Source organism: Chaetodon auriga, chromosome 16 (assembly GCF_051107435.1).
Source record: "Chaetodon auriga isolate fChaAug3 chromosome 16, fChaAug3.hap1, whole genome shotgun sequence".
NCBI classification, from domain to species: Eukaryota; Metazoa; Chordata; class Actinopteri; order Chaetodontiformes; family Chaetodontidae; genus Chaetodon; species Chaetodon auriga.
In genome coordinates, this window is record NC_135089.1 from 23,773,077 (window position 1) to 23,874,396 (window position 101,320).

At 41.2% G+C, this 101,320-nt stretch overlaps 1 protein-coding gene across 1 annotated transcript; it reads right to left on the reverse strand.

The window, feature by feature from the left end:
* Positions 1-11,802: 11,802 nt before the first annotated feature.
* On the reverse strand, positions 11,803-96,918 carry abat (4-aminobutyrate aminotransferase). Its single transcript, XM_076751844.1, has 17 exons — positions 96,814-96,918; positions 96,167-96,235; positions 80,748-80,892; positions 62,933-63,030; positions 62,805-62,834; positions 59,664-59,781; positions 41,770-41,819; positions 41,286-41,366; positions 41,039-41,131; positions 29,692-29,754; positions 29,501-29,564; positions 26,798-26,946; positions 25,517-25,654; positions 19,442-19,609; positions 18,911-19,057; positions 16,535-16,646; positions 11,803-15,064 (listed from the first exon to the last, which is right to left on the reverse strand). The coding sequence occupies exons 3-17, from the start codon at positions 80,815-80,817 to the stop codon at positions 14,943-14,945; spliced, it is 1,503 nt and encodes a 500-aa protein (XP_076607959.1). The 5' UTR covers positions 80,818-80,892; positions 96,167-96,235; positions 96,814-96,918; the 3' UTR covers positions 11,803-14,942.
* Positions 96,919-101,320: the final 4,402 nt, after the last annotated feature.

The window sequence follows — 101,320 nt, forward strand, 5'->3', positions numbered from 1 at the left end:
GCAGCGGCTCAGGTAGAACGGCTCGTCCACTAATCAGAAGTGGATTTCATCCCCGGTTCCTCCAGTCGGTATGTTGAAGTCTCTTTGGGCAAGACACTGAAGCAAAAATTGTTGTGAGTGTGTTTGCCAACATGTTTAAAGTGCTTTGAGTGGTTGGTTGGCTAGAAAAGCCCTATATAGATGCAGTCAGTTTATGTAGAAGGTAGATGTCAGCCCAATGCCAGGTTGATAGGCAAACTATAGTGGGTCCATTGATGGCCTCATTAGGGGGTGGAGGTAGACAGAACTCTCCAGGGTCTTCATTAAGTATGATGTCAGTGCCACCAGTCTGTTCTGTATGTGGGGACACTGTGCAGAGGCTGTCTCACGTGCATTATTTTCAGTGACCATGACAGTATATTTCTCCATATTTTACAACACATTTTTTTTTAAGTTTTTTGAAAGCTTGTATTGTATATATACTCTGCCACTGTGCTGTCCCGCCTTTACTTTCACTCATGTTAATACCTGTCTATGTCTCACTCTTATTTTTACACACAGTTTAGGCTTTACTTTTTTTCTGATGTACAGTCCACAATATTTCATCTTATTATTCATTTTATTTTGTTTCACTGACAGAGCACATTATATTTTGCTCATATACATACAGAATGTTATATTTTTGATGCTGGGTCTGAGGAGGTAGAGTGGTCAGTCAGAAGGTTGGTGATTCAATCCCTGGCCCCTGCAGTCTACATGTCAAAGTATCCTTGGCCAGGCTAGAGGGAGGCAGAGGGGATGAGGCAGATGGTGCAGTATGGCCTGTATGCCACAGGTGGGTGCTCACAGAGTGGCTCACTTCTTATAGGGCTGGGCCAAGAGACCTGTGGTGAAATCCTCAGCTCGGGTCTTGGGCGGCAGCTGGACTGGTAGTGGGGTCGTTATCCTCTCATGGATCACAAAAGAACAGGAAGGTCATTGAGTGGTTAGCCATAGTCATAGCCTCCTCATCATGGTCAGCCAACCGTTTGGGCTGAGTCAAAGCTTGTGCCAAGCCAGCACTAAAGAGACTTGCCATGGTACCATATTATACACAGCAAAATCTGTGGTGTGAATTAGTGTTTGCAGTGTAAATTATTTAGAGTTGATGGGTGTTGATTTGGGAGTTCTTTGAACACCTGTAGTGCTGAAAAAGGTCTGGGGGTGTTGCTGTTTGAGTGAGTTGAGTGCATACACTAAGTTGGAGTTAAGTTGGTGCCGTCTTTCTTCTGCGGACGGTGGAGGAGAGTGTCTGCAATTTTATAAAGGTGAGTGTTTTTAGGTATAAGGACATTTAATCATTATACAAACATTTTTACTAAGGTCAGGTCGCGTATGACGTGATAGATAACGTTATGTTCAAGGTGGAGCATAATGGCTTGTGCTAATTTAGCTCTGCAATATGCTAGCTAGCTAGCTATGTCTGTAAAATGCACAGTTACATTTCTCTCTGGTAGAATGTAAAGTTCAAATTTGTACACTGATACTCAGTCTAAACAGCCTCCAAAATGCTTGAGAAGTGGGATACAGCGTTCAAGCCCAAGGTAATCGAAGAGGCCAAACACCTGGCTCGGTCAACTGAGCTCCAGAGACTTCTGAAAGCAACTGAGAAACTCGCAGAGAATGATAATGACGCCAGTAAGCGACATGAATTGTTTTGATTATATTCCACACATCTAGGGCTACTTCCTTTTTGCAGGGGTGGCTGTGGCTCAGGCAGAAGAGCAGTTGCCTACCGATCAGGAGGTCTGTGTTTATTTCGCCTTGTATCAAATCAAACTCCTAACATTACTTTCAGTGGCTCCACAATCCCCCATTTCTCATTGAAATATCTCATTCTTTTAGTTTTAGTATTAAAATTAACAAGTGGGTTTTCAAAATTCTCAAGTCTTTCTTCTAATGTAGATGTTACAGGATCATCTGTACACTCAAAAAAGTGAATGAGGTGGGTTGTGCACTGTATATTATTTTTATGTGTTCAGTTTACTTAAAATACATGTCTTTGTTAAGTTGAAGTATTGTTTTCTAATAAAGTCCATGTAATTGTCTCTCTCGTTATGTGTACAAAATAATCATGTGTTAGTTAATCACAAACCATTTAATTTAAGTGAATGATGATTGAAATACTTATTACACCCAGAAGGTGGCAGTAAGAAGAAGATTCAAATGCTTCAGACTACGCATGCGCAAACTGAAACTGTCAGCTTCCTTCGTTTTTGGCGGTGAAGTTGCCAACGGTTTGTCTGCGTTTTCTGACTTGAGGTAAGAGGACATTTTTTTCCCATACCTATTGTAGTACTTTCATATTGAGCATGATTTGATATTTCCGAACTGTTTGTGTTTCTGAGAGCAGTAACTTGTCGGTCAAGGACGTTGGGGGGAGGGGGACCAAGAGTTTGCACGTAAATTAGCTAGCTACTAAAATAAAGCACCAGTGGCATTTGCTAAGGTTAGCGTTAAATTGTCACCAACAACGGGAGCCTCTACTGTTATGTTGTAAGGAGCAGTAGAGCCGTTGTGTTGAGCTGGGAAGCGGGTGTTTGCGGCGGATGCTAACCGCTACCGCTAGCTGAAGTTAGCATCGAGCTAGCTCATGACAACGGCTCTCATACTTGTTACCAGTCGAGGCTTAGTTGCTGTTTTGTGGCCTAAAGTTATATTCCAGCTTGAAAAAACACTGCTAATGTCTACCTCTATGACTCTTTAGTAGTTTGAAATGAATCGCGAAGGTCCGGGTTGTTTTCATAAACACTGAGGGGCTTTTTAGAGTGGAGTGATGCATCCTGCTACAATACACGTTCTTTGGCTTTACGTCCTTCTGGATCATCATTGGTGTTGCTAAGGTAAATGTGGGTGGTAGCCACGGATTCGCCTGACTCTGACTGGTTGATAGAGGTGTCGATCATCAAAATTGACCAATAGGTTGCCGAGATATCTCCCTGCGGACCACCCTAGTGAGCTTACGCACATGCGCGCAGGACACAGCCTGCAGACAACACAGAGGCTGATCGCGGAGTTTTTATCAACAATGGCAAGATGAAAACAGGAAAAATGTACAGCAGAGGAGGTTCTCTGAATCAGATGGTGGTGCTAACATGTACTAACAACACAATGCCAAGTGTTAGTGTGACAGATAGAGCAATGATCCATAATATGTTGGTGGGTAAAGTTAAACCCCCCTCTCTGCTCCTCCGGGGGCTACACTGTAAATAGTTGCGTTAAGTATTTGTTGTGGTGTTCCTGTTGATTGATTTTATATGTTGTTTATGTATATTTCTCCTTGTTAGTAATATATCTGCTTCAGTTGGAGTCAAACTTCATTTCTTTTTCTACTTTTATTTATTTATTTGTTTATTTTTTACAGTGCTTTGTTAAGGATCTTTAGGCTTATTCTTAAAGTGTGACACAGACAGTCCCAAGGAGGAGCTATTGTGGTCCTGAAATGTTGAGCTGTCATTGAAGATTAGAAGTAGCTATTACCACAGTTCACCATTGATGTGGATTTAATTTTGAGTTACAGCTGCAGAAATCAGGTACCGACTGAAGTGAACATAACAAACAAACAAACAATATACCTCTACAGTTCATATACTCAGTAAGTGAAGTTTCCCACATCACTGAGTTGCATTTGCTGTGATTTGAGATTTAGGGCCCAGCTGTGATATTGTATCACACTTTTTCTGATGTTTTACTATGCTTTGTACAGATAAAGTCAGTAGATCTTTTGTCATAAGAAGTTTGTTCATATTCTTTCAAAGAATAATAAACAAATTTAAGCCATCTAGCTGCATTTAATACAGATAAAAACACATGGGAAAGTTACCAATTTGTGGACCTGAGGCATGGTAAGCTGTGACACTTCATGGCACTGATCAGTTTCAAAGCAGTACGGTAGGACTGATCCACTTTGTGATGAATTTGAAAGTGTACTTTGCATATCTATGTACATTTTGGAATCTTATGGGGTGCCCCCTAGTGTTGTTTTGTTTTTTATGTTTTTTTATTTGGATTGAGTGTATGTAAGTCATCGTGAGGACTGACATGAAAGTAGGTTTAAAGGAAATGTATCTATTGTAGGACTCTGTACAAAGCACACAAATAATTTATCTGTTAACATTTTTATAATTTTTTTCTCTCTCTTTTTTTTTTTTGTAATAATCATGTTGCAATATTTCAGGTCCTGATGAGCGAGTGAGTCCTGATTTATGCTTCTTCCTGTCTGCCCATAGCACAGTACTCATAACAGGTATGATCACACCTAGCTACTTTAATGTATTAATGTGAATTGAGTTGCCGGTATTTTTATTTTAAGAAACATTTATCATGTGACAGATTAATTCTCATGCTCTTGTTCTGAATATGTTTTTATTTTTTAGATTTCTAGTTATCTTTAAAACAAGTAATGAACTACATTAATTTATGGATCCTATTAACATGAATTTCAGATCCTGGGTGTGATAGCTGTTTCCTAACTCATTGATGTGGTGTAGACGGCACTGCTGAGCTTGCCCGTGGTATGTTAACAGTCAGACTTTTCTTTCTTAAAACTGTTTTACAAATTGAGTTTCCTTTACCAATATATCCCAAATCAGGGATGTTTTGTTGGACATTTCATTTGTTTATGCTGCATCAAGGTGGTTTACAATTGTTAATGTTGGGTAACAATGCTGCAACACAAGTTGACATGTTAGTTAATAAAACTACATTTCAGGGTATTCCCTCCACAATATTAAAATGAAAGTTCACAGCATCTGAACCCGAGTGGTGTTCTGTTGTTGGACTTCTGTGCTAGTCATAGTTTGTCAATAACGAACACCATGTTCAAGCATAAGGGTGTCCATCAGTGCACATGGCACCAGGACACCCTAGGTCGGAGGTCAATGATCGACTTTGTAGTCGTATCATCTGACCTTCGGCGGTATGTCTTGGACACTCGGGTGAAGAGAGGGGCTGAGCTGTCAACTGATCACCACCTGGTGGTGAGTTGGATCCGCTGGCAGGGGAGGAAGCGGGACAGACTTGGCAGACCCAAACGTACTGTGAGGGTCTGTTGGGAACGTCTGGCGGAACCCGCTGTCAGGGAGGTCTTCAACTCCCACCTCCGGGAGAGCTTCGACCAGATTCCGAGGGAGGTTGGAGACATTGAGTCCGAATGGACCATGTTCTCCACTTCCATTGTTGATGCAGCCGTCCATAGCTGTGGCCGTAAAGTCGCCGGTGCCTGTCGTGGCGGCAATCCCCGAACCCGGTGGTGGACATCGGAAGTAAGGGATGCCGTCAAGCTGAAGGAGGAGTCCTATCGGGCTTGGTTGGCTCATAGGACTCCTGAGGCAGCTGACGGGTACCGGCAGGCTAAGTGGGCAGCAGCTCGGGCGGTTGTAGAAGCAAAAACTCGGGTCTGGGAGGAGTTCGGGGAGGCCATGGAGGAGGACTACCGGTCGGCCTCGAAGAAATTCTGGCAAACCGTTCGGCGCCTCAGGAGGGGGAAGCAGCTCTCCATTAATACTGTTTACAGTGGAGGTGGGGAGCTGCTGACCTCGACTGGGGACATTGTCGGGCGGTGGAAGGAATACTTCGAGGACCTCCTCAATCCCACTGTCATGTCTTCTGCAGAGGAAGCAGAGACTGGGGACTTGGAGGTCGATTCGTCCATCACCCGGGCTGAAGTCACTGAGGTAGTCTGCAAGCTCCTCGGTGGCAAAGCTCCGGGGGTGGACGAGATCCGCCCTGAGTACCTCAAGTCACTGGATGTTGCAGGGCTGTCCTGGTTGACACGGCTCTGCAACATCGCGTGGCAGTCGGGGACGGTGCCTTTGGACTGGCAGACTGGGGTGGTGGTCCCTCTGTTTAAAAAGGGGGACCGGAGGGTGTGTTCCAACTATCGGGGGATCACACTCCTCAGCCTCCCTGGGAAAGTCTATTCCAGGGTACTGGAGAGGAGAATCCGGCCGATAGTCGAACCTCGGATTCAGGAGGAACAATGCGGTTTTCGTCCCGGCCGTGGAACACTGGACCAGCTCTATACCCTCCACAGGGTGCTTGAGGGTTCATGGGAGTTTGCCCAACCAGTCCACATGTGTTTTGTGGACTTGGAGAAGGCATTCGACCGTGTCCCTCACGTCATTCTGTGGGAGGTGCTCTGGGAGTATGGGGTTGGAGGCCCTCTGCTGAGGGCTGTGCAGTCCCTGTACAACCGGAGCAGGAGCTTGGTCCGCATTGCCGGCAGTAAGTTGGACCTGTTCCCGGTGCATGTCGGACTCCGCCAGGGCTGCCCTTTGTCACCGGTTCTGTTCATTATTTTTATGGACAGAATTTCTAGGCGCAGCCAGGGACCGGAGGGGGTTCGGTTCGGGAGCCGGCAGATTTCGTCTCTGCTTTTTGCGGATGATGTTATCTTGTTGGCTCCATCGAGCCAGGACCTTCAGCGTGCACTGGGACGGTTCGCAGCCGAGTGTGAAGCAGCTGGGATGAGAGTCAGCACCTCCAAGTCCGAGGCCATGGTTCTCGACCGGAAAAAGGTGGCTTGCTCCCTCCGGGTTGGGGGAGAGATCCTGCCTCAAGTGGAGGAGTTTAAGTATCTTGGGATCTTGTTCACGAGTGAGGGAAGAATGGAGCGTGAGATTGACAGGCGGATCAGTGCAGCGGCAGCAGTAATGCGGTCGCTGTATCGGTCCGTCGTGGTGAAGAAGGAGCTGAGCCGAAAGGCGAAGCTCTCGATTTACCGGTCAATCTACGTTCCTACCCTCACCTATGGTCATGAACTTTGGGTCATGACCGAAAGAACGAGGTCCCGGATACAAGCGGCTGAAATGAGTTTCCTCCGCAGGGTGGCGGGGCACTCCCTTAGAGATAGGGTGAGGAGCTCTGTCACCCGGGAGGAGCTCAGAGTAGAGTCGCTGCTCCTCCACATCGAGAGGAGTCAGCTGAGGTGGCTCGGGCATCTGTACCGGATGCCCCCTGGACGCCTCCCTAGGGAGGTGTTCCAGGCATGCCCCACCGGGAGGAGGCCCCGGGGAAGACCCAGGACACGCTGGAGTGACTATGTCGCTCGGCTGGCCTGGGAACGCCTCGGGGTCCCCCCGGATGAGCTGGAGGAAGTGTCTGGGGAGAGGGAAGTTTGGGCGTCCCTGCTCAGACTGCTGCCCCCGCGACCCGGCCCCGGATAAGCGGGTGGAAATGGATGGATGGATGGAAGTTCACAGCAGCACGTGTGTTGTTATAGTTAGATTATTATGCTGTTTCAAAAAAAAGAGAACTCCAAGCCTGTTGTATTGTTGGACTGCATAAAAGCAGTTTACAACTGTTGGTCGTGAACCATGCTGCACCCTAATGTATGTTAAGGGTTTTATTTTGGACCAAGTGGCAACAAAATGTTAAATGAATGTTGGTGAATAAAGGAAATAACTAAAAATATGTTGGGCGTACGAAATTCATTTGTGTGGAACCTGTTGACAAACTAGAATTAGGTCACACTAATTAGTATAAAATAAATTGGATGAAAACGTATTTTAATAAATTGAACTTAAATTTATTATTTTACTTCTATGAATAAAATATATGTTTAAAGGACAAATGTAAAATATGTAGCCTGAAAATATATTATTTATGTCCATATAACATAACTGAATTTGATTGGATAAGCTTAAATATCTTTTGTTGAACAGAAGTAATTTTATCTAGTTGGGTCAATTCACTTTGTGTTAATGTAATACAAGTTCATTAAGTTAGATGACCTTAACATTTTTGGTTTTAACTAACATAATACACTTTCGTGGAACCTGTTGACAAAATAAATTTAATTAAAGTCAATGTTTCATTTTTTTGAGTGTAGGCACAGCAGACAGTATTTCATGCTTAACTTGGGAATGCTGTCCCGTAGCAAGTCCAAATCACTGACAATCGTCGAAACACTTTGTGCAACACTATTTTCGATGTTGTAGACGGTTGTCTGCACAAAAATGTAGAGCTGGATTGGGGACTCATCATAGGTTGAACACGTAGTGGGATTTAAACAGTTAATCAAAAGCACCCAACGAGCTGGTGGCCTGGCAGCTTTTTGTCTACGACAATATCAAATCAAATCAAACTTTATTTATATAGCACTTTTCATACATAATGCAAAACAAAGTGCTGAAAGAAGATAAGTTCATAAGATAATAAGTAAAGTAGATAAAATAGGGTAAAATAATACAAAATATAAGACAGCAGAATAAAAGGCATCAACATAAGATAAATTATAAAAATGTAAGAAGAATTTAGTTAAAAGCCTGATTAAAAAGGTGTGTCTTTAACCTTCTTTTAAAAATATCAACAGTCTTTGCAGTCCTGGGGCTCTCCGGCAGGCTGTTCCACAGGTGTGGAGCATAGTGGCTAAATGCCGCCTCACCATGGGTTTTAGTTCTTGTCTTTGGTATGGATAAAAGGCCGGTGTCGGAGGAACTCAGGGTCCGCAAGGGTTGATATGGTAAAAGCAAGTCAGATAAGTAAGAGGGCGCAAGGTTGTTAAGACATTTAAAAACTAGTAAAAGAACCTTAAAATCCATCCTGAAGCGGACAGGGAGCCAAATGCAGCGACTGTAAAACTGGTGTAATGTGGGCCCACCCTCTGGTCTTTGTCAGCACGTGTGCGGCTGAGTTTTGCAGTAATTGGAGGTATGAAATGCTCTTTTTAGGAAGACCAGAGAGCAGGGCATTACAGTAATCTAAACGACAGGAAATAAAAGCATGCATTAGCACCTCTGTGCTGGCCTGAGAGAGAAATGGGCGGACTCTAGCTATCTTCTTAAGATGATAAAAGCCTATTTTTGTTATATTTTTGATATGTGGGATAAAAGTCAGCTCAGAGTCAAAAATCACTTCCAGGTTTTTTAAAGATTGGGTTGGTTTAAAATCTTGTAGTTTTGGTAAAAGTTTCTCAGTCTGGCCTTCAGAACCTATAACTAAAACCTCTGTTTTGTCCTGGTTGAGCTGTAGGAAATTCCCTGCCATCCATGACTTGATATCTAAAATGCAGTTAAAAAAGGCATCAATTGGCTCTGTGTCATCAGGAGACATGGCAATGTACAGCTGTGTGTCATCAGCGTAGCTATGGAAACTGATGCCGTGTCTCCTAATGACGTCTCCAAGAGTAAGCATATAAAGATTAAAAAGAATTGGACCTAAAATTGAGCCTTGGGAAACCCCACACCTAATTTCATGGGTTCATGAGGAACAAGTATCTATACTTACATAAAAACATCGGTCTGTGAGATAAGAGTGGAACCACTTAAAAACAGTACCAGAGAGGCCAATCAGGTGTCTGAGTCTATTTAATAAAATGTGATGGTCTACTGTATCAAAGGCGGCGATTAGATCCTTTGGAACCAAGACTGTGAGTTTCTTGTTATCTAAGTCCCACCTGATGTTGTTTAAAAGTGCTGTCTCGGTACTGTGGTTTATCCTAAAACCAGACTGATGTCTCTCAAAGATGTTGTTTTTGTTTAAAAAGTCACTGACTTGGTTAAAAACCAGTTTTTCTAAAATTTTACTTAAAAAGGGTAAGTTGGATACAAGTTGGTAGTTATTAAAAACGTTGGGGTCTAAACTGCTCTTCTTCAGAAGGGGCTTCACCACAGCTGTTTTAAAAGCGGTGGGGAAGACACCCGTCTGAAGGGAGCAATTGATGTGGGACCTGATGTCCTTGATTTTTAGTTCTGAAGTGGTCTGCAAAGTTCTCACAAAGAGCATCAGATGGCATGTTAAGAACTTTACTAAAATTTGTGCTTGTTAAAATATCAAAGATGGAGAAGAGGAACCGGGGGCTGTTTTTGTGGTCTATGATAAGTTGTGAGAAATGAGAAACTCTTGTCTGTTTAACTGCGTTATTGCAGGTTTTGAGTTGCCGTAGAGTCTCGAGGTGGACTGTTAGTTTAGACTTCCTCCATCTCCTCTCAGTACTCCTGCATTGTCTTTTCAGTTTATGTATTTCATTGTTCTTACTCCATGGGGGTGTAGGTTTTCTTGTGATTGTTTTAGTTAAAAGTGGAGCTACTGAATTGAGATTGGACTTCAGTTTGCTGTTCAAACTATCAACAATACAATCACAGGGTGCAGGTAAAATTTCAGCAGGAGTGCTCTGTAAAATCTCAATAAAATTTACAGCCACTTCAGAAGTTAGGTAGCGCCTCCTCACTGTTCTCACCGGGGCATCCCGCTGGTTAAAACTGGTGATATTAAAAAACACAGTAGTGGTCAGACACAGCCAGGTCGACAACAGAGGACACACCAATGGACAGGCCATGCGTTATGACCAGGTCCGGGGTGTGTCCCCTGTTGTGAGTTGGCTGCGTGACGTGCTGCTTAAAATCTAGACAGTTTAAAAGATTTAAAAATTCTCTGGACATTGGATCTGAGGTGTCATCAACATGTAGATTAAAATCACCAGTTATTAAAATCCTCTTGTAAGAGGTGTGAATGATTGATAAAAGATCAGAAAATTCACTGATGAAAGAGCTAGAGTGATGGGGTGGTCTATATACAGTTATGCAGAGAATTATAGTATGTAATATAGAAGGTATCAATCTTGTTCTGAGTTAGGCCAACAGCAAGGATGTATGGTCGTTTACCCTCTCTTTCACACAGTTGTTTATCGATGCTACAACATGACTGAAAAGTAGAACAAGTACATGAAAACCTAGAAACATATCTTACACATACGGTAGTATTTGCCAACGCAAGCATAATCATCTACCTGATATGTTGTCCATTATTATTATGGGTACAATGGACCGAAAATCCAAATCTGCCGGCTGATCCTGCCGACACCTCCCCCTACTGCGCCGCAACGCCCATCCTGGCGTACCTCTGTGCGCCTCGGTTTACCAAAATACCAATTGCGCTGCGCGCCCTTCTGCGCTGCACCAAAAATGCCACTGCGCGGGGTGCGCACCCTGCGCTCCGCCAGCAGCGGGGACGAAAATAGAACCCTGAGTGTGAGAGGCAGTACCTCTCCTGGTGAAAAATAAACCTTGGGTGTAGCTGAGCTGGAGAAAATATCTTGTATGACATCAGGTGGTGATGAAAACTCACAAGCGACCCATGCACTGGGGTTTCATAGGGGGAGGATGTTGCCCCTGTCTGTACAAAATTTGTTCTCAGTTGCCCAGGCAGCGCCTGGAGGCGTAAAGCAGTACCGAAGCCTGTCGGAGTATGGACAAAGTATGAAATTTAAATTTCCCTTCATTTTCAATTTCAAATATGCTTTACAGATATGTATATTATGTGTATAACCCTTTATGATACTGACTGTATGCTATGTATTCTTTATGCTGATTGGAAAGCAGCTAGGGCACACGTTTTTCATTGTATGGAAATGCACTGGTTGTATTTAATGCATATGTTAATGAAGCATCTGCTAATAAATGACTTATTTCATGAATATTTATTTGGGTTTAAATTGAGGTTTTCTTCTGAATTTCCAGCAACACTTATGATAACAGATGAGAACAAGAACAGACAGGGAGATAATATGTTAAGAAATAATTAGATAATGATTAGTTCATAAATATCTGCAAATCAACACACTGACCACTTTCTTTGTGAGTGGTTCCTGATTTACTCTGAACCAGCAGCTGAGTTGCACAAACCAGTGATGAATCATTGATTACTAATTACTTAATCATTAGTTACTTTTTGTGCCCCCTCAAGTAAAGTGATACACATCATACATCATGATTATGACAAGTGCCCACTGAGTTTTACTAGGAGTTCACAATTTGTTCCTTAATAACAAACCAGTCAGCAGGATTCTAAAAAAATATTTTAATAATCATATTCACACCACACATATATTAATATATTAATATTCACATCCAAGTCATGTTCTTTTGCAGTAGTGATCCTGACACCTTTATAACAAATGGCTGCTGCTGCAGACCTCACTTTCAACCTGCTGCCCTCTGTTTCCAACACTGCTGAGGGCTGTCTCAGCTCCGACAGCTGGATCGTTGCCCATTGGGACCACCTTACTGTCACTGATTTAGACCATCTGCCCGCTTTTCCTCAAAGTCGCATACTTTTGAAAATCTACTGTACATAATTTGTCACATACTACATATACAGATTACAAAGACACTTTGATTATTCAACTATAATACTTATGCTATGTCATTGAAAACTCTAGCTAGCAAGAAGAATTTAAGACCATTAATGCATTTATTTTTGTCAAATTACTGTTGGCACAATCAAAAATGAGCTTTCACGCTCAAGAAATAAGAACTCTACAAAATTGCCCAAAATTGCAGTTATTTAGCACAGTACATGGACTGAATGTTTTATCGACAACAACAGAGCCATCTAAAACAATTACATCAATTATCATTTATCTTAGATGATACTGACTGAAAACAAAGAGACAGGCACTGTTGTCATCATCATCATAGTATTGCTGAACCTCAACACCCTACAACCAAACCCTACTGACTTAATTAAAATATATGTTTATGACTAAGGGTAAGTCAAACCGACCCTGTGAACTATGTATAACAATGTCTTCCCATTAGGCTTACTGGATATCATACCTTCATATCATAAATGTATTAAATGAATTTATTAATTTCAAAAAATACTTAGATTGTAATGAATTAATAATAAGAAAGAAATGACCATGGTAACACTTTTTACGAACTGCTACACATTCCCAACACTTGCCGAAAAGCTCCATAGAACATTCACAGACACTGATGGTCTGAAGTGGACCTGATGTGTTTATAGACCAACCAGTTCGATTGACCTGTGCTTAAAGTTCAAGTTCAGCAACTTGGCAACAGTTACAAGCTAACCCTGTTTGAGTCTGTCTTGTCCACTGCGTGGGAGACAATCTTGGATGGTTCCCATAGTAAAGCTCAGGAAAACAGCGACATGTTGCTGGTTATCAGAGGTGTGGAAGTTAACAAGATGACCATTTCCTACATCAACCAGTTAGTCTTCATCCTTGAAGTATTTTCTCTTGTAAAAAAAAAAAAGTTAGAAAACAATTCCAATAGCATAAATCTCACATTTGTGTTACTTTTTGCACCAGTGGGTTTTTTCTGCTCTCTGGTCTCTGGGGCACTTATGAGCCCATAACAACTTGGCCCACCATGAAGACCGCACACTCAAAATGGTAATCTAGACAAGCAACACAAAGGTGAGATTTATGTTTTATTGAAAGTGTTTTCAAAGTGTAGTCTTAAGTGAAGTGGATTTGATACTTCCAAACAGGCTAGTAATGGGCTAGTAAAACAACTACTGACTATGTATATGAAGATTCTCAGTCATCCCAGTCATGGTATATCACATTTGTGTGAATGATCCCTCACAGGTTCAATGCCTATGACCATGTGTGACAGCAAAATTTTTTTGAGAATCTTAAGTCCGACTGTCTTTGATTTAGCACTACATAAACTATTGTCTCATAACACATCTTCCAATAATCCCTGAGTACAAATCAGAGTATCGCTATATTCAAAGCTAGTTTTAAAAAAAGTATTACATTTACAATTACAATCTTATCAGATTACACATAATTTACTGTAGCTGATGTAATGCAGAAACTTTGGCAAGTAAGCTACATTTGTAAGATAACTATCGTAGCAACTAAAAAAGGGGGACAAAAGTTAGCTGCTTGAAGTAAAAGCACAAGTCCATAATATTCGTGTTTTCACATTTAAAACGTTTTACAATTTGTAGCAATTTGGATGTTTGTGCTTTGCTTAAGTATGCTCATAGAGTCCTCCATGTTATGACAATGTTCAAAATCTCAGAAACAGCTTGAAGCAAACTGAAAATGATCAGTTTTACACTATGCTTAATTTACTGATGCTCTTTCTGTATTGTCACAAATGAGGAGTGTTACATTTGAAATCATAACCGAGTAGGACAGAAAACAAATATGGCTACTGTTATGAAGCTCTTGTTCAAGAGTAAGGTAAATGTGTTCAGAATCTTTGTTCAAGTGAGGTTACCAACAGCTGCTCTGAGGCAGTAACAAAAACAAAAGAAAAGAAAAAAAAAAATATTAGCACATTGAAGTGACATGCAGGAACTGAAAAATTCATGACAATTTTGTGGTCCATTCACATTTTTCTGGGCTACATTTCAAGCTAAGAAGTCATTCCTATTAAGAGCAACACAACACGAAGAATCATTAAGACATTTCTAATGGACAGCATTAAGTGACATGCAGGCAGGCATTTTAGCTTTATTATTCCTACATAGAGTCATCACTGACACAGAATTCTGCCTGCTGTCTTAAAACAAGCATACAAGCTAACCTAATGATCACTTCAGTGACTGTGAGTTAGGGATGTTGTTGGCATATGAGCACTAAAAGAAACTGTACACAAGATCTTGTTCTGAGCCATTAAGAGAAGTTAATATGGAGGTGGGATCTTCAACATCTTATCAACGTTTATCTAATGCTGTGCTACCCACATTTTTAGCCTGGTTCCAGAGCTCTGAATCTCAGGTAGTAAAGGGTGTGAAACTGACAATGCTAGACTTACTGACATGATGGACAATCTGTCATAAGAAGAACATGAATTGAGATGGGAAAGATTCTGGAGGTTTAAGTCATTTCAATTTATTTTAGAGAAACATGAGCATTCTGTGAAATTATCAGTTACTATGACACTATCCCCTGGCACCTGAATGGTTTGCCAAGTACATCTTAATAGAAACAAAAGTACATCATCATTATCATCTGGCTAAGGAAATTAGTATTGGTCAGTCTTCAGTATTAAACTCAACAGGCCCTAGATGTGGACACAGAGATTATAAGGGATATCTGCGTGAGTTATTGTATGGATTGTTCTTATCATGACATGGACTCTCTGGAGTTTCCCTCCCTTCATTCTGAATTAACTCAGGCTCAATTAGTGTCAGTCAAGTTCCTTCGGGATCAGGATTTATTTGTGCAGGGCCAACACGTCACTGAAGATGTTGAGGAAGATGTGAACATGGTACTCCTTGAAAACCAGTGCAGGACGGAAACGGATTGATCGATCCCCACATCCTCCCAGGAGGACACCTGTCAAAGACACTGTTACTATGTATCCACACAGATTAATGAAAATGAATTATCTGCATTGCACCTTCACATGAATGTTAATGGTTAAAACATCTAATTTTATTTTGTTTCATTTTACACAGTGCCAATAAAACATTTTCAGACAATGTAATGATGTAAATTGTCCAACTGATGGTGTTAACATAATGTAATTAGCTGTCCAGGTACCAACAACGCTGCCACCATTCAACTCTCAACCCAACTGGTCGAGGCAGATGGCTGCCAGGTTCTGTTTAAGGTTTCTACCTCTTAAAAAAGGAATTTTTTCCTTTATTCATGGGGGAATTGTTGGGTCTCTGTTATGGTCTTGATCTGCTCAATATAAAAAATGTCATGCGATAACTTCTGTTGTGATTTAGTGATAAGTAAAAATGAACTGAAATTAAACTGAATTTCCATTTGAATTGATTTGAATTCATTTTCAACAGAATATGGCCTCAGCCTCAGCATTTCCTTGGCCTTGCTCAATCTGTGTTCTTGTGAAATATTATCAGTTATGGTGTGCCCCAATTCCACATTTGAACAAGAACACTCTAAATGCCCAGTTCTAGGTGTTCTTGCTCTGCTGTTTTATCAATGGGAATTTAGGACCTGACTTCAATCAATCCATGACTGGCCACACCCTAAATCACTCAAAATGAGAGGGTGCCACAAAGAATGAATGGAAACCACCTACATAAGACAAGGATGAATGGTGATGCAGGGCTCGAGACTGCGACCAAAATGGTCGCATATGCGACCTTTTTTTCAGAGTTTGCGAGTAAGAATTTCATCTGGTCGCGTTCGTGCGAGCGCATCAGTTTTTTGGCTCCGTGTTAGACATTGTGGTTGAAAGTCGTCCCGTTTTTCACTGGTTTAGTCAGCCGCCTCCACCTGCACTCTCTCCTGTTGAGACAGCGCCGTCGCGTGCACATAAGCCGTCACGTAAACGCGCAGCGCACAGAACTTCAAGACACCAAGACTAGCGTTGCGCTATTCTCAAAATTGAAGGGGTCTGTTGCTGATTTTTTCCAAAAAAAAATTTGTTACGGGGTCGACACAATTTAAGCTGGAAACTGTGAAGTTACACAACGCCAGCATAAAACACAAAACCTGTCGGGACCAATGCATCACCCGAAACACTGAGCCCCTCCCGACTTTTTTTTCAGCGGATGGATGAGAGTAATCGCTCAACAGAAGAGAACGAAATGGTCATTAAGTTTAACACTGCTTATAACATAGCGAAAGAGGAACTCCCGTTCACACAATTCAAATCCCAGATCACACTGATGAAAAAAAAACGGGCTGAATGTGAACCCAACCTATGCCAATGACAAGGCATGTGCCCAGTTCATAGGAAAAACATGTGCTGGTGCGACCAACTGAGAAAGTTGGTCGCACCAGTGCTACCAGTGAAAAAGTTAGTGTAGAGCCCTGTGATGTACTTCATACCTTTGTCTCTGGCCTTGAGCAGGATGCTGTTGCGTGTTGCATCATCACAGATATCAATGGCACAGAAGGTTCCCTGTCCTCGAGCTCGGCTCAGTATGCCAGGGTACTGAGTCTGTGAATCAGACGCATATAGTTCATGTTCACAAACATTTAAGTTATATTCACTGAAAGCATGATCCAAGGAAACTACAGTAAGCTTGTCTATGACATAAGAATTCAATACTGCCATACATCACCTTGAGTATTGATTTGATCAAAACTAGATTAGATTAGATTTGATTAGATTCAACTTCATCGTCATTGTCAGAGTGCAACACAGAGACGACGAAGTGCACTTTAGCATCTAACCAGAAGTGCAATAGTCGTAATATCCAAAAAAATATATAAATACATGCAAGTAGTGCAAGTGGCATGAAGTATAAACAGTATAAACAGTATGAGGTAGGTGCAGGTAATGTAAGTGAGTCATTTCTGTGAAACCATAAAAACATGTGCAACACGGTAGTTGCTGTCTGGTATAGCAAGTGTTCGCAAAGGTGTAATGAGCGAACAGGCTCGAAACCAGTAGAAATATAACAACTATATCGCATATTCTAGTGAGACACTGAGCCTCGCATTGAGCATGCGCCATCTTGTTTATAAACTACTACTTCTAATCAGTCTGGTACCTTGTCTAATTGTTCTTTTTTTTTGTTTTGTTTTCTTATTGCTGTGCAAGGAAAATCAATTGAGAACAGGATTAGAATATATTTATATCCTTAATGTAAGAAAATATTCCAAAGCAGCAAAGTTGTAATGTAAATTTCTAAATAAAATCAATAATATTCTTCATTAAAACACTGACTTAAGTTTAAAAGAAATGTATGAAATAGAAATCAGTCATGATCATCCAGCCTGGCAGGTAGAGGGATGAGGGGCTGGTTTACAAATGGAGGTTGACAACAAGAATTTGCCATATGTTATGATATGTGGCTTTGTTAAAGGTTAGGCCACATACAGATGGCTTTCGTTTAGCTTGCTCATAACAATTTGCTATGACAAGCACTCTATGGCTATGTAAAATATACAAGCAATGGATGGAATCTGTCAACAAAGCAGGTGAAAGCTGTTGCAAGTTCATGCTGTGTTGAACAAGGGCTGTATTCATTCTGAGAGTCCTCACAGAGAGCTCCTGCCTTGAAAAAATTCTAGCAAGGAGTCCTAGCTTAAGAGTGATTTAGGAAAATTCTCAGAGCAATTCTGAGCAAGGAAGGGACAAATGTGATCTATTTGATTGGCCTATTAATCAGGGACTCAGCTTTCATCAGTTTATGTGATTGTTGGCCAGCCTATATAAGTAGTTGCATTAATTGACATAACTCTACCAACAACTCTCCCATCAATTACACCAACTGCAGAACTGCTACACAATATGAGGCTGGGAAACCAGTGTCGTTTGTGTGATCACTGATGATCACTCTCCTAACAGGTTTTCACTTTAGGAGCTCTCTTAAGGGCAAAAGAGCTTTGTGAAAAACTTTTCTCTTTACCAGAATCCTAAAAAAACTTTTCTTAGGATTTCATCACAAGAGCAACTCTTTGCACTAGGAATCTTTATGAAAATGCTCCCAGGTGTTTTGATAAATTACCCCAAGGTTTTTTGCACTTACAGTAAGAACTTTAGTTGTCATTGACTCAAATAAAATGTATCTAGCATTAAACTACTCTCCACTGTGTCCTCTGCTCTGCTGTCCACTGTGTGTGTGACGTGGAGGAGCCCAGCCCCATTCTTGTGCATACACAGACACAAACACAGAAAACAGAGGAGAAAAAGACAGTAGAGGCTGCTTGTGATCGTAAATTGCAGTAAAGCCATAAATTCTGATCTGCTAATCAAACTCTCTGGCTAATTCAAGTACCTGTAAGTGAAACAACCTTAATCATACTACATTCTTACTAATTAAGAACTGATTATGATTCAGAACCAAGTATCAAAGGCACCCCTACTGAGGGCTCACAACCACATAACAACCAGCAACCTGCAAATGCTATACTTCATGGCTTCATGAAGACTGATGCTGAAAGCAGAAAGTCAGTAGTCCTTGGGGCCAAAAAAGCCAAAAGCCTAGCATAGCAAAATCAGTCTACAGCAAACACTGAGTCATGATTAGGTGAGGAAGTGCAAAGAGTGCATTATGTAAAGTACTGTATTTGAAAAGCACATACAGTACATACAGTATTACATAAATGTGATATTCATGCTTAGCTGAGGTGGTTCACTGGGTGGTCTGAACCTAAACAAATTAAACCCAAGAATGAATAAATAAAAACTTCCTAAATTTTGCACATAATAAAATAAACTGCACATTTACATATACACACACAGAAACACACTACCTGTAACTCATAAAGGCCGTTTAGCAAGGCTTTCCCAGAACGGGTCACCTCCTCCAGAAGGTTTTCTCTGCGAATCACATTGAGAACCTCAGCCAGCAACAAGTTCTTTGATGGGTCACCCATCCATGTGTTAAAGATACGGTATGCCTGAAAAAGTTGACAACATACAGTTATTAACATCTTTTAAGATCTCAGAAGTAACAAGTAACAGGAACATAACACTCGAGTATGAACAGCACAAGAATTAAGGAGCCTACTGTGTAAATTTGACCATGTGTAAACCACAGTCAAAACATAAGTTTTTGTACATGAGATGCGCTGTATATTTGTAAAGAAACAATGAGTAGCTAGATCATCAGTATGTTTTTTGGCTTGTCGAACAGACTCATACTATCCAGTATAGTGGACATGTCAGAGCTTTTGACTTTTTGTCTTGTTCAAATCTGAAACACAATATATAAAACTTGAGTAATATGATCAATTTGTGGTCTGAATTTCATTGCAGACAAACTTTTAAAAAAATTCACAAACCTTATCAGCCTGTAATTCATTCTTGTGGTAGTAGCCACCAGTCAGAAGTTTCTTGCTGAAGGAGACGATGTCAGCAGGGTTATCCAGGCCCCAGTGCTCATGGGCCCAAAACTTTCCTGTGCTCCCTCCACCAGTCTGGACTTCATCCACGTGGAAAGCACAGCCATGCTGGGGACAAAAAAGTTTAACAGACTGAGATATGAGAAAATGCCAGAGGCAAACAGATCATGGATGCAAGTGGGAGTAAAGGAAGGAAAAGTTATTCACTTCTTGACAGGAATGTCAAAGGGTTGGAAATTTAGCAGGAAAGTCTTCACAGGGAAGACTCGGTACCAGACTGCACTCATGGTATCATGTCAATTATCAGGTCCACAACAATGCACACTAGGGGCTCTATTTTCGTCCCCGCCGCTGGCGGGGGGCAGGGTGTGCACCCCTCGCAGTGGTGTTTTCATGCAGGTGGGCGCGCAGTGCACAAGGTAATTTGGTAAACCGAGGCGCACAGAGGTACGCCAGGATGGGCGTTGTGGCGCAGTAGGGGGAGGTGTTGGCAGGATCAGTCGGTGGATTTGGATTTTTGGTCCATTTTCGGTCCTCGGTATCTCATCTGACCACATCGCAAACGCATTCGGCACGCGTAATGGTCACTCAACCTGACCGAATGCACACAGGTGAAACAGGGATGCAAACTCATTGCTACATCATTGCTTTGAGGAGGATGAGGGGGAGGAGGAGGAGGCCGAGGATTTACCATCTAAGGACCTCATATTTAGACATGAGTGAGCAGGAGTGCAGGTGGGCCATGAGAATAACGCCTTAAACACTGTAGGCTATGCAATTTTCTTTAATCATCTACTCTTTTGCATGTCACAGGAACAAATTACATCTACCAAGGGAGGTCGTCAACGTGGTAGCGCGCATCGTGGCCTCCGATGCACACCCCGGCCGCGCTCTCCCAGTCGCGGTAAGGGTGACAGCGGCTCTGACCTTCTTCGCCACCAGGTCATTTCAACATACCGTCGCCTCGGTGGTGGGGATCAGTCAGTCTGCTGTCTGCTCGGCTATACATGCAGTTTCCTCCGGTCTAGTCCGACACGCAAATGAGCACATCATTTTCCCTGCAACACCTGAGAGCCAGCTGGAAACTAAGCGAGGGTTCTTGTTGAAATTTGGATTCCCCGGGGGCCTGGGAGCAATCGACTGCACTCATGTGCAGTTGCGCGCCCCAGAGACCCAAGCCCACATTTATGTAAACTGAAGGGGGATCCTTTTTTCTTCAATATCCAGGTGATCTGTGACTCAAACTGCCTTGTGACAAACGTGTATGCCAATTTCCCTGGGTCAGCACATGACTCGTTCATCCTGGCGAATTCTGGCATCCTTACAGTCTTTCAGGGGGACACCCTTCCGGATGGGTGGCTGCTAGGTGATAATGGCTATCCACTGAAAACGTGGTTGATGACGCCATATATCACACCTTCAACAAGATGGCAGCGTGCCTGGACCTCCCGGACCAGAACATCAGTGTCCTCCTGGAAGAAGTTTGGGCGTTGTACAGTTTCCTGCGCGGGCTCAGTCATCCTCGAAACTTGCCATGCGCCTCGCCAGCAGCGTTTTTAAAGGTGAGGCGAGGAGCTGGTGTGATTGGTGAAGATTGGACTCGGCTGTGTCAAACCCAATCCACGCCTTCTCCCCTCCCTCCTTCCTATTCACCGCCAAGCCGCTAGGGGGGTGTGGCTGTGTCTTTGTATGGTTTCGGGGGGCTCTTGCTGCCGCGAAGAGGAGTTGTAGAGGTGGTCGTACTTGCGTACCTCCTCGATAATTCTTTCTTCGGCTTGGTCCAGTTTTTCTTGTAGCTCTCACCACAGAAACTTTGAAAATGGCGATGTTGTTGTGCTGCGACCATAGGGCTGCGACTACGCGTCGACGCGACGCGTAGTCAAGATTTTTTGGAGGTGCGCGTCAGGCTACGGCGTAGGGTCCGTGTAGGGGTCTGCGTCGACGGCGTAGGTACGGCGTCGCCGCGACGCAGAAGCGTAAACCAAGCTTTACACCGCTGGGTGGGACTGAGCCCGCAGCGCAGTGCACGAAAATGCCAAAGTCTGCGCCACCACGCCCCATCGGTGAAGTGGACCTGACTTTGCGCCACACCTCTGCCGCGTTGGTGGCGGAAATGAGAATAGAGCCCTAGACGTCCACCAGAACGAGGCATGGTGACATTATAATAGGATTTGTACACCCCAAATATCCACTACATGCCGAATGATACACAAGTGGTTTGGTGAGACACTCTCAGGTGTTCACAACTGGTAGGCTAAAGTTGCATAAGACTACCACTATACGTACTACTGTACAAATACAACTTTTAAGAAAAAAATCTAAAGGCTAGAAATAAAAGTCCAAAGTCTGAGAAGACAAAACGAGATCATTTGATTCAAAGCAGTAAAACTGCAAAAAAAAGTTACAGCGGCACCAAAGACAATCTGAACAGGTAAACAATAATATTTGAAATCAAAATATACATAAAAGGTTCTGTACAACAGTAAATTCAAACTTACAACAATAAAACAATAAAGCATTAAAAATCAATGACTAAAGCTCAATAGAAGAGAATTTAATAAACAGCAGGAAAATAAATAATGTAAAAACCAATGATTAAACTTTAAATCTAAGGCTATAACATGACTCCAAATTAAAAGCCAGATTAAAAAGATACGTATTTCCTTTTAAATATACAGTGTAAGCTTGCCATACTCATATCCAGAGGCAGTGAGTTCCACAGTTTAGTGTCATAAAAACAGAAGGCACTCTCACCGGTACCTTTATGGGATACATAAAGGTACCGGTATTATTATTTGCCCAGAGAGTTTGGACACGCCATTGTTGTCACTGATTACATCTCTCCACGGGCTGGCTGACGCAGAGGTACCGTGTTACGTCATCCACTCTGCTGTTGTCAATCTACAAACAGAGCATCCTGACGCCATTGTTTTGATCTTTAGGGACTTAAATCACATGACTCTGGACACAACGCTACCTGCTTTCTTCCAGTATGTGGACTGTATGTGGACCAGGGGAAATAGGACTATTGACCTACTGTATGCAAATGTAAAGGATGCATACAGCGCCACCCCACTGCCTGCACTGGGGAAAGCAGACCACAACCTGATTCTACTTCAGCCTCACTACAAACCAAGAGTGAGGAGGCTACCCACAACCACACACTCATCCAGGAAGTGGTCTCCTGAGGCAGAGCAGGCTCTGAGAGATTGCTTTGCAACTGCAGACTCGGATGTACTGTAGGGGTCACACGGCGAGGACATTGAGGGGGTTGTGAACTGCACGACTGACTACATCAACTTCTGTATGGACGCTGTTGTTCCCTTAAGGACTGTACGCTGCTATGCTAACAAGCCCTGGATCACGAGTGACATCAAGGGCTTTCAAGGATGGTGATCAGCAGGAGGTTAAGCGTGTGCAGAAGGAACTCAGAGTCCAGCTCAGGGAGGCGAAGGAGCAGTACAGGAGGAAGCTTGAGCAGAAGTTGCAGAACAACAGCATGAAGGAGATGTGGGACGGGATGAAGATCATCACCGACTGCAGCTCAAAGTGGGGTGCTGCCATTGAAGACCAAAGAGACCAAAACCTGAGCAGCTGAATGACTTCAGGCCAGTCGCCCTCAAATCACACGTGATGAAGACCATGAAGTGGCTGCTGCTACACCACTTGAGGCCACAGGTGCGCCACGCCCTCGACCCTCTGCAGTTTGCTTACTGGGAGAAGGTGGGAGTGGAGGACGCCATTGTCTACTTGCTACACCGATCCCTCTCTCACCTGGACAGGGGCAGTGGTGTGGAGAGGATTACATTTTTGGACTTCTCCAATGCCTTCAACACCATCCAGCCTCTGTTCCTCAGAGATAAACTGACAGAGGTGGGAGTAGGCTCACACCTGGTGGTCTGGATTACAGACCATCTGACAGGCAGACCTCAGTATGTGAGACTGGGGGACTGCAGGTCTGACACCGTAGTTTGCAGCACAGGAGCACCGCAGGGGACTGTGCTCTCTCCAGTCCTCTTCACCCTGTACACATCAGACTTCCGATACCACTCAGAGTCCTGCCACGTGCAAAAGTTTGCACTGAGTGGACAGGAGGAGGAGTACAGGACACTGATCCAGGACTTTGTCACATGGTGTGACTCCAACCACCTGCACCTCAACACCAGATGGTGGTGGACTTCAGGAGGCCCAGACCTCATCCGGAGCCTGTGACCATCAAAGGGGACTGTGTGGAGTTTGTACGGACCTACAAATACCTGGGAGTGCAGCTGGATGATAAAATGGGCTGGACTGCCAACACAGATGCTCTGTGCAGGAGAGCACAGAGCCCACTGTACTTCCTCAGAAGGCTGGCGCCCTTCAACATCTGCAAAAAGATGCTGCAGATGTTCTACCAGACTGTGGTGGCAAGTGCCCTCTTCTATGCAGCAGTGTGCTGGGGAGGCAGCATCAAAAAGAGGGATGCTACACATCTGGACAAACTGGTGAGGAAGGCGGGCTCGTGTGTGGCAGAGCGACGGGCGCTGAGCGGACTCCTCTCAGTCATGGACAATCCACTGCATCCGCTGCACAGCGTCATCTCCAGGCAGAGGAGCAGCTTCAGTGACAGGCTACTGTCACTTCCTGCTCCACTGACAGACTGAGGAGGTCATTCCTCCCCCATGCCCCCCCGACGCCATGCGCCTCTGTAACTCCACTCCATTAATGTCAATATTCCTCAATGTTCTCAATGGAATCTGTACAACACTGTACAGCACCTTAACTTGCATTCTGTTTGCACTGGACATTTAAACTTGCATTCTGTTGCACTTTCACTTTTAACTTTCAATTCTTTGCTAGCTGTGCTTTTGGATTATTTATTGCATGCCTTTAAATTTGTGGAATATGCTGGAATTTGTGAATTTCCCTTGGGGATGAATAAAGGGTCTATCTATCTATCTATCTATCTATCTATCTAGGGAACATTTAAAAGAAAGCAATGGAGGACTTTAGTGATCTGGCTGGAACATGAAATGAAAGAAAACCTCTGAATTAAATTGGAGAAAAATCATTTAAAGCTTTATAAACAAGTAAAATCAAGGCAAGAGGCTACCATGCAAGGTGCCACCCTGCAAAGTGCCACCCTGTAAGGTGCCACCCTGCAATAACCATTCACCCACAATCACAGAGCGACTGCACAGCATCAAAAGAAATTTGGGGTTCAGTATCTTGCCAAAGGATATTTTGACATGTAGACTACGGGGCAAGAGATCAAACCACTGACCTTCTGATAAGAAGACAACCTGGTTCCTCCTGCGCTACAGCTGCCCCTTTTTATGATGCTGGTTATTACGAAGGACCATAGAATATCATTTCAACATTTTTTATCCATTACCACAGTTTCACTGAAAACTTCTGAAAGTTTTGTGACGTCCAGACAAGTACTTCCAGCAAAAGACCTGGTGTTGGTTAAGAACAGTAAAATAGTAAGTTATTGCTGGCAGACTTCACTAGCCAAATAGCTAAGAGAGAGTAACTGTAGAGCCCATCACTGTCAACGACATGTCCTTAAACTTCTGAACAACAGCCTCAGAAGAGGGTGAAACAGTTGAGGGAGCAGGATTTACAAGCTGATCGACGGTGTTAAACAGAACTATATACATATGGAGGAGGGGGTTTGCCCTCCAGATATATGGGCAAGTGGGTCGGAGAGTTAGGACTCGTAGCCGGAAGCTTTCTGCTCTGTGCCACAACTCCAATATCATGTGCAGGCTGTTGCATGGTGGAGGTTGTGTTATTAGCATATTGATGCGCTGAAATCCAGTATTGATTATCCAAATATTAATCTGTTGTAAGATGTTACTTTGCCAATGAACTGATCTATCATAAGATACTACTGGGAATATTTGATGTATTTCACATTAGCACAGTGGTGTCTGAGGTTAATAAACCAGTATACTTTCCAAGTTGATGCTACTCAAATCACAAGAACAAGCTCATGCCTGTTACAGGATTTACTATAGTAATAACTGTTACCTTGCACGCAACGTTGCGGAGGCTTCTGAAGAAGTCCGGGGATGCATGGTTATCTCCGCCTTCAGCCTGGATTGGTTCAATTACAATCCCTGCCACAGGCTTCCCCTTCTGCCTCCACTTTACGATCAGGTCCTCCACCTGGAGATGCACATGACAGTCCAAACAGCTCTTAATATACATTGGATATTCAAATATCTTAGTATGTGGAAAAAATTATGTGTATCATATGTACTGGGAATACTTCCTGTGTGATAACATGGCCTTATAAGGTACCAGCATGAATCAGTGGAGTAGTGCTGAAATTATTGGTATATTAAATGCTGATCAACAGAAAAATGGTAGATAAAAATTCTTAACTAAAACAACTTTTGCATATGACTGTAAACTGTATACTATTTTTAAGTGTTAGCCAGACAAGCTTAACACTTCGTATACACCACTTTGCACTATGTGAAGTTGAGATGGCCGTAATTTATCTATTTATTTAGTTTTACAATTTATAGCTTCAAAGATTTATTGATTAATGAATTATCAAAAGAACACACAAAATGTATGTTTAGCCTCAATATTATTAAGGAATTGGTTATTTTACTTGCACAACCATGGTAAATAAGTATTAGGGTCATAAAGTAAGCACACACAAGTTATGTATATGAGAGATCAATTAAGCACAGTAAAACAAAATATTGCTGTGACTGAAAATTGCTGCTCTTGTGCCTGAATTGATTTGACAAATGGCCTGATGAAATTCATACAATGAAACATAAAAATCACAGCCTTGATTAGCTGTGGAATGTTTCAAACAGGTGTTTTTTGAACACCCGGACATAAATTACATGACAGCATGCAGGGAACTCAACACAACTCACTGTTCAGTCAGCATAGAGGGATATACTCTTCAAATGTCCAAATCAGTTTGAAAAATGAAATGTATGATTGCACCTGCACCCAATGAACCCCAGTGATCAGATGAAGTGGCATCTGGAGCCTGCAGTTTTATTCATTTTTTTAAATATTCATCACAGCTGTGCTTTTTCTGAAAATATAGCACATCCTCTGGCTATGGGGTAAACTGTTCTCTAGATTGCTTTGATTGAGAAACTTAATTTCTATTCTATATCTGTTGCCATTTTTCCTTCAGTTCTTAATTTTTTTTGTTTGTTTTGTATTTTTGTAATTAGAAGGAAGAATCAAAAAGACCACAAGTGCACTTACAATTGCTTGTATGAACTCACCGCTGTATTTCATGAATGTGCACATACCCATGTCCCCTCTGCCTACCTCCTCCAGACAGCGGGCCTCTTCCTGTGCATTCTCTCTGGTAAATTCCTCCAGTGGGTACTGCAGTCTGGGGAATGGTGCAATTGGCCAATCAAATGATGGCACATCTAGCTTGTGGATTGCTTTGGAGTGTGTCGTTGCCAAGCAACCTTGACAAAGCAAAAACGTGTGAGCCATGAATGTACAATGTCACAATGATAACTCTAACTCTTAAATTCAGTGGTTGTTTGCCATGCAGTATTGCAGGTGTGCTTCAGATTAACATCAATATCTATCAATAAAACACCCATCTAGCAATATAATCTTGATCTGACATATCTTTATGTCTATATATCCAGCTCAAAGAGCATTATACCTCCCTTTCTGGGTCTGCTATTAATGTGACACACTAAAACAGGAAACATTTCGTTTTAAGGACTGTCAATTACCACCAATATAAAAGATGGCCAACAAGAATTGACTGGAATGAAATTAATGAAACCTTTTCAGCTATAAAGACAATTTTGAAGCAGCAGAGTGCTGAGTGTGAGATGACTGTTGTTGGACTGATAGACATATTACAGTATTGGTATTTCATTCATCCCTCAATGTGTGTGTGTCTCAGGCTCTGTCATGGAAATGCTTAATTCTGAATCTATGCAAGCACAACAGGACCATTACGAAAGAGCTGCATGCTTTATGTTTGGATTTCAATCCAAGATGGCCTCCTCGGCACTGCGCTCTCTAATACTCTCTTATACTAATACTTTATACTTTCTTTGTTTTTGTTTATTTGTCACATTTTGAACTGTCCCTCTGATAATTGGGAGAAGCTGTTAAAGATCTACGGGTCAGGGATTTCATAGTGTTGCCGTCTTTACAGCTGGCAAATGTCCACTCTCTGACAAATAATATGGATGAACTGCTGCTCCTGAATTGAACAAACACAGATTTTTGCAGATTTGCTGCCCTATGCTTTACTGACACCTGGCACAGTGAGCATACACTGTGCAAATCCACCAACTGCCAAAATACAGACAGCACATCAAGGGTCCCACAAGGGATAGTAATACACAAGACCACTGCTACAGAATATTAAAAGGTGCACACTGGGCAATCTTGGGGCTCTGCAATCACTGAGCTAACAACCCTTTGTCAGTGTAGGAGAAAGTGCAGGACATCATCAACTTCAGAAGACCATCCTCACACACAGCTGTGAACCATCACTGGCCAATGGCCTGAATACATTCTACTGCAGGTAGGATAGCCCTACATCAACACCCATCATGCAACTGGGCTCAGCACTCAGGATCTGCATACAAAATGTGTGTCAAGAAGATCAGGGAGATGTCAGGCTGAGATGGCATGTCCCCCTCCTGTCCCCTGAAAGTCTGTGCTGATCAGCCGACACCCATCTTCACAGAGTTCTTCAACAATTAATGAATCACATCTGCTGGGCAAACAGTCAGTGGAGGAAGCTGTTAACATGGGACTGAACTACATCCTGCATATCTACGAGCCTGCATATCATGCAGTCAGAACAACCTGGAGCTGCACATGCTTAAAACTGTGGAGATGACAGTTGATTTAAGGAGAAGCCCCACAACACTGCCCCAAATCGCCATCCTCAACAACGTTTGCACTGTAAAAACCTTCAAGTTTCTGGAATCCACTATCTCTCCCAGGACCAACTGTATATAGTAATTTTTATGGAAGTGGGATTTTTATGGCATTTAATATTTTTATAATCTGTACATAATCCACATATACATAGTAGTTTTTCTATTCTATTCTCTTCTCTTCTATCTATCTCTATCCTGTACATTTTTTTTTTTTTTATCTTGATCCTTTTGTGCGACTGATCTTGCTTTTTGTAATACTTGCTGTCTGTAACAACTTAATTTCCCCAATGTGGGATCAATGAAGTCTTATCTAAGGTGGACTTCAAACATAGCCATCATAAAGACGGCGCAACAGAGGATGTACTTTCTGCATCATCCCATGAAGTTCAACCTGCCTCAACAGCTGCTGCTGATCCAGTCTGTTCTATGCACATCCATCATTGTCTGGTTTGGATCTGGCACCAAACAGGACAAGAAAGGATTGCAAGACCTCTCACATCGTGGACACACCCTGTTCAAACTTCTCCCCTGTGATGGGCACTACAGATCACTGAACACCAAAACAACTAGACACAAAAACAGTTTCTTTCCACAAGGCATCACCCTGACCCTAACAGTCAGCCAGTCATAGTGTCACTAAAACTCTGACACCAAATCATCCAGTGAAAGGCCATTTATAATCCATTTAAGAACAGTTTTCGATATGTATATTCATCACTCACTGTCAGTGTCAACATAAATACCTGCACATTGTAAATTGTATTGTATATGTTGTTTTTTGCCACATTATTTTTTCATATATTGTTTATTCCTCTATTTTTGCACTGCTTAACCTATTGTTCAGACTTTTTGTTTTTTTGTCCTTGCTAAGCTGTATGTCAATTTTTTTCCTATGCAAGTACATTGAGAGCAAGTTTTAAACTGGAGTCAGATTCCTTGTATGTGCACACATGCTTGGCCAAAAAAAGCAGATTCTGATTCTGATGCTCGCATGGTTTTGGAATCTAACATGGGAGAGAGCTCTCGGATCTTTTATTTTTAAATTTCACCACACAGCACTACTGGAGAACAGCAATTGTGTTTATGGAAGTATTTAATGTACCCATCGTTCTTCCATGAAAACCCCCCATGAAGGACAGAATACTGAGGTCTGGACAACCTGGGGCCTGAGACAGAGAGATAAATGAGAGTAACAGAGAAACCCAGAACATAGAGGAAGATACAAGTACTTTGTACAATATAGGCGGCAATATCAAAATAATTGTGATAAGTAGTGAGATTTCTTTCACCCACTTGGTTTATCATGCAGGTGCTGAGGTCCTCCTCAGATGGTGTGTTGTGGCCTCGCTCCTTGTTCTATAGAAAAAGCAGAAGGTTAATTTACATTTGCTTGTTGAGATATTATTTGAGTTCTTATTTAATCAAATATTCATCATTCAAATAAACATATTTATGAAACAAAACATTCAATGTCAGTTACCAATTAAATAACAAAGGATATGGTAACTCAAAGTGTCAGTTGAGAATTCCCTTATTTTACTCAGGTTTTTACGGTATTCTTTAAAAAGTACAGTCAAAATTTTAATGGATGTACATATGACAGTAGGTTTAGGGGCAACAGAACACTGATTTATGGCAAACATGTCTTTGTCAAACATTTCAAAACTGTGAAAATTAATATTCAATTCTGGAAAAAAAAAACACTGAATGCACTGCATGATGGACAGGAGTCACAAAAAGTTTCTGTTGACCTTTAAATTATCTGTTTTTTTATTTAACAAGAAAATTTGTTCAAGTCTGACATCGCTCCAGTCATGATGTCCAGTGTAAAATCATTTCAGAGTTAGATGTCAAAATATTCCACCACTACACAGTTTTCGCTGCCTTACACAAGCAGGCCGGTGTTTCCCCCTCTTTTTCGCATTTATGTTATGCAGGCTGCTGGCTGTAGCTACTCAGACATGAGAGTAGTATTGATCATCTTAACTAATTCTTGGCAAGAAAGCAATAAGTGTATTTTCTTAAGTGTCAAACTTTTTCTTTTAAACATAAGAATGTCAGCTGATGTACAAACGATGTCATTGGATCTTAATATATCATTTTAAAAATCGCTGAAGGTGCCTCTTGACTGAAGGATGTTTAAAATTACTTGCTGTGCATCAAAATGTAGGGTCCGCAGATACAATGCTAATCCAATTCAATTAAAAAATTCTGAGTTGGGTACAGCACTAATTTTCAAGTCTATCTGTTCATATATACTTTCAGATGGAAACTCCATTCAGACCTTAAATGTTCCACATCTTTCAGACATTATTGGATTGATTTAAGTTTTCAGTTGGTCTAATTAGTAATTAGTTTTAATCAGCTTAATTAATCTAATTTGTTTTCCCACTTTTCCCACTCTTCATATGCTGTCAGCTACATCTTCATACAAAGTCAGATACAGTGTATTTGGAAATTATTCACACTCCTTCACTTTCCCCACATTTTGTTATGTTACAGTTTTTTTCCACAATGGATTAAATTCCTTTTTTGTCTCATCAACTGACACACAACACCCCATAATTTCAAAGTGAAACAGGTTTTATAGAAATTTTTGCTAATTTATTAAAGATAAAAAACTGAAATATTACATGTGCGTATGTATTCACACCCTTTGCTATGACACTCAAAATTGTGCTCAGGGGCATTCTGTTTCCACTGATCATCCTTGAGATGCTGCGACAACTTGATTGGAGGCCACCTTTAGTGAATTCAATTGTTTGGACATGATTTGGAAAGGCACACACCTGTCTATATGAGGTCCCACTGTTGACAGTACATGTCAGAGCAGAAACCAAGCCATGAAGTCAAAGGAATTGTCTGTAGACCTCCGAGACAGGATTGTATCGAGGCACAGATCTGGGGAAGGGTACAAAAAAATTTTGACTGCATTGAAGGTCCCGAAGAGCACAATGGTCTCCATCATTCGTAAATGGAAGAAGTTTGGAACCACCAGGACTCAGCCAGACTGAGCAATAGGAGGAGAAAGTACTGTACTTATGTACATGCGATATTTCATTCTTTTATTTTTAATAAATTAGCAAAAATTTCTGAAAAAACTTTTTTACTTAGTCATTATGGGGTATTGTATGTAGATTGATGAGAAAAAAAAGGAATTTAATCCATTTTGGAAAAAAGATTGTAACATAACAAAATGTGGGGAAAGTGAAGGGGTGTGAATACTTTCCAAATGCACTGTATGTAGCTCAGCTCCAGTCTCCAAGCTTGCACTGTTTCTTCATCCATCTTCATTCATACTCTTTTCAACTATTATCTGCTTATTTATACCTTAAGCCAGAAGCTTAATTTAAACCTTAAAATATCCCACATCTTTCTTATATTATTGGTATTATTGAATTTTTACAGCCAATCATGGAGTTTAGCATCAGCTTTTCAACATCCAGCGTTCACATCACAATATCTTCAGAAATTGCCTCCTCTGATGATGACTGATCTTAAATAAATGTTGGATTTCCAACCATAACTGACACTGAATCAATATTGATTCAACTGTCATCTAAAAAGGCAATCTACTGCTAAATTTGTGCTGATTCAAAATGAAACATCTTTTTTGTTCACTGACATATTTTGCAAATAGTGTAAGAAATTACTAAGGCAAGACCTTTATAAGAAATGACTGTTTGCATTTAAAGCAAGTCTCCCTAATGAGTTCTCTCCTGAAATACACACCAAATTTGAAATTAAGAAATATAACATCCCTAGAACTTTACTGTATATTCAATATTCCTTTATTATACATTAGAAAATGAGGTGGTCCAAACTTGTAAAACACACACTGCACACTAAACTACTTTCTGTTGGCAAACAGTATTATTGGGTTGTAAGAAATTACCTTTGCATGTGTTTCAGCATAAATAGCAGGGAACCTTCAGGGAACGTTCCTAAAATTACCTCCAAAAACACGTCACTTCATGTGGTTAGAATGTTCTGAGATTGTTACACTGACTAAAAATAGTTGAACAACATGCTTTAAACATTGTGGAAAGTTATCAAGTAGAAACCTGTAAGGACTCCTCCGGGAATATTACTGGAATGTTCGGGTTAGCTGGATGGGCCGCTTCAACTACATCTTCTGAATTAATTAATGTTCTGTATGAACTTGCCATCTCTGTATCACTGTATGAATGTGTGTTTGTATATGTCATTTGTCCCTTCTGACTTACACTGTAAACATTTGTTGAAAAAAGCTTAATATCTTAAAAAGTAAAAAAAAATCTGAAAAATCTGAATGACAGCAGCATTGTTCTGACTGAGCTGAACATGTTGACATTTTAATGGTATCGTTGCTGAAAGTAAGTGGTTGCCGACCACAAAGTGTACAGAAGACAAATAAAGAATGACAAAATGATAAATAGACTATTTTTATAGCCTTTTTCTAGTCCAATGACCACTTACAACAAGTCTGCATTCACACATTCACAAATTTGCATGATGGTGGCTATGCCACCTGCTCATTACAAGCATTAACCATTCACACACACTCACACACTTGCATTGGGAGCAATTTGGGGTTCAGATACTGCCGAGGCCAGGGATCAAACCACAGACCTTCTGATAGGTAGATGACCATGCTCAGTGGCGTTGCTCGGGTCTCTTGGGGCTCAAAGCAAGAAATCCCTGGGGCCCCCACATCACCTGTGCACGCCACAACAATTTTTTTTTTTTTTCCACACATAAATGCACAATTTCTGGGACATTTGAGATGAATACTGAAAACATAGATTAGTGGTTCTCAAAGTGAGGTCCAGGGACCAACAGAGGTCCCTGAACGCCCAGGCCTATCAATAATCGTTGCTGTAAATTAGTGGCAGGGGCCCCCCTAGTGGCTGGGGGCTCTAAGCAACTGTCTGGCTTGACGGTCCGCAAGCCCCGCCCCTGACCACGCTACCTCCTGAGCTACAGCAACCCCCAAACTAGACCGTTTGCATTTTGTGAAGAAAATCCATGTGAAAGCAGGAAGCTGTTAGCTGCTGCATCTCTCAGTGTATGTGTGTCAGTATGTATGTGTCAGTGCATGTGTCTTTATTTGTGTATGCGTCTGTACGTGTACACACAGAGACACAGACATGTGCGTATGTATGCACTGTATGTATGTACGTGTACGTCAGGATGTGTGAATATGTGTCTGTTTGTGTGTTTTTTGTTCCAATTGACTTACACTGTAAAAATTTGTTGAAAAGCCACAGGGAGGGCTAACAACCCTTTCTCACGTGGCTTTTTGGGAAGGGGTTGCATTACATGACACTAGGTGTTTATACTCCGGGCCCGGACCACATTGACCTGCAAAGCTGCTTGATAATGCTAGCTGGCTACTGTGACTGCACACTAATAGCACGATAGGGATATGAGGACATGAAACACAGAGGACTCCTAACCAAAGTTTGACTGACTATGGTGAATTCAGTCTGCAACACAGTCAGACATTTTTTCCTTACATTTGTTACATGGTACCTCTTTCTTTTTGTGTGCATCTCCAAAGTATGTGCCTGTTTGCTACATCCCCCTCCGGTACAGCAGGTGGCAGTATGTAGAAAATTAGCTGTTACATCTTGTGACAAAGAATCATCTTGTGACTGGTCTGGGGGTTGGTGATGGGCAGGTGGTAAGCATCATCTTTCTAAACAGTTTAATGAACGAAAATTTTGACAAGTTTAAAACCAAAGTGCAGACATAATGTTTATTCAGGAGACACATTTACGTGACAATTAAGACTGAGCTTGATCTTCTGCTGATGAGAGACGGCCAAGAGACTCCAACTCCACTCAAAGGGATCTATGTATGATCATGGAGACAAAGCGGGCTGTCTCTTGGTCCATCAAGTAAAGGCTAAGTTAGCCTTACTTGATAACCCTTACAACCAGAGTCAGTGCCAGCACAATATATGCTTAGTGTTCCATGTCATAAAGGGCCCTCTGCCACAGACCTGTACATAGATCAGTGGTTCCCAAAGTTTTTCTGCAGGGTCCCCCTTTTGTAGATTTGTAGAAAAAAAAAATAAAATGTCAAGCCCCCCAGAGCAAATCCTCGCTCAAACCTTTGCCATTAATGAATCTGAAGTATGCTACTAATCAACAGTCTTTGTAACTGTCAGTCACTTCATCCATCTGCAAAGCAAAACAGTTTTGTCATATCTTCTTATTAAGCTGCTCCTCTATGCCTTTTGACATGTCATAAATGCGCCTCACAATAGTATTGTGTGACAGTGGAATAGCCTTTAGTTTGCTGGCTGTTGCTTCATCAGTCATAGTTGGAAACCATACCAATAATGGAAAGTAGGATTAATTCCTCTGCTATTGTGTGCGGCTTTTTACACCAAGGAACTCTGTCACGCTACTTTGTAGGAAGCGAGTTGAGCATTTGAAGGCACAGATGCTCGTCTTTCCTAATTACTCTTACTAATTACTCACTGTTGTACTGGGGAAGCCGAGGGTGAGATATTTAGGTAGAACTCACTATGCCCTCTTTCCTCAAATCACGTCTTCTAGTAACATAGGTCATCATCCAAGGGTCATTTCTCCAATTTCTAATACCTTACATCCCCCATGGAAGAGACAGTCATTAATAAAATTAGAGTTGGGCTTGGAAAAAGAAAGGTGGGCCACTTTTTCAGATGATTTCTGGAAAAAAGTTCTGGAAGTTGTCAACTCCTCCTCTAGCTATGCTAAACTTGGCCTCATACAGTTCAAATTTGTTCACAGACTATTATAGCATGGATGAACTCTCCAAACTTTACCCAGTCAAAGTGGATGAATTGGATGCCATTGACTGAACAGGTTAATTGTCTTCCTCTGGGTGAGGAGGCACAGAATAAGTGCAGTCACCCATTTATTTACTTGCTCGCTTTATTACTTTATATTGTTTATATTTGTTTACTGATCTAATTGCTTATTTTGTATTCTTTTTTGTGACTATTCATATTTAACCTGCAATGTGGTCCAATTCTGTTATGGGAAAGGGTTTGGGGGAGAGGTGGAGGGAAGGGAGAGGGACCTGAGTAAATGAGATGGGATGTTCAAAGCTAAAATGTTAATAAGATATCATGGAATTTTTCACAGGTAATGTACACTTTGTTTTGTTTTCTGTCCCTCCTACAAATAAATAAGCTTAATATCTTCAAAAGTATAATGTTTCAAAAAATCTGAATGACAGTAGTATTATCTTTAAATTGTTGAAGCAATACTGAAATGGTTGAAAAACCAGCTGATATCAAATGAATTGCATTGCTCTGAAAACTTGGAAGCTGAAGTGCATTAGTTGAAGAAGCTGAGTGCTGGAACATTTACTGCCAAAGGGGGAAGCAGAAATAAAAAACCGGAAAACTGAAAGAAATTCTTTGTATTAATATCAGATCCAAAACTCACTAGACCCCTATTACGATTAGTTACTTTTCAATGATTTCATTTTGAAACAAGTTTCCAGTTAAGATAAACATACTGTCTGGGGCTTGTATTTTGATAAAATAAATACATCCTTGATTTCCTGTTAAGATGCAGTTAAGCTATGTGGCTTTTACTCTGAAAACAACATTAACAAACAAACCGCCAAGCTTTTTCTGGTTTCCCTGTTAAGATATGGTTACTGTCTGGGGCTTTTAGTTTGAAACACCAGGTGCAGTTTGTTTCCTGTTTACTCAGAAAAACAAGCCTCATCCTGAGCTTCCTGGAAAGATGCAGTTAGTCTATGGTACTTCTATTTTGAAACTAGAGATGGCAATTTCAGAGGAAATTGTGTGAATGCTGCATGCTGAAACGATGAAGCTAAACGGAATTACTAGCTTTAATTTGTAAGGAGAAGCACCTGAGGGCATACAAAGAGTTGGAAAAGTGGAAAAGAGTCCAGTATGAATTATTAACTAGTATGAATAGGATTTAGAAGTTAAAAAAAAGGATGTTACAACAAAATAATGTGTTTCTCACTACCAATAATTCCATGTGTAGAGGAACATGTTGTTAATCTTCCAGCATCCACACCAAAAAGAGCCTCACCCTATGTTCCATATTTTAAGGTTACCAGCTTGGGCTTGTGTCTATGTTTCAGTATCGGTCTATGTATGGGTGCATGTTAGTGTACTTGTACTTGCTACATAGTGATGGCTGGATTAAGTTTTTAATGACAGAGTGAGGACATTTTTGCAAAGTGAGGACATTTGGCTGGTTCCCAAAATTTCTAAGTGTTTCCAAAGGCAACTGGACTTAATTGTGGTTCTAGAAGACGTTTTGCCTCTTATCCAAAAGGCTTCTTCAGTTTGAACTGACTGGTTAGGAGTCTCAGGTATTTATCCTCTTGCAGGATCATCATGTGACACATTAGGGTCATGTGAGTCCTGGTATGAATGGTTGTTGTGCTGCCTGAGGAGAGGTCTCATGACTGCATTGTAAGTAGCTGATAAGGGGTGTCTTAGCCCAGTGGTTCCCAACCTTTTTTCCTTGAAGCCCCCTTGCCTATGTCTAAGGCAAGCCAGGCCCCCCAACCCCAACTCCTATCTGCATACACGCACTAAAAGAATAAAGTGATTAATTACAAACTTTTATTTGCAAAAATAAACAGCAGTTGTAGGTTTTTGTTCTTATCCAATTGAGTGTGTTATTGGGATTTTATAAATTTTATGTGCACAAATATAATTCTGGTAACCTCACAACCTCAGTGCAGATAAAATTGTGCGCACCTTCTGTGATATCTGCCGCCCCCCAGTGGGGGGTGCAGACCCCAGGTTAGGAACCACTGTCTTAGCCCACCTCCTCTGTTCAGTGATGGTCTTTCCAGTTTGACATGGATGGCATCTTTCACTCCTCTTTCAAACCATAAGTCTTCCCTGGCCAAAATATGTACATTATGGTCCTCAAAAGAATGTCCCTTGTCCTTGAGATGGTGGTGGACTGCTGAGTCTTGACCTGAGGTGTTGGCTCTTCTGTGTGTGCCATGCGCTTGTGAGGCAGTTGCTTCGTTTCCCCAGTGTACAAGTCTGTGCATTTCTCGCTGCATTGCACTGCATAAACTACATTGCTCTGCTCGTGTCTGGGTGTTTTGTCCTTAGGGTGGACAAGTTTCCGTCTCAAGGTATTTGTTGAAAATCCTTATGAGTTTTCACATACTCCTGCTGTGTTGAGCATCACTGTGCTGTATGATCCTGGGAGAGGAATAAATACCTGAGACTCCTAACCAGTCAGTTAGTTAGAAGTGAAGAAGCCTTTTGGATAAGAGGCGAAACGTCTTCTAGAACCACAAACAAGTCCAGTTGCATTTGGAAGTACGTAGAACTACCATGACCTTGATGAATGAGAATCTTCACAGATGTATTCCCAGAACTTCAAAGGGCTGTTTGAAGGTAAAGGCTTGGTTTTAAGGGTTAGGTTAGAATTAGGTTAGGGCAAGGTGTTAGGAAATTTATTATGACAATGAGGGTCCTCACAAGGATAGAAGTACAAGGCTGTGTGTGTGTGTGTGTGTGTACTGTGTTTCAGTTATGTATGTATGTACAGTATGTATATATGTAAAATATGTATAAATGTAGGCACAGCATCTATGAATGTAACTGTATGTAACAGTGGTGGCCAAACAGTTAATGTGCAGTTTTCAACCAGTTACACTGCAAGAAAATCAGTGTCTCTAGACCTGAAAATCCCACGTGCCATAGAAAAATAATATTCTATCAAAGTTACTACACAACACTATTAGACAGCTCAACATTTAACTTTACAGTAGGTTACTGGCATAATGGCAACAAAAGACTGGAAAAGTAGTGAAATGCAAAAGAAAACACCTGGTGGAACATCTCGCAATCAATTAACTGGCAACAGGTGAGAAACATGATTGCGTCCAAAAAAAAAGTCTCCCAGAGAGGCTGAGTCTTTCTGATGGAAAGATGGAGAAGGGTTCACCATCTGAAGAAATCTCTATACGCAAGGGACAAGCCTGAAAACCAATACTGGGTGACCACTGTCTTACCCCTCAGACCCTCAGCGCAGCTACAGCGCATCTTCAACCTGAGCCTGGAGCAAAGGAGGGTCCCTCAGCTGTGGAAAACATCCTGCATCATCCAAATCCCAAAGAGACCAAAACCTGAGCAGCTGAATGACTTCAGGCCAGTCACCCTCAAATCACACGTGATGAAGACCATGGAGTGGCTGCTGCTACACCACCTGAGGCCACAGGTGCGCCACGCCTTTGACTCTTTGCAGTTTGCTTACCAGGAGAAGGTGGGAGTGAAGGACGCCATTGTCTACTTGCTACACCGATCCCTCTCCCACCTGGACAGGGGCAGCAGCGCGGTGAGGATTACATTTTGGACTTTTCTAGCGCCTTCAACACCATCCAACTTCTGCTCCTCAGAGATAAACTGACAGAGATGGGAGTAGGCTCACACCTGGTGGTCTGGATTACAGACTATCTGACAGGCAGACCTCAGTATGCGAGACTGGGGGACTGCAGGTCTGACACCGTGGTTTGCAGCACAGGAGCACCGCAGGGGACAGTGCTCTCTCCAGTCCTCTTCACCCTGTACACATTGGACTTTCAATATAACACAGTCCTGCCACGTGCAAAAGTTCGCAGACGACACTGCTATCGTGGGCTGTATCTGGAATGGACAGGAGGAGGAGTACAGGACACTGATCCAGGACTTTGTCACATGGTGCGACTCCAACCACCTGCACCTCAACACCACCAAGACCAGGGAGATGGTGGTGGACTTCAGGAGGCCCAGGCCTCATCCGACCATCAAAAGGGACTGTATGGAGTTTGTACGGACCTACAAATACCTGGGAGTGCAGCTGGATGACAAAATGGACTGGACGGCCGACACAGATGCTCTGTGCAGGAGAGGACAGAGCGACTGTACTTCCTCAAAAGGCTGGTGTCCTTCAACATCTGCAAAAAGATGCTGCAGATGTTCTACCTGACTGTGGTAGGAAGTGCCCTATTTTATGCAGCAGTGTGCTGTGGAGGCAGCGTCAAAAAGTGGGATACTACACATCTGGACAATCTGGTGAGGAAGGTGGGCTCTGTTGTGGGCACAGAACTGGACAGCCTGACGTCTGTGGCAGAGCAACGAGCGCTGAGCAGGCTCCTGTCCATCATGGACAATCCACTGCATCCGCTGCACAGCGTCATCTTCAGGGAGAGGAGCAGCTTCAGTGACAGGCTGCTGTCACTGTCCTGCTCCACGGACTGACTGAGGAGGTTGTTCCTCCCCCACGCCATGTGTGTCTTTAACTCCACTCGGGGGGGGGACACGATGTTAAACATTAATGTCAATATTCCTCAATGCTCTCAATGGAATCTGCACAACACTGTTCAACATGCACCTTAACTTGCATTCTGTTTGCACTGGACATTTAAACTCTGGGCATCTCATTTAAACTCATTACTCATCAACTCCTTGCTTGCTGTGCTTTTAGATTATTTATTGCATGCCTTTTACTTAAAATTTGTGGAATATGCTGGAACTTATGAACTTCCCTTGGGGATGAATAAAGTATCTATCTATCTATCTATCTATCTATCTATCTATCTATCAGACAACACTGCATTGAAAACAGACATGACCTCGTAGTGGAAGTTACTGCATGGGCTCAGGAACACGTCCAGAAAATATTGTCTGTTAACACAGTTTGTTGCTGCATCCACAAATACTAACTGAAACTATGCCATACAAAGAGGAATTCTTATATAAACCACAACCAGAAACGCTGCTGCCCTTTCTGGTCCCGAGCTCATATAAGATGGACTGAGGCCAAGTGGAAGACTGTCCTGTGGTCTGAAGAGTCAAAATTTGAAATAATTTTGTGAAATCATGGACACCATGTCCTCTGGGCTAAAGATAAGAGTGTGTGTGTGTGTGTGTGTGTGTGTGTGTGTGTGTGTGTGTGTATATATATATATATATATATATATATAAAAAATATTATGTTACATGTAAATCTAGTATACTCTTTCATCACCGCAATGGATTACTTGCAAAGTAAGCAAACACACTTTTCCTCAATTACTATGGAAAAGTACTAATTTTCCCAACATTTCTGAAAACAACTGAGGTGAATGTTTTCATCCATGGATAATCATTCTAGATCATGTAGTCGTTTAAAATGGAAGCAACCTCTAGTGTTCAAATTAAAAAGTGCAGTGGCAAGGTTTGCTAGTAGTTTTACAAGATGACAGTGGCATTTAGTGTTTAAACTAAGATGTGCACTGCACATACTGTGCAATTTATGAGAAATATGCGCAAGCAATATTACAGCCAATTTTTAAAAATTCACCATTGGCCATTTAAAAATGCACAGCAGAGCACAGTTGTCCCACAGGTTATAGCTTGGCCTGCCTTGGTAAGTGCAGTATGTATCTATTGTATGTACAGTATGTCTGTATGTATGAACAGTGTGTTTGTGTACTGTATATATAGTATGTATGAACTATATGTATTTGTGTGTCTTAAAGTCAGAACGTCATGTCCTTTGCTGCATGGATACTGACCTCTCATTTTTTCCTGTGTCCCAGGTTTTTATTTTAACTGAGGTCTTCTACCATATTTTAGACCATGCTAAAGGTAAAAGTTAACATATTCCAATGTGTTGTTACTCACCCTGTACCAGATAAACATTGCTTTGTATGCATTTTCATTGGAGCAAGAGCCACAAGCCATTGTCTGAACACGAGTCATTCCACTGGGAGCCACCTGACAGGGAAAGGCAAATTGTGGTGCTGTTGTTTAAAAAAGCGTAAAAAATTTAAAATATATAACATTATGTACAGTTTCATTACAACAATAATGACAGCAACACTAATAGTGCTTATTCTGAATTATACTGGTAAATTTGCATTTTACTAACTGAAAGAAGACTCTCAGTGAGCTTGTCTGGAAAGTTCTCTGGCGGCAGGATTCCCAGGGCAGGTCGGTTCACAAGTGTACTCTGCAAAAAAAGTCACACACACACACCAGCCCACCAGCACACACATACACACACGCCCACACTTTTTTGATCAACAAAGCACAACTGAAGCTTTAAATTTGCATTCAGAAAATGCTATTTAGTAGGGTAAACAACAGACAACAGTATATCCTCCATTCACTGATAACAACACTGCTTCGCTACAACAACTGAGTCTTCGAGTGTTAACAGTTGACACCGGTAGAGTTTTAATTACAAAAACAACGAGGCTTGAACATCAGAACCGTGTGCAATATGCACAATTTTGTATTTACCGTGAAAATGGTGTAGTTTACTGAACTAGCATACAGTATATACTGTAACACTGAAGACCAAACAATACGATTCCATGACATAAATGACCTTGTATATAAAGCCAGCCTACCAGATTGTTGGGATTGGCCATCAGTTTGAGAAGAGCAGGGTGGTTGTAGCCTGAGGAGAACAGAAAGGGAGTGGGGATAGATGGAAGATAATAAAGTACTCCAACTGTATCAATGGATTGTGAGCAGTCAACAGGCTCTGGTTTTACACTGTGAGGATCAACAACATACACTACTTCAAATTACATATTCTATTTATAATTAGGTTTTTATATACTACATATATACAACCTCAAAACATTTCAAGTCAAAATTACTTTTAAATTTCATGTTGCATTAAATCTTTAAAAACTTTGAAAGTGCTTTTCCTGAAGAAAATGCACGTTAGAGCTGCAAGCTGTTAACTGCTGCTGCTCCCCACCGTGGCTGCTGTCAGCTGCAACCTGCTGCTACAGCAGCAATTTTTCACATCTTTTAGCACCTCATACATGTGAAATTGTACTTTGGTGCAACAGACATGCTGAGCATTCCCATTTGTACAACTTTGCTGAATTTGGTTGCCATTCAATAATACATTATAGAGATACAGCAATTAAAAAGTTTGGTGGTCATGTGACGATGGCTCCCTACAGGATGTGTTTGCACTGAGCTCCCGCTCCCACTCATCTTTAATCATATTTAATTATTCAGTTGCGTGACACAAGAAGAAAAAGCTCCCTTTTGACGACAAGCAACGTCGAAACAGACGAAAATCAACCTATGAAGTATGATGACTGCAACGACTGCTAGCCAAACAATAGACTCGCCATCAACAGGTGAGGAGCCCTCACCAGCAGTTTTCTGCAAGTTCACTGGAACTTTGGAAAGGATATCGACGACGTTGGAAGGCCAGTCGAAACACATTACTGAGGCAGAGCAGAGAGTGTCGGATGTGGAGGACATGGTGACCGGTCTGGATGGAAGACTTGCTGAAGCTGAGAGGAAAATTAAGGTAATGGCCGATTGCATGGATGATATGGAGAACAGGAGCAGACGGGATAACATTCGTGTTCTCAACCTGAAAGAAGGCACTTTGGCTACCCGGTGCCAAAAGCCGTATTAAAATTGACTGGGTGCAACGTAGCTTGGGGCCATGGGGCATGCGTCCACGCCCGGTGAATATTAAACTTCACAACTCCAGGGATAAACCGAGGATAATGGCACCAGTGAGGGTGATGCCTAATCTGGAATATGAAGGCCAGCGGCTCTTCATACATCAAGACCTGTCAACTGCGGTTCAAGATGTGCCAGTCGCTGATTGATAAGGGTATCTGCTTCAATATGCGCTTCCTGGCTACACTGACCATGAACCACAACGGCACCGAGCACAAGATCAAAACAAGAAGTGATGCAGAAAACTTTCTCAACACACTGGAATAAAGTTGGACAGGGTCCACTTTCAATCTATGGCTTGCTTCTTGTTTGATCCGGGGATTACATGACACAGCTCATTAAGGACCACGTAAGTCTGTTATGACAGCATTGTGCGAGCACTTCAGTCACTGAAAGGCGTAAATAGTCCTGACTCTGTTGTTTTTTCTTGCTTTTTCATTATTCACAGTGTGATTTAGTCACCTCTTCATAATGTTTACCTTGATATGTTAAAAATAAATGAGGGGCCCTTTTGTGGCTCATAACTCCAGCTGAAGATGTTTTTTGTTGATAGATGCCATCATACCAAGAATTGTAACAGGCAAGTAGTAACGTTCTGTTGTGGGAGTGGGGGTGGGATATGGAGGGTTTTTTGTTTTTTGCTCCAGAAGTGGAAACTCCTTCTAGCAGCATGTGCTCCTATAGCACTACCCAGTGGGTAACTTTTTGTTTTGGTTTTGTTTTGATTGTTCATAATTTTCATACTTCTACTTTGTACTTACACAAACAATGTACTCTTACATTGTTTTCTCAGTATGGAGAAGGTTTCAGTTATTCTCCCATCATTAGAAGATGGAAATGTTCATACCAGCACAGCTCATCCAGTTGATCTGCCAAGTAATATTTTGTTGTACTATATCTGTCATAATGGGTCATCATTTCTCTGCTTGATCTGGATCATTTTTTTTTTATTGTTTGAGCAATCAGCTACCTAATGAGTAACACAAAAATCGTAACAGTGAACGTCAAGGGAATCAACCATGTTGTTAAGAGGCGCAAAATACTTTCCATGCTTAAAAAAGATAAGGCACAAGTAGCATTACTACAGGAGACCCACCTTACAGATCTTGAACATTTAAATCATTTAAATTTCAAATAAAGCGTGATTGGGTGGGCCAAATTTATTACTCGTCTTTCAACTCCAAAAGTAGAGGGGTAGCAATACTTATTCACAAACATTCAACATCTTCAGAATTTGGTGTGGCACTACCTTGGTTCACTTGTGGACATTGTGTTGCTCACCAACTTCTCCTTGATGCATCAAGCCTGCAATAAATACTTCTGCACAAGACATCTGAAGTCTCCTGGTGAACACCTTCCTTCAGCTCACAATTTCCACTACAAACGAGACATTGTTACTTTAGAGATTTTAAAGAATCTTTTTCCACCTCTGTGTTAAAGAAGTTGGGGGCAGCCAAATCTGCTTTAGATCAACTGCTAACTCAAAAAGCTGAATCAGCAATATTTTATGCCAGGCATGTTCTGTAAAACGAAATATAGCTGAGCCTTATTGTTGGTTTTCACCCGGACCTTTTTGTATGTAACACACTTCCTGTTTTCTGGAGTAAACCTGCTTGCAACGTGCTAGCTTAGCTTCCATCTCATCTTTGTTAACATTAAGTAAGAGAGTTAACATAACGAGGCATAGATTGTTTGAATCCGGCAACAAATCTGGCCGGCTACTTGCTCGATTAGCCCAGGGCAAGACAGGGTTGTATGCAATACCCTCACTTAGAGACAAGAAGGGTGAGCAGCATTTTAAAACCAAAACTATCAGTAGAATTATAAAAGAGTTCTACCCGGAATTATATTCTTCTGAGTGTCAAAATAAGTCAATTTTAAGAAATATCTTTTTGGACAGAATCAATCTCCCTATCTTATCTGTAGAAACCAGTAAAGATCTGTGTAGGCCGATCACAGCCCAGGAAGTCCTGGAGACAATTAAGACTCTACAGAGTGGGAAGGCTCCTGGCCCTGACAGGTTTGGGCCCAAATTTTGTGCTGTACAGGTCTCCGGCTGCGAGGATCCTGGTAAATGATTCAGTGTCTGACACTTGCAGAGGCTGTTAGGACCCACCAGGGGTTTTCTGGTGTCAAGGAGATAGGAGATAATGAATATAGAATCTCGCTCTACGCTGACAATATATTACTGTTTATTACTAATCCTAAGAAGTCCATCCCTGCTTTAATATTGATAATAATGAATTTGACCTGATTTCAGGGTATACGATTAACTATAACAAGTCAGAAGCCTTACCATTGGGTGACTTTGGGGATTGGGAAACTCCTTTCAGTTTCCCATTCAGGTGGTCAACCTCAGGTTTAACCTACCTGGGCATATGAGTTTCAGCAGATATTAAAGAGCCGTACAAACTAAATTTTAAAGCGACCTTGACATCAGTTAAAAGTGACCTTAACAGGCGGTTTGATCTCCCATCGTCATGGATGGGTAGAATACGTTTGATTATGAATATACTTTCCAGGATTTTATACCCCATGCAAATGCTACCACTTAAGATCAATAGGAGAGTCATTTTAGATATTGAAGGTTTCCTGCCAAAATTTATATGGCACGGAAAGAAATCTAGATGAAGACTTTACAACTGCCAATAGACAGGGACAAGCACTTCCTAACTTTCTATATTACAATTGGCCTTGTCATGTAATAATATCAAGTTGGCTTAAATATTTTCTGCATCATGGGGAGCCCCCCTACGAATGCATGGCCCCTCTCTCACTTTCTAGCCTCATTTCAACTGACATAAGGGAACTCCAAGGAGAGGTTAAAAACAACTCATGCTACGCACACTTAAGATTTGGCGTGATATCACTACACACCCAGGTCGGAGAGATTTTTCATCTGCATTGCAACCTTTAATTAGTAATAAAGCTTTCCCTCCAGACATAGGAAAGAGTATTTTTGATGACTGGTACTCGAAGGAATTAAGATTTGTTTCTGATTTATTTGAAAATGGTACCTTCATGTCATTCAAACAAATTCAGAACAGTACCAAATTTCCTCCTCCTTGAACTCACACCTTACCATGGTGTAGGAGTTTGAGTACCTGAATGATCCTAGAGGCTGGAGTTGTCCGCGGTGAGAGGCGGTGAGCTGGTGTGGGCTTGCTTATAGCCCCCCAGCTCAGCCGCCATGTGTTGGAGTTCTCCCCGCTGAGTGAGAGGGTCGCTTCCCTGCGCCTTTGGGTCGGGGATAGGTCTCTCACTGTTGTTTCGGCCTACGGGCCGAGCAGCAGTGTAGAGTACCCGGCCTTCTTGGAGTCCCTGGTAGGGGTACTGGAAAGTGCTCCAACCGGGGACTCCATTGTTCTGCTGGGGGACTTCAATGCTCACGTGGGTAGCGACAGTGATACCTGGAGGGGTGTGATTTGGAGGAACAGCCTCCCCGATCTGAACCCGAGCGGTGTTCTGTTATTGGATTTCTGTGCTAGTTACAGTTTGTCCATAACGAACACCATGTTCAAGCATAAGGGTGTCCATCAGTGCACGTGGCACCAGGACACCCTAGGCCGGAGGTCAATGATCGACCTTCTAGTCGTATCATCTGACCTTGGGCGGTATGTCTTGCACACTCGGGTAAAGAGAGGGGCTGAGCTGTCAACTGATCACCACCTGGTGGTGAGCTGGATCTGCTGGCATGGTAGGAAGCAGGATAGACTTGGCAGACCCAAACGTACCGTGAGGGTCTGTTGGGAACGTCTGGCAGAACCCGCTGTCAGGGAGGTCTTCAACTCCCACCTCTGGGAGAGCTTCAACCAGATTCCGAGGGAGGTTGGAGACATTGAGTCCGAATGGACCATGTTCTCCACTTCCATTGTTGATACAGCCGTCCGTAGCTGTGGCTATAAAGTCGCTGGTGCCTGTCATGGCGGCAACCCCCGAACCCCATGGTGGACACTGGAAGTAAGAGATGCCGTCAAGCTGAAGAAGGAGTCCTATCGGGCCTGGTTGGCTCATAGGATTCCTGAGGCAGCTGATGGATACCGGCAGGCCAAGCGTGTGGCAGCTCGGGCGGTTGTAGAAGCAAAAACTCAAGTCTGGAACGAGTTCAGGGAGGCCATGGAGGAGGACTACTGGTCAGCCCTGAAGAAATTCTGGCAAACCGTTCGGCGCCTCAGGAAGGGGAGGCAGCTCTCTGTCAACACTGTTTACAGTGGAGATGGGGAGCTGTTGACCTCGACTGGGGATATTGTTGGGCGGTGGAAGGAATACTTTGAGGATCACCTCAATCCCACTGTCATGTCTTCTGTAGAGGAAGCAGAGACTGGGGACTCGGAGGTCGATTCACCCATCACCTGGGCTGAAGTCACTGAGGTAGTTTGCAAGCTCCTCGGTGGCAGGGCACCGGGGGTGGATGAGAGGGGGACCGGAGGGTGTGTTCCAACTATCGGGGAATCACACTCCTCAGCCTCCCTGGGAAAGTCTATTCCGGGGTACTGGAGAGGAGAATCCGGCCGATAGTCGAACCTCGGATTCAGGAGGAACAATGCAGTTTTCGTCCTGGCCGTGGAACACTGGACCAGCTCTATACCCTCCACAGGGTGCTTGAGGGTTCATGGGAGTTTGCCCAACCAGTCCACATATGTTTTGTGGACTTGGAGAAGGCATTTGACCGTGTCCCTCACGTCATTCTGTGGGAGGTGCTCCGGGAGTATGGGGTTGGAGGCCCTCTGCTGAGGGCTGTACAGTCCCTGTACAACCGGAGCACGAGCTTGGTCCGCATTGCCGGCAGTAGGTCGGACCTGTTCCCGGTACATGTTGGACTCTGGCAGGGCTGCCCTTTGTCACCGGTTCTGTTCATTATTTTTATGGACAGAATTTCTAGGCCCAGCCAGGGGCCAGAGGGGGTTCGGTTCGGGAGCTGGCAGATTTCGTCTCTGCTTTTTGCAGATGATGTTGTCTTGTTGGCTCCCTCGAGCCAGGACCTTCAGCATGCACTGGGGTGATTCGCAGCAGAGTGTGAAGCAGCTGAGATGAGAGTCAGCACCTCCAAGTCCGAGGCCATGGTTCTCGAGCGGAAAAAGGTGGCTTGCTCCCTCCAGGTTGGGGGAAAGTTCCTGCCTCAAGTGGAGGAGTTTAAGTATCTTGGGATCTTGTTCACGAGTGAGGGAAGGATGGAGAGTGAGATTGACAGGCAGATCGGTGCAGCGGCAACAGTAATGCAACGGCATTACTGTTGCCGCTGCTGTACTCGTCTGTCGTGGTGAGGAAGGAGCTGAACCGAAAGGCGAAGCTCTCGATCTACCGGTCAATCTACGTTCCTACCCTCATCTATGGACATCAACTTTGGGTCATGATCGAAAGAACGAGGTCCCGGATACAAGCGGCTGAAATTAGTTTCCTCCGCAGGCACTAAGGGCGCTCCCTTAGAGAAAGGGTGAGGAGCTCTGTCACCTGGGAGGAGCTCGGAGTAGAGTCGCTGCTCCTCCACATCGAGAGGAGTTAGCTGAGGTGGCGCGGGCATCTCTATTGGATGCCCCCTGGACGCCTCCCTAGGGAGGTGTTCCAGGCATGCCCCACCGGGAGGAGGCCCAGAAGACGACCCAGGACACGCTGTAGTGACTATGTCGCTCGGCTGGCCTGGGAATGCCTCGGGATCCCCCCAGAAGAGCCAGAGGAAGTGTCCGGGGAGAGGGAAGTTTGGGCGTCCCTGCTCAGACTGCTGCCCCCGTGACCTGGCCCCGGATGAAGCGGGAGAAGATGGGAAGATGGATGGATGGATGGATGGATGGATACAAAATTTCATGTAATCACTTTTTTGATTTTCTCCATGTGAGGCATTTCGTAAAATCATATTTTACATTTCCAAATAACCAACCATTTTTAAGTTCTATTGAAAACTTCCTTCTAAATTTTAATGTAACTGCCTTTAATGACAAGAAATGTATTTCTCTTTTTAATGAAAAATAAATCTCTTTCAATTCTGCTAATGCTGACAGGACTAGGGAGCTCTGGGAAAAGGATTTGGAGGTCAAAGTTATTACAGAGGCATGGTCAGATGCTTTAATATCTGCTAAGAAGGTATTTACATGCAATAGACTCCAGAAGAGTCAATACAGAATTTTACAGGCTGCAGCGCACTTCTCACTTTCTTCACAAAATGAATCCCCAGATTTCCCCCTTCTGTATTTAAAAAAAGAAGTTGGAACACACTACCACTCTATTTGGCAGTGTCCATTAATATTCAGATATTGAAAAAATATCACTAAGGAGCTTGGTTCTATTTTTCACAAAACAGTTGCGTAGATCCTTCTAAGTTTCTGAGTTTCTTCTAAGTACACCTACGAGGCAGCTCTCTTTATCCACTGGACAGCTCACTTTAATGTGTAAACTCCTGCTCTTAGCAAGGTGATGTGTTCTGTTCCAGTGGATTCATGAGAAGCCTCCCTCAGTCACACAGTGGTACAGAGAAACATTTAAGGTTTTTCCTATGGAACATCTTAATGCTACTTTAAAAGGTAACAACAATGCCTTCTATAACATATAGCAACACCTTCTTGATTATCTTCCCAGTGATCTGGTCCATTTATTGCAGAAAGGGCATCCGCCCCTCGTCTTTACAAATAAAACAAGGATTGTTAAATCTCATCCTTTGACATGACTTCAATGTAAACTAAAATTTATATGATATGATCCAAATCAAATCAAATGTTTTGATGTAACCCATTGTAGGGGAATTACCTCTAAATTAATGTTACATTCGTTAATATTACTAGGGGCACCAACCTTCGTCAGCTACGAAGGATTTTGTATATTATATCTGTTAAAGCTGATGTAGTGAACGAATGAATCAACAGTAGATCAGTCTGATAATCTAAGACGTGAACTCTCAGTACAGGGATTGCTTATATCCAGCTCAAAAGGACACCGTCGGACAATGACTTGTATGCAAAAGATTATTTATGAAACACAATAATGAGATGAATATGAATCATGAATAATACGATAGATTATATGGATGATATAGATTAACACAAACACTGCACAGAGGAACTTATGGCAAGAGGATGGTAAAATGAGTTTGGCGATAGTGAGAAGTAGATTTTTAAAGGGAAATGGGGACGCGAATATGAAGTTAACTTGTTGAATGAACGATTTAGAGAATTTAGACAAATTAACAATATCTCAACCTCACGGACCAACTTTTATTCAAACCGCTTAAATATGCCTACTTTGTCAGCGATGTCCCTGTAGATGTCTGTTCCGAACTAACACGAAGAGGCTCCGCGCCGTTGTCTGTCACTTTGGCCCGTACAGCAGTCTGCAGGACGAATCAAGCAAACCGCTGATGAGAGCTGGTGCTGGACAGGGGTATCTCGGGAGCTGAGGGTCTTCGGTGTCGGTTACAGACGAGGAACGGCTTCTGATGGTTCTTTAACCCGGACCAGCGGGTCAGCAGCAGGCTACAGGTCTTCGGTGCGGTCAGCTAGTTGTTGGCCGTTTGGCAAGGCTTTTGATTACTAATAATAAGATTGAGAAATTCTTCGATGGCCGGTCAAAAATGTCTCCAAAGTTATTATTACGTGACTAGACTTTAACAACAAAAATAGGAATTATGCGGCTTGGCGTGGCGAGCAAAAATGAAAGTTTCACGAAGATTAGAAAAGTGCGTTTTCTGCAGAATTAAATCAGGCCACTCTGCGTAGTTGTGAGCAGCAGCAAAAAGACTGAGAAAACGACGGAGCGGAAAATACTTGAAAACTAAAGACAAAGAACTTAACACAAAAATTAGATTAACTAAAAGAAAGGAAAAACAAGAACTAGAACAAGACGAAAAGGAAAACTGAACAAGACGAAAAAGAAAACTTAACTAGACGAAAAAGGAAACACAACTGAACTAAAGTCCGCGATGCGTGACTAACCTTTTCATCGCTCCAGGGCGTGTCTAATCAATAGGACGTCACGCATGTAGGATGGTTAATTAATGATTCATACGAGGGACTCATCTGCTTCTCACTATGGTCAATCGAATATATTTTAAATGATCAATTTTCAATGGCACTTCAACAACAACATGTGCGTTCGCTACATGCGTTAGACAATTCTTATGAATAACGACAACATTAAACAATGAACATGGTAACATTTCCTAATACTAATCCTAACAAACATGATGATTAAGGGTATAACTACTTTAATATGATGAAGGAATAAAGAAGGGCAGACTATATTTGCCGAAATGATTATCGCTATTACGGTTACTTATTAATAAATGTATCCGCTAAGCACATTCAACCTAACTGCTACGAACCTCTAGATGGCGGTATGGTTACATGGTAGAAACTCAGAGAAAACCTTTGAAATAGTTTAATTCACAGTTTCGTCATTCTGTAAGTTAGAAAAACCAGGAAAGCATTGTTATTGTACTGATCACGAGCTGAGCAATGTAATTACATCTACAGTTAAATCAAACATTGAGATTTGGTTAATTTGGTAGGTTAAGCAAAAGACACACAGACATACAGAACAGTTTGCTTCAGGAATGTTCAATTTACAACCCATCAGCATTATCTGGTTTGGAGATTCCTTTGAGACATGGCATTCGTCCATCCAGGCAGTTTTATTGTCCTTAACTCCCATGGGCTATCAAGAAAGAGTTAGCACCTCCATGAGAATGTCTTGACCAAATGTAAATTAGAAGTAAAAGTGTTGTCAGTGACTCTTGTTGCCCTGAAAGAGTGTGATAAGAGGTCTCTCAACCAGACATCCTGTCTCTGCCTGGGTTCACACCTTTCTGTGAACCTTCCAGATGGTCAATAACTCTTAAAAGTCTGATTGTTTTATCACTACACTTCTCCTGAGCAATGCAAAGAGGTGAGAGAAGGGTCAGCTACAGACCAGTTCTGCTACACCATGTACGTTATTGCTTTTCTTTTTTGTTTGTTGCAAATTTGCAAGAGCTGTGTTGTCTGGTTCTTTGTTTGTTAATGAAAACTCAATAAAATACTATTAAAAAAAAAAAAAAGTTTTATAGTGGTGTTTTACTAATGGCCACAAGGTGAGGCTATTGGTGCTGTGCTTCAATATATCGTACATATGCTCATGGACAACTTGTTTCCTAAGTTTCACTTTATTTAAGTCCACAGAATTGAATATCATGTTTCAAACATATCATGTAACAGCCCCTGTGGGTAGAACTGAATGAAATGTTACACACTTGTGAAATGTGGCTATATGTACGACATTCCCAAATTTGGTTGCAATCCAATTTAGTAATGACGTGCTAGGGCCTGTTAAGTGCATCAGATCACATTTTGAAAAGTCTGGTAACCAATTACAAAGCGATACCCAAAATGAATTCATAAGTTTTGTTCGGGGTTATCTAAATATTGTATGTAGCCCATCTGGTGAATATTCGAAGAAATAAGTGCCAAAACAAGCAAAAAAATGTGTTTACCAGAAAATCCAAAATGATGGAAGAATTTCGTAAGCAGAAATGGGTGTGGTATATAGTTAATATTGTTGATGAGTTATTATTCAAAACATAACAATGTAACAACTGACAACATGGTGGTGCTACTGGTACCATGTTTTCATATGTTAAGCATTTCCAGTAAATACGAATATTTAAGCACTGGTAGTTGTTGAGATTTCAACTTTCAATATATAAAATCACTGAAAAACAGATACAGATAGACCATTTTAATACCATTTTGAAATTCCAGAATTGTCCATGGGTCCCCACTAAGCTTGTGTTACCATCTGGGGACTTGTATTTTCAAAATTCTGCCTCTACCAGAGCACCTAGTATGAGCTCCTGTTTCCTGGTTTGGACTCAGTATGTGCATATGTGTCTGTCTGTACAAAATCCCACAAAAACAGAAATACAAGTCTCTCTGTGTGTATTTCTCTCTCTCTCTTTCTCTCTCTCTCTCTCTGTACATGAGTTGTATTTGTTTGTTTGCGTCTTTCTATGCATGTGTTTTACTGTATGTGTGCGTGTTTGCATGTTACTGTGTGTTTATGTGTGTGTCAATGCGTATTTCTAAGTGTGTGTGTGTGTGTGTGTGAGACAAAGAGAGATACGTCTGAAATGTAAATTAAAGTTGAAACAGCTGAAGGCTATTGACAGTTAAAAACGACAGAGGTCCAACTGCCAAAAATAGCTTAACATCAATGCACTAATCAGAACGGGAAGAGAGAGTGAGGCAGAGGGAGAGAATGACAGATAGTAAGAGATACAGAGAGTGAAAGAGAAATTTTGAAAACAGCTTAATATTTTTAAAAGTATAAAAACTAGAATTAAAGGCTGAATTGAAGCATAAGTGTGTGTGTTTCTGTATGTGTGTGTATGTGGCCATGTAATACTCACCTAGTGGGGACATAAATCTGTTTACACAGTTACATTGTGGGGTTAGAGTAAGGTTAGGTTTAGGTTAAGGTTAGACAACTAGTGTTTATGGTTATGGTTAGGATGAGTCTCCAGGAGAATGTAAGTCTATGTAATGTCCCCCAAAATGATGGAAACACGACTATATATGTGTGTGTGTGTGTGTGTGTGTGTGTGTGTGTGTGAGAGAGAGAGTGTATCTGAGAGAGAAAGAGATGGTGGGGGGCTGTTAAACCTGAAATAACTCAAAATTTGAATTTATTAAAAGTTTAAAGGGTCTCAAGAAGTAAAATATGTAAATTCAACGAATTCAAATTTAACCACATTTTGTCCCCATCTACTACTGTTATGCCAATATTAATGTTTGGTTCATTGAAATAAGCAATAGGTGATGCCAAGTCTTCTACTGGGAAAACCATTACAGTCAAAAACCTTCTCATGAAGAGAGTGCAACAAGATGACAAGAGTGCCAGTTGAACCTCAAAAGGTGAAAAAAAATTAGAAAACCTGCTGGAAATATGATATTTCTACTTGTTTCATGTATTATGTGAGGAAGATTACATCGGATCAGTGTGGAGTACCGATGAGATATTTTAATCTTCTGACCACTCAGCTAATCATTGGTGTTGTTAGATCAGAATTTTTTTTGAAGAAGATGTCTCCCATCTAGTGCATTAACTCTTTCAGAAAAGGCAAAACCACTTAAGTAATAACATTTTTTTTTTTGGCAGAATTGAGGAGTTTTTTTTTCTAGTTTTGCCATTTCCATCAACCTTTTCCAATGCCATGTACAGAGCCAACAACTCCAACAATTCCCACATGAGCAAGCACTTAGTGACAGAGGTGACGTAAAATGTCCTTTTAACAGCCAGAAACCTCACAATAATTCTTATGACAGTATAAATACTCTCACAGGAATTATCTTACTGGATAAATACTTTCATGTCACTCTGTGACATCCCATAAGTAATGCTGCTTTGTTTCGTCCTCTACACAGCTGCAAAGCCCACTGGGTGCATTTCAGTGTTTTGCCCACCTTACTTTGGATAGTTTTAGGATAGTGCACATGCGCCGACCATGCATGCAGCCTGTTGCAGTCGCTCCTGTTGGTTTTCTTAGTTTTCGAAACTTTTTTGCTTTATTCTTTACTTTTACTGCATGTATTTTTACGACATACATCTTGAAGCTGTGCCCTCTCTAAACATGTTGGTGGAGAGAGTTCTGGTCTGTTTCTTCGCTACGGAATTTCTACTCTCACTGGGACACAGCACTGATGTGCAGCGACTTCATGGCCGCATTGTTTACTCCAGAAATCAGCTGATCGCTCTGAGGCCGGCTGGCTTGTTGGCCAGAACATCAGGGATCCCTGCTGAAATCTGGAGGAAAACACACAGAGGATACATGGGAGGACTGAAACAGCAGAGGAAAAGAGCTGGGTCGAGACAACTGAGCTTTATGGAGAAGAGGAGATACGTGACCCGCCACAAGAAAACCAGCAACAAGTCGGCCCACCTGACTGGTAGACAAGAGTACATGCGCCTGCAACACTGTGTGTCAGAGTGGTCTGCAACACTGGGGCCCCGCAGGGGACTGTCCTCTCTCCCTTCCTCTTCACCCTCTACACCAAGGACTTCAACTATTGCACAGAGACCCGTCATCTTCAGAAGTTTTCTGATGACTCTGCAATAGTTGGATGTATCATTAACGGTGATGAGGATGAGTACAGGGATGCTGTGGACAACTTTGTCACATGGTGTGAGCAGAACCATCTGCAATTAAATGTGGCAAAGACTAAGGAACTTACATACTACTTACATATATATATATACACACACACACACCCACACCCACATACATACTACTGACTGTTTTTTTCTCTCTCTTCTAATTAATTTCTTCCATCTCTTCTATTCTTATAAGGAGCATTCATTCATTCATTCATTCATCTTCCATACGCGGTTATAAGGAGCACCTGTAACAAAACAGTTTCCCCTCGGGGATCAATAAAGTATTTCTGATTCTGATTCTGATTTTGGAATTGCACACTTTGACTAGGATGGCAGCAGTCAGCTCTGTCGTATGCTCTGTCGTACACGTGAATGGACAAAACTCAGTCATTATGTACCTGGTAGAATTTAGGACTTATGAACATTAATCTTTATAACTCTCCTCAGAATCATACCTTTTAAGTTCACCAATTCCTACATACTGGACTTGATTTGTGTGTAAAGAGTGAAAAATGTGAGCTAGCTAGGCTTCTTTGGTATTTGGGTTTTTCTAGAGTTCCAAAACTTATTCTCAATGAATTAAAATAATGTCATCTAAATATGTGAACGAGGTACGAGTGGGTTGAAGTGGAATAACTGAAAAGAGATTGGTTTGGGGGAGTATTATAATTTTGACTGTTGCTTTTCTGCTCATGAAGGATATTGGTAATGTTGTTTAATGCTGACGATTATGATTTAGTTTTTTTATTGGGGTAAAGTTCAGATTAAAGAACTCTGACAGCTTGGGGTAAATGATGATTCCTAAAAATGCTATAATTTCAGTGCACAGGGCTAGAGATGGTGTTTGGGTGGCTGTATCCCTGCCATTTCTGCAGAAGGGAAGGACATTTGATTTGGTACTGTAAGAGTAGCTGGAAATTTTGGAGAATTGTATGAGCTTGACGGTTTCTCAGTAATGATGCAGAAGGGATGTGGAGAACAAGCAATATATAATTTTCATTAACACTAATCGTGTGTTGGATGTCAGCAGTTTGGATACCTGTAATACTGATATGTGATGGATGCTGCTAGTTGTTCAATTAAAATAGAGAACGGGAGAGTGGGTATACTTTCCTAGTGTCAATGTGTTGTGTGAAGCATTGTGATGTTAGTCCGATGGTGCATACTATGGCTGCAGGGGATGTGTTGGAATATTGATCCAGTTAATAAATTAAATCTGACTTTTTGGAGTGTGGAAAATAGAAATTTCCATTTGAATTTATCAAAAGCTTTTTCTATATGCACTGGGCTTATTGATTTAGTATTGTGAAGACTTGAATAATATATTAGGTTGAATAGCCTGCATGTGTTGTTGGAAGAGTGTCTAGCTTCAATGAAACTGGTTTGATCTGGATGTATCATACATGAGGTGACTTAAAATTCTGCAGGCTAGAGTCTTGCTGATGATTTTTACATCTGTATTAGTGAGTGGTAAAGCATGATGAATGGATGGCAAGAGGGGGTCTTTGTTTGGATTCAGAAAGAGTGTCATTACGGCAGTATTAATGTTAGTATGGAGTCCAGAGTTCTGTTTTATGTCAGCTACTTCTATATTCAATAGTGAGAGTAGTAATAGTAAAAGAACTCAGCAAGGGAAGTCCTGGTGCTTTGTTACATGACTAAGTGCACTAGACAATTCACCTGGTGTTAATGTAATGTCACTGAAGTTTGTATTTTCTGAGAGTTTGCTGTGGGGTTATTTGTGGCAACATTCTCTAAATCTTTAATTTGTCTTTCCAGATTATTTCTGATTTTTCCTGTCTGTCTTCTTCTGGTATGCAGAGTATGAGAAATTGCTTGCTGTTTTCCAAAGGAATAATGCCGAGGTAAATGGAGACTCATTTACCTCTAGGAAGGATTCCCACTCTCCTTAAATAAAACTGTCAAAATCTGTCTTTGTGACTGTGAAATTTGGCATAATTGACTGCCTGGTTGCAAAAAAAAAAAAAAAAAATTAATGTGTGAGTATTTGTGGTGAACTGGTGAGAAAAAGAACATAGTTGTTGTAGTCTCCAACTATCATCAAGACCAAAATCATCCAGGACCTATTTAATTGTTTCAGAGAATTTCCAAATATGTATGTTGTCTGAGTTGGTGATGTTGTCTATTGATGGATCCATGACTGTGTTAAAGTCACTACATATTATAACTAGGCAATCAAAGACTAAGAAAAAAATATGTGTTCGCCATAGATATTTCCAGTCATTACTGGACTGTTATCGACTGAGATATTAATTATTATGACTCATTTTTTAGAGTTTGTAATGCTGGTATTATGAGTGAATGACACACTTTTAGTAATTTAAACTCCTTTTTGCCTAACGTAGAAGATTTGACTGAATTGTGGGATTTAAATTTTTAATGGTCTGATTTTGAAAGATGAGTTTCTTGAAGTAAGCATATTTTAGCATCAAGATTATTCCAGATGAATACTTATTTTTGTTTTATTTATTTATTTATTTTTGCTGTACAAATTTCACCAACATTCCAAGATACACATTTTAGTAACAATATGTTATTGTGCAGCTGTTACCATGAAGAATAAAATATTAGTGCTAATGTCTGTCTGTCTGTCTGTCAAACATGTACAATATGTAAGTGTCTGTGTGTGTGTATAAGCATGCACATGTCTACTGTGAGTGTATATGGATCCTTTGGTGATAGTTAAGTTTTTTCTGTTAAATCTTACCTAAACTGATGTGGCTGCCTCACATATATTGCAACATTGTTCCACTTCCTACCAGCAGAGGGCAGTGAGGTACAGTGAAGCTCTCCACCTGTTTGAGGTCACATGTTCAACATTGTATTCTTTCTAGAATTTGAATTCCTCATCTAGAATTGAATGAGTTGTTTGTAGTGGAGATGAACAAATAAATAAGTTATGATAGCAGGTTTACAACTATATACTGAACAGGTACAGATATTAGAGTTGACAAACAATATTTCCAATACTTTTCAAGACTTGTGCAATTCCAAAAAATTCAATCCACTGACAGACTGACTGACAGACACTGACTGACTTACAATTCAAATGCTGTCACAGCAGACTGTCTTCCATTCATGAACCTCGGTAAGGATACTAAGAGATTCTTTTTAATAGCTTGTCTTTGTCATTAGTTTACTGAGCTAGAAACACAAAAAATTAGAGAGAGCAGAAAATGAGAGCTGCTTTGCTCATTCTGTTTTCATGTAGATCATCTGAATGCTTGAGGGCAAATCAGTAGTCCAGAAACCCTGGGGACTTCCTGTTACTGACAGGATGCACACAAAAACATATATTCTTTCTCACTATCCCCACTTTCACATCAACTTATCTACGTAAATTTGAAATACTGTTGCTTCATCTGTAAAAAAGGTTATGGCTCAGAAATAACATCCATGTCCTAGTAATTAAATCAGGGTCAGATTTAGGAAGCCTTTTGTTCTGAATTTTGGGGACATTCATTTGTGGCATCTGCACTTTTCTCTATCATGAATACGCACCACATGAGTATGTGGTTTACTAAAATGAATATAAAGCATATAATATAAAGTAAACAATGAGAAAGTTAACAAATCCAAACTCGTCATTTGTCAGGCCATTTCAACTAATGAATTTATTAATTGTGTGAGTTCCTAGCTACAACAGAATCCCTTCTGTCAGGAGACCCTGGGGCCTTGAGGTGAAATCATTGAAAGTTATGTCAGGCTGGAAGTACAGCTGCCAAGCAGTTCTAACAGTGTGGGTCCTGCTGTTGTGTGCTCAGGCTCTCAAACAGTTTCACAAGAAACTCAAGCCACCCTAGGCCTGACTCTGCTACAGCAACTCTACCCACAGCTTCAGAGGCTGTGACAAAGTTGAGCAGCAATCAAAAGCAGTCAGGAGAGAACGGCCCTGTATTCTTGTTAAGGTTAGGGAATGGGTTGGAGTTAGGCGAGGCGTCTTTTTATTATGCATCAAAGTTGTGTTTATGTGTAGTGTCAAATAGGCTTGAAGCATAAATACATGCTTCTGGTCGTGTTTACGCCCATAACACACAGCTGAGTTGCAAGCCTGCATGGAGCCGCTGCATAGATTAATGTTATTGCATCTGACACATGAGACATGCAGGTAGGAAAAACAAGTCTAATAAAATTTTTGAGCAAAAGTCAAAAGCAGTCATAAGGTAAGCTTATGTTGCCATATAGGCCTAGTTATGCTGAGGCTATAGCACATAGTGCAATTATACAAAACCATTCCATGACTATAAGATATGACACTATTCGTATGTCTACAGTTATTCTGAAGAAAGTTAGCAAGCTTAGTGTAATGCATTACTCCAACACAGACAGTAATACTGCAAAGCAACATTACTTTCAAATGACAGCAACTAGTAATATGTAATATATCAGGACTACAACAGGAGTAATTTATGGCAGTTTGAAATTTTGATGATTTTTGCATCTAATGAGAAAATTCCATAATTTGTCAGGCGTTTAATTGCATTAGCCAAAAACAGATATTCCTGGTTTATCTACGAACAGTTTCTGAATTAATTTTCCAGAATTATTGATTACCGTTATGTATCACAATATGTATCAAAATTCATTATAAAATTACACATATAGTGATGGAGGATTTTATCCATACTGACCACTCCAACGAGGTGTCTTTGGATGTTTCGGTACTAACCAATTGGGATGGAGGAGATCTGAGTGTAGATATCTAGCATGCGGTTGCTGTCCACATCCACCAAGTAGTTCCCCCTGCTCTCCTCATAGTTACAGAAGAAGTTGACCGCACCAACATTCTGGGAAGAGAGAGTGTTCTGTATTAAGCATAACATCCTGTAGACTTGGCAGCAGACACACGACTACCAAATGCACCTGCCATGTGACTCATACAGATAATCATGCTGTGAGTATGAAAAGCAATTGAATGTTACCCAGAGACAGAATGAAGCTCAATTCATCATTACTTGCTGAGCTTTGCTCAAAGAATAGAAAAACATGGACACTGCTAGTTCAGGATTGGACAAATGTTTTTTTATTATTGAGAGTCATATAAAGAGTAATAATAGAAGGAGTAACAGACTAAAATTGTAAATCTGTAGTTTTCAACTCTGATCAAATCTGAGTTTCTAAACCAGAAAACTTCACGTGCCATAGAAACCTTCTATGAAAATAACTACACAACACTACTAAATAGTTAAATGTTTGACATGACAGTAGTGTATTGGTGTGCTCATATATTTAAGAATCAGAATCAGAATATCCTTTATGTGCTTTAGTATGAGTGCACATTCAAAAATCGCACTCAGTGTACTTGCATAGGAAAAAAGGGCTTACAGATCAACAAGGACAAAAAAGTATTTCTGAATCTGATGTTCTTAAATTTCATTTAAATTAGTTTAATACTTTTAAACATTGCATAGTCAGTGCAACTCCCCAATAAAAATATTATGATGTCATGTTAAATCCAACATGCTCTTTCATCACCGCAATGGATTCCTTGCAAACACTCCCCCTTGACTTCTGTGGAAAAAGTACTCATTTTTGAGACTCACTGGCTATCTTAATTTTCAGTTCAGTTTCAGTTTCAGTTCCGCCATGTTCAACTTCATCAGGTAAATGTTTTCATCAACCGATAATGATTGTAGTTAAGTATTTGTTTAAAATGGCAGTGACTTACAGTGTTAAAACTAAAAAGTGCACTGAGAGGTCTTGCCAATACAAGTCTGATCCCCTAAAGGTTGTGATACTGTGTAAAACATAAATAAAACAGAATGTAATCATATGCTAATCCTTTTTGACACGTATTCAATTGAAAACATTACAAAGGCAAAATACCTATTGTTTTATCTCATTTAAACTTCATTGAATGAAGCTAGTGTAGAAGCGAATTCTCAATAACCACAACGGCACAAATCATTGACATGAAAGTCTCTAATTGAAATATACAGTATTTGTTTACTGATCTACAAATACTAATTAAAACGAAGATTTTAAATCCTCCCTCGAAAGTCTTTGAATATACATGTCAAATTGCAGAAAACTGCGTAATAACTTTCTTTTTTTTGCCACCCACTGTAATTGTACCCCCTGTAGAATTCTGGCTTGAACACCTAAACCTCTTTCCATAGTTGAAAAACATTCTGACACACAAGTCTTCTAGTTGACATATCATGATGTATCCCTGAGATTGCAAAAGTTGTCCCCCACTATGACACACCTGGTGTCATAACACCAGTTGTTTCCCACACATTTTCATCCCCAACACCCCGTGTCTGTTGAGTCAGGCCATTATCAATCTGATATCATTTGGTCTGATCCCACCATCAAATTCAGATTCTGCTTTAAAACTTATATATACTATATACACAGCAGTGGTTCCCAAACTTTTTCTGCAGGGCCCTCCTTTTGTAGATTTAATTTGTCAAAGTGAGTTGAGCATTTGAAGGCACAGATGCTCGTCTCTCCTAATTACCCACGGTTGTACTGGTGAAGCCGAGGGTGAGATATGCCTCGTCATATTTTCTTGTCATTGTTTTGGTAGTTGTGACATTTGCTGTAGGTTCATCTTCTGCTTTACGTTTACCTGGCAGTCCTTTCACAAAATTGTCCATGATTTGCTAGCAGGACAGAAGAGGGGTGCATCCTTTATATCTTTATATTTAGCCTCGCCACGTCCCCCCCGTCATATCCCCCCCCGGTTTCAAAACCACTGATATACATTTGCACAGCTCTTGGAACTTTGCACTGAGTTTATACATCCAGCTGACAGTCCTTACACCAAAATGCAGGCATGCGATCGATATTCACAATTCACATCATGCTACTGTTTTCATGCCACTCAACAATTGGTGGCAGGAAAGTTCAAATATAGGGTGAAATATAAACTAATGTTGAAATGACTAACTGAACTAAAAGGTATCATCTATCCATCCATTAGAATCAGTTAAGCTTTATTTCACAAGATGGTATGTATCATCACTGATTGCCATTTCAAGTGTGATTATACTGAACAGTATGGTTTACTTGTGCCAGGTGAAATATAGCCTGCAGCATGCAAGATGTGGTGTCAGCCAAAAAGTCAGCTTGATTTAGTTATTATTTCTTCTTTTCATTAATAATATCTCGATGTGTATATGAGAAAGAGATTGTGTGTTTCAGTTAAGCAGACACGCGCTGGTATTTCTAAGGATGTAAACAACTGAATAGGGTAGTACAGGTGTCATAAACATGGAATTCTTTTGTTTTTATTACTGTATGGATTTCAAGTTTTTTAGTGCTCAGGTGAAGCAGGTAGTCAGTGGATGGAAATGGACTCCATTTAGTAAGTTGTTTATTATGTTAAAAAAAAAAAACAAAAAACTACCCATTGTTACTTGTGGACCCGGTGCTTTCCTTCAGTCCTTCAAATATGGCACAGCAACACTCACAATGACAATTTAAATTTAGTTTTTACATGTGTAAAAACATTGGTGAAAGATGATTCTGCAAATATTTACACACATATCACTTGTGTAAAAAGAAGCTCCTGGGAGGCTGCAGATTTCTACCTAAGAGCTGCATACTCAAGAGTGTATAGTGCTGCTGTATGTGGAATACCATCGTTAACTCTCAAAGGTTTCATTGACTTAATATATTTGGAGTTCCCATCTGGCCACATAAGAGGGATTCTAGAGAGCAAATTGATTCTGATTTGATTTACGTCACAAAATAGTTTAAAATCTACTGGAGCAGCATTTTCATACTCTTGGTGTATAACTATACACATCATCATCTACACCAAGCACATGCACACACACAAATACGCACAATTACTGCTCACCTGAATGTCTCCCAGCTGTTTTGTCAGCGCCTACAGATTGAGAAAAAAAACTTAGCTATAGTTAGTAATACCTAAGGACAGGATAGAGTATACTGATTTGTGTGTGTGTGTGTGCGTCTGTGTGTTACTTGTGATCTTGGGCCAGGAACTGAAGTTTTCATGGAGGGACCATCATAGTCAAACTCCACCTGGGTCTTCGGCGCTGCCTTACTGACATATCTGCATGCTGGTGGGCAAAACATAGAAAAAAATCATATACAATAAGATAGAACTTTATTTACCCTGAGGGAAACTGTTAAGTAGCAGTTGTAGAACAAAGTAGGAGCAAGTATAAAGAAAAATTACAACCACGGAGTAGTATCCCTCAGCCAATGAGTCAACAGTTGAGCTCATAGTGACTTTGAGCCTTGATCTTAGCCCATCAAAATTTAACCTGGTCATTCTTGATTCCAAACGAACGTTTGTTCCAAATTTGAGGAAATTCTCTCAAGACATTCCTGAGATATCACGCTCTCCCTAATTGAACGAAGGGATGGATGTGATCACAGCTCCAACCACAGCTGTCATCCAGCATAAAATATCAATAAACAGATTCCCAAATACACATACACACATACATGCGTGATTACACACGGACACACACACACACACACGCACATGCGCGCGCGCGCACACACACACACACACACACACACACACACACACACACACAGGTAGCTGTCTAGCTAGACAGATAGATGGATAGACGGATACATAGATAGATATGAGAAGTGGCAAAGTTATGTACAATATCAAACCTTAAGTATAGTATAATTGAAATTGTAATCAGATAGACAATCCAGAGAGAAAGAGAAACTAAACAATGAGAGCAGAACAGAGCTGAAATGGAGGCTAGAGCCACCACAGCACCCCATTCCTCTGATGTCCATCTCTCAGTATGATGTGGATGAGTTGTAAAATTTGATTGCCAAAGGAAGAAAGGATGTCCTTGTTCAGTTCTACAACAGGTTCATTTGGAAGAGCAAATACTGTATCCTCAACCAATATAAGGTGGTCCACAGTATCAAAAGCATCACTGAGACCTACTATTACCTACCTACTAATACAGAACATTATCCAGCATCACTGTGCATTAACAGGTCACTTAAAACGCTTAGAAGAAGAAGATCTGTTTCTGTTGAATCCAACTGACAGACACCAGACTGAAACTCTGCACTCATTTTTAATTTTTGTGGTTGAACAGCACCTTCTCTAAAATAAGATGGGACATAGCAAGATGTCAATGAATTATTGATATGATAGAGAACACACAAGGATCTGGAATTTCTCCTTCGGGAGACTAATAAAGGCATTCTGATGAATGGAACCAAGCCCATTTTTTTAAGCAAAGAATTGAGTACAATGTCAAGGGGACTAAAGGGAGTTTTGATTTTACTAGATAGATTAGTGAGCTTTTGTAGATGAGTATGAGTATGTACGAAATGGAACAGGAACGAAAGGCAGTGCTCATTAAAAGCTTGTACTGGAGAATCCATATCACTATTAGACACAGTAACAGTTTTCTATTCCCTATTAAAATAAAAAGGCAACTGAAAACCCAGCTGCAGAGAGAGAGTTTAGGATGCAAGAGTTAATTTCATAATGGCAAGGTAAAACACACAAGTTATAAGAAAATTACAAAACAACTATGATCAAAAGTAGAAAAACCAACATTAACATTATACCAGGAATAAAAACAAGGTCCTGAGAATTTCCTCTGATGTGTGTAGGGCCTGTTAGTTAAATGGTGAGTGAAATTAGAAGACTCAGTGATAACACTGAATCTAACGTTTGCATTCAGGAACAAAAAAATAAGTAACCAATAAATAAATAATACTTCATAAGTAAGTAACAATAATAGAGTAATAATAAACAATGTAGAATTTGTAAAAGTAAATATGTAAGCTGTGTGTATTACGCTAGAATAAATAGGAACTTTCTATATAGAAACATATCTGTTGTGCAACATTAAACATCAAGTAACAAATATCCCTTTGAGTATACTAGTATATACAAGGGAAGTGTACTCCTTGAAGACTGGCTACAACATTTGCATGCTTCTGCCTTTCGAACTGGATGCGATGTGGGCGCACTTTAGATGATGTCATTGTTTTCAAGACACTTGATTGATGAAATGCATTGTTACTCACTGAAATACGTGTGGGAAAGGTGAAATGCAGTATGGGGTTGGAGTGACAATGGCTGACAACCTGAGCGAGGGGAGGACAATGATGCGGAATGCAGTAGTTTGAGGACAAAAACCAATTCATTAGAAGATTCAGACCCAGATTATGATATGACTTTTGATCCACTAGCCAATAGTGATGTGTCGTTCGCGAACGTAACGGCTCTTAGAGCCGGCTCTTTGAAGTGAACGACGGGAGCCGGCTCCTGATTGGTGGGGAGCCGGCTCCGAGACGATTTTTTTTTTCTCGCTTTTTTTTCCTCTTGAAGCCGCATGTGATTGGTCAATATGCGTGGTGTTGTCTCTGTGTCTGCGCCGCTTTTTGCGCTGAGCAGAGGGGGGAGGGGCGGCAGTTACACAAACACACACACACACAGCAGCAGCAGCACACGAACGGGTCAAGAGAGGAGAGAGAGTGCAAAACGGAGGACATTTGCCAACAAAAAGTAAGTCCAGAAATGAGTGAAAGTAGGAAAAGGAGCCTAATCTGGACTCACTTTAATTATATTGATGGCTCCAAAGCAGAGTGCATTGTCTGCAAGACAAAAATCTCATATCGAGCCGGCTCAACCAACAACCTCCACAGGCACCTAAGAACTGTCCATCCAACAGTTCCACTGGAGAAGCAACCAGTTGAACCTGGTATTAATGAAGGTGCCAGTGTGTCATCTGCAACTGTTGCTGCTGCTCCTGCTGCTGCTGCTGCTGCTGCTGCTGCTGCTGCTGCTGCTGCAGTGTCAACAGCATCATTCAGCACACCACCACAGCCACGCAAAACATCAACCCAGAGCTCAATGAAACAGTTTTTGGAGAAGTCTTTGACCCCTGCAAGACAGAAAAAAATTGATGAAGAGCTGGCTAAAATGATTGCACTTGATTTTCAACCATTTTCAGTTGTGGATGACAAGGGTTTCAGAAAGTTTACGCATGCACTCAATCCAGTGTATGCTATTCCAAGCAGGAAAACCCTCTCTCAGAAAATGATCCCAGACCTGTATCACAGAGAACGTGCTTCACTGCAAGAGAGGGTTAATAAAGCCACAGCAGTTTGTCTAACAACTGACACCTGGACATCCCGAACCACCGCATCCTTCTTGTCAGTTACATGTCACTTTATTGAAGACTACAAAATGGTGTCCTGTCTTCTGGATTGTTTTGAGTTCAGTGACAGACACACATCTGAGAACTTAGCAGAGGAGCTGCTCAGAGTAGCAAAAGAGTGGAATGTGGAAAAGAAAGTGGTTGGTTGTGTTACTGACAATGCAGCGAACATAACCAAAGCAGTTAAAACTCTGAAATGGACCCACCACCCATGTCTTGCACACACAATTAACCTGATTGTAAGAGATGCTCTGAAGGTGATGAGGCCTGCTGTGGACAAAGTCAAGGCAATAGTGGAATTTTTCCACAGGAGCACAACAGCCACACACAGGCTCAAATCAACACAACAACAGATGGACATGCCTGATTGTGTGACAAGGTGGAATTCCACCTTTCACATGCTAAAACGGATTCTGGAGTCCAAGGATGCAGTCATTTCTACCCTGGCTGTTATCAATGCACCGGTCGATCTTCTGAGCCAAGAGGAATGGGAGGTACTGCAGGAGGCATGCACTGTTCTGGAGCCATTTGAGCAGGTCACAGTGGAGATCAGTGCAGACAGGTGCAGTATACAAATGTTATCACATTATTATTATTATTATTATTATTATTATTATTATTATTATTTGTTGTTGTTGTTGTTGTTGTTGTTGTTGTTGTTGTTGTTGTTGTTGTTGAATTACTGGAATAAAAAGTGGATTAGACATCACCAGAGATAATGATATACACCTCCAAATAAAACAAAGCATAATATTAACACCTATTTACTCTTTTTCAGCTATGTTACAGCCTCCAAAATGTTAATCCTGTGCAGGGGTCTGCAGGGAGTGACAGCTGAGAACCAGACCAGCGTAACCACAGGAAATGTGAAAGAGCTAGTAGATGCTCTCTGTGCAACCATGGACAGAAAGTTCCATCGAATGGAATATAACACTGTTCTGTCAGAAACCACCATTCTTGATCCAAGATTCAAGAAGCTGGCCTTCAATGACACTAAAGCAGTTGATGAAGCTATTCAGAGAATAACTGCTGCAGCAGCAAGGTTCAGCCAGCCAACTCCACTGCCAGGGGGCCAAGAGGGAGCAGAGGATGAGCAAGAGGGGCCACAAGAATCTGCTGTTTGGAGGTTCTTTGAAGCAAGAGTAACTGGAGACACTACACGAAGGAATCCTTCAGCAGATGCAATGATGGAAGTGAGATCCTACCTTGAGGAGCCCCTTTTCCAGAGAAGTGCTGATCCACTAAGCTGGTGGGAAAACAAGGCTTCAGTTTACCCACGCCTCACACATGTGATGACACAGAGACTGTGCATTGTTGCAACGTCAGTCCCCTCTGAGACAATCTTCTCCAAAACAGGGCAGATAATTACTGACAGAAGAAGCCGAATCAGTCCCTCAAAGCTGAGGCACTTGGTGTTTCTCAATGCCAATCTTCACTAGAGAGAAGTTATTTGCATGCTGATCTTTTTCTTTTTGTTTTACATATTTTAATTTATATTTTTTGTGTGTTTTTCAGGGGTTCTGTGTTGTTGTTTGACTTTAAATTTGTTGAGTATATAAAAAGCTAAATTTGTTTTGTATTTTATAATTTATTTTTTGTAGATTTGTAGAGTAAATATTTTACTTTATATTTTTTGTGTGTTTTTCAGGGGTTCTGTGTTGTTTCAATTTAAATTTGTTAAAAGTTGAATTGTAAATAGTTAGAAGTTCTTGTATTTTATAGTTTATTTATTGTAGCACTGAAGAGTTAATATTTTTAATTTATATTTTGTTGTGTTGCGTTTTTTTCAGGGATTCTGTGTTGTTTGACTTTAAATTTGTTGAGTATATAAAAAGCTAAATTTGTTTTGTATTTTATAATTTATTTTTTGTAGATCTGTAGAGTAAATATTTTAATTTATATTTTGTTGTGTGTTTTTCAGGGATCCTGTGTTTCACTTTTAATTTGTTAAGTATAAAAAAGCTAAAAGTTTGTTCTTGGGTTTTCATTTCATAGTTTATTTATTGTTGCACTGAAAAGTAAATATTTTTAATTTACATTTTGTTGTGTTGTGTGTTTTTCAGGGATTCTGTGTTGCTTAGTATAAAAAAGTTAAAAGTTTAAATTAGTTAAAAGTTCACTGTAGAGTAAAAAAATAAAGGCATATTTATAATATAGTAGTATAATACATTTTTTTTACATTATTCATTCATTTTGTGCATAATGTTACATTATTATTGGTAATATATCAATTAAAGCAACAAAAAAATCTGAAGAGCCGTTTGGGAGCCGAAAGAACCGGCTCTTTTTAGTGAGCCGAGCCGAAAGAGCCGGTTCTCTAAAAAGAGCCGGAATTCCCATCACTACTAGCCAAGGCTCTGTGGGTAAGAGACATGTTTGAGGAGGAAAAGGAATGCAACTTGTGAAGGGCAAATTTCATATGCAGAGCATAGCTGGGGAGAAACTTTGTCTCGCAGTAAGTCAACACCTGTTAAGGTGAAATAAATGAAAACCTTTATTGGCTTATGTGCCACCATGGGTATTCTTCAGCTTGCATTGATCTGGAGGTGGTAATAATAATAATAATAATAATAATAATAATAATAGTCATAAATTCATGATGACGGCGATAATGATGTATAACAACAACAACAACAACAACAACAACAATCCAAGAAGAGGCTCTCCACTCTGCTCTGCAGAGAATACATGCCAAGTCAGACGCTGTATCAAGCTGTACAGAGCAGATCAAGTCAGGCAGGAGGTCAGACACAGGAACGACACAGAGGATCTGGTCAGTTTTCAAAATGAAACACCCTGTGCAGACTACTGTATATCAACAATAAACACAATTAAGAGACAAAAAACAACACACAAACAAAAATAATTATGTTCAAAGCCTACTGTGTCATTTAAATTTCTTTTTTCCATCTGGCCAAACTTAGGCAGATTTACATCGAGTGACATCTTTAGAATCTTGAAATCTTTATTCAAGATTTTAAAGCCACTGCAATACATTCAAAAAAAGATAGATATCTACAGGAAGAAGTTCCCTTAACAAGAACCGTGTCATCGCCCTCAGCACAGGCTCCCCTCAGGGCTGTGTCCTGAGCCCTCTGCTGTTCACCCTGATGACACATGACTGCGTCCCCAAGGCTGCCACCAACCACTTTGTGAAGTTTGCAGACGACACAACAGTGGTGGGTCTCATCAGGGACGACAACGACCTGGCCTATAGAGAGGAGGTGGAGCAGCTGGTGGGCTGGTGCAGACAACAACCTGATCCTGAACGTGCATAAACAAAAGTGATCATTGTCAACTTCAGGAAGAACCAGCCCAGTCATGCTCCACTTCTCCTCAACAACACACCTGTGGAGGTGGTCAGCCTCACTAAGGACCTGGGGGTTCACATCACAGACGACCTCACCTGGTCTGTGAACACCGCGTCACTGGTGAAAAGGGCACAACGCCTGCACTTGCTGCACAGGATGAGGAGAGCCCACCTGCCCCCACCCATTCTCACTACATTCTACAGAAGCACCATAGAGAGCATCTTGACCAGCTGCATTTCTGTGTGGTGTGGAGGCTGCAGTGCCGCTGACTGCAAGAACGTGAGTAGAGTGGTGAGGACAGCGGAGAAAATCATTGGGACATCTCTCCCCTCCATTCAGGACATTGCACCTAAATGCTACATGTCCTGTGCAAGTAACATTATCAGGGACTCCTCACACCCCCACCATGGTCTGTTCTCCCTGCTGGCCTCTGGAAAGAGGTTCTGCAGCATTCAGTGCAGGACCACCAGGTTCTGCAACAGCTTTTTCCCTCAGGCCATCAGACTGCTGAACTCTAAATGAGCATCTTTTGCACCACTGTTGTCACCTCAGGTCATTCTTCACAAATGCACTTCAAAATTATCTCAATTGTATATTTGTGTTTTGCTGTTTTTTTCACTTGTTTTTTCACTTAACGCATATCCCTGCTTCTATTTTTTAACTCAACGTATATTCCTACTGTTTATTGTACACACTGTTTATTTTACATACTGTTTATTTATACACTGTATATACTAGGGATGCACATTTTGGATTTTTTTTATGACCGTTAACCAACACCCTTTAACGATTAATAACCGTTAACCGATAAGATTTAAATGCCCTTCCATGCTGCCATTCCGACATTCCGACATGCTGCCATTCGGACATACCACCATCCCGAAATACCGCTATTCCGACACACAAACGTCCCACCATTCCGACAAGGCTTTCCATGTAAGGAAAGGTTGGAATCAGAGAGTCACTGACTCGGCGCTGTCCGGTGCTGAACTGCAGATTTACAATGACGGCAAATAGTTAGATTCATTCATTCATTCATCTTCTTTACCCGCGCATCCCATTTCGGGGTTGCGGGGGGCTGGAGCCTATCCCAGCTAGCAATGGGCGAGAGGCGGGGTACACCCTGAACCGGTCGCCAGCCGATCGCAGGGCAACATACACAGACACACAGACAGACAACTCACACACTCACACTCACACCTACGGACAATTTAGAAACCAATTAACCTAATGAGCATGTTTTTGGTCTGTGGGAGGAAGCCGGAGTGCCCGGAGAGAACCCACACAAGCACGGGAAGAACATGCAAACTTCACACAGAAAGGCCCTGCCCGACCCCGGGTTCGAACCAGCAACCTTCTTGCTGTGAGGCACGCGCACTACCTGCTGCGCCACCGTGCCGCCCAATAGTTAGATTACTCATCTAAAATGTAAAAAAAAAAAAAAAAAAGCTACAAGCTTTAGATATAATTAACAGTACTGTAGGCTTCAATCGTCTGCTATTGCTTTTTAAATTATGTCGAGAGCGAGCGCGCTGGTGATTTCTTTAATTGTGTGTTCTGCTTCATTTCCAAAATAAAGTTTGAGCTTCTGAAATCTGATTTTTAAACAGTTCTGATGGAGCTCAATGTTTATCTGGATGATGCGGCTTCATTCCGAACAATTTTACTGTAAACCTGGACGACCCGCGACGTGTCTGGAGATAAAAAAATCTTCTCAGACCGTCACGCGTCACACTTTCTCCCGGCCATCATGGAGGGCAAAGTTCGCTGTGATGGTCCTCCATCGTCTGATGCTGGATGCTTGTTTCTTAAGTGGTACTGCATTGTACTCGTACTGCTGGAGCATTTCAGTGCTGTACCGCATAATTTGCAAATGACCTCCTCCCCTTTCCGGTCGAAATTGTCCCACACAGAACTCCTTTTTGCTCTCTTCATCTTCGCTGTAAAGTGGGCTGTGATGGAAAGCACGTGATGGCATGTGTTGCAACTGTCGACACGCCCCCCATGAGTTGATTGAATTACGTAGCTTAAAAACAAAATTGACCGTTAGTATTAATCGGTTAGAGTTACTGTTATCGGTTAACGGTTAAACGGTTAACCATGTGCATCCCTAGTATATACCATAATTATTCTGCTGTTTATTCTAACATTCTTTAAGATAATTGTACATATTTTCACTACACACTCTTTATTTATAGATATACATATACTGTACATCTATATATACTTTTTAACTATTTTCTACCCTGTGCTGAGCCTGCCGCAATAGAAATTTCGTTCGGTGTACACCTGCTGTTTACTGAACGACAATAAAGTTTGTCTATGTCTATGTCTATTTTCTCTAAAGGTGTGTTACATAACAGCAAAGACATGTAGCAGACCTAAAACATGTTCAGAATATTGGATGCTCACACCTTTGTATAACAGAAACATGGTTTCAACACAATGCACCACATAATAATACTGCAATGCCAGGATGGACATTTTGACACGAAGTTAGGTCTCAATCATACAGCAACTTGGAAACTTGGAAATTCAGAATTTTTGGTTGCACAAACACATCTAGCAGAGAAAAACAATAACAAAGATAAAATACATTAACTTTATATTTGGGAATTTCAGCTTGGAATTTGCAAACCAGCACAGGATATAAAATGTCAACTCTTAAAACACGAGAGTTTACAACTGATGCGTTCATCTTGGTTCTAAGCTGGATTTGAATGGTGACTGTAAACAATTAGACTCAGGACAACACAACTATTATTGGCAGCAGTTGACACTAAAAATTAAGTTAACAGAACCAGGTCTTGTGGATTATTAGCAAAATTACAACTCCCTGCATGTACAGAGTATTGTCCCATCACATGGGAAACCCACACTACTGCAAACACTACTGCACTGTCTGAGCCAAAGTGGCTTTCAATCAAAACTTAATTTATAGTATTACAGGAATGAATATATTTTATATGTTGTATAAAATTTTGGCTAACCAGCTGATAGGAGCCAAAAGCAAAGTACACAGTTTCTAACTTAACATCTTCTGCTAGTTTTTGCTTGCTACATGTTATCATGTTGGATGAGCTTGATTGAGCTTGCTAACTGAGGACTTTACATTAATTAATTTTGAATTTCCATTCATTCTTGTTAAATGAGTCAACTAATTTAATTAAAGTTCAATTACACTAAATTCTGGATTGTAACCGAACGTCGATCCATGGTGGTAGAGGAGGTGCCACAACAGCAGGAAGCAGCCAGATGCTCCAAAGCCGTAGTACAAGCCAAACAGGGCCTGGATGAGGTGGGAGGGTGTCAAGCGGAGAAAACTCACATGGAGCAAACTCTGGGGCATGGAATCTAACAGACTGAGCTTCATCGTCCGAGCAACTTATGATTGCTCGGACGCACAGCAGGACGCACAGCATATGCTCGCCGACCAGATACTGCGTGTGGAGCGGACCAACCTGGATTCCTTAGTTATTGTCCTTGGCGACTTTAACAAAGGTAACCTCACCCACGAACTCCCTAAATACAGACAGTTTATCAAATGCCCGACCATAGAGGAGAATATTCTGGATCACTGTTACACCACAGTCAGGGATGCTTATCACGCCGTCCCCCGTGCTGCACTGGGCCACTCTGACCACGTCATGGTACACCTAATTCCTGCGTACAGGCAGAAACTAAAGCTCTGCAAACCTGTAGTGAGGACATCAAGGAAGTGGACCAGCAAGGCTGTGGAGGATCTCCAGGCGTGTTTGGACTCTACTGACTGGGATGTGTTCAGGACTGCTACCAACAGTCTGGATGAGTACACGGAGACTGTGACGTCCTACATCAGCTTCTGTGAGGACTGCTGTGTTCCATCATGCACCAGGGTGAGCTACAACAACGACAAACCCTGGTTCACAGCCCAACTCAGACAGTTAAGGTTAGCAAAGGAAGAGGCCTTCAGGAGTGGGGACAAAGACAGATACAGGGACAGTCCAGCAACCATCCCCACCTCCCAACATCTCCAGCTCCAGTCACCTCCACCAAGGCCCACCTTAAAGGCCCTCCCCTCCCCCTCCCCACCTACCTCAGTGACGACTCTTTCCATCCATGAGAGGGACGTCAACAAACTCTTCAGGAGACAGAACCCCCGGAAGGCAGCTGGACCGGATTCTTTTTCCCCGTCCGCCTTGAAGCACTGCGCTGATCAGCTGTCTCCAGTGTTCATAGACATGTTTAACACCTCACTGGAGACATGCCACGTGCCTGCCTGCTTCAAGTCCTCAACCATCATCCCTGTTCCCAAAAAGCCAAGGACCACAGGACTTAATGACTTCAGACCCGTCGCCCTAACCCTTGTGGTCATGACGTCCTTTGAGCGCCTTGTGCTCTCACACCTCAAAAACATCACTGACCCTCTCCTAGACCCCCAGCAGTTTGCCTACAGAGCCAACAGGTCTGTAGACGATGCAGTCAACTTGGCTCTCCACTTCATCCTCCAGCACCTGGACTCCGCAGGAACCTACCCTAGGATCCTGTTTGTGGATTTCAGCTCTGCCTTCAACACCATCATCCCAACTCTGCTTCAGGAGAAGCTCTCCCAGCTGAGCGTGCCTGACTCCACCTGCAGGTGGATTACAGACTCCCTGTCTGACAGAAAACAGTGCGTGAAGCTGGGGAAACACGTCTCCGACATAAAGTCCATCAGCACAAGATCCCCCCAGGGCTGCATTCTTTCTCCTCTGCTCTTCTCCCTGTACACAAACAGCTGCACCTCCAGTCACCAGTCTGTCAAGCTCCTGAAGTTTGCGGACGACACCACCCTCATCGGACTCATCTCTGATGGCGACGAGTCTGCCTACAGGTGGGAGGTTGACCATCTGGTGACTTGGCGCAACCAGAACAACCTGGAGCTCAACGCTCTAAAAACAGTGGAGATGGTTGTGGACAACAGGAAGAACTCAGCCTCACCTGTCCCCATCACCCTCTGTGACTCCACTATTGACACTGTGGAGTCTTTCCGCTTCCTGGGAACTATCATCTCCCAGGACCTCAAGTGGGAGCCGAACATCAGCTCCCTCATCAAGAAAGCACAGCAGAGGATGTGCTTCCTACGGCAGCTGAAGAAATTCAGTCTGCCAAAGACAATGATGGTGCACTTCTACACAGCCATCATTGAGTCCATCCTCACATCCTCCATCACCATCTGGTACGCTGCTGCCACCGCCAAGGACAAGGGCAGACTGCAGCGTGTCATTCGTTCTGCAGAAAAGGTGGTTGGCTGCAATCTCCCATCTCTCCAGGACCTGTACGCCTCCAGGAGCCTGAGGCGTGCAGAAAAGATTGTGGCCGATCTCTCTCACCCCGGACACAAACTCTGAGACGCTCCCCTCTGGCAGGAAGCTGCGGTCCATCAGGACCAAAACCTCACGCCACAAGAGCAGTTTTTTCCCGTCTGCTATCAGCCTTATCAACAAGGCCCGGAACCCCACCAACACTCTTCACACTCCACCTCTTCCTCATGCTGCCACATTGACACACACAACTCTATGCGTTCCATTAATGCTCAGTTTGGACTTTTTTCTGAAAAAACAAAAAAACAAAAAAAACAAACAAACAAAAAACAGACTTGTGTATATATATATATATATATATATATTTATTTTGTTATATTTTGTACTTTCATTTTTAGTAGATGTGTCTGCACCAACTTCACCTCAACAAATTCCTTGTATGTGTAAAATCATACCTGGCAATAAAGCAATTTCTGATTCTGATTCTGATTTGCTGCCCTCTCCCACATATCTGCAGCTATGGCTTGGAAAGGACCCATCTTGCCCCCTGTGTACAACCCCTGCAACACTTAAGCACATCCTGGTTGGCTGTAGGACAAGCCTCACTCAAGGCAGATACACGTGGAGACACAACCAGGTCCTCAGGTGTCTAGCCGATAAACTCGAGGGCAAGAGGGTATCGATCAATGCCCAACCCTTCAACAACCAGGATGTGGGCCGACACCCACCATCGTTTGTTCGGGAGGGGGACAAGCCGAGGTTTAGTCCCTAAAACCCTGATCTGGCCCCACTGAATGCAGCCAGGGACTGGCAGGTGCAAGTCAACCTAGATCAGAGGCTCATTTTCCCTCCGGCGATCGTAACAACCACCCTGCGACCAGACCTCGTCCTCTGGTCTAATTCCTGCCAGCTCGCCTACATCATAGAACTGACGGTTCCCTGGGAGGATGCCATCGAAGAAGCGTATGAGTGCAAGAAGCTGCGCTACTCCAACCTCAACCTAGCAGCCGAGGCAGAGGACAGAAGCTGGAAGATAAGGGTGTGCCCAGTGGAGGTGGGGTGTAGGGGCTTTATAGCCAGCACAACAGCGAAGCTCCTTAGGGAGGTTGGAGTCAGGGGACAGACTCACAGACAAGCCGTCAAAGACCTGGCCAACACTGCCGAGAGGACAAGCCATTGGCTGTGGCTGAAGAGGAGCGACACCACCTGGGCTGCTAAGGCAAACAACTAATGATGGGACACACACCCAGGCGTGATCAACCTGTGGTTGGCCCACCTCAGCATAGGGTGTATTGTGATAAATGGCCGAAACACCCCGTGATGCTGAGGTACACAACTGACAATGTGTCCTGCTGGTAAAGCCTTATAGCAGCCATCCGTCAAGAACTCCCTAATTGAAAGTGGTGCAAACACTAGGGATTGCAACATCTAGTCCTTTCAACGAACCACGCTCACTGAGGATGACACCCGAATTTATTGTCCCTCTAAAAAGAACATAAGAAAAAGGAGGTTATCAAAAATAAACAAAATAACAAAATAGTAGGCTAAGCCGATCTTCCAAGTGGTCCCTGAACACAACAACACACACACATAGTGGCTGATATCATCAATGTATCATGACGGTTGTCAATAAAACAAAAGTTGATGCGGAGTGTCGTGCTTTCCATGAGAAATGAACAAAGGCAAGCCAGTGTGCCTAAGTTTGTCGGGATGTGCTTGCTGTTATGAAAAAGGCCAATCTCAAGAGTCATTACAGCTGGAAACATGCTAAACTGAATGGGATGCAAGGATAAATGCAGTTGGATGAAGTTATGCTCTTCAGCAGAGTTTGGGTGCCAAACTGAAGACCACATTGTGACAATGTTATGCAGGCAAGTTTTGTGTTGAGTGTAGTAATAGCTAATAAGCTGAGACCTCATTCAGAAGGAGAGTTTGTGAAGGAGTGCCGTGTTGCTGCTGCTGCAGATCTGTCCTATTGCTTTATCTGGTGTGGAGACTTTTGGCTGGTTGTAAGACCACTTTGCACAGTAGAACTCAACTGCTGACATTAGTGACAACACTGCAGCTTGTAACAAACTGTTGTTTGTAGATTCCCCTTTCAAGTTTTATGACTTGACATAAGTTGCATTGGGAACCTTCACTTGGGTGGGCCAAAATGGAAGAAACAATTAACTTAAGGTTACTGGTAATACCTATTTGAAAAATGATACTATACTTTAAATCATGACAGTTTCTCACATGGCTTAAAGGATGAATGTCAATTTCAATGAAATTCAACCCTAACCCATTACATTCTTTTACAAAGCCTACAATAGTGCAGCATCTTGAATCTGTTGTGCAATATTGAATACACAGCAGTGATACTGAACTCCAAATTGCTCCCGATGCTGTGCCATCAATCTGTGAGTGTGTGTGAATGGTTAAAATCTTTTAATAAGCAGGTGGCCTAGCAATCCAATGAATGTGTATGAATGGGTGAATGCAGAGTTGTGTTATAAAAGAGTTCTGAGTGGTCATCAGACTAGGAAAGCGCTATATAAATAGAGAGTAGAGAAGACAGAAAGAAAGAAAAACAAAAAGACAAAAGGCGCGAAACACAGAAAGAAAGAATGTAAGAACCTATTCATTGATGCAGTCATGTCATCATCATGTATATGACTGTGCTCAAATAAAGGACTGAGGATGTTTGTATGAATTATCTGCATGGATAGGCTGGCTGCAAAATTTGTAGTAAAATAATCATCTCTGTTGTAAAGCTGTGTGTTTCCCACTGCAAAATAATGTATGGTTGTGTGGATCTTGGTCGCAAGAATTCACCATTTTGACAAATTTCCTACTCCAAGACTATTAATTAATATGGATTTTGCGTTTCTTTAATCCCTAAATGGCTCCTGTCATGCTGTTGATAAGTAAGAAGTGTTCACAGACGTTAATCTAAACCTGTATCATTCTCATTAACAATGTCAGCAGACTGGTCTATTGATGATTGACAGGTGAGAGGACCTTTGAGACACCAGGCATTCTGATTAGGTCAATATAACATTTACACTGACTAAATAATGCTGCTCTGTTTTCACTGAAACATGGGTTTGTTTTTATCCCTGAGAACATCAGAAGTATTACAACGTCATATTTTGTGATGATATTTCATTGAAAATTGCTAAAAAAAAAGAAAAAAAAAAAAGGAAAAAAAAAGAAACACTCAAGTTCACCTGCATAAGGAAGCTGTGGCTCAGGAGGTAGGGCAGGTCATCCACCAATCAGAAGGTTCGTGGTTCAATATCCTTGGGCAAGCCATTGAACCCAACCTATGCTGTGTCATCTGTGTGTGTGAATGGGTGAATGTGGCATGTGTTGTAAATTGCTTTGAGTGATCAAAGTAGACTAGAAAAATGCTATATATTTACCATTTACTAAAAACATAAAAATACAGTCTGAAATTAGTTTCAACACATACCTCACTGTGTGGTTCAGATGTAGGAGGGCTATGAGCTATATTAAAGGGATGCATAGGACCACTTTTTTGCATTTCTCTTTTCAAAATCTGATTTGGTCAAATTTAGTGATGCTGCAGATTTCTCATAAAATTAGCTGCTAAATACCCTCCAGAATCCAGAGCGCTGCAGCACGTGTTCTGACAAAAACGACGAAAAGAGATCACATTTCTCTGATATTAGCCACTCTGCACTGGCTCCCTCTAAAATCCAGAATAGAATTTAAAAGAACACTGTGTTCTCAGAATGCAGGCTTTAGTGTGGTTCCTAAAGTCTCTAAAAGCAGAATGGGAGCCAGAGCCTTTAGGTGTCAAGCTCCTCTCCTGTGGAACCATCTTCCAGTCTTTGTCCAGGAGGCACTGTCTTTACTAGGGATGCACATGGTTAACCGTTTAACCGTTAACCGATAACAGTAACTCTAACCGATTAATACTAACGGTCAATTTTGTTTTTAAGCTACGTAATTCAATCAACTCATGGGGGCGTGTCGACAGGTGCAACACATGCCATCACGTGCTTTCCATCACAGCCCACTTTACAGCGAAGATGAAGAGAGCAAAAAGGAGTTCTGTGTGGGACAATTTCGACCGGAAAGGGGAGGAGGTCATTTGCAAATTATGCGGTACAGCACTGAAATACTCCAGCAGTACGAGTACAATGCAGTACCACTTAAGAAACAAGCATCCAGCATCAGACGATGGAGGACCATCGCAGCGAACTTTGCCCTCCATGATGGCCGGGAGAAAGTGTGACGCGTGGCGGTCTGAGAAGATAACGGAAAAAATCTGTTCAGTGGTGGAAAAAGACATTTTGCCCATCAGTGTGGTCAGTGGTGAAGGGTTGCAGGAGCTAATAGGCTATATCGAGCCTAATTACCAAGTTCCATCAAGACCGACCATTACCCGACGATTAGAGGCTCGTTTTGAGGAGAGGAAAAAGGAACTGAAACGCGACTTGGAAGTACTAAGTTCGTGGCTATTACAACGGACTGCTGGACCACGCTCACAACAGAGAGCTACGTGACAATTACATGTCACTATATATTATTAATACTATTTTATTATATTATAATATTATTTTTTTATCTCCAGACACGTCGCGGGTCGTCCAGGTTTACAGTAAAATTGTTCGGAATGAAGCCGCATCATCCAGATAAACATTGAGCTCCATCAGAACTGTTTAAAAATCAGATTTCAGAAGCTCAAACTTTATTTTGGAAATGAAGCAGAACACACAATTAAAGAAATCACCAGCGCGCTCGCTCTCGACATAATTTAAAAAGCAATAGCAGACTGAAGCCTACAGTGCTGTTAATTATATCTAAAGCTTGTAGCTTTTTTTTTTACATTTTAGATGAGTAATCTAACTATTTGCCGTCATTGTAAATCTGCAGGTCAGCACCGGACAGCGCCGAGTCAGTGACTCTCTGATTCCAACCTTTCCTGACATGGAAAGCCTTGTCGGAATGGTGGGACGTTTGTGTGTCGGAATAGCGGTATTTCGGGATGGTGATATGTCTAAATGGTGGTATGTCGGAATGGCAGCATGTCGGAATGACGGAATGTCGGAATGGCAGCATGGAAGGGCATTTAAATCTTATCGGTTAACGGTTATTAATAGTTAAAGGGCGTCGGTTAACGGTCATAAAAAAAATCCAAAATGTGCATCCCTAGTCTTTACATTTACGAGTAGGCTTTAAACTTTCCTTTTTGATAAATCTTATAGTTAGGGCTGGCTCAGGCTTGCCTTGTTCAAGCCCCTAGTTATGCTGCTATAGGATTAGACTGTCAGGATCATCTGCCTTCTAGTGATACACTGAGCTCCTCTGTTCTCCTCTCACATCCACTGTGACTACTATTACTGTTAGTCACACTTCCATTGTTATAGATCCATAGTGTTGTATTATCTGTATATATCTGTACATATATCACTTATATTACACACATTAATATATCATGTATGTATATACTATTCTCTCTCTCTCTCTCTCTCTCTCTCTCTCTCTCTCTCTCTCTCTCTCTCCTTTTCTGCCTGTTAAAGGAAGTTTTTCTCACCACTGTCGCCAAGTGCTTGCTCATGAGGGAATTCTTAGGTCTCTGTAGATAAAGACTCTGGTCTGTACCAGCTCTGTACCACGTGGAAGTGTTCTGAGATAACTTTTGTTGTGATTTGGCATAGTATAAATACAGTTGAATTGAATTGCATTAAATCACACTCTGCTGTTACTTGACCTTTACTGCAGAGAATTTAAGATCAATTCAGCAAATAAAAAAAGGACGCTTAAGTGGTCTTTACTGCCTGTTTCTAAGTAAACACTCTTCATAAAAGCTCTAAAATGACTGAAGAAGCAAAACAGACAAATAGAAATTGCTATGGGAAAGTCCTTCAGCATTTAGTGGCGGAATAAGATACTGACTGTTCTAACATTTCAAGGTTAGAGGGACATTTGTACCAAAGCAACAAGTCATTACTTGGTGAAAAGCTACATACTGACTGGATTTAAAAGGATGTAGTTTTAGTGTTGGACTTACCTGGAGCACTGAGCCACAATCTTTTCTGCAGGGAGAGGGCAAACTGACGGCTGATCAAGGAGGATGCCATGACAAAACTGTCAACAACAGGAAGAAGTGCAAGAGAGAGGCAGTAACTGCCCTCAGTGTAGCTTCACCAAGACACCTATAGGAAGAGAGACACAGGTAGTGGGGATTAATGAGCTATGAAGTGGACAAGAGAAAGCCAATGGGCTGTTCAATCCACAAACTAAACAAGATTTTGGTATCACTTAAAGTTGCAAACCTAATTAATTTCTTTGTCCGTCTAGTCTTTGTCACTGTAATCAGTTTATTAATGACTGTGACAAGAAGGAAAATCACAAAACACGAAACTCAAAAACTGGAATTCTGAGGACATTCGATATGTTCCAGTTCAGGCTTTCTAACGGGCTCAACCAAAGTCCTGCAGTTGGTCTAACAGAAGAATCTTATTTCTGGCGCACAGCCTTCCCCTTAAAATACAGCAATTGGAAGTGGACTTCTGCCTTATTTGAAAGAAACCAACACTGACTGCTACAGACATGACAAAAACTGCAGTCTCCTGTGCCAAAGCTTTTGATTGTTTTTTCAACTAGCTATTCTAACCCAGTACGCACATTTTAGTTGATGCAACATCTGCAAAACACTGGAACATCAACAGTTGATTACATTTCAGTTTGAAGTATACATCAATCAATGTAAAACTGATGTAGGGGAAATGGATTAGTCATTAGTGCACAATAGTTTCACAGGTATCATCCTGTGCTGTAGTAGTATCATTCTGCAAACCTCTGGTTATTTGCGTATCCACCCATCAACATGAACATGGTCAGTACTGTCAACTTACTTCTGCTCAGCTCCAGTACCACCTGTTCTTACACACACTTTCAATCCCAAATATTGATATGTTGCACATTTTCTTCTTTAAGATAACCATGACTGTTTTAAAACAAATCTAACAAATCTAAAATGCATTTACAACTCTGAAAGTATCAAATAAGGTGTTAAATAAGATACAGAAATGTTTACGTGCAGCAGTGTGCTCTTTGTAAAATGCAAGGCATAGTTTTCATTAGAGCTGCCACGATTAGTCGACTATCAAAATCGTTGACGCGTCGTCTATTTTTTTTTAAACTTTTTTTTTTACTCTCAAAACTGCAAAACTGCTGCTGTACCCTCCGCTACCTTGTCTGCCTTTCTGTCCTTGACGCACATGCGCAGTAGTGGTAATCGCCGTCAGCCGTGATGTCACCGAACTGCCTGACCAGTCTCATGGCTACCCAGCAACGGAGCTCTAAAGTTTGGGAGCATTTTCACAAAACAAAAGACAAGCATGTGCAATGCAAAATGTGCAAGGCAGAACTTGCCTTCCATGGCGGTACGATGGTGATGCACGAGCATCTGAAAACGAAGCACGTCGTTGTGGCTGGTTCAACTTCTGACGACGAAGAGGGACAGTCGCCTCGGTAAGCTAATTGGCTAGTTAGCCGCTAACATTAACATAAACATTGAGCTACTTTCTTGTATTGATAGCTGTAAATGTTAACATTAACAATGACGATTTCATTAGCCTTACCACACATTAAAAAAAGAGAGCAAGCCTTTCTCCAGCACACGTAAAAATGCTAACTTTCCTGGCTATGAACAAGAGCCTTGTGTAGACATCCCCTCGTGTGGGATTATATAGAGCCAGGGTGTAGTAAAGTTGAATACAGTTGTGAGCACTGAGCACAAAAAGCACTTTTGTCATATTTGAGTGAGACCAAAACTTAATTTTTGTGGATAATGTCTTAGTTTCAGGTCCCTACCTCATTTGATTTTGTACTATTCAATACCTGAAAATGAAGTATTTGTTTTTGTATTCTTTAGGCCAGTGCCTTGTCCTTATTTTACTCAGCTGCACTTTATGCTACATTTAAAGAATTGTTTGTTGCTACAAAGTTCATTAAAAGTTGAATGAGCTATCATCTTAATTGTCTTTATTTTTAGTTCGCACATACCTTAAACACTTCAAGCTGGAAGCTAATGATGGTTATATAAGAGCAGCTGCATGCTGGTGCAATAAGCTGCAATTTACGTATGATCCGACTAGTTGGCTAATCGCCAAAATAATCGGTGACTAGTCGACTATCAAAATAATTGTTTGTGGCAGCCCTAGTTTTCATTTTCTTGGCAAGATCCTCACTGGAAGTTGTAGAAGAGTCAACAAGACTGTTGAAGGTGAACAAGTCCAAGAAGAGTGAATACACTATCATTGTCATGCCTCTTGAAACTACAGCTGAAGACAGATCTAAACCCTCTCCCAGACACACCTAAATTTTTTTTTTCCTTTAAAATCTGACCACTGAGGTAGAGGTGCTGGATGAAGTCACATTATTTATCCCAAATAAATATAAGGTATATCATCATTTTCATGTACAGGCTTTGGGGTACTTTACAATGAACCATTAATGTTCAAATCCCAGACAAACATTAATGTTTATTGTTTTGTCTTTTGTGTTATAGCTGTTTGAGTCTTTATTTAAGATGAAGAAAGCTGGAGTTCATGTTAACACCATCCTATATGGATACTATAACAAGGTCAAGGCCTAACACTTCCAGATTTTGACATATAGCTAGCTTGTAAAGAGATACCGAAAGCTCAAAAGACCACTTGCACTTGCATTTTTCTTAAATATTTCACTGGAGGGTTCACAAGGTGCTTGAAATGCTTGAATTAAAGGGGAAAATCTGAAATGCCTTGAGAATAGGCCAATTTTAAACAAAGTGCTTTAAGTGCTGGACATGTGCTGGAAGAACATGTCCAGCACTACATCAAAAGGCTCCAGAACATGTCCAGAGTGTGCACAAATGTCTGTGTGTGTGTGCATGTGTCTGTGTGTGTACATGCACACATAGGGGCAGAACTCCATGATACAGAGAGCAGAGAATTGTAAACGCACAACCTTGTAGAGACAGAAATGACATGCCAACGTGTAAATCAGATAAAAACCATATGGTTAGTTTGTTTAATAAAAGGACAAGGTATAGACCTGTTCTATAGGAAAGGTATCCTTAAATGACTTCTGTTGTGATCTGGCACTATATAGAAAATAAAATTAAATAAAATTACTTTCAGGGGGGCGAGGGTGCCGTTCTGTGAATTCAGATGTGGAACTCTCATTCCACCTCTCCTTTCTTCACTTTAATGTGCTCTCCCTTTCCTTTCCTGTTTTACGTAGTCTATCTATGCACTTCAACTTTGTGGCTGTCTGAATGTTATTAATAGAGTAGGCTAGTGCAGCGGGGCAGAGACTTGTGAATGTAGTAGGCCTACTTGCTACTACACTAATGTTATCAAATTCTAAAAACAAGATCGCCGCATTTTCTAAGCACTTAGTCTTGGAACTATTTTGTCCTCTGCAGTGATCTCAATGGTTAACTGTTTAATCGCTGAGAAGTTACACTAGTTACACATGTAAGTCTTTAGGTTCACTTGCATACACATACACACAAACACACACACACACACACACACACACACACACACAAGCTAGCGACTAATGGCTACGCTTAGCCTGGGACTTAACATCTGCCTTGGCATGTGACTAACAGGTGAAGATGTATAGGGATAAATGGTCTCAAAGAACTCCCAAACAAATGTCAAGTTATTTAATTTGCACAAACACAATACATAAATAAATGCAAACTGATTTGTATCTGTAAATCTGTATTTGTATCTGTGCCTCTAATTTACTACTTCTATGTCATTATTTAGATAGATAGATAGATAGATAGATAGATAGATAGATCATGACATAGATTTATATAGTTTAGCAGTTTTCAATGGAAATGTTTGTCAGTTTCCACCTATCTATTATGTGCAAATTCTTTTGAGATTGTTTCACACAAAATCCACAAGTGTATCTGTAACCCATAATTTAAATTAATGTTAAGTCAGTTGAAAGTATATTTGTAAATAAATGCCTCTGATTTACAATTCTATATCATCATTTGTAACTAAACATAACTATTGCATCCGTGCATGCATTGTGTCATAATATTCAATCACCTTCAATCAATTATAAATCAATCCTGGTTCAACCCTAGTTACCTGCTTGTGATGCGAAGGGACAGCAGCATGGCTAGCTAAGTAGCACTGACCATGGAGGAGTATGTCCTTTCATTATTATTATCACTTTTTATCAGGAGGATGTTTTTGTTCACACTGTATTTATTCTGAAAAGTCACTCGCATCCATAACTTAGCCAACATGACAAGTAAACAGCATCTGAGCTCCGCCTTCAGAATGGGCAGTGCTGACTGCTTGGATTAAAGATGTCACAGAACTCAAGAAGTAAATAATGTCAAGCTAACCTTGTCCTTGCTTTAGTCATGTCTGGTTAAGAAATCTTCGTTCTGAATGCAAGATGATGGTGGTTCTTAGTCTGCAACCTGACCAGCTATAGTTTGTCCGACTGGGCAACGTTCTGTCTGAAACCGTGGAAAGTAGTACAGGAGCACCACAGGGGACTGTTCTGTCTCCTTTTCTCTTCACCTTGTACACCTCAGCCTTTCAGTACAACTCGTCATCGTGCCATCTACAGAAGTTTTCGGATGACTCAATGGTGGTGGGGTGTATAAAGGATAGACGAGAGGAGGAATACAGAGCAGTGGTGGACAATTTTGTGGAGTGCTCTGGTAGATATCAGCTGCTGCTTAACGTGGCCAAGACCAAGGAGATGGTGACTGATTTCAGAAGGAACAGGACAACCACACGACCAGTGTGTATTCTGGGGGAGATTATCGCAGTGGTGGAGGATTACAAATACCTCAGAGTGCACCTCAAATACAGACTGAACTGGAAAACTAACATCAATTCAATTCAATTCAATATTCCTTTATTAGTCCCGTGAGGGGAAATTCTAGTTTACAGCAGCATCAATAAAGCGGATAGAGTAGTGTAACAAGTGCATGCAAATTTAAAAACAATAAGTATACACAAAAAAGTGGAATAAAAAACAAGCCTCATTTTAAGAAATTATAAATAGCATTTACAGACTGTTATGTACAGCTTGGATTGCACAGATTATTGCACAGATAATTCACAGAGTACTTGGAGGAGTTTTTGTTGTGTAGTCTGACAGCTGTTCAACACTGTTCACAAGAAGGGGATAAGCAGACTCTATTTCCTGAGGAGTCTCAGATCATTCAATGTGTGCAACAAGATGTTGGAAATCTTCTACCAGTCTGTTGTTGTCAGTGCAATCTTTTTTGCTGCATTATGCTGCAGGAGCAGCATTGGAGCCGGCAACACCAACAGACTGAACAAACTGATCAGGAAGGCCGGCTCCGTTATTGGCTGCAAACTAGACACTTTTGAGGAGGTGGTGCAGAGGAGGACATTGGACAGACTATTATCCATCATGGATAACTCTGAACATCCTCTTTACCACCTCTTGGACCACCTCCTTCTCCAATAGACTGCTCTAGCTCCGCTGTCACAAGGACCACTTCAAGAAATCATTCCTGCCACGAGCTATCACACTGAACAATAGCAAGTTAATCAGTTAATCCACCAACCTCACAAACCCCAATATTTTACATATTATCTGCACTACTGCAATATTACACACACGATCTACTGTTTACATTTATTTATCATCTGAAACTGTACAAATTTTTTGCTGTAAATACTTGTTTATATACGCCTTTTTATATACACCATGCTGCTGTCCCTTCCCGCCGATCTCCGGGCCCATTGAGAGGACACACCTGAGCGGCGTCAGGCGATCAGCCGCGGGCTACTTCAGCCAGCTCATCCACTGCTCAGTGCCAGAAGATTTCCTTGCCCTGCGCACACATGTCTCGCCATGCTGTTCCGCCTTGCCTCTTTCCTCGCTTCCAGCTCCAGTGCCTCTCGAGTGCCTTAGTCTTTATTTTTGCGAACCGTTTTTCCCTGTTCAGGTGATTTTTAGTTCCTAGTGATTTTCTAGTATCCCCAGCATTGGTGATTTTGTGTTTTCTTTAGCGTTTTCGTCGGCGAAAGAAATTGTATTTTTCAGTTAGTGTTTTTTGAGTCTGCCTTGCCTTTTTCCCACTCAGTGGAGATTTTCGTTGTTTTTGTTTGTACTTTGAGTGTCCAAATAAACTGTGCTATTTGGTCTCTGCATCCTGGGTCCTGGCCGTGTTTTCGCCACACAAACCGTAACACAAGGCTCTTATTATAAGCAAATCAATTTGTAGTTAAATGCTTCACTTCTGACTCTTGACTCCTGACTCCACATTCCTTAATTGTGGAAGACAGCCTACATCACACCTTTGCATAAAGGAGGGTCAGTCAAATGAGCCAATCAATTGTCTGCTAAGTTTTAAACTCATATCTACTGAAAGCGTTAGAGAAACTGGGAAACAATCAGGTGACATTTTAAAATTTTATCAATCAAGCTTTAGACCAGGGCACAGTACTGTGATGTGAGCATTGAAAGACATTGATAGTGCATTAGATAAAAAACAGGTTTGTGAAACCTTTTTTTATTGACTTATCTAAGGCTTTCATACTGTTGATCATGAAATTATTTTGAATTGTCTGAAATCTCATGAATTTGAGAAAAATCATGTCACTGGTTTAAAGCTTATATCACCAGCTGTTGTGGACAATGCTTGTCCTGTTGTAGGACCACATTTATTCACAGTTTCCATAAATTACTTAGGGGAAAAAGTTTCATATAATAGCTGACAGCTAAAATGTTGCATTTTGATTTCTGTACTGTACAGACAACTTCAATTGGTCTTAAATTACTGTTAAGCCCAGATAAAACAAAACGCATGTTCTCTAGAAAACTGACTAATGGTTCCACTGAAATGCATTGAATATTACTTCTCTTAATGGGACTGAGTGTTGAAAGAGTACCCTATTATAAATACCTTGGTTTCTGGCTTGCAAATTTTCCAGTGAACCTTTTTGTACTTTTTGACTATAATGATGTAATTTATACGCATTTTTCTGCCTACACTCTTAAACTTTTCAATGCAGTCCATCATTCTGCCCTTAGGTTCATAACAGGGGATGGTTTTAGAATGCATTGATGTTGATAAGAAACTTGAGTGGCAGTCGTTAGCGGTCAGAATGGCACTGTAACTCTCACATGTTCTTAACTGTAAATCAAGTTTACACTGCATTAGGTCCAAAGACTATTTGGCCCTCAATAATCACCACGTCAATACCGAGATAGGGAAACTGGCTCTAAAATAATCTGCACCATAAAAATGGAACAACCTGCGCAAACTCTTAAAACCTGACAGCTGTTATATGAAACTTTTTCCCCTAAGTAATTTATGGAAACTGTGAATAAATGCGGTCCTATAACAGGACAACCATTGTCCAAAACAGCTGGTGTTCTACCACTGATATAAGCTTTAAACCAGTGACATGATTTTTCTCAAATTCATGAGAGTTCAGACAATTCAACATAATTTCATGATCAACAGTATGAAAGCCTTAGATAAGTCAATAAAAAAAAAGGTTACACAAACCTGTTTTTTATCTAATGCACTATCAATGTCTTTGAAGACTTTCAATGCTCACATCACAGTACTGTGCCCTGGTCTAAAGCTTGATTGATAAAATTTTAAAATGTCACCTGATTGTTTCCCAGTTTCTCTAACGCTTTCAGTAGATATGAGTTTAAAACTTAGCAGACAATTAATTGGCTCATTTGACTGACCCTTCTTTATGCAAAGGTGTGATGTAGGCTGTCTTCCACAGTTAAGGAATGTGGAGTCAGGAGTCAAGAGTCAGAAGTGAAGCATTTAACTACAAATTGATTTGCTTATAATAAGAGCCTTAACTGATGAGCCCCAGTGGACTTTTTTGGATCAGTAATACCAAGAGCATTAGGCACGAGATTCGTAAAATGATTCGATGAAATGACCTGACTGAGAAGATCCAACAATAGTGAATATATATCGCTGTAGCAATAGCTGAACAACTGTGTCAGGTAGCTTGTTTCTATGCTACTTCTCAAAGGACGCATCTTGTTACAAGCCCACAAAGCTCTTCCATGCTAAAAAGGACATCGTCCCAAGGGCTGACAAAAGTTTAATATTGGTATTAGCTGAGCCTGCTGGTCGGTTATAGCTTGTCAAATGGATCATGTGACAAAGATCTTCGAAGATAACAGAGAGAGAGAAATTGGAATTGTGTTCATAAACCTAGTAACATTAGCATCACATTAACACATTTATACCTTAAACAACCAAGAAGCTAGTAGCTTAGCAACTTGGCCTGCTGTTGTAATGCTAATGGTAAGTTGGCTGCCTTTGCTGCAGGACTTTAGACTTTAGACTTGCTTCTTTATTGATCCCAATTCGGGAAATTATTTTGTTGCAGCAGCAATTAAACATACAGACAAACACAGAATGTATACAACAGTTGTTCAAAAAAGTAACAAAGAAGTAACAAAAAATATAAACACCAGTTTGTTAAAAATAAAAATATAACTACAGTAAGTATAACTAAATATATACCTATATAATATGTATTATAATGTATAATACATGTTATATAATAAGAATATAATAAAAATACAATATATAAACAAGTGTGTGTGTATATATATATATACACAGTATACACACATATACACACACATAAATGGATACATATGTACGTAGAAAAAAATAAGCATTGTTACCTAATCATATCTTTTATTCTGGTGTATGCTGTTTACTAGTCTTGCTAACTGTGCTGCTATTAATCACATCCCTGTCATTTTACTCTTAATCTTATTTTAAATTGCCCTTGTATTCTTTGTTTGCTTATCTTATTCATATACCTGTCTTTTTGTTTGTTTCTTTGTTTTTTCTGTGGCTCCACTTATCTTTACTTATTCTGTCATTTTGCTGCTGCAACAACAAGATTTCCCATCTGGGCATCAATAAAGGCCTACCTTATCTCCAACAGAAGCACTAATGAGATAGACAAACACCATCCAAAAGCCTTTCTCTGCATACTTTTACAATATCAGAACAATTGAAAATTCATCTGGGGTTTTTTAATATGTACTCGTTCTTGTTGACAGCTATGACACTTTTACTTGATGATAAAAATAATAGTAAATAAATGTCGAAGAACAGAGTGAGGCAAGGAAAGGCATGGTGCTCTGCTCTCTTGTCTTCCAGGCTCTTATATAATACTGGCTGCAGGAACAGGAAAATTCCAGCTATCTGCTTTCACATAGCCAAGGAATCCCTGGCCCTTCAAACACATGCGCGCATGCATGCATGCATGCATGCACGCACACGCACACGCACACGCACACACATGCAAGTGTGCGCTTGCACACACACACACAAGCGAACAGACATACACACACATGCATGCACATAAGCACAGACCTGGTTTCTTGGCAACACCTCATGAACTGGATGAAACTGGTTTTGAGTGTGAGAGTTACACAAGACTGCATCTTCACATGCTGTGGAGGGGTGGGGTGGGTTTTGTGAGGGGTGCGTTTCATAAAGTGATGGAGAACGGCTGAAAGAACACATTGAGTTTGAACTGGGTTAAACTGGAATGTGAACACAAAGGGATGGCAACAACAATAAAGGCTAATGAAATGCTTGAGCTGGGAGTCCGAAATTGAGGTGGATTTCTGATGCTGTGTTTGAAGTTTCAGTGGTCCTAGCCATAGATACCTCGCCATGGGAATGAATTTATACTGACTGGAGCAAGCAATATTCAAAATCTAAAAAGGGGGGCAGTTTTAGCCGACTGAACCCCTAAAACTGGCTGGCTGAAAAATGGACCACTACAAGTCATATAGCAAAGAGTCACCTGTGGGATTTTAGCTCTTTACTTTGAATGGACATAGTAAAATGAGTATAAAGAGAATAGCCCAGTGGTGCTAATTCTGTAGTTTCTAAATGAAAGTATAACTAAACAAAATGCATGCATATCTGTGCAGTAAAATAGGGCATGCTAGTTACTTTAACTCTTAGCAAGGCTACTCTCCGAACAGGCTAATTACTGAAACAAGTCTTTACTTATATTACAATATAATTAAAAACGCTTGACACTGAGCATTGAGAAGACGATAATGTCAGAGAAAGCGAGAGAGAGAGAGAGAGAGAGAGAGAGAGAGAGAGAGAGAGAGAGAGAGAGACGAGCAGAAAAAGAAAGAAGCGGAAATTTCAAAATAAAATTTCAAAACAAAGGTCTCTGAACTGTCTTAAGGTAAAGAATACGCCAAATACCATAAATAAACTATTTTGTTTCTTTCTGAAAAGGTGTTCCCAAGGCAATGGTCGGGGAAACACTGGTTCCATTCTAAAAGCAAACAAATTTTACTTGCAATTCATCTTACATAAAAATCTCTCATGATGCAGCATTAAGTTTTTTAAATTAATGAAAATACATTACCCTTTTCTTACCACCAGCAATGAAATGTAAAACTGAAGCATGTAGGATTTTAGCATCAATATGTACTTCACTTTACTGAACACATACAATGATAACTCTTGGAACTGCATGGACTATTACAGAATATCATGAGTCCTTACTGAGTGATTGCTCAGGTGTGTATAGTTAGTCATAATGTATTTTAAACCGCATAAATCAACCTTTGTTCACAACTGGGCAAGAGCATCCATAAAATGCTCTAAGTTATAATTCATTGTAAGTCACAACTATGATGTTTCAACACTGTTGATACAGTGCAACAGAAAGCTTTATGTTTTATGAGTGTAGCCAGAAAGTATGATGAATGCACTTCAAAAACAAAAACAACCCTGGGTAAAAAGAAAAAATTTAATTGGTTGTATTGGGGGAAACCTGTTGGTAAGTTACCAGAGAGGAAGAGAAAGGACATTCAAGTAGTAAGACATCAAAAACCAAAACATTTCATGGTGGTTTGTTACAGTTTATGACTTTACAGCACAAATATAGTTTTAACAGTCGCATCAATCATAATCATGATTTGTAATAGTCCTCTTTAAGGCTGTTAATGAATACTGTAAATCCTACTATATATTTGAATTGATGAACCAGGAAGGTTATGCTGGGTTTCATTTTGTTTAATTAAGTGTCTTTTATGATAATAAAACGATGTTTCTGTATTCCTTTCATGGATGTGCAAAAATAGCCAATACATGCTGCAAGCACACACACACACACACACACACACACACACACACACACACACACACACACACACACACACACACACACAAGCAGCAGTTTCGCTTTTGCAGTCAAAATGTTGTTGTAACATGTTTTTCATTGTATTATTAATATGGCTATAATTGACATATTTATAATAACAATGTGTCATGACAATGTGACAGTCTGCTTGTGGTGATGAGCCTTGAAAGAATATCACCTGAATCTATGTCTCCCCTTGGCTTTGCATAGTGATTTTACTCTCTTTCTTTAGCTGTTCAGCCTGCAACTTCCTTAAGTGTTTTGGTTAACTCTCACTGCTCTCATGGCTTTGTTTTTGTCTGCAGCAGGCAGCGGTTTTCAGAGAAGAACCACGGCCCTATAATATCTGTAATGCTGAAAACACGCATGGAATTGCAGAATTTGAAAATTTAAAAAAAAAAAAATAAAAAAAAAATAAAAAAAATTAATCAACTGTAAAACATGGAATATTGCCAAAATCACCAAAATGTGGAAGTGAATTGCTTCCCTACCATTAGAGGGGTTTTTCACAGCAACTAAGCCAAATGAACAGAGACAAAAACTATACTACTATGTTTTGGTGTCTGTGTATCCATATCCTGCAAACTAACATTAGAAGTACACTTTTTCCCCAGTGAATGTTTGGTGACTCGTTCAACAAGCTAAGGTGCAGGACAAGAACAAGAGTTCATGTTTGTGACTTAGATAAGAAGTAGACTTCAGCAGGAAAGCCAATGTGGGTTGTTGTTCAAAGTCCACAGACTTTGAACAACAACTTCTTCTGTTGCACTGCAGGCTGCTGTCTGCCTGTTAGGCAGTGTTACTGTTTGCCTATGATAGAACACTGGTGTTACTGATTTATGCAAAGATTTGATTGGCCAAGGATAAGATAGGGTCATAATGTCATTGAACTTTAAAGGTTCAAGTAACCTGATTTAGTATCAGCCCTAATCGTAACCCTTTACAGGGCATTACAAACATTCAGAAACAAAAAAAAAAAAAAAAAAAAATCATGAGAAATGAAGTGACTACCCCAACCACATACATAAGAATTAACATCCAACTAATACAGCACACACAAAACAGATTACCAGAACACCTATCTAAACAAGTTGTGGTAGTTTGGAAACTTCAGTTATTTTCTTGTGTACTGTGGAGAGGTGTGGGGCTTTGTTTCCTGTTTTGGCGGAGGGTGGGCGTGGTTCTCCAGGTGGCTTGGGAGCTGGTTTCAACACAGCTGGGACTCATCACAGTCAAGCACAGCATAAAGACTGTGGACTGCAGAGGACTTGTTGCCAGATTGTTTCTGCTGCTTAGTGGTATAGTTGGCTGTTTGCCCATGCTACTTGTGAGTTTAAGTGTATATTTAGTTTAGTTTCTCTCATGTGAATTACTAGTAATTGATATCCTGTGTCTTTTTATTTTTGCTGAGTTCTCCTGCACCGATCTCCAGCTCCAGCGCCTCTGCCACCACGATGTCCAGTCTCTTACCTCCACCTATCTCAAGCCTCAAATCCACAAACATCACCACCAAGCTTCACCTGTGCCTCTAACACCACATGCCCTTTACACAAGTACTCACAACACCTGAGCTCTGTGCACTTACCCCCTATAATGTCCATTCAAAAGAATAAAAGTGTCACGGAGTAGATGGTGACTTTCAAAGTCATGCCAAACTTGAATAGCATGTAATTTATATTTAGGTTGAATTTATATTCACCGAGATCAAGAAATGATACATTTACATAGCTTAAAAGGTAAACCAGCTCATTCTAGTAGTGTCTTAATATTTATGGCTGCTTTAATGAACAGTGCAAGAATCTAAGACACAAGCTCTGTTTACTGATAATGCCACTTCATAAAGAGTCTCATTGTGTGACTTGCAGCTACCAGTTATTCAGATTGAAACAGTGCGCGTGTGTGTGCGTGTGTGTGTATGTATGTATGTATGTTCCCTGGAATGACGTGCTATGTAACAAAAATTTAGCTTGGTTGTTTTTTCCTTCAAACTGACTGAAAGTTTGGCTGCTCACTCAACATTTTGAATTATGATACACCCATATTTGAAATGCCTGTACAAGACAAACGTTTCAGTGTGACATTACCACTGTTGTTTCATGAGTGTGACACTGAAATGACACCTGCAGTGCAAACACATGACCGCCAGGTACGTTCTCCTGAGTAGCAATAAGGTTCCAAACTGAAGCAACAAACTCAACTGTCAACTGTCAATTCCCAAAGTATGGAAGTCGGCACATGTTTTACCCATGCACAAGTGAGGACATAAAAGTGACCTAACAACTACCGTCCTTTTTCAAGACTATGTTGCTTATCTAAAACTCTTGGATCATTGGTTAAAAAAAAACAAAAACAATCCAACTTTAGAACAAACCATAGCACAGTTGCTGCCACTTCACAAATTTTAAATGATATTGTGTCAGCTGTAGATAATGAAAAGCACTGCACAGCTCTTTTGGTTGATTTATCAAAAGTATTTGATACAGTGGATCATTCCCTCCTTCTGCAAAGGCTATCAATTATTAAGTATCAAGTAATCACCAGTTCCTATCACATGTGGGGTTCAGTGGCCTCTCATCAAAGGGTAGACACATGCTGATCCACTCAGTGTAGCACATGTGCAGCTGCGGACATCTAAGAACATCACAGACCTACTATTACTCAATCTCATGTGGCTGAACACCTTTTGTCTGTATAAGAAGTTAGACGCCAACTGCATGGGGCTGCTGAACTAGTTAGCATGCCAGAGTCTTGATTCATTATCAGAATTAACCAGAGAAATCGCTCCACCAACTAAGAACGTTGAAGATGTTAGAAGTCAAAGGTCTGCATTCAAAATGAAATGAATGAAAGAGAAGAAAAGTTTGTTGAGCTGTGGCAACAGTACCCCTGCCTATTTGACGTTTCTGAGGGAGTACCATGACCGAGTGAAAAAACTGACAAATGTCGACAAGAAAAAGCGGAAGCACTTCATCAACCAGGCAAGAAGCTGGCTATGCTGTTATAACATTATCCCCGGTCCTACCTGCAGGAATATGCTTATCATTGCTTCAGTGGCATCTGGTTAGCTTGATACTAACTCCTGATCTAACGTTAAAGCAGCCTGTTTGATACAGCCAACACAGCCAAGCCTGCTCCTTGTAGAATAAATAACTAGGGAAATAAAATAACTATATTTGAAACTTGTTGTACCTGTCCTAATTGTTTGTGAATGCTACCCAGTAGATGTATAAAGGGACAGCTGTGTGTAGAGCAGTCGTTCACCTATCAGGAAGCCGAAGTATACTTGAGCAAGATACTGAACCCCAAAAACTGCCCCTGATGCTGTGCCATCGGTGTGTGAATTCATATGTACGTCGCTTTGGATAAAAGCCTCTGCCAAATGACTAATTGCAATTCTAATTGTAAAGAAGTTTATACCACCTCTTGCACTTGCTTTTAGTGTTATTCCACATCCACAGCCGTTTATTTTTTCTTTCTTTTTTTTTCAGCACACAAACCACCAGCATTACACACAACACTTCCGTCAGTTTGATTGACAGGTGCTTCACCCGCCTCCCCAGTGACTTCTGAACTCGTGCATGATCATGAAATAAGACATGCCGTGATTGGTCAGGGTCATACAAGTAGTCTTGCCACTCACCCGACCAAGTCATGGCAAGAGTTTATGGCGCTGTGATCATTAGATCTGACATGGTGACCATTGTCAAAAGAGAAAAAAATAATCATGTCTGATTTAGGCATAACAGGCAGTCAGATGAATGCAGTAAAACAGCAGCAACAACATTTCGCTGTAAAATAGAGGGACTGAATTCCTCCCAGCAGAGTGCCGTAGAAGTATAAAAATGGAAATATGTATTTAGTTCACACTGCTGCCTGTTTTAAAATGCCTGACAGTGCACAAGCATGAAATGGGTAATAAATTGATACGCCTGTTTAATACATTTCAGCTCACATGCTGTATGTGAAGCTTTTTACTACTCATTTATCCATCAATGCACTCAACATGAATGATTGAGGGGAAGAACTGTTTAAATTGACTGATTAACAATTTCAAAAATATCTATGTTTGTTAATTTCCAGCTTTATTGTCCTTGATTTAGGTGTAAGTCTATGAATATCTTCCTCTACATTGTTCGTGACAGTGGGTCTAAGCACACTGGGTCAGAGGGGTAAACTCCAGAGAATTCTGAAGCGTCTTGACTTGTAACCAGTAAAATGAAATTATTAGATTACTTACTTGCTGATTTCTGTTTTCCAACGTGGATCCAGGGACCTCCAGAAGTCCTTAATTGAGCAGTACAGGGCCCTAAATGAGCAACAATGACTGTTTAAAATGTGTGTCATAATATATTACCAGCTATTCTCAAATTCATTTATTTCACTGTTAGTAGTGTAAGGAGTAACGTCACTGACTTGCATGCAAAGGCAAACACTGCACTTTCTTTGTGTTCCTCAGATCTTGCAACAATGATAACAGGCCTGTAATGCTCAAATTAAGAAAAATCAGGCACTAAAGACAAATTCTTATGGCATTTAAACTTGTTCACAGAGATATTTGTTCAAGCGTTATTCACGTTTCTAGTCAACTGAAAAACCAGGTTCCGGCTAGATCTGACTGGCACACACACTAGAGGTTACTGATCATTCTGGGTTGATTACCACCCATACTAACACATTATGTTTGGTCGAGATAGATGCTTCGTCAAAAGCTTTCCTGACATGGACGCTGCAGACTGCTGCGCATCTCGCTCAACAGCACAAACACTCGCCAACGAAATGAGTGACAGTCAATGCGACATGACCGCTATCTGATCCAAACAACTCTCGCTGCAGACTCGGCTGTTCATAAACTGTATGCTAGCGATACTGTTCGAGAACACATACCGTGGATCCAGCAACAGCAATCAGCGCGTAGACCCCAGCACGACAGGACAACAGTTGCACTGTCGGACTCTGCTTCTGACTCTGACTGGTCTTTGCCAGCCAAGCCTGGTTCTCGAGGAGGAGGCGCTTATTCCCAACCAATGGGCTTCGCAGCCCATTGGTTTGCCAGAAGGTTCACTACCCGAAGCTTCATTCAGTTCTCATTAGTGACACCTGCTGTGCAAAGAAATAAAACAAATTTCGCTCATCACCTGAGTGGACACTTTCTGTGGTTGTATATAATAATAAAACATTAATCTTTGTCACAGTTCTCTCACACGCACACGTTTATGCTCATTTGTAAAATATTTTTTGGATTACAGATGCCTGTATGAACACCACAAATAAAACTTTGCTTTTGAGCTTAGTGCAGGATGTGGGACTGGGAAATGTTGCACAGGAAACACTCTTTCATAATAATAATAATAATAATAATAATAATAATAATAATAATAATAAACATTAACAATGGCTCACATTACTGCCAATTAATGTTAATTGTGACAAAACAAAGAAACAGACTACTGACTCTTGTTAATGGATGTTGTTGATGTTGAGCTGTTGCTGAAGAAGCTGCTACCTGAGCTGGGGTTGTGCCACTAGCAGAATTTACTGCAGAGTTCCTGATAATGCTGGCACATTCATACTTCAGCCTTGTAACAGCCTCTTGAAGTCATCCCTGACTTGAGAAGCCCAGTTTTTTTAAACCTTGTAAGGTGGGTAATGTCACTTTGTGATTCAAGTTGTGATGAATGTGCGCTGACCCGTTGGAGCAGGTTCTCATTAAACTGTCTTCTACTATCTGAAGTGAGCCCCTCTGACTTGCTGATAACTGTGTGGTTCAGCATCTTCAACAGTGGAATAATCTTTGAAGCAGACACCATCTTTTCAGCAGAAAGCTCAACTGTGACCTGGTGGAATGGGGCAAGAACATGTAGTGCATCTTTAATTGTTTCGTACGTAAGCAGTTGGTGCAGCAACATCTGTCCTCAAGGAGGCAAGAGCTGCCCCCACTGGCTCTCTCAGCTGGAAAAGCCTCTCCAACATCAGAAGTGCTGTTCCAGTGAGTGTCAACCTCTATGAGCAACTTAAGTGTTGGTCTCCCCATCTGCTGCTGTACTTGGACCAGCCTTTCTCTTGCTGTAGTGCTTGTCCTAAAGCATACTACAAGCTTCCTGCCAAACACATGACAAGATTAAGAAGATCATCAATTTCTTCTTTCTTTCTGTTGTCTGGTCTGCTGGCAGGTTGAGCATGCTCATGCAATGCTCGATAATGCCTCAGCATGGAGGATGTACTGTTGCTGTAAGTCAGCTCCTTTTGGCACAGCAAGCATTTCACCTTTGAGATAAAATAATACACAATAATGAAGATTATATGGCCATATTGTAATGATGTGCAACTAAAATAGAATCATTCACATATAAGTTATTGTGAGCAACCATGTCAAAAAAAACTCAGGAGGAGTATTGGGACAGGAGAAGACATCCTCTTTCTTGGAGGCTCCATAGAAAGAGGATGAAATAATTCAGTTCAATTCAATTTTATTTGTATAGCACCAAATCACAACAGAAGTTGTCTCAGGACACTATATTACAGTATATCATGCCACATATCACAGTGTACAACACTGTAACCCTCCAGCTAGGTTTGGTGTAATTGTCCTGACCTAACTAATAGAAGCTAATACTAATAATAACGCTATGCCTAATAATAATAATTGTTATGATGGCCCTAGTACTGATCTACCTATATAATCTAGTTCACTCGCTAATAATCTATTTATATAATCTACTGAACTCGGTACTAACTCGCTACTGACACGCTGAAACACTGACACCACACTACCATAAACGCTGACACACCCACAAAGAAGCGCGGGTTTCGAACCTGCAATGTGATACTTGGAATGAGACAGTTACGTAACCCACACAAACCTCGTTTGTCATTGGTAACGTGATTTCTACAAGAACAATACAAGCCTCAAATTGAGGCTTCATCTGGCATGCCCACTTTTATTCGACAGACGCTCCCACATCTCGAATCATTTGTCCCATCATTAGTAAAGACATCACTGAGCATTCTCAGTGATGGAATCAACATGAAAAGTAAATGAATAAATTACAATCAGTAAATCGTAATTTGTCAGGCAAAAACGATACTGGTGACTGTTGAAGCCAGTTAATTTACTAGGAATAGTATCTACTGATCTACTGACCTGCAAGTAAAATTGATGATATTTACCTGTTATTTACCTGTTTCCTATTACCTGAGGAATACTACATTTCTTTATCTTGTTTAATACTGATGTTGAATCATGGTATCTGTTACTAATGAATGGTCTAGTCCAGCTTTCCCATTAGTATCCGCCAGACTGCTCTGTCACCTTCTGCAGTAGCTATGTTTCAGGCCAAAGCTTATTGTGGTGATCTTGTTCCTGGCAACAAGGGAGATCTGGAGGACACAATGTTAGCACAAGTGCTATATCTCCCTCATTGCCAGCCTGCATGCTTCAATCTGCTTCTAATCTGCCATCATTCTCATCTTCTCTCACCCTACCAACCAGTAATTGGATCATCCTCATCATCCTCACCCCCAGGGACTGCACCCTACCCAGCCAGCCATCCCCTCACCTTGTTGGCTATCTCTCCCAGTTTATCTTCTACCATGACTCATCTGTTTACTAAGAATTTTGCATTAAACCTTTTAATACTTCCTGAGTCTGTCTGTCTGTGGGTCTGTCTGGTTCAAACATTGCACAAAGGTATAAGTGCAACGAATCAGTAATGGCATGTTTGGCAGAGCTGCAACAGCTAGCACAGGATAGCTACAATGACAATTTACAACAGCTGTTAAGAGAACAGATCATATGTGCGATTAAGAATGTTCTGATACAGGTTTCTAATGGCTGAAGCAGGTCCAACATTTGACAAAGCCTTTTCAATTTCTGTAGGGGTAGAGACCGCAAACAAGAACGTCCAGGATCTGCAAAACCCAAGTACCACAGTGAAGTGCCTCAAAGTAAATTAAGGCTGACAGGAGGCATATGCATTCAAAGGATGAACAAGAGTGTTACTAGTGCAAAGGAACCAAGCAATCTGCAGCTGACTATAAGTACAAATAAGAGAAGTGTCATGCTTGTGGTAGAGTACATTGTTAGAGCTTGCTGTAGTAAAAAATACACAGAACCAAGGGCACGAAAGACATGTAAATGTAAAGAGAGAAAAGAAGTGGAGTTCATATTACCATTCCCACAAAATGCAAGACAAGTGTGCTGGCAGTAAAAGTGAAGTCAGAAGAAGACACATTCACAATGAACAGCAAAAATTAGGATTGTTTGTTTCAAGATGGCACTGCATCCTGTTGCAGCAACTCTCTGTCACAATTGAGCTCTCTGCTCCAATTTCTTTAAATTAGTGGGAATTTTTTTTTTTTTAGTACTTTAGACATGTAAATACTCTTTTTTCTTTTTTTCCACCGTGGACACTAAACTTGTTGAGTTTGCCTTGATCTTTCTACTGCTTTTTGCCTCATTTACAATTGCGTCAGGGGATCCCCAGTGCAGCCACAAAAGGGATGGGGAAGCCAGATCAGATGAAGAAAAAACTCAGCAGGGTCAAAGCCAGAAAAGCTGTGGGTCCTGATGGCAACAGCTCAAGGCTGAAACTGCTGTGCAGATCAGTTGTATGGGACAGTCAAACACATTTTCAACTTGAGTCTGAAGTTGGGGAGAGTGCCACATCTGTGGAAAATATCCTATGTGGCACCAGTGTCAAAGACTCAACAGCTAAAGTCTGGTGGCACAGACAGGCTGGAATTTTGTTTTTTATTTCTCCTTGCCTCCAGTATCATACAGCCATACAGCTGTTGTGGAAAAAGTCTTCGGTTGGGCCAGTTGATCCTCCGACCTCTCCACAACATATAACTTATATTATCTTTTAAATGTAACTAATATTATCTTTAAATGTTTCTTCAGTCTCCTGCCTTCACAAATCTGATGAGAATAAACAAAGACCACGAGTTCAGCAGAGTCTGGTGCAATTCTGGTTCATGAATAATACAGACAGATTCTCCTGCCTTACATACCTTTGGTGAGCACCTCTAAAGTGAGTGTCATCTGTCTCCCATAACTGGGAATTTCCATCATTATATTTTGCTTAGGGTCAATGGTTGGGCCATTGCCAAGTACCTCTTTTTGCCACCTGGACATCAAGTGATGAGTTCCATAACTATTGGTGTACCCGCCCAACGTAGTTCTTAAAAAAATATATACAAGCCTTAGTATAGCAGGGGCATGTTTTGCACCTGCATATCACAAGAGCATATCTCACAGGAGCATGTTTGCACCGAGACTTACCCAAACTGGGGGCATATTAAGTACTTTTCTGAGGCTTGTCTGTTTAGCTGAGGCCTGTCTGTTTAGGAATTATACTTATTCTGACCTGAGCATGAATATTTTTATAATAAT

Bases quoted from the DNA above. Each gene is read 5' to 3' on its own strand.
- abat (XM_076751844.1), bottom strand. From the start codon at position 80,817: ATGGCATCCTCCTTGATCAGCCGTCAGTTTGCCCTCTCCCTGCAGAAA. The intron at 41,132-41,285 runs GTTAGTAAAATG...TTTCCCTGTCAG, and splicing joins TCACTGAGAGTCTTCTTTCA to GTGGCTCCCAGTGGAATGAC. The intron at 19,610-25,516 runs GTAACAGTTATT...TTTTGTCCCCAG, and splicing joins TCCGCAACGTTGCGTGCAAG to CATGGCTGTGCTTTCCACGT.